Genomic DNA, 144,179 nt, shown 5'->3' with positions numbered 1-144,179 from the left:
TGCTGCAGTTTTGTTTGCTCAAACTGACAACCCAAGAATAAGCCAATTATTAAAGATCAGAACAAATACAAATGCAAACATTCTGATTAAAATAAATAACAGATGAAGATTTTGAATTCATTTAAGAACCTGAAATGAAAAGCAGAGTAACAAACATTTTAGTATCAAAACCATAACATAAAAGATTCCCTTATCCCTCTTAAACAAAAAATAATTATTTGTTTGTGTAAAATAAATAATGCTAACTTTTCTAACTGAATACAATCATTAGGCCACCCTCCTGACCCATATTGAATGGAAATTAACCATCCACCTGATAGACATATCCATGCTCCAAGATAAGAGCAATTTAGATGAGGGAGAAATCTGTTATTCAAAGCAAATTAAACATGGTAGATAAATTATAGCCCACTGGCCTGTTTTGTACAAAGTTTTATTAGAACCTAGCCATCCCCATTCCTTTATTTTTTGTGTCCACTTTCCCACCACAATGGCAGAATTGAATAACTGTCACAAAGACCTAAGTGCCCACAAAACCAAAAACGTTTACTAGCTGGTCCTTCACAGAAAACATTTGCCAAATCCTACTCTAAAACTGATCTTCACCAGTAGGACAAAGCACAATCAAGCATGCAGAAGTTCTAAATTCTAACACAAAACCACTTTTTTAACAGGCACAACTTCAGTCTGAATTCATATCAGACTGAAGTGACATCAGGGTTTGATTTAGTTAAGCAGTAATTAATAAAAACAATTTCTAGAGGTAGGTATATAGAAGATGGCAGAAATGACCCATGTACTAAGTCTCAACCTCCTCACAACACAGAAAGGAGTCAGCGAAAGAAAAGCAGAATTGGGAGGCTGGTGACAAAATAAATGCTCTCAGACTCCATGTTACAAAGTCTGAGATCTGGAGATACTAGAAGATGAGTTACAAGAATAGAATATAAATTCAGTGTCCCTTAATCCCAAACCTGAGCTGGGTACTGGACAGAAGAAGGGGCAACAGAAAGAGAAGAGGGGAACAGAAAGTTCACCCACTAAAACAAAATTTGGAAAAGTGGACAAAATTTAAAGTGTGATAGTAACAGGGGGGGTCCTTAAAATAACAAACAGTTTAAAACCAACTTAATGAAAGAAAACTGAGCCAGGAGTCTACAGTCATCCTGTGGAGCCCTCAGTCAAACCCTTGAACTCCCTTAAAACAACATGGAGTCTTCTCACACCCAGACAACTGCAAATTAAACCAGAGGATGTGCTCTTCAGTGGCACCCCTTAGGAATCTGATTAGAAAGAATTTCTAGAAGGACCATTACCAGCTGAAAATTGCTGAAACCCCCTTTCCTCTCCTGTGAACAAGGGGAATGGAATGGACTAGTAGGGACCTGTACCAGAAAGAGCACCTAACCTTGGCAGCCTCTGTGACCCAAGGCAAGGGCAGAAAGTTCTACACAGCATCCTCTCCCTTGACTCATATAGAAACAGCAAACACAGGAAAGCAGATTCACCAGGTCCTGACCATTGACGATGGGAAGAGACATCATGGGAAATCTAAGGACTGTCCATGGGATTGCGGGGCTGCACCACAAAGAAGCTGCCTAAATATCCAGTGACAGAGACCTGGTTCCTGGATGGTGGCAGTCATGGACAGATGGCTGCTAGAACAAGTTCCCTGAATGTGCAACTTAAGCTGAAGGCACCCACAAAGACAGCCAGAGGGAGATCGGTTAAGGTGAAAAATTACCAGAGCTTAGCCTACAGGAAATGACTGGTCCCAGCCTTCACCTGGAGCCCAGCCTGACCCATCATCACAATAGGCAAGTGAAAGGGCATTGTTTAGATACTTTCAGGATCTTGTATCAGACTTAGTAAACTGAGAGAATCCAGGTCTACCATTCACAACCTGAGGCAGTAGAAACTAGAGTCCAGGTGAACCAAAAAAGTCCCTTCACTGAAGTACCCCAGAGAGTGGTATCAGCTGGGGGAATACTTCTGCACTACAGCACACACACAGAAAAACCATCGTCAGAGTTTCTGTGCTCACAGACCACCACTAGGAACTTCACTACCATGAAAATGATCCTGTAGATGGGGAACAGGTACATGCAACACCCAGAAATCACAGAATGCACAGCCTGCATTCTGAACTCCTGCACACAAGAAAAACAGCCAAACCACATGGCACATTCTGAGTAGTCAGCTGCAGGCCCCTACACTGACAAACCAGACGCTGGTGGTGGGAGGTTCAAAGCAACTAGGAAACTGGCTCTTGTGCCCCTGCAACACAGGATAAATCCACAAATACTGATGTTCAAACCCCAATTAAATCCAAACCAAGATTTAACAAAAATTTTCTTCACCTTGACATAATTTACTACAAATAACTCTAATATCAACTTTGATCATCTAACTTGAACTATAATTTTTAACCCAATAGCCAATATTGTACCTTTAACCCATTTGAACACACTTTATATAATGGATTAAAGAATTAATTGGACTCAATCTTCCTATCTTGCTTTCCTACCTGTAGTTTATACTTGCTCCTCTTCAGTGCCTTTCATGCTCTTGCATTATTTGCTATTCCCTCAAATAACCACCATTCATCTATTTCTTCTTTCTACCCTGGTGTAAATTATTCTTTTACATCTTCCTTCTCTCTGCCCCCTCCTTTTTGCCAAATTTTTCTCCCTCCCCCACGTTAGCCTTCATTTAAAGCTATATTAGGTTTACTAAATTTAACAACTAATTTTTAACCTCTTTCAGAACATTATTATAAGTTTATACCTGGATCTGGAAAACTATAGAGAACAATAGCAACAAGTTTTTGTTTCTTATAAGGCTGAATAGATTGAGCCTAGTCTCCGAAGCAATTTTAGTAAATAGGGTTCAGTGGCATCTTTTACAGTGGTGCTGATGTTGGGATCAGCAGAGGTCACATACTGACTGAAAATATTATCTGGATAGTTACCTAACCCAGGGTTCTTAAGGAAAAGAAACTCACAAAGTAATCCTTTGCTTAAAAGAAGAATTTGGGAACTAGATCAATAAATGGGAACACATACAAACAAAATGAAAAACCAAGGGAACAAAACATCCCAAATAGCCCATAATGCTTCAATAACTGACTTCATCAACACCATAGGGGAAGAAATGTCAGAGAAGGAATTTAGAAAGTTCATAAACTGTTCTATGAGTCAAAAGAAAATGTAAAGAGTAAAATCATATAGAAATTACAGAAAATAAAAAAGGACCAAATGAAAATCCTTGAATAAAGGAATCAATAAACCAAATTAAAAATTCAGTGGAAAGCATCACCAATAGATTAGACCACTTTGAAGACAGATTTTCAGATCTCAAAGACAAAGAATACAAACTTGAAAATAAAGTTGACCTTTAAGGAAAGACAGTTAGAGGCTATGAACAGGATATTTAAGAAATCTGGGATGACATTAAAGGGCTAAATTTAAGATTCATTGGGATAAATGTAGGCTCTGAAATACAAACTGAAGAGATGCACAATCTTTTCAATGAAATATCAGAAAATTTTCCAAACTTTAAGAATGATAAGGAACTTCAAATACAAGGGACATATAGGACTCCAAATATACAAAATCACAATAGATCCCTTAGACACACATTAAAATAAAAATGCCTACCATATAGAAAAAGGCTACAATTCTAAAAACTTCAAGAGAAAAGAGTCTGGCCATGTTCAGAGGTAAACCAATCCATATTTCAACTGATATCTCAACCCAGACCTAAAAAGTCAAGAGGTTTTGGAATAATATATATGAAGCCCTGAAAGAAAATGGATGCCAACCAAGAATACAATATCCAGAAAAATTAGACTTCAGAATTGAAGATGAAATAAAAACCTTCCATGATAAACAGAAGCAAAAAGAATTCATTACTGGAAAGCATGCATTCCAAAATATACTCAATAAAATATTTCATGAAGAAGAAATGAAAAATGAAAACCAGCATAGGGAGAAACTACACTAGAACAGTCAATAGAGAATGAAGTCTGATTTAAACATTAGAAATAAATTAAAAAGGCAGAAAATAAAAATCATTTATCAATAATAACATTGAATGTGAATAGTCCAAACTCTTTAATTAAAAAATATAGGTTGAGAATCCAAGATGACAAACTAGAGGGTGGCTGCATTCCTTGTCTCTCTGTGACTTGGGATTCAAGCAGAGAAAATACTGTTTCTCTGTGAGGCAGCTATCACTGTCCACTGATCCTCTGCTGTCTACCCCCGATTCATCAGCCCAATTACCCACTATCTGCCAGTGTATCACCTGCCTTTTGAGAGAAGATCACTGTCTGACAGCCACCTATCATTCACAATTTGCCTCTTTGCCCACCTTTTGCCTGCCCATCACCCACCACCTAACATCTACCTGCTTAACACCCACCATTAGCCTGCAGAACACCAGTGGATTGCCCACTGCTACCTAGAAGTTCATTGTCACAGTACCCATAGACTTGGTTACACACGGCCACCACCATCTTGGGACACTGGCTAGGGCCTAGAGATATATTGTCAGAAACCTACAAGTCTGGTTGCACCTGAAGTAATTCTGCTAGATTTGCTACTGGCCACCACCTGGCTGCCTCTTTGCAGGGTCACTACTTTGTGTGAGCATATCCCTGGTGGTCTCTCTAAAAGTAGAAATGGCATTAAGATCTTGGGACGGCAGCAAGGCCTGGGGAAGATGAAGCTCAGAGCACATCAGATTGCAGATGGGTTTGTGTGGGCCAGTGTGGGTCTGGCAAGCCTGTGGAAAGCCAGAGACTACAGTAGTTCCTGGGGGGAACAAAGGTTGGAGAAACTGGAGAACACTGGGCTGTCTCCAGCTCAGTGAGTCCTGATGCGCATGGGGACCAGTGAAAATGAGTGGAAAGACTGGAAGAGGGTGTGAGAGCATCTTGCTATCCTACCCAACCAGTCCTGCACCCACCAGACTGGAGCTACAATCCAACTTCAGACAATCACACCTACGGGCAGAGAAAGGGAAGCTGAGAAAATTTTTGAAAGCCAACAGAAGCAATCATTCAATTTTTCCATTGAGATTTTCCCCTCTTTCTCACATCTCTGCCATTTTTTTATCTAAATAATTTTCATGCACCAAATTATTGAGCGATGAAATGTCTGAATACTACATTACAGTTTTGTTGAGTATTCTTATATTTTTACTGTTTTTTAAAATCTGTATACATAATTTCTCTCTCCTATCTGACTCCCTGGATTCTCTTTCTCACTTCTCTCATACTAACAGCCAACTTCTACTAATTCCTCCCTCACTGTTACTCTATATTTTTACCTCTATTTTCTCTCCTTCTCCCTCATAAACATCACTTCTTACACTACTCCTGTTCCCTTTTTGTCCATCATTTTAGCAAATTTGAAGTTTGTATTATAGACAATAATTGAACACATCATTTCTGTTTATTGCAATAAAACTTTAGATGCCTTAATAGGAGCTATTTGGTTTAAAGATGCATATTATTTGCATTGGATGCTATTAACATTTGGTCTCCCCCTTAAAGGTGAATTACTGGAAGCTTCAGAGACACTATAAGACTACAGAGTAGAAACTGTACTGCCTCAGATCCATACTGCTAGATGGAAAGACACACAAACAACATGAAAAAAACAAGGCAATGAAGTGGCTCAAATAAACCAAGATGTTCCAAAAATAGAATCCATGGACAACACAGTAGAAGAAATGTCAGAGAAAGAGATTAGAAGGTAGACAGTTAGGCTTATCTTTAAAATAAAGAATGGTATCAGAGAAAAAATACAGAAAGGAAAGATCACTTCAATACAGAGGCAGATATTATAAAAAGGAATAAAGCAGAAATACTTGAAATGAAGGAAACAATAAACCAAATTAAAAATTCAATGTGAAGTATCACCAACAGACTAGACCACTTAGAAGGCAGAATGTCAGGCAATGAAGACAAAATATATACTCTTGAAACTAAAGTTGACCACATAGAGATGATAAGAAACCATGAACAGAACTTTGAAGAAATATAGGATAACATGAAAAGACCAAATTTAAGATTTAGAAGAATAGATGAAGACATGGAGATAAAAACCAAAGGAATGCACAATCTTTTCAATGACATAATACCAGAAAATTTCCCAAATCTAAAGAATGACAAGATTCCTAAAGCTCATGAAGTAAAATTAAGTATCAATACATGGAGTGGATTCAAACTAAAAAGCTTCTTCAAGCAAAGGAAATAATCAATAACATGAAGAGAGAGACTACAGAATGGGAAAAAATCTTTACCACATACACCTCAGAGCACTAATCTCCAGAATATATAAAGAACTCAAAAAACAACACCAAAAAAAGCAAATAACCCAACCACTTAAATGGGTTAAGAAACTAAACAGACACTTCATAGATGAAGAAATACAACTGATCAACAAACATATGAAAAAACGTTCATCATCTCTAGCAATTAGAGAGATGCAAATCAAAACTAAGATTTCATCTCACTCCAGTTAGAAAAGCAATTTTCAAGAATACAAGCAATAAATGTTGGCAAGGATGTGGGGGAAAAAGGTACACTTAGACATTGCTGGTAGAACTGCAAATTGGTGCAACCACTCTGGAAAGCAGTATGGAGAGTCCTCAGAAAACCTAGAATGGAATCACCATTTGACTCAGCTATCCCATTCCTCAGTTTATACCCAAAGGACTTAAAACATCATACTACAGTGATTCAGCCTCATCAATATTTATAGCAGCTCAATTCACAATAGCTAAACTATGGAACCAACTAGATGCCCATCAACAGATGAATGGATAAAGAAAATGTGGTCATATACACAATGGAATATTACTCAGCCTTAAAGAAGAATGAAATTATGGCATTTGCAGGTACATGGATGGAACTAGCGAATATCATGCTAAGTGAAATAAGCCAATCCAAAGAAACCAAAAGTTTGAATGTTTTTTCTGATTAAAAAAAAAATGTTTTTGCTGATCCATAACAGGAGGTGGTAGGGGAAAATGAAGGAACTTTGGACTGTGCAGAAGGAAGTGAGGGGAGGGGGCTGTGGGGATGGAAGGACAGTAGAATGAGACAGACATTGTTACCCTGTATACATGTATGATTCCAGTACTGGTGTGACTCAGTACCAAGTACAGCCAGAGGAATGAGAAGTTGTACTCCATTTGTGTACAATGTGTCAAAATGCATTCTACTGTCATGTATAACCAATTAGAACAACTTAAAATTTTAAAGAAATCGATTAAGTAAATAAAAATAAACTTTAAAAAGATATAAGCTGGCAAATTGGATTAAAAAATTAGACCCAACAACATGCTCTCTGCAAGAGACTCACCTCATGAGAAAAGACATTCAATGACAGAAGGTACAAGTATGGGTAAAATAATACAATTCACATGGAACTCATCAATAAGCATAGGCAGCTATTCTCTGATAAAGAGGACTTCAAGCCAAAATTAATCAGAAAAGACAATGAAGGTCACTTCATACAGCTTAAGGGAATCATACATCAACAAGATATAATGATCCTGAATATTTATGCCCCAAGCAATGGAGCATCTACATACATCAAATAAATTCTTCTCAATGTTAAAATCAAGTGAACCACAATACAATAATACTGGGTGACCTTAACATGCTTCTCTCACCACTGGATTGATCATTCAAATATAAACTAAGCAAAGATTCTATAGATATAAAAAATACAATTAATAATTTGGACCTAACTGATATCTATAAAATATTTCATTCATCAATGACTGGATTCACTTTCTTCTCAGCAACACATGGAACATTTATCTAAAATAGATGATATTTTAGGTCACAAAGCAAACCTTAGTAAATAAAAAAAAATAGAAATTACACCTTGCATTTTATCAGATAATAATGGAATGATATGAGAAATCAAAGATAAGATAAAAAACAGAAACCACTTTAACTAACACCTGGAGATTAAATAATACACTTTTGAATGATGAATGGATAGCAGAAGAAAACAGGGGAGATATTTTTAAAAATCTTAGAATTGAATGAGAAGAGTGATACAACATATCAAAATCTTGAACAGTATAAAGGCAGATCTAAGAGGAAAGTTCATAGCATTGAACTTATACACTAAAATAGAAGGATACCAAATAAATAATCTAATATTACATCTTAAGTCCTTAGATAAAGAACAAATTAACACCAAATCAATACAAGAAATACTAAAAACAGAGCTGAACTCAATGAAATTAAGATTTAAAAAAAATATCAGTGAAACAGAGTTTTTTTTTTTTTTGAAAGGATAAAAAAATTGGTAAGGCCTGAGCCAAAGTAAACAAAAGAAAGAGGTGGGAGAAAAACTCAAATAAAACCTGAGATGAAAAAGAAAATATCACCACATGCACTACTGAAATCCAGGGAATCATGAAACTATTTTGAAAATTTATACTCAAACAAGAAAATCTTGCAAATACTAACAAAGTCCTAGAGACAGATGACCTACCCAATTTGAACCATTAGTGTATAGAAAACTTAAACTGATCAATATCAAGTGATGAAAATGAAGCACCTTTCAAAAGACTCCCAACAAAGAAAAACCCGGTACTGGATGAATTCTCAGTTGAGTTCTACCAGACCTTTAAAGAAGAATCAATACCAAACCTCCTCAAATTATTTCATGAATTATAAAAGGAGGGAACACTACCAAGCTCATTCTATGAAACCAGGATTACCCTGATACCAAAACCAGACAAAAACACATCAAGGAAAGAAAACTTATGACCAATATCCTTGATGAAAATAGATGCAAAAATTCTCAATAAAATATTGGCAAAACACATAGAAAAACACATTAAAAAGATGGTGCACCAGGAACAAGTGAGTTTCATTCCAGGAATATAAGTTGGTTCAATATATGGAAATCAATAAATGTAATTCACTACATAAATAGACTTAGGGACAAGAATAACATGATTATCTTAACAGATGCTGAAAAAGAATTTGACAAATACAGCACCCATTCATGGTTAAAATACAAGAAAAGATAGGAATAGAAGGAAATTACCTCAATACTGCACAGGTAAATGATGTACCCACAGCCAAAATCATTCTAAATGGAGGAAAACTTAAAGAATTTCCTCTAAAAACAGGAACAAGGATGTTCACTTTCACCACCTAGAAACTCTAAGCAGATCAATCAGACAAGTGAAGGAAATTAAACAGATATGAATAGTAAAAAAGATCTCATATTACCTCTGCTGACGACTTGGTCTTATATTTAGAAGACACAACAAACCAGAATACTCTAGAGCTCATATGTGAATTCAGCAAAGTAGCAGGATCGAAGATCAATATTCATAAATCAATCATGCTCCTATACTCCAGTGACAAATGAGCTGAAAAATAAATTAGGAAAACTATCCCATTCATAATAGACTCCAAAAAAATAAAATAAAATACTTGGGAATCGATATAACAAAAGGTGAAGGGTCTCTACAATGAATACTATAGAACACTAAAGAAAGAAATTGAAGAAGACCTAAGAAGATGAGAAGACCTTCTATGTTCTTGGACAGACAGAATTAATATTGTCAAAATGGCCATACTACCAAAAGTGCTATACTGATTCAACACAATCCCCATCAAAGTTCTAATGTTTCTCACAGAAATAGAAAAGGCAGTTATGAAATCCATTTAGAAAAATAAAAGTCCCAGAACAGTCAATGTAATCCTTAGCAAGAAAAGCAAAGCAGAAAGCATCAGAATATCAGCCCTCAAATTATACCACAGAGCTTTAGTAACAAAAAAGAGCATGGGATTGGCACCAAAATAGGCATGCAGCCCAATGGCATAGAAGACAAAGAGACAAACCTACATAAATGCAGTTACTTCATACTAGACAAAGGTGCCCAAAACATATGTGAAAGAAAAAAATAGGCTTTTTAACAAATGGTTCTGGGAAAACTGAAAACTCATATGTAGTACAATGAAATGTAATCCCTCTCACCCTGCACAAAACTCAGCTCAAAGTGGATCAAGGACCTAACAGTTAGAACATAAACCCTGCAAATGCTAGAAGAAAATTTAGGCCCAACACTCCAACATGTTGGCACAGGAACTGGCTTCCTTAATAAGCCTTCTAAAGCACAAGAAATAAAATAATAAATCAATAAGTGGAATGGCATCAAATCAAAAAGCTACTTTACAGCAAAGTAAACAATCAACAGCATGAAGATAGAGACTACAGAATGGGAGAAAATCTGCAACCTGCACTTCGGATAAGGTGTTATTTTCCAGGATATACAAAGAACTCAAAACCTTAACACACCAAAAAATAATAATAAAAATAAGATTAATATTCAATAAATGGGCAAATGAACTGAACAGACACTTCTCAAAGGAAGAAATATGAACAGTCAACAAATATATGAAAAAATGTTCAACATATTTAGCAATTAGGTCAATGCAAATTAAAACTACATTAAGATTTCATCTCACTCCCATCAGAATGGCAATTATTGACCTTTTCTTTTTTCAAGATGGCGGACTAGAGGGTGGCTGCATTTCATGTTGCTCCAGGACTCAGGATTCAAGAAGAGGAAATATTGAGAGATTTGGGAACAACTCAAAGCCACCGGGTGAGTCTCTCCTGTTGGGGAGGTGTCCCGGATGGGGTGGTAGTCCCGGAACGCAGGGAACTTTGTGAAGTAGAGTTGCCCAACGAGACAGCCCTCCCCCCGCTGGAGTAGTGAACACGCACAACTGGGAGCATCATAGAGGAGGCTGCTCAGCACAGCGTTTGGACTCGGAGCAACCCAATGGGGCTCCAGGCGGCTTCCCAGAGGAGGAGGTGCTCAGCGAGCTGTTTGGACTCAGAGCAACCGCTCCTGAACACCGGGAGGCAGCCCAGAGGAGGAGGAGGAGCACGGCGGGTCACTTGGACTCAGAGGGACCACTCCTGAAAACCAGGGGGCTTCCCAGAGGAGGAGGAGCGGGGCGGGTCACTTGGACTCGGAGTGACTGCACAAGGGCTACAGGCGGTTGCACAGAGGAGGAGCTGCGCAGTGAGCTGTTTGGACTCAGAGCAACCGCTCCTGAACACCAGAGGGCTGCCTGGAGGAGGAGGACGAGTGTGGTGGGTCGCTCGGACTCGGAGATGCCACACCAGAGATCTGGGCAGCTGCACAGAGCAGGAGGCATGCGATGGGTCGCTTGGACTCAGAGCAACCGCTCCTGAACACCAGGGGATGGCCCGGAGGAGGAGGAGGAGGAGCGCGGCGAATTACTTGGACTCAGAATGACTGCACCAGGGCTATAGGCGGCTGCCCAGAGGAGGAGGCGCACTGTGAGTTGTTTGTACTCAGAGTGACCACACCTGAACACCGGGGGGCTGCACAGAGGAAGAGGCATGCGGCGGGTCGCTGGGACTCGGAGCCACTATACGGGGCTCCAGGTGGCTACTCAGAGGAGGGGCCGCATAGCCAGGCGATTAGGTGCAGAGCAGGGTCCCAGGACCTAGGAGGCTTCTTGGTGGAAGAGCCGCACAGAGACAAGCTGAGGGGCGGAGCGAAGGTTCCAGGACTCAGGCAGATTCTCTGAGGAGAGGCAGCCTAAGGAGACTCGTCTGCAAAGGGTGAGGCTTCCAGGACCAGGAGGTAGGTCCAGGCACCTGAGAACGTTGCAGAGGAAGGCGGCTCAGCCCAGGCAGTACTTGTGGATTGAGGGTAACCTCTAGGAGGGGAAATAACCAGTGAGACCTCCCCATAAGGTGAGTCTTCCCTGCCGGGTGAGGTTTTCCCACAAGGACAGTAAAACCAGAGACACAGGCCCAAACAGGCATTGCCTCAGCCCGCAGCCTAGTTCCCCTTTGGATGACCATTGGTCAACAAGTGGAGACACCTCCCCACACTAGCAGGGAATATACCCCACCTGAAGGCCACCACCCCTAGAGAGGCGGCTTCCTTGTGGAGCTCCACATTATCAACTTCCTCCAAGACTTCAACCTACTGAAGACTAAGAGGGGATATACTAGAAATTTTCAGGGACATTATAAGTCAATAGAGGAAATCTGCAATATCTCAGCAGTCCAGTGATACCTGAACAACATGAGAAAACAAGGGAAGAAAATGCCCCAAACAAATCTAGATGTTACATCAATGAAATCCAATGACAGCATGGCAGAAGAAATGACAGAAAGTGAGTTCAGAATGTACATAATTAAAATGATCAGGGAAGCAAATAATGAGATGAAAGAGCAAATGCAGGCATTGAATGATCGCACCAATCGACAGTTAAAAGAGCAAATACAGGAAGCGAAAGATCATTTCAATAAAGAGTTAGAGATATTGAAAAAAAAAACAAACAGAAATCCTTGAAATGAAGGAAACAATAAACCAAATTAAGAATTCCATAAGAAAGCATAACCAATAGGATAGAACACCTGGAAGACAGAACCTCAGACATTGAAGACAAAATATTTAACCTTGAAAACAAAGTTGACCAAATAGAGAAGATGATAAGAAATCATGAACAGAATCTCCAAGAACTATGGGATACCATAAAAAGACCAAATTTAAGAATTATTGGGATTGAGGAAGGCTTAGAGAAACAAACCAAAGGAATGAACAATCTATTCAATGAAATACTATCAGAAAATTTCCCAAATCTGAAGAATGAAATGGAAAATCAAGTACAAGAGGCTTATAGGACTCCAAATATACAAAATTACAACAGACCCACAACAAGGCACATTATAATGAAAATACCTAACACACAAAATACAGAATTTTAAAGGCTGTGAGAGAAAAGAACCAAAGTACATTCAGGGGGAAACCAATACGGATATCAGCAGATTTTTCAATCCAGACCCTAAGAGCTAGAAGGGCCTGGAACAACATTTTTCAAGCCCTGAAAGAAAATGGATGCCAACCAAGAATCTTATACCCAGCAAAACTTACCTTCAAATTTGACGATGAAATAAAATCCTTCCATGATAAACAAAGCTAAAGGAATTTACAAAAAGAAAGCCAGCATTACAGAATATTCTCAGCAAAATATTCCATGAGGAAGAGATGAAAAACAAAGAAGCAAATCAGCAAAGGGAGGAATTATCCTAAAAGAATTGTCAAATAAAGGAGGAACCAAGTAGTGTCAAATGAATAAATAAATAAAATTTAAAAAATGAACCAAATGACCGGGAAACCAAATCATATCTCAATAATAACCCTGAATGTTAATGGCCTGAATTCATCAATCAAAAGACATAGACTGGTAGATCGGATTAAAAAGAAGGATCCAACAATATGTTGCCTACAAGAGACTCACCTCATAGAAAAAGATACCCATACACTAAAGGTGAAAGGATGGGGAAAAACATACCATGCACATGGACCCAGCAAAAAAGCTGGAGTATCCATCCTCATTTCAGATAATGTGGACTTCAAGCCAAAGTTAGTCAGAAGGGATACAGAAGGTTATTTCATACTGCATAAGGGAAGCATAAATCAGCAAGATATAACAATCATAAACATCTATGCCCCAAACAGTGGCTCATCCATGTATGTCAAACAAATCCTTCTCAATTTCAGAAACCAAATAGACCATAACACAATAATACTAGGTGATTTTAACACGCCTCTCTCACCACTGGACAGATCTTCCAGACAAAAATTGAACAAAGAAACCATAGACCTCAATAACACAATCAACAATTTAGACGTAACGGACATTTATAGAATATACCATCCAACCAAGAGCGAATACACTTTCTTCTCAGCAGCACATGGATCCTTCTCTAAAATAGACCATATATTATGCCACAAAGCTAATGTTAGCAAATACAAGAAGATAGAGACACTACCTTGTATTCTATCAGATCATAATGGATTGAAATTAGAAATAAATGAAAGAGTAAAACACAGAAACTATTCCAACACCTGGAGATTAAACAATATGCTATTATATGATGAATGGATAAAAGAAGATATTAGGAAGGAAATTAAAAAATTCTTAGAGGTAAATGAGAACAAAGAAACATCATAACAAAATCTCTGGGACACTATGAAAGCAGTACTTAGAGGAAAGTTTATTTCATGGAGCGCATTCAATAGAAGAAGTAACACTCAACAGATAAACAACCTAACACTACAACTCAAAGCCCTAGAAAAAGAAGAACAGACCAGCACCAAAAGTAGTAGAAGACAAGAAATAGTTAAACTCAGAGCTGAAATCAACGAAATTGAAACAAAACAAACAATACAAAAAATTGACAAAATAAATAGTTGGTTTTTCGAAAAAATAAACAAAATTGATAAACCTTTAGCCACACTAACATAACAAAGACGAGAGAAAACCCAAATCACTAAAATTCGGAATGAACAGGGAAATATCACAACACACACGATTGAAATACAAAACATAATTAGAAGCTATTTTGAAAATCTATACTCCAACAAAATAGAAAATTTCGAAGACATCAATAGGTTTCTAAAGACATATGAATTGCCTAAACTGAACGAGGAAGACATACACAATTTAAATAGACCAATTTCAAGTACTGAAATAGAAGAAGTCATCAAAAGCCTACCAACAAAGCAAAGTCCAGGACCAGACAGGTTCTCAGCCAAGTTCTACAAAACCTTTAAAGAAGAGCTCATTCCAATACTTCTCAAAGTATTCCATAAAATAGAAGAGGAGGGAAGCCTCCCAAACTCATTCTATGAAGCCAATATCACACTGATACCTAAACCAGTGTTTTTTTTCGAAGAAAGAAAATTTCAGAACAATATCCTTAATGAACATTGACGCAAAAATTCTCAACAAAATTTTAGCAAATCGCATACAAAAACATATTAAAAAGATAGTGCACCATGATCAAGTGGGTTTCATCCCAGGCATGCAAGGTTGGTTCAACATCAGGAAATCAATAAATGTAACTCACCATATCAATAGACTTAAAGTCAAGAATCACATGATTATTTCAATAGATGCAGAAAAAGCATTCGATAAAATACAGCCGCACTTCATGCTCAAAACACTAGAAAAAATCTGGGTAGTGAGAACATTCCTTAATATTGTAAAGGCCATCTATGCTAAGCCCATGGCCAATATCATTCTAAATGGTGAAAAGCTGAAAGCATTCCCCCTAAAAACTGGTACAAGGCAGGGATGCTCTCTTTCACCACTTCTATTCAATATCATCCTTAAAACTCTAGCCAGAGCAATTAGACAGACCAAGGAAATTAAAGGAATACGAATAGGAAAAGAAGAACTCAAACTATCCCTATTTGCTGATGATATGATTATATACTTAGAGGAACCAGGAAATTCCACTGGAAAACTCTTAGAACTCATAAGTGAATTCAGTAAAGTAGCAGGATATAAGCTCAATGCACATAAATCTAATGCATTTTTATACATAAGTGATGAATCTTTGGAAAGAATAATTAGGAAAACTACCCCATTCACAATAGCCTCGAAATAAATAAAATACTTGGGAATCAATCTAACAAAAGAGTGAAAGACCTCTACAATGAGAACTATAGAACACTAAAGAAAGAAATTAAAGGAAACCTTAGAAGATGGAAAAATCTCCCATGTTCTTGGATAGGAAGAATTAATATTGTCAAAATGGCCATACTACCAAAAGTGCTATACAGATTCAATGCAATCCCAATTAAAATCCCATAGATGTACCTTACAGAAATAGAGCAAGCAATTATGAAATTCATCTGGAAGAATAAGAAACACAGAATAGCTAAAGCAACCCTTAGCAGAAAGAGCAAAGCTGGGGGTATCGCAATACCAGTTCTTCAACTCTATTACAAAGCAATAGTAACAAAAGCAACATGGTATTGGTACCAAAATAGACAGGTAGATCAATGGTACAGAATAGAGGACACGGACACAAACCCAAATAAATACAATTTTCTCATACTAGACAAAGGGGCTAAAAATATGCAATGGAGAAAAGATAGCCTCTTCAACAAATGGTGCTGGGAGAATTGGAAATCCATATGCAACAGAATGAAACTAAACCCGTATCTCTCACCCTGCACAAAACTAAACTCAAAATGGATTAAGGACCTCAGAATCAGACCAGAGACCCTGCATCTTATAGAAGAAAAAGTAGGTTCGGATCTTCAACATGTTGGCTTAGGACCACACAGGACTCAACAGGACTCCCATAGCACAAGAAATAAAAGCAAGAATCAATAACTGGGATAGATTCAAACTAAAAAGCTTTCTCTCAGCAAAGGAAACTATCAGCAATGCGAAGAAAGAGCCTGCAGAGTGGGAGAAAATCTTCGCCAATCATGCTTCAGATAGAGCACTAATCTGCAGAATCTATAAAGAACTCAAAAAACTCTACACTAAAAATGCCAATAACCCAATCGACAAATGGGCTAAGGAAATGAACAGACACTTCACAGAAGAAGATGTACAAGCAATCAACAGTTATATGAAAAAATGTTCAACATCTCTAGTAATAAGAGAAATGCAAATCAAAACTACACTAAGATTTTATCTCACCCCAATTAGAATGCAATTATCAAGAATACAAGAAACAACAGGTGTTGGCGAGGATGTGGGGAGAAAGGTGCACTCATACATTGCTGGTGGGGCTGCAAATTAGTGCAGCCACTCTGGAAAGCAGTGTGGAGAATCCTTAAAAAATTTGGAATGGAACCACCATTTGACCCAGCTATCCCACTCCTTGGCCTATACCCAAAGGACTTAAAATCAGCGTACTACAGAGATACAGACACATCAATGTTCATAGCTGCTCAATTCACAATAGCCAGATTGTGGAACCAACCTAGATGCTCTTCAAATGATGAATGGATAAAGAAACTGTGATATATATACATACATATATATATGAATATTACTCAGCCATAAAGAATGATAAAATTATGGCATTTGCAGGCAAATGGATGAAATTGGAGAATATCATGCTAAGTGAGATAAGCCAATCTCAAAAAAACCAAAGGAATGGTTTGATCTTGCTGATAAGTGGATGATGACACATAATGGGAGGTGGGAGGGGTTAGTGTTAGGGTTAGAGTTAGGGTTAGGGAGGTGGGCAAGAATGGAGAAAGGAAGGACTGTATGGTTGGAAAAAAGGGGGGAGCAGTGGGGGGATGGGAAAAAATAACAGAATGAATCAAACAACATTACCCTATGCAAATTTATATTTACACAAATGTTATGCCTTTACTCCATGTACAAACACAGAAACAACGTGTATCCCATTTGTTTACAATAAAAAAAAAGAATGGCAATTATCAGGAATACAATTAACAATAAGTGATGGCAAAGACATAGGGAAAAGGTACACTCATACATTGCTGTTGGTATTGTAAATTGGTGCAACCCTTCTAAAAGCAGTATGGAGATTACTCAAAAAACTAGAAATGGAACCATCATATAATCCAGCTACCCCACTCCTCAATAGGTATCCAAAGGGTTTTAAATCAGCATACTACAGTAACACAGCCACATCATTATTTATAGCAACACAGTTCACAGCTATGGAATCTACCTAGGGGCCTTCCAAAAGATGAATGGATAAAGAAAATGTTGTTTATATACACAATGGAGTACTACTCAGCCATAAAGAATGATTTTATGCCATTTTTCAGTAAAGGAATGGAACTGGAATCTCTCATGTTATGTGTAATATCAGTTACAAAAAGTCAAAGGTCAAATGGCTTCTCTGATATGCAGAAGCTAATGCAAAATAAGGTGGTGGGGGTAGGGGGTAAGAAAAAATAAAATAATGATCAGAGGAGTAGATAAAAGAGAATGAAGGGAAGAGAGAAGGGATGAAGATAGGGAAAGACAGTGAAATGAAACTGACCTAACTTTTCTATGTACCTGTAAGAATATACCGCAGTGATTCTTATCATCATGTACATTCACAAGACATGAATAGTAATAAACACATTATAAGTAAATAGTGGAAAGATCAGTAAAGTAGAGGGAAGAGAACAAGGGGAAGGAAGAGAGGAAGGAAAGGGAAAGTACTGGGTACTGAATTAGAGCAAATTATATTCCATGATTCTATAATCATGTCAAAATGAATCATAATGTATAACTAAAAAGAACCAGTAAAAAAAAGTAATTATTTTAAAAAATATAAGTTGGCTAGATGGTGTCAGATGCAGGTAAGAAGAGGGACATGACTACTTTCTGCCTTTTGTGGAGAATTGTGTTGATTTCACCAAAAATATGATAGGAACTGCTATCCACAGATAATTTCTATTTGCTAAAAGAAATAAAAATACTTCCTACAAAAAAAAATAGAAATAAATACCATTTCCAGGCTGAAGGTAGTTAATATTTGATCATTTTTCTTCAAACACTATTTTCTCTTATTGTTAATATCTACCATTAAAGTGTTAGGTTTTTATTCAAAATGTGATCAACTAGATTGTATTTATTTTCCTCAAGTCTTCAATTGGTCTCATTTGGGAAAGAACCTATTTGCTGAATTTATGCTCATGCCACTCATCTGAACATAGTAGCTGATGCAGAAATATGGAAATAAGGTCTTAGAATGAAAAGGAGTGATTTAGGAAATTTGAAAACTCAACATATTTCAATAACAGGAAGTACCTTATTATATCAAAGTTATAATTTATATTTTTAGCTCTTTAGTCTATTGAACTTTTCTGAAAAAGTTAACCTTGAAACTAAAAGTTATGAAGCTTCTTATAGGATTAAAAATTACTCATCTTTTCAAAAATAATGTTTTAAAAGTCTGTTCATTAAAATGTCATAGGTAATGAAATCTGTTTTCTACCAAGTAGCACAGATGCAGATATTTTTTAAATTTTTCTATACAATAAAAATGAATTTTTTTCTTAACATATTTATCATGAGCTTACTTCCTCATTAAAATATGCTGAGAGAATCTGTTAAGTTTAAAACTAACTTTTTTAAGTATAATAGTTTAGTCATTTAAAACTATTTTATGGAGACAAAAACTGTTTTGAATAAAAAAGAAGTGGATCTAACTTTTCTTCCTGTAAATAAGACACATATACTTGTCAAAAGTATATTAATATTAATCTTGTGTTTTAAATAAAGTTGTTTTAAAATGTTAATGTTTTTGTCATATAAACGCCTATAAGAGGGGCTGGGGATACAGCTCAATTGGTTAAGTGCTTACCTTGAATGCACAAGGCCCTTGGTTCAATCCCCAGCACCGCAGGGAAAAACAAAAAGTAACAACAAAAAACCTATAAGATGCAATTAGCAGCACAATTCACCCAAAGTGTACAACTCGGTGTTTTTTCACCATATTTTTAGGTGTGGGGGGTTTCCATGTCCCACATAGATGAAGAGAAGAGTTTCTGTCCGAGGATGAGGGTGCCAGCAATAAATCAATTAAATACTAATAAATTTATCAATAAACACACAAGAGTCAATAATCTTTTCAATTGGAAGGGGGTGTGGGGGATTGGGTCACACCAGATCTAGCGTCCAACAAAAAGATGGAGAACCCCACCTTCACCTTTATTTATAGTTACACAGGTAAAGGGGCCTGGACCAGGAGGGGCTGCTTCTGTGATCCAAAGGATGGGTGGAGTTAGGGAAGCCATTTGCTTAGGGAATTAGCACTTCCTCAGATGGCGAGCCACTACACACAGGGCCACCTACTCCTAGGCGGTCTGAAACAGCCTCCCATGGCCGCCAATTCCAGGGAGTCAGACCTTTGTATCCATGGCTCAGCCAAGTCTGATTCTGCTAGACATGGATGGCTCCCACACTCAGGGATATGCACTCATCGCTACAATCTAATTTGAGAACATTTTTGACCCCTTCCCAAAATATTCATAGTCACACACCTATTTGCAGTCATTTCTTGTTCCTCTCCTATCCCCTGCCTTAGGCAACCACTAGTCTAATTTTCAATATCTACATATTTGCCTCATCTTGACATTTTAAATAAATGGAAATATATAATGTATTTCCTTTTGTGTCTGTCTCTTAGCAAGTTTTATCCATTTTGGAAGATATATCAGTATCTCATATTTTTGGCTGAAAAATATCCAATTATAAAGTGGTATCACATTTTGTTTTTCAGCTCTACAGTGAATACACATTGGAGGTTTCCACTTTTGAATTGTTTTGATTAGTGTTGCTATTGCATTCAAATACTGATTTTTTTTTTTTTTTTTTTTTTTTTCGTATGGACATCAGCATTATTTCTCTGGGATAGATATTTAAAAATGAAATTGTTAGGTCATATGGTAATGGTGTGCTTAACATTTGGAGGAAAGGTTAGTCTGTTTTCCAAAGTGGCGGCACTATTATTTTAAATTCCCTCCAGCAACATATGAGGGTTCCACATTCTCCAAAATACTTGTCTGTTTTGTTATAACCATCTTTGAAAATGAAGCACTGTGTCTTGCATTTTGATGTGCATATTTCTAAAGACTAATGATGCTGAGTCTCAAGTTCTTAATAGACATTTGTATATCTTCTTTGGAAAAATTTTTATTCAAACCCTATACCCATTTTTCACTTGGGTTATTGGCTCTTTTTGAATCTACTACAAGTCTTTTATCAAATATAGCATGCAAATATTTTTCACCCATCCTTCAGATTCTTCATTTAATGTAGTCAAATTATATGTTTTTATTTTTGCTTCATTTTGTCAATGTGCCTCTGGTATTATATTTAAGAAACCAGTGCCCAATCCAAGGCCATGAAGATTCACTCTTATTTTTTCTTCTAAGAGTTTCTTCTAGCTTTAGTTCTTGCATTTGGTTCTATGATCCATTTTGCGCTATTTTGTAGATGGTTTGAGATGGGGTCCATCTTCATTCTTCTGCATGTGTATATCCAGTTTTACAGCACTATTTGCTCAATGTTTATATTCTTCCCCATTGAAGAGTCCTGAAACCCTTGTCAAAAATCAGTTGACCAGCCAGGTGTGGTGGTACACCCTTATAATTCCAGTGTCTCAGGAAGCTAAGGCAGGAGGATTGCAAGTTCAAAGCCAACCTTAGCAACTTAAAGATCCTGTTTCAAAATAAAAACTAGAAAGGGGCTAGTGATGTGGCTAAGTGGGCTCAATCCCCAGTACCATAAATAAATAAATAAACAACCAAACTTTACCATAAATAGGAGGGTTTATGTCTGGGTTCATGGAATTTCCTTAAATGTCTACTCTTAAATCTTTACCAAAATGTCTTGATTACTATAATTTTGTGTGAAGTTTTAAAATCAGGAAGTATGGATCCTCCCATTTTATATTGCTTTGTCTATTCTAGGTTTTTTTTTTTTTTTTTTTTTGTGGTGCTGGGGATTGAACCCAGGGCCCTGTGCTTGCAAGGCAAGCACCCTACCAACTGAGCTATCTCCCCAGCCCAGTTTTCTTTCATTTTAATAAAAATGTTAGAATCAGGTTGGAGTACAGCTTTCACTCTGTTTGGTGGCTGGGAGGGGTAAAGGAGATCATTAAGGTTGGCTAAGTGTCCCCCAATGTTCCAAGTGCTGAAGGCTGAGTCTCTACAGAGAAGGTGGAGCCTTTGAGAAGTGGGGCCCAGTGAGAGGGGGTTAGTCATAGGGGGGCATGCCCGTGAAGGGGATATTGGGACCCTGGCCCAACCTCTTTCTCTTTTACTTCCACCTTCCACGTCAGCAGCTTCCTCCACACACACTCCCAGCATGATACCCTCACTGCCTTGCCACAGGTCCAAAGGAAATGGATCAAATGACCAGCCACTGAAACCTCTGAAACTGTGAGCCAAAATAAACTTTGCCTCCTAATAAGTTATCTCGGGGTTTCGTCCCAGCAGTGCAAAGCGGACTAACACAAAGACCCAATCCTGTCTATGTTATCCTTGCTGGAACATGGGGCTGGGCAGTTGAGAAATGACAGCCAACCAGAGGGGAAACTGTAGCACCTGAGTAGAAGCTAAAGAAAAAGGAAACCTCTATCTTGGCTGTATATAGCTAGGATACAGCTTCAGCATCACAGAGCTGGGGTGAGTGTGGAGAGTGGGTACAAGGGAATGAATCATAAGTCAAAAGCCAACTACTTCTGATCTAACTGAGATTTAGCAGGTTTTCTTGATGTTTTTCTTCATTCTCTGTATGCCTCAGGACAATTTAAAGACTTTACATGTTTATATTTTTAATTCTCACCAGTCAACTTACTGTTTCCTAATGAAAGAGTCCTGCTAAGTTCCTTACCTCACCATTCTAAAAGTTTCTATCTCGCTTTGCACAAACTTTTAAAAATCAATTTATTTCACACTGAGTAGAACAGTAGCAGATTTTTCCCCCACTTTTCAAATAAGGTGAGAGGTTAAATATAGAAATGGAAATTGTACACCTGAAAATATAACATATGTCTCCCAATCAACTGATTTTATCAGTTCAAACTGCCTCTGCATTGTGGTAAGTCTGAAGAAAAAGTTCACTGAACTTAATTTGTCTTCTAAAATATACCGATTCCATGATCCTCTCTCTTTGTTTTGTCATTTCAGTCTTCAGGAAGCTTGCAAAGACAGCTGACCTCACCAGGTAGAAATTTTGTGACATGATAGTAAGCTCTACTACTTAACTATCTTTAGTGAGACTCCCCCTTCATAATAATAAATAAGACAAGAAAAGATATCTTGATGGTAACAAACTAAATTACAAATGAAGGTAAACTTTCAAGTAATTTTCTGTTGGTTCACATTACACAAATTAAAGACAGCAATAACATAAAACGCAGGTGCCTAAGATAGCTAATTTGTAGGAAAATCTGGTTAAACAAAAAGAAATTATACACACACACACACACATATATGATGGGTTTGTGTTCTTCCTTATTATCTCAAAACCTGTTTTAAGTTTATTCCAATCTTAATGTGGAACCTATGTGCATCTTTACTTCGGTTTGAATTAAAGACTACATTTTCATCTGTGTAATTTTGGGCATCCTCAAGGGAGTGAAAAAGAGATTTTGCAATGTAGTTAGTCTATCTTCCTTTATACTCAGGAATCACATGTAGGTGGTTTTCCATTCTTTATAACACATACAGATTGCTCTACTACTAAGGTACCATTTCAATCAGTATAACTGAATCATTCTCCTGAATTTATAGCTTCAACCCCTCTATCGTCATTGTGACACACTTCACAGCAATGCAACAGAAGAGATTGAAGACAAAGACCACTGGTCTGTCCACAAGTCAAATGTGATTCTAATTAGGCACTTCAGTAGTTAGACTACATGCAATGTGTATCATCATCTTTAACACAATGTGGAATCAGGTGAACTGTTCACTGTTTTTTGTTCTTCGTTATCTGGGGAAAGGCTAAAAGAGTTAATAAAGAAGCCAAGCCAGATTATGTGTTACCATTCTTACACTGAAAATTAAAGTTGAAGAACAGAAATGAAAATTAATTAGTTGAAGTTTGGAACCCCACTTCGTTTGCAATTAAACATCAGAGACCTATCACCATTGCATGAGGCCCTAGGTTAAATCCCCAGTACCACACACACATACACTCACAGACACACGCACACATAAAGAGACACCCATCACCATTTTATATTACTTAAATATAAGATCTAGAAATGCAGTGGGACAATACCAGTTCCCTTAATTTTGCTTCCATCTTTTGTCAAATTCAATATGATATTTGAAATAATGAGATAAAGTAGAAAGCTATCTTAAGGCGACACTTCCAAAGAGTAACAAAATGCTAACAAAGATCTTTGAACCCTATCTGATTATGTAAGAATCCTGAAAAGTGACTAAAAACCAAAAGAGGACTGAAATGGAGACTTTAATGTTATCTAAGTCCGTGCCATTTCCATCTACCAGAAGTCTTCTCTGTGTCACCAACACAGGTGTTTAAGAAAGCTGGTAGTGTTGAGAGATTTTATTACAAAAGTCTTAAAGACAGTTTATGATGGCTGTGTAGAATTAGTTGACCATATATTTTATACAACTATTTGGCTTTAACAGTAATAGTATTAAATGAACGGTGTGACATTTTGCATGTCTTAATAATTTTAAGTCAATTAAATTTTAGTCTTTATTTTTATCAATAATTAACTTATGTTTTAGATATTAGGTATCCCCCAAAAGCTCAGGTGTAAGACAATGCAAGAGAGTTTAGAGATGAAATCATTAGATTATAAAAGGTTTAATCTAATCATTGCATTAATCCCTTATTAGGGATTAACTTGGTAGTACCTGTAGACAGGTAGGGGGTGACTGGAGGAGGTGGGTAATAGGGGGTGTGCCCTTGGGGTTTATATTTTGTTCAGGAGGAGAGTCTTTCGTTCTCTATCTCTATCTATCTCTCTGACTCCAGGTGTCATGTTCCCAGCTGTTTTTCTCCATTACACTCTTCTGCCATGATGTTCCGCCTGACCTCAGGCCCCAAAAGAATGGAGTTACCCATCCATGGAAAAAACCTCTGAAAATGTGGAATCCAAAATAAACTTTTCCTCCTCTAATTGCTTTTCAGGTCTTTCAGTGACAGCAGTAAAAACCTGACTAAAATATTAACCATACACCATCTATTTTGCTCAAATTCAGAAGCCTGAGTCATCTTGTTTTTCTTGTTGCCTTCATACCCCACACCTAATCCATTAGCAAGTCCTGAGAAGTCTACCTTTAAAATTGTACCAAATCCAGCATATATCACCATGCAACTACCTTCAAAAGTGTTAGGTTATTCCAGGAACTTCCTATTCCTTCTCCTTGCTTCTACATTTTCCTTACTTCAGGCAATTTTTAATACAGTAGACACAGTGAACATTTTAAAACAAAATTAAATCACACCACTCCCTTTCTCCAAACCTACCATTGTCTTCCCTCCCTTTAAGAAATTCTAAGCCTCTGATCATTAAGTGAATATCTTGTATAATTTAACCCCAACCACTCACTCTACCAAGCCACACTAGCTTCTTGTTCCTCTTTGAACATGGCCTTGCACTAACAAAATAATATTAATGCTTTACAAACTAAATAACACAATTTTGTGTTAAGTGTGATATGATACTTAATCCTTCTTTATGATATTCCCTTTGAACATCGAATAGTATGTCTTTAGGAATGAGTGACAGATATTGGTATTGGCTCATATTATATGTATACACACACATATATAGCATATATATATATATATACACACACATATATATGACATGAGCCAATACCAATATACATGTATAAATATGTACATGGAGAAAGATACATTCACATGCACAATGTCAATGTGTGTGTGTGTGTGTGTGTGTGTGTGTGTAGGAGAGACAGAGAAATGGGATATATAAGTTATAGATAGCTCAAGCATTTATGGAGACTTAGAAGTCTCAATATTCATAATATGCAAGATAAAGACCCAGTAAAGTCAGTGGTGTAGTTTGAAGACCTGAGAGACAGAAGGCCAGTTGTGTGGATTCCAGTCTGTCTGAAGGCCTGAGAACCAGAACCACTGAGTATAAGAAAAGATCAATGTTCCAACTCATATAATCTGAAGTCCAGTAGAAAGCAAATGCCCCCTCCCCCTCCACAATTTCATTTTTATGCAGTCCTTCTATGAATTGAATGATCCCACCCACCCTGGGGAAGGCCATCTCTTTTATTTGATCCTTCAACTTATATGCTAATTTCTCTTAGAAACACCCATAGATAATGATTTATTAAGTATTTGGGCATCCCATGTCCCTATCAAGTTGACACATAAGATAATCCATCACATAATATACCAAAAATATAATGAGAATCTTATATATCAAAGAAATCATCAAATAGGAACACAAAATGTTTGAAATCAAATTGACTATGCATTTCTTCAAACTAATTGACATCAATTGAATCATAACTTTTTCACAATGATTTAATGTGTAACTTTGTATTTGATCAATTGAGTAACATTCAAAACAAGTGATTTTTTAAAGTTATTTAAAGCCAAAAATCATTAGTTTTTTGCTTAATAAGCAATAACGTGCTTAACAGAAAATATGATTGTTCCTTTTATTCTTAAACTGATAAAAGAACTTAGATGTTTTTAAAATATTTATCATACATCATTTGAGCAAATCCTTTGAAGTACAATGGGATTTACATGCATAAGAAAAATGATCCTTTTATAAGTATTAAACAGAAGTTACTTAAAGTCTACTTCATGTTATGTGTGAAAAAAGTATTTAACACGGTTTTACATACTCCATAGTTTTTAATCTGTGAACTTTTTATCAAAATAATAAACTGTGTATGTTTCTAAAATGTTACCTAAATAATATAGTTCTGTTTCCATTCATGGCAGGTATGGATATGATCAAAGTATGTTATTTGCATGTATGAATATATCACAATGAAAGTCATCATTCTGTATAGTAAAGATGCACTAATAAAAAAATTTTAAATGGTCACTTTAATTCAAAAGAAATAATTTATTTAAAAATTTTTAGTATATACTATTTCTTAGAAAGGAGAACAATAATTCTAACATTGATAAGAGTTGGGGAGATTTAATGACACTCAATCCAGCTTAAAATAAAGTTGCTGTCCTGTCCTTTTCTGCAGTTTATGTTTCTGACAGCCAACATAATTAAAGCTACAGAGTGAGAAATCGCCAGTTGTTCTGAATCACTGAAACTTGACAACCAAGAAAATAATCCAGCGATTTTCCCATTCCAAGTACCAATTCCACCAATAGTCTCCTTTCTTTCTGTGTCACACTTAACAGCAGATATAAATACAGACAAAGCACGAATCAATAGGAAAGACTAGAAAGAGAGATTGACAGAGTTTTCATGTATTATGACTCACATACATGCAACCATCCAACATGGTTGGATGGGTAACTTTCTCCACAGCTCTGAGCTGCTGCCACTTTCTTCTCCCCATTCAACCCCACAGCTTCTCTGCCTCACTCTTTCCCATGACTGAATGTCAGTTCAGATACCACAAAGATTGGAACTGAGAGTTGAACAACTACTTCTAACTAAAGTCACAGAATTTTAAGAGATTGCCTGCTCCTTGGCCTTACTAATAACAGATGAATTTAAGGGAGATGAGAGGCACAATTAGAAGAAACTTTTAATTTGTTATTAATCAATATACCTTATCCAAGAATGTCCTGAAGAGTCATTTTGAATCAAATCTTTTTTAAAAAGAAATTTTTTTAATTGTGGATGGACATGATACATTTATTTTTTTAATGTGATGCTGAGGATCAAACCCAGTTCCTTGTGCGTGCTAGGCAAGTGCTCTACCACTGAGCCACAACCCCAACCCTTTAAATCTTCTTGATTTGATTCACTCACATATCCTTCTGTGTTCCAGGGATATGGTATCTTTATAATAATTAAACTGTTATCACAATACATATGTATAATGTATGTTTGGGTATAAGATTGGGCTTCTCCTGAGGTGTTTCCCTTGGCTGCATAATAACTTGGCAGTATCTTAAAAAGCAGCCCAGAAGCCATGAGTATGCACTGCTTCCTTTAGAGACCTGGCAGCTCCAATGGACTTGCTCTCATCACTGCCCCTCTTAGAATCACGTGCTTATCAACTCAATTATTATTAAAATCCCTAAGTATAATTAATTCCCAACTTCGTGCCTCCTTGTAACCTTTTGGAGCCTGAAGAGACACACTCATAAAAACACAATATAGAAGGTCTGAATATTCCATGATATTATAATTAGGCTTATAAGAACTGAAGTTAAGTCATTTTTATTTTCATGTTCTAAAGATACTTACAGCTAAATTTTCCCCCTTAGTGAATGATATAATTCAAAATATTTCCTTCTTCAATTCCAACAATTGTTCTATTTATTTTAGTTATTTTGTATTTATGTCTGTGATGGACAGAAAAATAAAGATTTAACTTCTATACTTGGTTCTTTCACTTTTTTTTTTAACCATATAACTATACATAAATCACCTTTCTTAGTTTTATTTTCATCTGCAAAATGGAAATAACTACCCCCCTGTGCTACCAATTACACAGAATATAAAACTAAATGCTGGATAAATGTAAGGTGTTTACATTGAGTTAAAATGTGTATGAATGAACATGTGACTATAAAACATGCATTTTTAGTGAAAATATATGTTAATAAAAGGAACGTTTTGGCAAGAAAGCTGGCCAATAACCAAAGATTCATGCTCTAAATAACGAACAACAAGTGGGTTGAGAAATATCCCACACAGAAATCAGATACTCTTATGATGGTTAATTTTACGTGTCGGCTTAACTAGACCATGATTCCCAAAAGTTTGATCAATTATAAATATTTCTGTGAAGATGTTTTGGGATGAATTTATATTTAAATCCATGGATTTCAGGTAAAGCAGACTACCTTCCAAAATGTAGATGGACACTATTCAGTCAACTGAAAGACCAAATAAAGAACAGACGTCCCCAGTGTAAAAGGGAATTCTCCCAGGCCTCCAGTTTAAAGGCCTGTCCCAATGTTTATGGATTTGTAGCTCCATAACTGGGTGAGCCAATTGTTTAAAATCAATCTCTGTCTCCCTCCCCACCACCACCAAATTATTTTCCTCCTATGAAAAACAAATTTGTACTCACAAAAAAAAAAAAAAAAAAAAAAAAAAAAAAAGAAGTCAAGAATGATGTTTTGGGATTGAAAACTAGTATATATTTATCTGGAATCCAAACCATTATCTTTAAAATATATACAAATTTAGATGTTATAGGAGAGGGTGTGTGTGTGTGTGTGTGTGTGTGTGTGAACACCTACACATCCTTTTAGTTGTTTTAATGGAGAACACTGACTGAAACACTCCCTCATATCTATGTGGGGCCATGTGACTAAATCTGGCCAAAGGAACATAAGGAACGTGAATTGTGTCATTTCTGCAGTTAGGTGTTTAACTCTCTGCTGTACTTTCTGCACCATTTCTGCCCATTCTGTGGCAAATTCAGGAGCCTCACATGGAGCAGAGGCACATGTGGGCCCCAGGTGAATGCAGCTTGAATACGGGCCCAATAAGGAATATCCACTTTGGATTTTATGCACATGTGAAACAATTATTGTGTTGGGCAACTGAGATTTTGGAATTGTTCTGCTACAGCAGCTTGAACTTTGTTCATTCTGATGAATGCAGTCATATTCTGTCATATATGAATTGAACAAAAAAAGGAAAAGTAGAGTATAATTTGGAGAGCAAAAAAGGAAATAAAGCAGTTCTAACACCTGGGAACTGATCTCACAGCTGGGTCATGGTGTTCTTTTAAAATATGCTTTCTCACAGAACACCAACATCAGAGGATGCACTCTGTGACCATGGCGGATCAGGACAAAAACCAGGCCACTACATGACATTTCTGAACACAGACAACATTGTAAACATTATCCAAAACAGGAAAACAACCAAACATTCTGGCTTGGGTAACACGAGTGAGTTGTTATAATTTTAGCCTTACACTAGTCTTTTTTCCTAGAAAGGATTTATTAAGATACCTAATCATAACATTATCCCTGCTTCCTGACAGCATCTAATCCAGAGCAAAGCCCATCTTGTTAAACATTCCCCAAAATCACATAACACAAACCAAAAATTCTGTAATGAACCCTTTCTAACACTCTTGCTGTGATGCCCTGTGGTTTCCTGTGGCCAGGTGTGTGGTCTGCCTCATCCCCTCATTATGAGGAGAATAAATCCAAATCATTCAACTACAGGTGTGTTCCTGATGGTGTTTGACTAGAGGGCATTGATAAAGGCAATAATTTTCCCTCAGAAGATACAGGAATTGGATGAAATTTTTTCTTTTTGACTCTAACTGCCTTTGGTCATGCTGATTTTCAGAGTAGGTAGATGAATCCAGTTTTGCTCTAAACCACATAATGAGTCGCCATAATCAGCAACAACATTATGTTTGCATTTAATTGCTGTTTTTTAAAAACACACTAGTTCTGATTTTTTGGAAACTTTCTTGGAAAGTTTCCAGATATTTATTAAAAGTTTGTTACTTTACTATTTAATCTTCTTCTGTTGAAAAATTTTTAGTGAACTATATAGAAAATTAAGATTCATATCTGAGCAAACTAGTTTCTTAATTTAGTTCTCTTCTAGAAGGATGAGACAACATTACTTTCCAGGAAATTCTGCAGTGTCAAATGTGTCTGATGTAAAAATTCAATTCTGTATAAACTAAATAAAGACATGGATGAATGCCTGCCAACAGGAAATTTTCCCAATCTCAATATTCAGTTGTAATTCAAGAAAAAAGAATGAATTGACTAATGTTTAAATGTATTCTTTAGAGGCAAAATATATATATTTTTTCTTTTTTTAAACGGTGCTGGGGATTGAACCCATGGCCTTGTGCTCTCAAGGCAAGCACTCTACCAACTGAGCTATATCCCCAGCCCCAAATATAAATTTAAGAGCTAGAGAAATTATTTATAATGGATATCACAGCACAAAATAAGGCCAGGGTTAAAAAAAAAAAAAAAGCAATATACTGTATGAAGAGCTTCTACACCTTCCAGATAAAAAATGTCAATAATCCAAAAGAGGTATAGACAAAGAATGTGAACAGGTAGTTCCCAGACTAAAATTTAAATGACCCTTAAAATAAGAAAAAATTATCAACCTCACTTAATAAAAGAATTTCAAAATAATACCATAAGAAAACATCACTCACCTATCAGATTGATAGGTGAAAAATCTGAAATCTAGATATTTATATGTTTGACACTAAACTACATTAAAGAAAATGTTAGGAACAGAAGCTTCATAAATTTCTGGTGGGAATACAGACTGGAAAGATTGTTAAGACAATTTAGCAATAAACAAAAAAATGCAGATGCATTTACCCTTTGACCTTTTATATCTAGGAATTTATCCCTAGTATGCACTTGAAAAGTATAAAATAATTTGTAAACAGGATAAGCTCAAAAATAAGTTTATGAAGAAAATTTCAACAGATCATTTGAATAAACAGATACATTCACATGATAGAAAACTACACAATAAAAACAAGATTGAAATAGATTCCTGTATCCAAATATGATACTATTTCTAATACATATTAAATAAAAAGTACAGGAGAATATATTAAGCTTCCTTTTGTATGGCTGTATGTGTTTATTTACTTATATTTATAAAAACAAAATAAAAACACTCAAAATGCAGTTACTCACAGTGACAGGGAGAGAACAGAAAAGAGGGACCAGGGATATAAATTAGATTTTTCTGAATATACTTCAGTTTTTATTTGGGAATCATATGATTGCTCAAAATAAAAAGGATAGAACACTACTGCATATTATTCACAGAACCGGGAAGATTTCTTTCTCAGTCTTAACTTCAGTCAACATTTGAACATTTAATGTTTGAAGCCTCTCTCTTCTCCAACCTGACCCATTCAGAAGGACCCAATTCTCCTCAGTCCTGCTGCAGAGCTTCTATGCTTTTGAAAACCAGATGAAGGTGTGTTCTAGGAGCCTGATGAATTTTTCTTCCAAATCTGAAACACCAATTCTATGTACCAGTGCACCTATGCTCAGTCAAAGAACACAAACCCCTGGCCCATTCCTTCAGATAGACAGGGGAAATTTTCTACAGTGACAAAAATAAAGCCCAATTCAATACTTTAATATTGTTACAATACTTTTTGTATTGTTATATGTCACTTTTATCTGTAACAGTAATAAATGCCTTTTGAGAAGGCAGCACTTGTTAAGTGACAAGAACACTGCATGTAGAACTACCCACACAGACTTGAATCCCAACTCTGCCATATGCCAGCATTTTGACCTGAGGCAAATAGTTCATTCTCACTCCTTGGCTTCTCTATGACAAAGTGAAAATAATGAATGATTCTTTTGTTGGCCATATTATGGAGTGGTTTTAAGGATCCAATCAAGGTAGACATGTGAAGATAGTTTGTAAATTAGAAAGCATTTAAACAAATGCAAGGGATTGAATACCACATAAACAAAATGAAGTAAGAAATCAGTGTGTAGTAGAGTTGCCAAGAAATTTCATGAAAGAGGGCTGGGGTACAGCTCAGTGGTAGAACCCTTGCCTAGCATGCACAAAGCCCTAGTTCAATCGTTAGCACCACAAAAAGAAGAAAAAAATTCATGAAAGTAATGGGAGCTGGTTTAACATTTCAAGAGTGATAGAAATTAGAAATAAAAGAACATTAGGTAAAGAAACACAAAGGCAAGAACAGCACTACTAAAGAGTAGGCCAGTCACTATAAAAGGGCCTTTGAGCCTACCCCTCTCCCCTGGGATGGGGTGGATAACTAAGGTAAGGAGGGATTCTTTGATGTAGACAGGAAATTTCCTGCAGTGGGATATAGCAGTAAGTCATCAGTCTCCAGGGAACAGAGGCTTTGGAGCAACCTAGTACGGTATCCATCCACCTCAGGTACATAATATCCTGAGTATTCTGAATGTAGAATCCTGGTATCCTAAACCCCAGTTTAATGTTTGTTTCCAGCTCTGTCTGCACGCGTGTATGTGTGCATGACAGTGTGTGCGTGAGCACACATTTTAAGACATTGACTCAATATCAATAACCAGTAACCGAAAACATCTTAATTTTTTCCACTCGAAAATAAATGACCATAAGAAGTTCTATATTGCCAAAATAGAATTTGAACATTCATTTACTTTCTTTACCAATATATTCTTTGTCAATAATAAAAGCAGAAATTATATTACAAGATAATAGAAGAAAACATTTTAGAGCTGGGAATATAGTTCAGTTGGTAGAGTGCCTGCCTTGCAAGCACAAGGCCCTGGGTTCAATCCCCAGCACTGCAAAAAAAAAGAAAGAAAGAAAACATTTTAACTGTGCTTGCTAGCATAAGAGTAAGGAAAAAAGAAAAAAAAAGTGATTTTTTTTTTCTTTCCTCAGGATTTTCATAAATCCAGAGAAGCAACAGTTGGCCCAGCTTGCTGTTTGATTGCCATAGGAAAGTAAGAAGTATGAAAGATATTTTGCTGTTGCTCTTACAGCCTGTTCTCTGACTTTGTTTTGCACGGAAGCTTCAACAGCCTGTGCGTCTACACATGACTACTGCTTGCTAAAATTTAATAAAAATAAATGTCATCTAGCAGTCTGGCTCTCTGCCAAGATAGATAAAGCCCAAAAAATCAACTTTCAACAAAAAAATGTTACACAAATCTTCATGTTGGCTCATTTGTTAGGCTTCTGTCCTTATGCATTTCCACTCATGTTCCACTATCTTACAAAACCAAAAGTGATGACTAATGCTTAATCAGAAGCATGGCAGACAATGTTACTTGCGGAGTCCCCACTAAAATTTCAAAGAAACTATTTTTAGTTATTGTTTCAGCACTCATGAACCTACTTGTTATTAGACAAATATGAATAACAGATGTTTCATTTTCTTTTATGGATTATCTATATTTGTTCATTGTAGTGCTGCATTTATTTGAGGTGGTTTCATAAATGAAAAAGTAAACCAATAGTCCAGGTTCCAGGAGAAAGCTCTGAATTGTGGAAATCAAGCATTGGACCATGCTTATTCTCACAGATTAGCTGAAATGGCCACAAATATTTACCCACCATTGTTTTGCACTATATAAAATATTTGTGATCTTATTTTAGCTGCTGATGTACATCCATGTTAGTACACATTAAATTTGGAACTACTGCATTATATAAGCATCAATTTATATATATAAAAGTATACATATAACATATATATATATACACATATGTATATTTGTTCCCACATGCTAAATATTAATCCCATCTAAAAATGATCTTACCTGTATCTTGGGCAAAGAGATAAGTACAAATAAACAAGTAAATGGAACAAAATGGTACACAGACATTTTTCATTTTGAAAATAAATAGAATGTAGCAATTTTCAGTTCACACCTATATACACCACTTCATATATGCATTTGAATATATTTAAATAGGCATGCAATGTGCATCTGTTACCTTTAAGAGTAGAACAAAATTGTTCTGTAGAGTAAAGGAAACACATGACTTAAGCTCCACTGAGTCCTTTTAAATTGATTTTTATTGGTAAATTATAATTACCCATAATACATGTATTCATTGTGCCATGTTTGTACAAGCACATAATATGATTTGATGAATCTTGTTCTAGTAGCTTCCCTTTCCCTCCCTTCTTCTTTCCCTTTATTTGGATTTTTAGTAAGAAAGAAGAACAGTTACAATAAATGATCTGAGGATAATATCAGCAAGAAATTGCACTGGGAATTTAATTATAGATTATTGTCTTTTGTCATTTCACAGATGAGGAAAATAAGATCAAATAAAATTAAATGACTTATATTTGGCCATTCACCTATTAAACTGATAGATTAGAACAAGAACCTAAGTTGTCTGATTCTCTGTCACCCTAAAATCATCCATCCATATACCTGGCAAGTAGTGGTCATAACCCTGCTAATATCCCAGATATCCAGGGTAGAAGTTATTTGTCCTTCCAGCCTCCCTTAATGGCTAAGGCCCAAGTCCCCAAATTTAAGTAAGCCCAGTATTCAGGTGGTGTTAGAGCACTAGCTGTTAAAAATGTATATTCCACCTGGACGTGGAAAAGGAAAACTATAAATAATAAGATCCCTCCTACCCCATTTACAATACTGATACTGCTGCCACAATAAGGATCCCTGTATGCGTAGATATTTAAGGTACCTGACATTTTAAGACCACCTGGTTACAAGAAGACTAATAATAAAATATAAACTCTGTATCATGGTTTATAATTCACAAATATTTCATATACATTTATCTTATAAAACTATCCAATGTGGAATTTAACTCCTATTCATCCTTTGGTTATCAATTTATAAGCTGCTTCCAGTGGAAACCCCCTTGATCTTTCTAGACCATCACCAACTCCTCTAGCACTTAACTCCCTTCTCTATGTCATCTCTATCCAAACTCTATAGGAACAGAACTTCTACTTTACTCACCAGTACCTACCCAAAACCTAGTATAGTACCTGGCACATATTAAATACTAAGTAAGTATTTCTTAATGAATGAATAAACAAATGAATAAATGAACATAAGAAATATTCCAACAACTTGGGAGTGAGGGAAAAAAGAACTTTGGAAGACCAAAAGTTTACTATAAAGACAGCTCTGTAGGCTGAGGGCCAGGTCATCTGCACAGTCCTTTCTTCTATTTCTGCACCAACAAATTTTCTAAAGTATCAATGCATTATCATAATGGATTCTGTAGTTGCAGGTGTAATAGTAGCCAAGATGATAACAGTGCAGGAATGTTGATGTCTCCTTTTTTTTAAATTTCTAGGTCCATCTATGAAATGTTTTAAAGTAAGAAACTGCCTGAAAGCTTCCCTTTTTAGCTAATGGTACCGTTGCTATTCAATAGGAACAGTTTATTTTGGGTACCTTTTGGGACATAGCCATATACATTAGCTCACCCTATTGAACATACAGAACACACCAGAATAGAAGAAAGATGGCAGAGATTATCTCCTTTCTACGACTTTGTAAAACTCACATGAGGGCCTGAAGTCCTGGAAAGTGACAGATAGGGGATTTTATCTTTCACAGAATAATCACAAACATAGTTAAACCAACTACACCCTGGAGGCCCATATTGAGGTATAATGGGAAGTAAAAGTCACATGGATCTAGTCAGAATGTGGCTTTTTCAATCCCAGGATAGCTGATCAATAAAATAATTTTGGTACCACTTAGGCTAGAACAAAATGGCTAACAAAAAAAGTGGACTATAACTAACATCCAAATTTCCAAATCAAATAAATGATACTATTTTCCCCATTTTCTTCCTTCCTCCACTCCATCCCACTCTCTGTTTAAGCCCTCCTAGGAAACATTTCTCATCCCTGAAAGCCCAAATGGCTGACTTTAAAAATATATGTTTATAAAATACTCACACTACACTCTGCCTCTTAGATTCCCTTGAAATAAAGCAGCCATAATCTCTGTGACAGTTGCCACCATTAATGCCGATCATAAAAGCTGGTAAAGAGGCAGAGATGCTGATTTACCATGCATCGCTATGCTTGTATGTCCTCTTTCTAATAAAAATCAGGGAAATTATTACTTTCTGAAAGCTTAGCACTTCAAAATTTGTATTATGAACCTCCTGTACTGTGAGATTTCAGTTCTTCCTATGCTGTTGTTTTTTTCTTTTCCTTCCCAAGGAGCTGCCAATGTAAATGTGCCACACTTGAGTCCCATGGCATACTGAGCTGCAAGAGCATATGTCCTACATCCATAGTGGAAAATTCAGTGTTTAGGGAGCAATGAAGCAAGCTATAACTCAGGCTTAGAGATAAACGCTATTTGAGACTACAGTTCCGTTTATAGACATAATATAATTTTAAAAGCTTAGCTACCTTTCTCTGAAGATTTAGATTTAAAAAGTGTTAAGGCAACTTTTGATATGAATATCTTATTATTTTCCCTTTTATTTTTTATCTAACACATTAATATAAATGAAGTCAAATAGTACTTAAAGTATACAGTAATAAGGTGAACCAAATGCTGGAATCATTGGTATATAAATCTGCACAAGATGTAAGACTCAAAAAATATATGGTATTAATTTGATTTAGCTTTATACTTTCACTTAACTCAAAATTATAGTCTATAAATACTAAGACCTGTAAAATGAGCTTTTGACGTGGCAATATTACAAATTATAATATTAGTTTCCAGAAATTCATTCAATGAAACTGATTCCTGGATATCATATACACATATCCATTCCTACCTGTGTATACACATATGTGTCTTAAAAAAATAAAAAATATCCAGATGTCCAAATCAATATTTCAATTCACATCAGTCAAATTCAATCATAACCCTCCCCCAAAAAACCCAAAATCATAAATTCAACCATTTTTTCATTTTTATTCTTTCCTTTAATAGGTATGTATTGAGTACTTACTAGGTAGAAGTCAATTTGCCAGATGTTAAAAATACAGTGAAGAACAATCCATTCTCTCACTGATTTCATTTTTTCAGGGTAGAAATTTACTCTCACAATTTGTTTCCAAGAGAGGAGACAAAAAAAAAAAAAAATTAAAGTTTCTTAAAACTGTCTTAAGTAGCATATAATATTATGTGCTAGAACACACCCTGACATTCAGACCCAGTCTCATATTGTATAAATGCAAAAAATATTTCTCTCCCCAGTAAGTTCACCATCTCTGACCCTTCCTGATGATCGAAATGATTAGGGTAAGACATTCTAGCAAAGCTTTTAACTCAACTTTGTCTGAAGTACCCTGGGAAGGGAACAGAAAGAATGAAAGGATTATGCAAGTGAACTCAGAAGACAAGAAGAGGAATGGGAGCAGCATCAGGAACATCAACATTCCAGGACAGATGGATGGCTGAGCAAAAAGACTGATGGACCACCTCAGGAAAGGACAGAAGGAGTTCTTGATTTTAACACAACCAACAAATATTAACTGAGTATCTACTGTGATCCAGATACAGATTACAACTCAATAACACATAGCAATATTAGTAATCAATAACATTTATTGAGTACTTACTAAGTGCCAGGCACTGTGCTAAGCACTTCAACATACATTATTAAATATTTACAACAATCTAATGTAGTAGTTATTATTAACCTTATTTTGCAGATGAGTAATTAGAAAAGATTTTTAAGAGTTAACCTGCCATAGACAGGTAACAATTAGGTTTCTAGGAGTAAAGTCTGAACATTCTGACCATTCTCCTACAGTCCTATTCTGATAAGTTGTCCTATTTGGATAGTATTATGGTTTAGATGTGAGGTATCCCCTAAAAGTTCACTTGTGAGACAACACAAGAAGGTTGAGAGGAGAAATGATTGGGTTATAATTTAATCCCCTGGTAGGGATTAACTGAGTGGCAACTGAAGTGGTAGGGTGTGGCTGGAGGAGGTGGGAATTGGGGCATGGCTTTGAGGTGTATATTTGTATCCAGAGAGTGGAGTGTCTCTCTTTGCTTCCTGTTCATTATGTGAGCTGCTTCCAATAGCCACACTCTTCTGCCATGATGTCCAGCCTTTGTATCATTCCTAGAGTGACACTATCCCAGAAGCTGCCAACTGACCAAGGCTACGTTATCTATATACTACCCACATCTCGTGTTTGATGTGGACCAAGTCCCATTATTTTAATACATGTAACACTTTACCACTTAGTACTTCCCATGAGGAAAGAAAGGACATTGGTATTTCAGAGAAATCTTACATACCTAGAGTTACAGATTTTATTTGAGACAGCTTGGTCCCAAGAGTCAGGCTATAGACCACTGCTGACCTGCAATTGATTTTCTCACCACTCCATGGGAAAAGAAAAAAAAAAAAAAAGAAAAGAAGAGAAAAATAGACCAGAACTAATCTGACTGCTGCATTATAAATCACCCAGAGAGCTTTTAAATATACAAGTCCCCTATCTAGAATCAACATCTGTATCTTAAGGATTAAATCTAAAATCTATATGAATATACATACATTATGATGTTGAGGTTTAGGTACTGCTAAACCTAAACCTTTCTGCTTATATGCAAAATATTTCAACTGCATGTTTTTGAAAACATAGTTTTTCTTAAAACCATGTCATTCTTATTTTTTAATTTTAAAATAACTTTCATTTATGAAATAATGGAAGCAATAAATAATTGTAAGAACATTTTTGGTTGCTTTTTTAAAGCCATACTTGAAAAAATAAAGAGTTTGGAGTCTTATTTAAGTTTTTTTGTTTGTTTGTTTTTGTTTTTGGTGCGGGGAAGGAGGTGGCTTAGTGGTACCTCTGTCTCAAGTTAGACAAGTCTGAACTTTCAGGGAGAAATGATGGGTGGGATAAACCAGCCAGAATCTAGTTTCATTCAAACATGGAGAACTTCTTAGGAGACAACTGAGACTAAGATGACAAAAGATAAAGAAGACAAGCTAGGCTAAACAGCATATGCTTCTTCAAAGAATTGGTGGAGGGGTAATTCTGGTATTTGCTACATGCCTGGCCCTGGCATAGTCCATGTATGGTCTTTAATTCTAGATCCCAGGCAGTGGGGTTGTGAAGAGAAAAGGGCAGATTATAAACTAAGAGACAAGAAGACCCACGCTCATTAAAGCCCCTGCAAGATAATGAGGTTCAGAAACACCCTCAACAGTGTAACATTTGGAGGGGCAGAGGCTTTCCCCTGTATACCACTGGGTAGCTTTGGTACCTCTGAGCCTTCAGCATACCTGTGGCAGTGATAATTCAGTGAGAGACAAAGAAGGATCTTCCAGGAGCAGGGAGAAAGCATAGTGCTTGGCCATAAAGTGCTGCAGAGCCAGAGGGGATCAGCATTGTCTGAGGACAACAGTGCAGAGAGATGGCAGCAGCATCCAGCAGCAAGGTCCCCAGCCCCAGGAATTATGGAATCCAGCAACCAGGTCCGGTACAGCAAGGTATTCAGAGAATGCTGTGTGGCTCTCAGTAGGCATTTGTGAGAGACCTCCCAGAAACACTCATGATGAATACAAAGGACTCTCCATGGAGAACTTGAAACTAACATAGTAGGCTCTGACAAGAGCCCAAGAAGTTTTAATACATGATGTGACCCATACTCCATTTAAAGTCCCAGTGTAGTGTAGCCCATAAAGCAGGCAGCCTCTAGGAAATGAAAATATAAGACACAATAGAAGGTTCTGAAGGGGAACTCACAAATCATGAGTTGGTCCCATATTCAAAAATACCTTCAAAGAGGAAGTTTCTTTTTGTCCTTCTGTCACTCACACTCAGAATATAGAATTATGCCTCTAGTTTATAGGCTTATGGTTAGAAGATGGTTGCCACACTTAAGCATCATATCCTCAAATCAGAGCATCTGAAGTGGGGGAAAAAGGACCAATGAACTTTGTCACTGAAGAGAAAAAAATATTTTCCAGAAGATTCCCATAAAATTATATCTCATACATCATTGGATAGAACTTAGTTACTTAGAGCCACGACTAATCAACGAGAAAAAGAGAACCATGCCTGGCTTATCCCTCACAGTTCAGCCTCCTGGCTAGGTAGGAGAGAAACTCATGTTGGAGTGAGCAGCCATCAGTGTCATTCCCAACCACAAAAGGCATCTGAGGTGTAAGGACTCTAATTATTGTCATACGTTAGCCCGAACTTTTGGATGTTGACAATGATGATGATGATGATGATATTTGGTAATTCTAACTCTAGACCAGGACTGGTCTAAGGAATTTACTTAATCCTTAAAACAATCCAACAGTCAATGACATGGGCATTATTATTATTGTGCATGACTATTACATTAGACATAAGTAAAATGAGTCTTCCAGGACCAAAGTAACTCATGCAATGCTATGAAACTGGAAAGTTTGGTGATGACATTTGAATCCTGGAAGTTTGACCTGGAGAGAAAGATCTGCTATATATATATTACACCAGACTTTTCTCTTTCCAAAATCAAATGAGATTATACTATTCAAAATGTATATGAAGTTTTAGGAACAGGAAATATTTTGTTAAAATATTATTTCTTCCTAGGCTGACCTTGAAATTATAGTGCTATATTTCCAAAAAGAATACATTAATTCCAAAATGTAGATCATCCTCACTAACCTCCTTTTTGTTCCTTTCTAAGAATACTATTGACAGGGTATAGGATTAGAAAATCCTCTGTACAGGGAAACAGAACAATTCAATTAATAATTTCAATTTCATTTGGTATTAAAGGTGTTTTAAAAATAGATATCTTTATCTCAATGAAAGCAAGACCATTAAATGAAAAGAAGTCCCACTGAAGATTGAGAGCTCAATGGCACTAAATTAGTGAATGGATTTAAAATTACAAAGATGTAAAATCCAGGAAAGATTTTATAGGGCCTTTTATCCAGTGACTTTGGATAGCAGGCCTTGGGAGAAAGACAAAATTCATTGTAAAGATGTGTGAGAAGCTAAATCTTTTTTGTAAAGAAATATTCTTGCAAGTATAAAAAAAAGGCAAATGACATTGAACAATCTAATATGATTTTATAACCAGAGAATATTTAAAACAGAGAGGAACAAAGTAAATTTAGATTAAGCTAATCTAAAAGTTAAGTAAACCGAATTTATTAAAATTTAGGAAATCCAACTTCCTGTTCTTTTTCTTAATGATGTGAACTATTAGTCATATAGGCAAACTTTTTAAAAATGAATATAATTCTTGTCTCAATAGTTTCCCTTCAATTAACTCTCTGGTCTAATGTCAGCCAATTGTTTTCAAACGGTGATTAACTTCTGCTCCGCTGTGTGAGCAGTGACCGTGCTGTGTCTCTCCAGCAGCTGCCATTTCATACCTGAAGAGGCAAAGGATATGACTGCCTGCTGAATTGCTATAATAACTAGGGGAACATAAAAATGAAAATGTCCTTGAAATCTTCAACAGACACCGTTAATAACTTCCACTTAACCATGTAAATGACTTTTTCTCTCACTTTCTAATCAAAAACAATAAGTGAACACGATTATGAATATAACCCTATACATATAAAATAAATTATAAACCTAATGATAGATTGCCAAGTTACTCAAGCAACTTATACAACTTATACAACAAATAATTTAGCCCAGTTTAGTTTTTAGAGTTAAAATCACCCATAAGATTTCAAGGAATTATAAAAATTACTGAAATGATCCCCCTAATATTTTCAGAAGAAAATCTTATAACAAGTTACCCTTACTAATTTTTAATACACTTATATTCAAAAATAAAAGATATCAATGTTAAATTGGTCCACTAGTCACCTGACTAGCAATGTGACAGTTCACCTAGTATCGTAGTTCCCACGTATCTAGAAGTAGCTGGGCATCTGATCTGTAAAGCATATGAATATCTGGACAATTCTTTAATAGTCATCTCAAAATTTTGGTTCAAAGTAGGAACTTAATATCATGAAATTCTTTCTCTTCACTCAAATTCCTCATGTTTTAACTCCATCACCTCTTCTTATTCTGTTTTAAAGCAAAAAAAAAATAATAATAATGCCTATGATTTCCTGTCTTCTAATTCTTTATATGAAATCGAATGTTTGGAGTGGAAGGTGGTTTTAAAAACTTAATGACATCTAAGAGAAAGGGCAAATTATTCTTGAAAACTTGCCTAAATGAGCAAATTCTGAACCTGATATAATTGAAGAAACAAGAAAATTTTTGGAAAATTTCATGGTATCTTCAGTAGAATGCAACACATTTTTAACCTATAAGGTCAGGGAGTCTAAGAAAAATAAAAGAAGAAAAGAGAAGGCTAGTTATACGAGACACAAAGACAACAAAGTAAGATTTAAAGAAATAGAAAATTTTAAAAAGTTTCAAGGAAACCAAAATTGTAAATAGCTGAACAAAAACAAAAATACTTTTTAAAAAGTATAACTAATAATAAATAAATAAAATAAAAGTGATACAAGAATACATTAGATGTAGGGATAAGAAATTAGAATTGACCCAAACTTATGGATATTTTCAAGAATGAAAATAAGAACTACAACATGGTTGAAAAAAAATAAAATAAATTAAGATATACAATAAAAATAAATGAACCTTTAGAATTATTGAGCTAAGTTTCTCAAAAGTTACAGAAGCAAAGGGGAAAGTCTTATGTCAACGGAGAAAAAAAAAAACAGATTAACAGCTAAAGAACAAAACCTCATGGACTCGATGTTTCTAAAATTACATGGCAGAAAAATAATGAAGCAACAGGTATAAAATATTCAAGAAAATAGAACTGTAACCTACTAATTAAACCAAGCCAAAATGCCATTCACTTTTGAAAACAGAAGACATTCTCAGATATAGAAAGACTCTGTCCTTCTTGAAAATATCTTGTGAAACATTCTAAAAATATCAAATGTTAATCAAAATTAAGAGTTCAAAATGGAAAAGTTAGGATACAAAGACACAAATGATGTATCTTGAGGATAGTTAGCAAAGCTAGATTTAAATAACTTGCTAATTGGAGTGAAACAGTTGAATATGCATGTCAAAAATAATTATTGTAAGAGAGATGAAAGTTAGCACTCATTCAGTTCAGAATGGTTATCTGAGTTTACAACCTTCAGTTTGTATTAACATTGATGAGGACTAAAGCTCTCAATTACTGGAAAAGATGAAACTAAAGGAAGCTCCAGTCATATTTCATAAGACTAAGAAAACTCAAAGCAAGATGGAATTAAAATAACATCTTAGAGTGTAATACAGAAAGCTTAAATTCCTCTATTATAACACAAAATTTTCCAATTGTATTAAGAGACATAACCTAAATACAATCATTTGTCACTTAATAAGGGAGATACATTCTAAGAATGTATCTTTGGGCAATTTTGTCATTTTGCAAAAATCATAGAGTGTACTTACACAAAACACTATCCAAAAGGCCAATCATTTGACATGCTTTCTTGATGTAATCAAGAGACAAGGTAAAGAAATGCACTGGTATGAGCTCCCACCATGTAACAGCATACTGTTTTTTAATAATTGTTTCATTAAGTAGAAATATATTCTAAAATAATGATAGTAAGTATAATACAGAAAAATATAAATCCATAATATAGTCATTTATTATCAAGTAGTATGTATTCTACATAATTGTATGTGCTGACTTTTCTGTGACAGGCAGCTCCTTAGGTTGTTTACATGAGCCTCAGCACAAACACATGGGAAATGCTTCATGATATTATAAAGCAATTTTTCAGTTCCATTATAATCTTAAGGAACCACTGTTATAAATGTGGTGCATCATTTTATGGTACATGACTATACACACTGCTTCCAAGACACCTACCTAAAATAAAGTGGCATTAAAATGTTTTTAAAATACAAACAGATGGCACACACCTATAATCCCAGTGGCTCAGGAGGCTGAAGCAGTAGGATTACAAGTTCAATATTAGCCTCAGCAACTTAGTGAGGCCCTAAGCAACATAGCAAGACCCTGTCTTACTGGAAATCCAGATATGGCAAAATGAAATTAAACCCCTATCTCTCACCCCACAAAAAAATCAACTCAAGGTGGATCAAGGATGTAGGCATTAAACCAGAGACCCTTCACTTAATAGAAGAAAAAGCAGGTCTAAATCTGTATCATATTGGCTTAGGAACTGACTTCCTTAACAAGACTCCTAAAGCACAAGAAGTAAAATCAAGAATCAACAAATGTAATGGAATCAAATTAAAAAACTTCTTCATAGCAAAGGAAACAATCAAGAATGTGAAGAGAGAGCCTATAGAATAGGAGAAAATCTTTGCCACTTGCACCTCAAATAGAGCATTAATCTGGAGCATATATAAAGAACTCAAAAAACTTAATACCAAAAAACCAAATAGCCCAATAAATAAATGGGCAAATGAACTGAACAGGTACTTCGCAGATGAAGAAATAAGATCAATCAACAAATATATGAAAAAAAATGTTCAACACCTCTAGCTATTAGGGAAATGCAAATTAAAACTACACTGAGATTTCATCTCACTCCAGTCAGAATGGCAATGATCAAGAATAAAAGAAACAATAAATGTTGGTAAGGATGTGGAGAGAAAAGGTACACTCATACATTGCCAGTGGGACTCTGAAAAGCAGTATGGAGATACCTCAGAAAACTTGAAATGGAACCACCATTTGACCCAGTTATCCCCCTCCTTGGTATGTACCCCAAGGACTTAAAATCAGCATACTATAGTGATGCTGCCACATCAATGTTTATAGCAGCTCAATTCATAACAGCGAGGCTATGGAATCAGCCTAGGTGTCCTTCAACAGATGAACAGATAAAGAAAATATGGTATATATACACAATGGAGTATTACTCAGTCATAAAGAGAAACGAAATTATGGTATTTGCCAGTAAATGAATGGAACTGGAATCGATCATGCTAAGTAAAATAAGCCAATCCTAAAAAGCCAAGGCCAAATGTTCTGATATGCAGAGGCTAACTCACAATAAGAAAGGTAGGGAAAAATATAAGTATTTTGGATTAGAAAAAGGGGAATGAAGGAAAGGGAGGGAGATTGGGAGGATGAAAGTCAATAGAATAAATGAGACATGACTTTCCCATGTTCATATATGTTTATGAATACACATATGGTGAATACACGACCAATGTAATTCCACATCATGTACAACCAGAAGAATGGGAAATTGTATTCCATATATGTATAATATGTCAAATTCGTCCTACTATTATGTACAAAAAAAGAATAAAAATAAATTATACAGCTTGAAGAGAACAATAAATAATTAAATATTTTTAAAAGGGCTAGGGATGAAGCTCAGTGGTAAAGAGCCCATGGGTTCAATCCCTAGTTCCTTCCCCTACCCCAAAAAATATGAACTACTTATCAAATTGAGAACATACTGCCTTCAATCACAGATTTAATAGACTCAAAAATGGACTGTCTACATTAACAAGAAATTAATATTCCAATAAATTTTTGTCCAGGAAGATAAAATTTCCAATAACATTAGAGTTTGTTTCATGAACCACTTCAAAATCCACTTCTAAGCAACAAACTGCTAAACTTATCTCTTCATCAGGCACTAGAGTGAATAGTCCCTTCCAGAAAAGTAGATTTCCTAAATGGGCAAATATCCCTATTATCAAACAAATGTTCATTTATCAAGAACTTCTTCAAAACCCCCATCTTTCTGTGTCTGCCAATCATAAACTAATATCAAAAACTTTGCATAATGCTCCTCAAATCCCTGCATTTGAAGAACCACCTTAACCCAAATCCCCAAACTCACTAAATACCCACTCATCCTCAACTTTGACTGAACAACATGTTCTTAGGTGTTTTTTTCAAAGTCAGAAGTCAACAAAATAAACTCAAAAAAGTACCACTCATTTTCAGAGAAATTAAATGATAATTAAAAATTAGTTAGATATTATTTTATGTTGATAAAAGGTATAGTCTACAACAAGGATATAGCACAAATTATAAACCTTTAAGTGGAGTTCAAAGTATAAACTGTTGAAAGTTAGGAAGAGAGCTGGGGATGAAACTCAGTACTATAGGACTTGTCTACCATGCACAAGACCCTAGTCATGATCCTCATCACCAAAAATAAAAAAAATCAAAAAAAAAAGTGTGGGAAGAAACTGACAGAAACAAAATTGCAATGATAGATCAAGTAGTCAAAAAAAAGACCAACTCAAATGAAAAGATAAAGTAGGAATGATAATTTCAGATAAAATCAGTTTCTCAGTTTCAAGGTAAAAATAATAAATTCATAAATATAATTTCTTACTGAGAATTAGAATAACTCAATCATTCCAAATCCATAATTATAGATTAAATTCTGTAGTCTACAAAAAAATCTCAAGTGTATTTGGAATGCCAAATTTTTTTCTTAATTTGATAAAATATTGCTCCATAATAGAGAAATCTTAAATTTCTAAAGCAAATACTAGTCAATCCACAGCTACTGGTCACAGTGCCACAGAGCAAAAAACTAATAACTTGTTTTAACTAATCAAAATGAAAGTGTAAAACATCTACCTACATAGTGATTGGCTTTCAAAGGACATTAAAAAAGAAATTACACCTCATAGAAAAAAATTAAAATTAGAGAACTACTTATCAAAACTTATGGGTTGTAGTCAAAGCTATTTTTATCCTAATAATAGCTTACTGTTTTCCAAGAATAGTGCTGAGCACCTTATGTGCATTTTCATATTTAATTCTAACATCTCTTTGAGGAAGATATCATTATCATCTTTAGTTTATATATGCAGAGATGGAGGCTTAGAAAGCATAAGCTAGTAAGATAAAATTGAATTTATAGTCAGGAAATCTATTAGCATATTGTATCACCTAGATCAAAGTAGAACACTGTATTTATAATCACTGCAATAGATGCACCAAAAAAATACAAAATAAAATTCAACATTCTTTCCTAGTTTTAAAAATCTAAAGCAACTTCACAAACTAGAATTAGCACTCTTTGTTAGCTTGCTAGAATATATCAACTATCTAAAGCCAAGGGCAACATCATGTTTTAAATTTGCTTTACAATGATGTTTATGTCCCTAAATTTCATCTGATGAAATCTTAGTCCCCAATATGACAGTATTCGGAGGTGGGACATCTATGACATGGTTAGGTCATGGTGGTAAAACCCCATGAATGGGATTAGTACCCTTATAAAAGCAACCCAACATATTCCCTTGCCCTTTTCACCACATGAGGACACAGAAGTATTTATGAAATGGGAAGAGGGCCCACACCAAACACAAAATCTGCCAGCACCTTAATTTTGGAGTTTCCAACCTTTAGAATTCTGAGAAAGAAATTTCTGCAGGGTATATGCTACCTAATCTTTGGTAGTTTATTAGAGCAGCCCAAACAGATGAATTTGAATTTGTGTGCAAAGGTGAAAACAAAAAGACATCAGCAAACAGGAGTTAAATACAAATAATAGAAGACATAATCTGACTCAAATAACTAAGAACTCATCCAAGGAGAAAAACAAAGCAAAGTCTGCCTGAAAAAGAGCCGATATCTTAGCAAAAACAAGTCTAGATTAGCCAAATGGTTTGAAATTTTTAAAGAAGGCAATAAGAAAAAAAAAAAAGTCTGAAAATACAAAACCCAAAATATGTGTCAAATTCGATACCTATTATGTGTCTATCCTCATTTTGGCATTGTTTCCTTTTCTATTACCCACCAGAGCTTTCTTGGTACCCAACTGTAGAAATATGCCTTGGATTCCTGTTCTCTAAATCAGTGTAGTAACTGGAGTCAGGGATTGTCAATTGTTATTTCCAAATTAATCAACCATCTATCTATCCGGTTAAAATTAAGTGAGAATAAAAGATCAAGGAGAGGAGAAGAGGAGGTTTGAATTACAGAAGTGTTAACAATGCGATCCTTGCTTTTAATGAGTTAAAGGTAGAAAAAAATTTTTAAAATAGCTAAAAAAAATTAAAGGAAATGTAAGAACTGATAAAACTAAGTTAAAATGACCATTTTTGTATCTCTGTTCTGACACCCAAAAAAAAAATCTAGAAAATAATGTCTAAAAGTAATCCCACATCCCAAATCAGAAGCTAGAGAAACTATGGAAATTATAAGAAACTGAAAGAAGAACCTCATCACTTCAGCCTCCTATTTACCTGTAACTTAGTACCCATTGACTTTACCCATCCCTCCTTCATACTAAAACTTTCAACTCAAATACAAAACCACTATTTTTGTATTTCTTCCTAGATCTCTTCTTTTTCCCAAGCCAAAAGTCTAGTTTCCAATGATGTTAACATAATTATTAATTTGATAACATAATTACTAATTTGATTTACTCCATAACACATAGTAATCTCAAAAAAATTATCAACACTAAAGAAAACAGTTTGTTTTCTTTTATTGGTTTGTTTTTTGGCAGTTTCTTCTGTTTTCAAAGTATAGCCTACTACAGATATAAAGTCAGTTTATGGTGTTTATTTTTTTTTTATTTTTACAGACTGCATTTTGATTCATTGTACACAAATGGGGTACAAATCTTCATTTCTATGGTTGTGCACAATGTAGATTCATACCATTCGTATAATCATATATGTACATAGGGTAATGATGTCTGTCTTATTTTACCATCTTTCATACCACTGCCCCCTCCCCCCCTCTCATTTCCCTCTTCATAATTTAAAGTTTCTCCATTTTTCTCTTAGCCCCCCCCCACCCCCATTATGTATCATCATCCACTTATCAGGGAAAACATTCAGCCTTTGGTTTGGGGGAACTGGCTTATTTCACTTAGCATGATATTCTCCAATTCCATCAATTTATCTGCAAATGCCATAATATTATTATTCTTTATGACTGAAAAATATCCCATTCTGTTTATATACCACAGTTCCTTTATCCATTCGTCTATTGAAGGGCATCTAGGTTGGTTCCACAATCTAGCTATTGTGAATTGAGCTGCTATAAAGATTGATGTGGCTGTGTTATGGTTGGAGTAAGATGGAATCTTAGAGTTGTTTTAATTTGCATTTCTCTAATTACTAGAAATGTTGAACACTTTTTTATATATTTGTTAATCACCTGTATATCCTCTTCTGTAAAGTGTCTGCCCAGTTCCTTGGCCCATTTATTGATTGGGTTCTTTGTATTTTTGGTGTAAAGGTTGTAAATTCTTTATAAATTTTGGAGATTAGTGCTCTATTTGAAGTGTGTGTGGAAAAGATTTTCTCCCACTCTATAGGCTCTCTTTTTACACTATTGATTGTACCCTTTGCTGAGAAAAAGCTTTTTAGTTTGAATCCATCCCATTTATTGATTCTTGGTTTGATTTCTTGTGCTTTGGGAGTCTTGTTAAGGAAATCTGGTCCTGAGCCAACATGATGACGATTGGGACTACTTCTTCTATTTGGTGAAGGATCTCAGGTCTAATTCCTAGGTCTTTGATGCATGTTGAGTTGAAAAGATAATTTCCTTAGTTAAAAAAAAAAAATAGAAGAAGAAGAAACCTGGCATTTTCCCTGTACCATTCCTCATTCCCATAAAAGAGAGCATTTGAGCACTTATTGGAGAACTTGATATTTGATATTTGCCTTCTACAATAAAAAGACACAAAGCTTTAACACTTGACACACCCCTGAGAATTGTTAGGACAAAGACCACTGCAATAATATAGGCATGGAAGCTACAGGAATTTGTTACTGCTGTTTTACAAAGAAAGAAAATTTCCTTAAGGCTGAAGGTATAGCTCAATGATAGAGTGCATGGTTGGCATGTGAGAGGTCTCAGCTGCATTACTGGCAGAGAAACAGGTGGAGATAGAAATAAAAAGATAACATTTTTTCTAGTAATTTAACTCTTCTGCTCTATCTCCACATTTATCCATCAATTGACCTTGACGTAGTTCATATTCCTGTTCTCCTACTTCCAGCTCACCTTGGTCTGGTTTAATTTAATGCCCTATCTCTTCCATACCAAGGTTTTCCTAAAATTTATGTAAACAGGAAAAGCTCTCTTCTTTCACTGTCTATTCCAATTCCCTACTGTCATTCGGACTGTCCATTCAATAACCACTAAACTTGTTTTTCTATTTGGAAGTTAAAAAAATTTTTTGAAGCAATCATCATTTAAAAGCTAAAGGATATCACCTAAATACATCAGCTGGTTCTCCCAAGGCTTCTAACTGAAGGACACAGACTCTACCCCACAGAAAATATGAAAAGCTTCTAAATTGCATACCAACATCAATATCTACCTTTTGACTTGATCATGGTTCAAATAAAACCAAGTCACATACTAAAAAACAAATTTAAAGTAAGCTACCTTATTTTCTTTCTTCATTCTAATTTAAATAACACCCAAAAAAGTACTAGCAGTGCCCCAAAATTCAAAGATAAGAACTGGATCTTGTTAACATGCTCTTTTATCCTTGTGGCTTTATTTTGTCCAGTGTGCTTCAAGAAGGAATCAGAAAGGAATTGGTTTCTGACAAAATTTCAGTTCAACCAATTTATATTGAGAGACTAAATTGAGGAATCAGTGAAAACTGCAACTCCATTAAAACAATAAATATAAACTGGGATATATGTGCCAAAAACCACAGATTGACATGGCATACAAGATTTTTTTTTCTTTCTTAACCATGAAGACTTCAAGATCGGTATTCAGTTGCCAAACCAATAATATGACTGCAGAACAGAACTGCCAGAAATCTTTGATAATTGAATTTTGGCATCACGCAGATTATCATGTTGGACAATTGAAGCTTCAAAAACTTCTGTTTTTCCATAACCCTATGAACTGTGTAGTTCTCCAGTACAATTTTAAAAGTCATGAATTTGATACATTAACCATTCCAGAAACATGAACACCATACTTCACAGAAAAGGAGCATATGCCAGAATGTGTAAACATTTAATACACAAGTAACAAAACTGCCTACAGCTAGTTGTCTTCTTGTCAAAGGGTTCAGAATAATTTAAAAGCATTCTATGTGCTGGAACCCCAAAGGATTTTTTATATCACTTTAAGCTCTATCACAATTACAATTAAGGTTATAGTTTCATTCGATAAAGTTGTGGGTTCATTCAAAAACAAAAATGGATTATTTAGGAACACTTTCATTTCTAAAGGAGATACAGCATTCCATATCATGAAATGAGAGAACAAAGGAGGATCAGAAACCACATGACTGGGCAAAACAATGCAGAGTGGACAGAATGGGGTAAGATGCACCAAGGCTGGAGTATCCCCAAGAAATAATTAGAAAGGATGCAGTCCTTTGGCGCCACCAAAAACTTAATTCAAGTAAATACTGATTCCAATTTGGATGAGAACTACCAGATGAGCCCTTGCCAGAGAAGGACAGAGGTGAGAACAAGAAAGGAGGGCGAAATAAAGCCCAATTACTGCTTTTTAAAAATATTCAGGGACAGCTATAACCAATAATGTCAAGTAAATAAAAGAAACAAGGACTCTGAGCCTCCCATCTGGATGCTTTTCTCCTCTTTTAGGATTCCTATCCCCTTTCAAATGTTTCAATACTTTTGAATGTGATCACCCAATTTCCTTGGTTAAGGAAAAAACAGGTAAACTCATTAGTAGTGTAATATCAGCAATATTAATAGAATTATAACTTCTCTCAGTGTTTAAAATTGCTTTCACTCACCTTAACAGTTGAATTCTAACTCCCAACTCAGGAAGGATATTAGAAGCTCTCTGTACAGATGGGAAATGTAGTAAAAAGTGGAGGAGTAATTTTCTAACTGTTAGAGGTAAGAATGGAGCCCCCATATTCTGATTTTAAAGCAACACAGTACTGTGGTTACATTGAGAGTTCTGGAACTGGACTGTCCATACATGAGTCCTCACATCACTCAGCTAGCCATGTGATTTTGTGTAAGTCATTCCATATCTCTTAATTTCAGTTTCTTCACCTGTAAAAATGAGAATAATTCAAGATCCTACCTGATTAAATTGCTGTGATTATTAACTAATGCCTATAAAGTGCTTGATACAATGCCTAGAATAGATTAAGTGCTCATTAAATGTTAGGTTTTATAGTCGTTATTATTTACCCTATACCTTGCTACCCCAGTCTTATTATGCAATGAATCAAATGCTCACAAAGTCCTTAGAAGGACTAGAGAAATAAATGAATAAAAAACCTTTTGAATCAAGAGCTAAGAGCTTGATCCAGGAACAAAAAGCTGTTGTTCTTCTAACACTGCCTCAGGACATTTGCAAAGCAGCTGACTAGGTCCTAGAAGCTGAGTCCAGCCATGCTGCCTCTGTCACTACCTCCAGATACCTAAGAGTAAGTGAATGAAAGCTACAGCTCTGCCTCTGGCTGCCACAGCTGACAGTGTTTCCACAACCACACCTGCCTGCACTAACAGCATCAGGAAGAAGGCATCCGCCTCGTGTCCACAGATCACATTTGTGGAATCTTGCTTACCTCTAGAGTCCAAGAAGTAAATAGGTCTGGGAAATGTGATTTAAGCTTTCCATCCCCTGGTGGATAGACAGGAGATAGGAATGATATCTAGCATCGTCCCCATTTGGCTTCCCAAAACCCATATATATACCATTTGAAATGACAATAAAATTCCCAATAGTAATAGTAAAAAAATTATCTGTCTATATAGTATAATGTAAATATTCTGTATAGAAATGCAAAAAGAAATCTTACTCTTTCCCCAAAAGAAGAATCCAAAGATTTTAATCATTGGATTTATGTTTAAATCTGGATGATATTTCTTCCTCTTAAAGCTCAGGTACAGGCCAACTTTAATGTCTTGTCACCTAAGTACTAAACTATAAATGTAACCTGACCCCAACATATTTTGTGTAAATAAATGGATGGGGAAAGAAGGTTGTTTATTAATACACACACGCACACACACACACACACACACACACACACACACACACACCACAGAGATTAGAGTCCTCTTTTATGAAACTTGTCTTAAGGCATTACTGGAATTGATAACCTCCTTATTCAACTACACATTTCATTTTTCCTTTGCTCTGAACCATATTCCAGCGAGTATGTATTTTATATTTGGTGGACATATGCAAATCTTCAATCTTGAGATGCCTCAGCCATTAATGACCCTGACAGCATAGAGTCATGACAGTATTTCACTAACTGCTTTATTTGGCATTAGAGGGAGCACTGGAGGCAGTGCGGAGGATACCCTCAGTTTCAGACGTATTTCTTCTTGCCTTCACAGTGTAAGACTCACCCAATAAAATAAACCTGACAGAGTCAATCACTGAACATAGTAACTGGGTTTTTGTTGTTCTTTTTCATTTGTGGTTTTGGGGGTTTGTTTGGTTTTTGTTTTTTGGTTTTTTTGTTTTTGTTTTTTTTTTTTTTTTTTTTTCTTGTTGCTCAGTGGCATAAAAGTCCAAAATTACCAGGTGATTACCTCAAGTTGCAGACTAAGTGGAGTCATTTCTTGTGCTTCCTAGTGGAAACATATTAATACCAAGACTTCAATACCATCTGAGTTCAAAGTTACTGCATACTTATTAGATGCAAGATGCCCAGATATATTGGCTTTAGTTTGCTAAAATCTACTTTAAGATAGGAATCTTATATCTAAGAGCAATTTATTTCCCATGATGAGTATTCAGTCTCTATCAGGGACCTGTAGTAAGCCAAGGCCTGATTTACAGAACAAGAACAGTTATTTGCAAAGGAAAATGTGATGGTTGGTTTTATGTATCAACTTTGTTAGGATATAGTACCCAGTTATTTTAATCAAATACTAATCTAGGTATTGCTTTAGAGGTATTTTATAGGTATGGTTAACATGTATGATCAGTTAACTTTAAGTAAAGGAGATTCTTGATAATATGGGCAGAACTCATTCAATTAAATGAAAATGCTCAGGAACAAAGTTGAGAAAAGAAATTCTGCTCCTGGTTAATAACATCAGCTCCTATCTAAGAGTTTCAGCCTGCAAAAAGCCTACAAATTAAAGCATAAGCCAATTTTTTTAATTAAATCTATCAATCCATTCATCCATCCATCTTGATGACTTTGTATCTCCTAATAATCCTGACTGATACAAAGGCAACAACTGTCTTCAAAATTCTTGGGGAATGAAGGTGATTTTTTACACAGAATCTTCTTCTCTCATTTAAAACCCTTGGATTGGTAGATTGTAAGTTTAAGTGGAAGAGATTTTAAGATAGGTGATTGCATTATACTATGGGCAGCAGAAGAATCATTTCTTGCTTTGAACTGCACTCAAAACTGACAACCTAATGGCATTATTGGGTCATAGCAGAGGACCAACTATGATACATTCTGCCTTCAAAATCTAAAAGCCTGTCGAGTAGTGTGTGTGTGTGTGTGTGTTAGGAATTACAAGGTACAATATCTTGTCTTTTGTTTTCAGTGGGATTATATAAATGTACCATATACCCATATACCACTGAATTCCCAAACTTTACCTGAAGTGGCAGATTCCTAAGTTTCCACAGAGTTTATCCCCATCTTGAAAACATAAGTCTTAAAAGTGCATGTGGTCTATGGCTAATCAAATTGTAGTCTACATTCTCTTCTGGTCTGTGTACTCTTTCTTATCGGTCCTCAACAACTGTAGATAGTGATGATAAGTACTTAGAAACATTTGTAGGAATTTAACAGAATCTAATAAAATAATTTTGTTTTTATTTTAAGGCCCTCTTAATCTTTATGTTACTTTTTGTAATTTATAAAAATTTTGGTCAGAATGGACTGAAATTTTTTTTTAACTGGGCCATCATCTTTGTTTGAGAATGTAATGATTTAGGACACCTGCTACTTTCTGCTCATCAGATTCTCTCAGTTCAATATCATCAATAAAGTGAACTTAATAAAGTTATAATTATATAATTTATTATTATTATTATTCTGTTAAATTATCAGATTCTGTTAATTATAAACTCAATAAAGTGAAATAAATATGCTGTTCTCAGAAGTAATAAAATGATGAAATATCCTATGGGTTCAATTATGACAGAGTCGGATGACCTAGCCCTGAAGTAAGATGTGAATTTCTGTTCTTGTCAAGTTAAGAGAAGTTAAGAGCAAAATGCCTCCTGGTACTCTCTTGTTTGGAGGGAAAGAAAAAAAGTACTCACCAGAATTAGAGCTACATAAAAGGAGCTAGATTGTGTTGACTAACCCCAGGAAAAAGACCCATTAGAATTACCATTGGATCAAGTTATAAAAATGGTACTAACATTTTTCTAAAACCTATCCATATCTTGATGGTGGCACTAATCTCTGCTATTCTCTCCTTCAGAAATGCAGTACTGCTTTTGATTTACTACTTTGAAAGGGAGTACAGGTTCTAAGAGTCTTTCCTTAGTTTTTAATACCAAAATAACCCTTAATCCATTAAGCACAATAAAGTTCACTCATCCTGAGCATCACAATAGTTTTCCAAGTCTTTATGATTTAGCATTAGAGTCACTAATCAATAGTCTTCAAAAAAGCTAGTTAAAATTTTTTAAAAATAAGTTTTTTTTCCCAATGTTCAAGTGTCTTGGCAAATGGCAAATCACTTTGGGGATGACTAGGAAAAAGACCTACTGAATATTAGCAGTACTTTTTCAAAATACTCCAGCTACCTGTTGAGGCAAGAGACTGTGGGTTTGAGAATTCTCTGGCAGCTGGGGTTTAGATAAGGGGCTTTGATTCCAAATTATGTTACTTCATGTCAGTTTGCATTCACCAAATCTAAAGATTATATTTTAGTTTAGTTTAGTTATAAAAATCACATATAACTTTAATAGTCTGCTGATTTTATTCAACATGGGAGCCATAATCAGTTAACCCCCACAAAGATCTCAGCAGTCAAATCATTTTGATTACTATTCTTGTTCTGCTCCCAATTAGGTTAACAAAGCTCTTCTGGTTTCTGATAATTATCACTTGATTTCTGACCCTCTGGAATCCTATGACATCCACCAAAATCAAAGATTTAAATAGCTGCATCTTTCATCTTTATTCCAAATATACAGAAGATAACCACTATTTGTGGACTGAATTGTGTCCTTTAAAAATCCTTGTTAAAGTCCTAACCCTCAGTGCCTTAGAATGTGATTATATCTGAACACAGGACATTCAAGAAAAAAATAAATTTAAAAGGGGCCATTAGGATTCCTTGGGCCCTAATCCAAATCTGACTTGTGTCCTCTTAAGAGGAAGAAATTGGGCCACATAAAGAGATACCAGGGATATGCATGTGCAGAGGAAAGGCCATGTGAGGGCACAACAAGAAGGTGGCCATCTATAAGCCAAGAGTCCTTAGAAGAAACTAGACACCTTGATCTTGAACTTGGAGCCTCCAGAACTGTGAGAAAATTAATTTCTTTTGTTTAATTCATATTGTCTGTGGAATTTTGTTATGGCAGCCCTAGCTAACAAGTATATCTACTAATGCACTTTTTAACAATGCCCTTTACCAATGCATTTCTGAATTTCTTTGCAAAAGGAACTTTTTCTGAGCCCTTTGAGAAGACACAATTTAAAAGAGGCTAAATGATGTGATAGCTACATTGCGATATTATCATCATCCTAACTAAATCTTTGCATTTCTTCTTCCATAGGTTATTTGTCAAGTCAGCTCTATTTAATGTTTACCAACATTGAATTCAGGCCTTTATCAGTCAAGAAAATGTAAAGGTTTACTTTCCCAAAGCTGATTCCCTAAAGTAGGATGGCTTCCTTTAAAGTTTCACAGAAAATAGCAATGGTCCAGCACTAAGAATATCAATTAAGATAAAATGTTAAGCTAGCATTTAAGACCACTGACCCACGCTATCATATAGCTACAATTGTGAGGTTTGGTCCACACATACCATAAACTTTGTGCCTTAAACATCAGAAATTTATCTTGTCATGATCCAAAATCTAGAAGTTCAAGATCAGGGTGCCAACGTGGTCAGTTTATGGTGACCACTCTCTTCCTGGCTTATAAATGGCTGCCTTCTCACTATGTCCTAGAAATAGCTCCTCCTCCATGTGTGCTAATGGATAAGGTGAGATCTCTTCTTATAGAGGAACTAAACATATTAGATAAGGGCCCCATTCCTACAACCTCATTTAAACCAAGTTACCTCCTAGACTTCCCATATCCAAATTTGAAGGTTAGAGCTTCAACACAGGGATGTTAAAGAACACAAATATTCATAGGACACAAATAACAAATAATTTGTGTTTAATAACACCAGGGAAAGAGTTTGTTAACCCCTGTAACTAAATGCTGAAGCAGCGGCTAATTGCTATTTGCAAATGGTTACAGTAATTCCAATATCCTAGTCTTTCCCAATATATCAATGTTCAAACATTGACCAAAAAAGACCTGGCAAGGATATGAATTCAGCTTATGCTTTAATTTAGTAACCCATAAGCTAATATTTCAGTTATATCAGCACTACAATTTCAGGATAAAAGATTTTCTTCAGATGACTACAGACATATGGTTTATAGTTCTTGTCCTTCATTCCTACAATAGAGTCTCCAGATAAACCCAACTGCTAAAGCATTGCATTCCATAAGTACTTCATTCCTAGGTATGCCACCTGATAGTTTAAGGAACTCTTTTACTCGTGTGTCACTGACTACCAGGATTCAATTTTCTAGCAGTATCAAAAATGTCAAAGCCTTCAAATTCTACCAAGTCAAATAACCAACCCATTAATCAAGAAACACACTCAGTATTCTTAACAGACTAGAATTTTTTCCATATTTTTATTGGTGCATGACAATTATACATGATGGTAGAATTCTTTGTTACTTATCCAAACATGCACACAATATAACTACATAATTTGACCAATATTATTCCCAGTATTTCCCGCTTCTCTCCCTTTCCCCATCCCAGTTTCTTTCCTCTACTCTACTGGTTTTCTTTAACCAACTAGAAATCATTAGAGAGAATCAAATGCTTACAAAGCTTTTATAAAAACTGGACTATCAGGACACAGAGTGACACCACCAGAAATTTTAAGAACAGGGTAGCAGAAGCTCCATCCAGGAAATGAGAAGTTATACTACTACCTCCACAACTCTCTTCTGACACCCACTTAGTGGTGACTACACTCTAAAACACTGAGCCAGGACACAGCAGCTGCCGCCTGACACTCCATCTCTATGACCTCCTTTGCCAACTGACTTGGCACCAGGAATATGACCATTTCCTCACTTCCAAACTTCTCTTGAGCAAATTTTACTAATGGGACATAATTTTCCTCTATAACACCAGCTACAGTGGGTTCTTGGAAATGTATTTCTTACTTTCCAGATTGTATAACACAAGAAGGCACATTAAAAAGTATAAATATAAGACTTGAATGTCTGTTGACAAAATCCAGCAAAAGTTTGAGTACTGAGTTCTCCTGAGAGTTGCTGAGGTCACTGTCTTTTGAATACAGCAGAAGGATTCCTGCCTTCATCTCAGTCTCAGTTTACCTAGAACTATACTGACAGGAGCAGCAGTCTCAGCCATGAGGGTGTTTTATAAGCCAGGAGGAGTCAAAGGTGTTTGGTTTTTTCTTCTTCTTTTTTCAAACATTTTTCCAAGTTCATTTACAATAGCACCTTTAAAAAAGTAAAACCGAGCCTTCATTAGTTCACAAAGTGGTTTTATTTTTGCATGTTAGCTGGCAAGCCCAGACTTGAGTACTAATTTATATTCTATGTATTATAGGATTAAAAAATTGGAAAGATACTCTATTAGTTTACAAGGGCTGCCAAAGTACCACAAAATGAATGGCTTAGAAAAAGAGAAATTTATTTTCTCAGAACAAGAGAATTTGTTCTCTAGCATTAGCATCTAGAATTCTGAAATTAAGGATCCAGCAATGCTATGCTAACCTCTAAGGCACATGGAAGAATTCTTCCTTTCCTTTTTTCTAGCATCTGGGGGTGGCCACCAATCCTCAGCCTTCCTTAGCTCACAGTTTTATCACTCCAATGCCACACCCCCTGTGTGTTTATTTCTCTTCACTTCTTCCTGTGAGGACACCTATCATATTTAATTACAGCTGCAATGACCCTATTTTCATATAAGGTCACATTCATAGGTACAGGCAATAAGGACATCAACATATTTGAGTGGACACAGTCTCTTCCATAACAGAGGCAAGAAGGGTAAATATCACACAGAAGATCAGAATAATCAGTAACATAAATTTTCCTCAAGAATTTCAAGGAAAATGGCAGGTGATATAGAGTGTGATCAAGTGCTTAAGTAGGCAACTTTCATATATGCCATTATATAAATAGAAAATGCAGATGTAAAGGGCATTGAAATTATAAACTAATGTAGAGATAGTATCCCTAAGGGAAAAAAGAAATTCTCATTAGACACTATACCCCTTTTCCCAGTATTAATTTTATCCACAGTAAATATAAAAACTTCTCTAATAAAGATTGATTGAACACAGACTTCCAAAATGGTTCATTATTACTTTTTGTAAAAATCTATTTAATTTCCTAGATTCTAAATGCAATCTCCATTTTTCACTTATGAACAAAGGTAGAAAGTCCAGGATTCTTCTACTCACTCAACAAATATTTACTAAGTACCTGCTCCTTGCTACGTGTTTGAGACAGCAAAGTTAAGTAAAGTCCAATCTCTGATACCAAGACACTTCTTGACAGCGTAGTAGGAGAACTGAGTCCACATGGAGTGCAGTGTTGCAAGTGCTAAACAGAAATTAATAGCAGGATGTTGTGGGATCAAGATGATAACTTCAAAAAAAAAAAAGAAAGAAAGAAAGAAAACCCACACTGGGTGTGGGGAAGTCAGGAAAATCTTCTATCCAGAGGAAGAAATTTTGAACTGAATCATAAGGAAAATAAATGAGTTAGGAAAGGTGTTTTAGGCAAAGAAGCAGCATATGTAGACACAAAGCTGTGAGAGACAACACAGTCTGGGAACTGCAAGATGTTCCCTGTGACTGGGTTAAAATGAGAAGTGAGAGTTGGGCCTGGTGGCATGCTCCTGTAATCTCAAGCTACTTGGGAGGCTGAAGGAGTAGAATTTTAAGTTTGAGGCCAGCCTGGGCAACTCGGTGAAACCCTGCCTCCAAATAAAAAGAGCTGGAGGTGTAGCTCAGTGGTAGAGCTCTTGCCTAGTATGCACAAGGCCCTAGTATAAAAAGGGCTGGAGGTGTAGCTCAGTGGTAGAGCTCTTGCCTAGTATTCAAGCCCAGTCAAAGGGGGCAGAGAGCAGTTGTAATTAAAGCAAGAACAAAATTATGAAAAACATCTGTGACAAGGGCAATGGAGAATTCAGAAAGCCTAACCAGCACTCACTAATATCTGTTCTCTTCTGGACATGTCACTATACTTTTCACACCTTTGAGAGTAAAAGGGGTAAAATATAACTAGTTCTGGCCTGGGTAAACGTAACACATATATCACTTCTAACACGAAGCATAGGAAAGCACTTGAGTCACGTTCATGTGTTCTTCAGCCTTGCTCTGGCACCCAGCAACATCCAGACGATAGGCCCTCTGCCAGCCTGGACCTGGAGTGACTTTGTGAGGCAAAATAGCCATTCTTCATTCCATCCCAAACCACTGGGTACATAGATAATGAGTAAGACTTAATAAGACTTTGCTTTATCAAACCACTGAGATTTTGAATGAATTTGCTACTGCAGCATAATCTAATGCTAAACTGATAATATAGGGCACAATGCTATAAAAGTTAATCAAGACAATTGCTTATAAGACTTATGTTTTAGAAAGATCACATTATCTAGGTGGTAAGATACAGATAAGTAGGACTAAAGGTAGATACAGGAAGAGAAATGCAAACTGTAACAATAACTCAGAGTCTTCCCTCCTTAGTCAAACTTACCTCTTCTCAATTCAACTTCAGAAAACCAAGCATTAGCAAGCCTAGGCTGTGGCTTCCTTGGACATAGTTCTTTTCAAGAATCACTAGATGTAGAGATTCCATGAGTATAAATTCATATACTCTTGCAAAGAGCCTAAGACCAAACAATTAAAGGGTCTGGACTTCCAGTGATGATAAGAAACTGTGCTTGCAGAGAAAAATCTTGCCCTAAATTACTCTGAAAATCCCTCCTTTTGTACAGCATTTATTCTGACCATGTAGTGTTCTGAAATTCAAAACAAAAGAATCAGAGAGAAAAAAAGCCCTGAGATACCATGCACTTTCCACCTACCGATAAGTAGACCAAAAATCCAGCCCAGATTTCCCTGAGCATCACATGAAACATAAAGAAGTTACTGAGATAGAGGTACTAAAGAAGCCAACATAAAATCATTAAATGTTTGAGTGTTTACTGCCAAGAAATAAAATTGCAACCCAGTGACAACCCATATAGTTACTAAACCAGTTGGAAGTGGAACAAACTTGGAGGTGAACCTAGTCTATTACTTAGACTCTTCTCTGTGATTTAGCCATTAGTCTCCCTGGCTAATTTGATGGTGAGTATTTGAGTAACCTTGGGCATGCCACTACCTTCAATATCTCTATTTCCCTTCACTAGCCTAACGGTAAGATTATTTTTCCCCTCAGAGAGATCTTATGAGAAGTTGTAGCAGAAGCATTTATTGAACATTTTGGATCTCTTTCATAAGCAGAGCCTGAAGTTCAAAGCAGTTCCATATATGCTCAAATAGGGACCCATAAATGCATTTGGTCTATACCAAGGGATGACTGTACCATGTGTTACTGTTGAGAAATGAAGGACTTACATTAAAAATGCATAATTTAATCAAGAGAAAACCACTAATCAGTAGGAAATATGCAATCTTGATGTTATGGGATTTTTTTAATGTTCATGTTATTAGAGCTGCCACGATTTCTCATGAGTCTATCAAAATGAAAATTAATATAAAGAAGTTTTGAAAGATAAAATGAGCTCACACATGAGGTACTCAGAAGGGTCTAGCACTCCCTCTAAGGCTAAAGTAGAGAAGCAAAAGCAGCATGACAACAACCAGGGCTGTCACTGTTTCCTTCCTCCTGCCTTTTACTTAGAAAAGTAAAAATTTCCAAGGGAAATTTCACATGCCTTTGAAGTTCAGTAAACTATGTGGTCATTCCATTAAACCAGGGCTCAAATAGTGGCAGAATATATAACACTATCTTCGTGTTCATATGCTTGCCAACTTAGTTGTGGAATTGACAAAATTGCTGAAAAAGAAGTGATCTTGAGCCTTCCCATGGGTCATTAATTAGGTACAATCTCCCAAACCAGACATTTTGTTATACAGCAAAGACGCTTATTTGAATCCAGTTCAGTCATGAGTTTATATGTGTGATAATTTCAATAATATTGACTGGCATGAGAAATTGTTTGGGGGTTTAAGGCTAGAGTAAGCGATGTGTTTATATGAGTGTGTGTGTGTGTGTGTGTGTGTGTGTGTGTGTGTGTGTAGTTCTTTGTGTTTCTGTGTTTTGCTGAAGGAGAATGAAGAATAATAGAAAAGGTGGAAAATGGAAAAATGATGTTCAGTTTGTCATGATTTGTGTTTAAGCTTTATAAAGAGAGAGGCTGGCTCTCTGCTCTTCCTCATTCAACAGACAACCACATACTCCTGTGCAGTGCCAGCCATGTCACCAAGACATGATGGCAACGGACAAAATAGAAAGATTCTGCCACATTGGGCACTTATTCACCAGGGCTGCTTTTAAACTCTGACAAAGGGGATATTATCAATATAAATGACCCTTTAATTAACCTCAACTACATAGTCTACATGTCCCAATAAAGTAATATAGTGCTACAGGTGGTAAATTTCAGTGGCACATTAAAGGCTAAGAATGGGAAGTTATCAATGAAAGCCCACCTCCATCTCCAAGAAGCAAGACTCCACCAACATCAAATAGTGACACTGGTGCTGAAAATGTTGTGGAGTCATACAGTGTCTCCTCTACCATGGAGAAGGCCAGGGCTCACTTGAAGGGTGGATCCCAAAGTCATCATGTCTACACCTTCTGATGCCCCCATGTTTGTGATGGGCATGAACCATAAGAAATATGACAAGTCCCTGAAGGTCATCACGAAAGCTTCTTATACCACCAGCAGTTTACCCCCTGGCCAAGGCTGTTGATGATAATACTGGCATCACTGGGGGACTCATGACCACAGTCAATGCCATTATTGCCCTTCAGGGAAACTGCGGTGTGACCGCCATGAGTCTGCCCAAAACATCACTCCCATATTCACTAGCATGGTGAAACCTGTTGTCAAGGTCATTCCTGAACTGAATGGAAAACTCATGGGCATAAGACATCTCATGAATACTTTTTATAATATTGATTTCAATTTCAAAAGATATTTTGAATAAATTAAAATGTAACTAATTTTACCTGCATCCTTTTTCCTTTTAAAATACGGTTATTAGAAATCTCAAAAGTATATTTGTGTCTTGCACCATGTTTCTATTGGACAGTGCTTTGCTACACCAATCTTCTACACTTCATGTATCATGAAGAACTGCAGTCTAGGATATTTATTTTTTTAAGTATCAATAGATTTTATTTTATTTTTTGTGTGTGTTTTTATTTTTTTATTTTTTTTTATTTTATTGTAAACAAATGGGATACATGTTGTTTCTCTGTTTGTACATGGTGTAAAGGCATACCACTTGTGTAATCATAAATTTACATAGAGCAATGTTGTTTGATTCATTCTGTTATTTTTTCCCTTCCCCCACGCCTCCCACCCATCTTTTCCCTCTAAACAGTGGTTCCTTCCTCCATACTTGCCCCCCTCCCTAACCCTAACTCTAACACTAACACTAACCCTTCCCTCCCCCCCATTATGTGTCATCATCCACTTATTAGCGATATCATTCGTCCTTTGGCTTTTTGAGATTGGCTTATCTCACTTAGCATGATATTCTCCAATTTCATCCATTTGTCTGCAAATGCCATAATTTTATCATTCTTTATGGCTGAGTAATATTCCATTGTATATATATACCACAGTTTCTTTATCCACTCATCAATTGAAGGGCATCTATGTTAGTTTCACAGTCTGGCTATTGTGAACTGACCAGCTATGAATATTGATGTTGCTGTGTCTCTGTAGTATGCTGATTTTAAGTCCTTTGGGTATAGGCCAAGGAGTGGGATAGGTGGGTCAAATGGAGGATCCATTACAAGTTTTCTAAGGAAACTCCACATTGCTTTCCAGAGTGGCTGCACTAATTTGCAGCCCCACCAGCAATGTATGAGTGTACCGTTCTCCCCACATCCTCGCCAACACCTGTTATTGCTTGTATTCTTGATAATCGCCCTTCTAATTGGGGTGAGATGGAATCTTAGGGTGGTTTTGATTTGCATTTCTCTTATTACTAGAGATGTTGAACATTTTTCCATATGTTTGTTGATTGCTTGTAGATCTTCTGCTGTGAAGTCTCTATTCATTTCCTTAGCCCATTTGTTGACTGGACTGTTTGAATTCTTGGAGTAGAGTTTTTTGAGTTCTTTATAGATTCAGGAGATTAGTGTTCTATCAGAAGTATGATTGGCAAAGATATTCTCCCACTCTGTAGGCTCTTTCTTCACATTGCTGATAGTTTCCTTTGCTGAGAGAAAGCTTTTTAGTTTGAATCTATCCCAGTTATTGACTCTTGCTTTTATTTCTTGTGCTGTGGGAGTCCTGTTAAGGAAGTCTGGTCCTAAGCAAACATGTTGAAGATCTGGACCTACTTTTTCTTCTATAATCTGCAGGGTCTCTGGTCTGATTCCGAGGTCCTTAATCCATTTTGAGTTTAGTTTCGTGCATGGTGAGAGATATGGGTTTAGTTTCATTCTGTTGCATATGGATTTCCAATTCTCCCAGCACCATTTGTTGAAGAGGCTATCTTTTCTCCATTGCATATTTTTGGCCCCTTTGTCTAGTATGAGAAAATTGTATTTATTTGGGTTTGTGTCCGTGTCCTCTATTCTGTACCATTGATCTACCTGTCAATTTTGGTACCATTACCATGCCGTTTTTGTTACTATTGCTTTGTAGTAGAGTTGAAGATCTGGTATTGTGATACCCCCCGTTTCACTCTTCCTGCTAAGGATTGCTTTAGCTATTCTGGGTTTCTTATTCTTCCAGATGAATTTCATAATTGCTTGCTCTATTTCTGTAAGGTATGTCATTGGGATTTTAATTGGAATTGCATTGAATTTGTATAGCACTTTAGGTAGTATGGCCATTTTGACAATATTAATTCTTCCTATCCAAGAACATGGAAGATCTTTCCATCTTCTAAGGTGTTCTTTAATTTCTTTCTTTAGTGTTGTATAGGTCTCATTGTAGAGGTCTTTCACCTCTTTTGTGAGATTGATTCCCAAGTATTTTTTTTTTTTGAGGTTATTGTAAATGGGGTAGTTTTCCTAATTTCTCTTTCTGAAGATTCATCACTTATGTATAAAAATGCGTTGGATTTATGAGCACTGATCTTGTAACCTGCCACTTTACTGAATTCCCTTATGAGTTCTAAGAGTTTTCTGGTGGAATTTCCAGGTTCCTCTAAATACATAATCATGTCATCAGCAAACAGGGATAGTTTGAGTTCTTCTTTTCCCTTTAATTTCTTTGGTTTGTCTAATTGCTCTGGCTAGAGTCTCAAAAAGGATGTTGAATAGAAGTGGTGAAAGAGGGCATCCCTGCCTTGTTCCAGTTTTTAGGGGGAATGCTTTCAGTTTTTCACCATTTAGGATGATATTAGCCATGGGCTTAGCATAAATGGCCTTTATAATGTTAAGGAATGTTCCCACTATCCCTATTTTTTCTAGTGTTTTGAGCATGAAGGGGTACTGTATTTTATCAAATGCTTTTTCTGCATCTATTGAAATAATCATGTGATTCTTGACTTTAGGTCTATTGATATGGTGAATTACGTTTATTGATTTCCGGATGTTGAACCAACCTTGCATCCCTGGGATGAAACCCACTTGATCATGGTGCACTATCTTTTTAATATGTTTTTGTATGCGATTTGCTAAAATTTTGTTGAGATTTTTTGTGTCGATATTCATTAAGGATATTGGTCTGAAATTTTCCTTCCTTGATGAGTCTCTGTCTGGTTTAGTTATCAGTGTGATATTGGCTTCATAGAATGAGTTTGGGAGGGTTCCCTCCTCTTCTATTTTATGGAATACTTTGAGAAGTATTGGAATGAGTTCTTCTTTAAAGGTTTTGTAGAACTCGGGTGAGAACCTATCTGGTCCCGGACTTTTCTTTGTTGGTAGGCTTTTGATGACTTCTTCTATTTCAGTACTTGAAATTGGTCTATTTAAATTGTGTATGTCCTCCTCGTTCAGTTTAGGCCATTCATATGTCTCTAGAAACCTGTTGATGTCTTCGAAATTTTCTATTTTGTTGGAGTATAGATTTTCAAAATGGCTTCTAATTATGTTTTGTATTTCAATCGTGTCTGTTGTGATATTCCTTGTTCATTCCGAATTTTAGTGATTTGGGTTTTCTCTCGTCTTCTCTTTGTTAGTGTGGCTAAAGGTTTATCGATTTTGTTTATTTTTTCAAAGAACCAACTATTTATTTTGTCAATTTTTTGTATTGTTTCTTTTGTTTCAATTTCATTGATTTCAGCTCTGAGTTTAACTATGTCCTGTCTTCTACTACTTTTGGTGTTGGTCTGTTCTTCTTTTTCTAGGGCTTTGAGCTGCAGTGTTAGGTCATTTATTTGTTGAGTTTTACTTCTTTTATTAAATGCGCTCCATGAAATAAATTTTCCTCTAAGTACTGCTTTCATAGTGTCCCAGAGATTTTGATATGATGTTTCTTTGTTCTCATTTACCTCTAAGAATTTTTTAATTTCTTTCCTAATATCTTCTGTTATCCATTCATCATATAATAGCATATTGTTTAATCTCCAGATGTTGGAATAGTTTCTGTGTTTTACTCTTTCATTTATTTCTAACTTCAAACCATTATGATCTGATAGAATACATGGTACTGTCTCTATCTTCTTGTATTTGCTAACATAAGTTTTGTGGCATAATATATGCCCTATTTTAGAAAAGGATCCATGTGCTGCTGAGAAGAAAGTGTATTCGCTCTTGGTTGGATGGTATATTCTATAAATATCCGTTAAGTCTAAATTGTTGATTGTGTTATTGAGGTCTATGGTTTCTTTGTTCAATTTTTTTCTGGAAGATTTGTCCAGGGGTGAGAGAGATGTGTTAAAATCACCTAGTATTATTGTGTTATGGTCTATTTGGATTCTGAAATTGAGAAGGATTTGTTTGACATACATGGATGAGCCACTGTTTGGGGCATAGATGTTTATGATTGTTATATCTTGCTGATTTATGCTTCCCTTAAGCAGTATGAAATGACCTTCTTTATCCCTTCTGACTAACTTTGGCTTGAAGTCCACATTATCTGAAATGAGGATGGATACTCCAGCTTTTTTGCTGGGTCCATGTGCATGGTATGTTTTTCCCCATCCTTTCACCTTTCGTGTATGGGTATCTTTTTCTATGCGGTGAGTCTCTTATAGGCAACATATTGTTGGATCTTCTTTTTAATCCAATCTGCCAGTCTATGTCTTTTGATTGATGAATTCAGGCCATTAACATTCAGGGTTATTATTGAGATATGATTTGGTTTCCCGGTCATTTGGCTCATTTTTAAAATTTTATTTATTTATTTGTTTGACACAACTTGTTTCCTCCTTTATTTGACAATTCCTTTAGGATAATTCCTCCCTTTGCTGATTTGCTTATTTGTTTTTCATCTCTTCCTCATGGAATATTTTGCTGAGAATGTTCTGTAATGCTGTCTTTCTTTTTGTAAATTCTTTTAGCTTTTGTTTATCATGGACGGATTTTATTTCATCGTCAAATTTGAAGGTAAGTTTTGCTGGGTATAAGATTCTTGGTTGGCATCCATTTTCTTTCAGGGTTTGAAAAATGTTGTTCCAGGCTCTTCTAGCTTTTAGGGTCTGGATTGAAAAATCTGCTGATATCCATATTGTTTTCCCCCTGAATGTAATTTGGTTCTTTTCTCTCATAGCCTTTAAAATTCTGTCTTTATTTTGTATGTTAGGTATTTTCATTATAATGTGCCTTGGTGTGGGTCTGTTGTAATTTTGTGTATTTGGAGTCCTATAAGCCTCTTGTACTTGATTTTCCATTTCATTCTTCAGATTTGGGAAATTTTCTGATATTATTTCATTGAATAGATTGTTCATTCCTTTGGTTTGTTTCTCTAGGCCTTCCTCAATCCCAATAATTCTTAAATTTGGCCTTTTCATGATATCCCATAGGTCTTGTAGATTCTGTTCATGATTTCTTACCATCTTCTCTGTTTGTTCAACTTTGTTTTCAAGGTTAAATACTTTGTCTTCAATGTCTGAGGTTCTGTCTTCCAGGTGTTCTATCCTACTGGATATGCTTTCTATGGAGTTCCTAGTTTGGTTTATTGTTTCCTTCATGTCAAGAATTTCTGTTTGGTTTTTTTTTCAATATCTCTATCTCTTTTTTGAAATGATCTTTTGCTTCCTGTATTTGCTCTTTTAACTGTCGATTGGTGCGATCATTCAATGCCTGCATTTGCATCTCATCGTTTGCTTCCCTGATCATTTTAATTATGTACATTCTGAACTCCTTTTCTGTCATTTCTTCTGCCATGCTGTCATTGGGTTTTATTGATGTAACATCTAGATTTGTTTGGGGCATTTTCTTCCCTTGTTTTCTCATATTGTTCAGGTATCAGTGGACCGCTGAGATATTACAGATTTCCTCTATTGACTTACAATGTCCCTGAAGATTTCTATATATATCCCACCTTAGCCTTCAGTAGGCTGAAGTCTTGGAGGAAGTTGATAATGCGGTGGTCCACAAGGAAGCTGCCTCTCTAGGAGTGGTGGCCTTCAGGTGGGGTATATTCCCTGCTAGTGGGCAGAGGTGCCTCCACTTGTTGACCAATGGTCATCCAAAGGCGAACTAGGCTGCGGGCTAGGGCAAGGCCTGTTTGGGCCTGTGTTTCTGGTTTTACCGTCCTTGTGGGAAAACCTCACCCGGCAGGGAAGACTTACCCGGTGGGGAGGTCTCGCTGGTCAGTTCCCTCCTAGAGGTTCCCCTCAATTTACAGCTACCGCCTGGGCTGGGCTGCCTTCCTCTGCAAAGTTCCCAGGGGCCCGGCCCTACCTCCTGGGCCTGGGAGCCTCATCCTTCGCAGATGAATCTCCTTAGACTGCCCCTCCTCAGAGAATCTGCCCACAGCCCTGGAACCTTCGCTCTGCCCTAAGTTTGTCTCTATGCGGCTCTTCCACCAAAAAGCCTCCTAGATCCTGGGACCCTGCTCTGCACCTAATCGCCTGGCTATGCAGCCCCTCCTCTGAGCAGCCACCTGGAGCCCCGTACAATCGCTCTGAGTCCCAGAGACCCGCCACACGCCTCTTCCTACAGGCAGCCACCAAGTATTCCGGTGCCGTCACTAGGAGTCCAAGAAACTCACTGCGTGCCTCCTCCTCCCACCAACCACCCGTAGCCCTGGGCAATCAATCACTCCGAGTCGAAGTGACCCTCCCCGTTCCTCCTCCTCCTCCAGGTAACCCCCTGGGTGTTCAGGAGTGGTCGCTCTGAGTGGCTCTGAATCCACGTGACACGCTGCACGCATCCTCTGGGCAGCCGCTCGGAGCTCTGGTGCGGCCACTCGAGACCAAGCGACCCACTGCGCGTCTCCTCCAGGCAGCCCCCCTGTGTTCAGGAGCGGTCACTTTAAGTCCAAACAACTCACCAATCGCCTCCTCCTCTTAGCAGCTGCCTGGAGCTCTAATGCAGTCACTGCGAGTCCAAACGACCCGCCGCGCTCCTCCTCCTCCTCCTCCTACTCCTCCAGGCAGGCCCCAGTGTTCAGAAATGGTCTGAGTCCAAACAGCTCGCCACGCGGCTCCTCCTCTGGCCACCGCCTGTAGCTCTGGTGCAGTCACTCCGAATCCAAGCGGCCCCACTCCTCCTCCTCCTCGTCCTCAGGGCAGTCCCCAGTGTTCAGAAGCAGTCGCTCTGAGTCCAAACAGCTCGCCGCGCCCCTTCTCCTCTGGCAACCACCTGTAGCTCTGGTATAGTCACTCCGAATCCAAGTGGCCACGCTCCTCCTCCTCCTCCTCAGGGCAGGCCCCGGTGTTCTGAGTCCACACAGCTCTCCTCGCCACTCCTCCCCTGGGCAGCCACCGGAGCCCCAGTGGTTGCTCTGAGTCCCAGCGCCGTGGTGAGCGGCCTCCTCTACGATGCTCCCAGTTGTCCGAGTTCACTGCTCCAGCGGGAAGAAGGGTGTCTCGCCGGCAGCTCTACTTCACAAAGTTCCCTGCGTTCTGGGACTACCGTCCCATCTGGGACGCCTCCCCAATGGGAGAGACTGACCCGGCTGCTTTGAGTTGGTCCTAAGTCTCTCAATATCTCCTCTTTTGAATCCTGAGTCCTGGAGCAACATGAAATGCCGCCACCCTCTAGGCCGCCATCTTGAAACTCCCCAGTCTAGGATATTTAAATAAATTGTCCCAAGACATAGACCTCATTCCTTTATGTATCTGATAGAAAATAATGATATACTATGGCATCCATCACACAATAGAAATTTTGTGTTTGTATGCTTTGGGTCTACTTTGGTCACTAAAACAAAATATTATAAGCTGATTGACTAAAGCAACAGAAATTAGTTTTCTTACAATTCTGCAGGCTGGAAAATCCAAGAGCAAGTTTTGGCAGGGTTTATTTTCTAATAAGGTCCTAATATGGCTTGAATGTGAGGTATTCCCCAAAATATCCTGTTAAAGCAGGAATATTAAGAGAAAGTGAAATGATTGGACTGCAAGAGCTGTAACCTACTCAGTTCATCCTAGTTTAAATGGACTGGGTGGCAACTGTAGGCTGGTGGGGCATGATTGGAGAAGGTAGGTCATTTGGGGGTGTGCTCTGGAATGGTGCATCTTCCCTGTGACCCCTTTTCCACTCTGTCTCTTTCTCCCTTCCCTTCCCTCTCTCCCCTCTTATTAACCCTGCCATAAACTGAACAGCTTTCATTCACTGGACCCATCCCCCATGATGTGCTGCCTGACCTTGGGCCCAGAGCAATGGAGTTTGCAAGACCTCTGAAACCTTGAGCCCCAAATCAACTTTCTTCCTTCTCAATTGTTCTTGCCTGGTATTTTTGTCATAGTGATGCAAAAGTTCAATAAAACAGATCCCTTTTCCTGCTTGTCAATGGCCACTTTCTTGCTATATACTTACATGGCAGAGAGAGAGGAATCTGGTGTCTCTCTTCTTACAAGGGCACTGATCCCATCATGAAGACCCTACCTTCATGACTTCATCTAAAACTAATTTTGTCCCAAAGGCTCCATCACCAAACATCATCACATTTCTGAGTCAGGACTTAAACACATGAATTTGGTGAGACATAATTCAGTCTATGGTAGCTTTCCTCTATTTGAAGAACATAACTTCAGAGACATTAATTTAAAGAGCCTACTTATCACAATAACTGCACTAAAAATGTTGCTTTGTTTTCTTTTTTGTGGGCAGCACTGACAAAAATAGTCATGTGAACTTGTATTAGCTGCACATCCAGCTTATGCAAGCTCTAATTTACTACCAATTTAGCCTCCCTAAGGGAGACTCAGGATCACTGACTCTAGAGCAATTCAGTTGTCCTTTGTCCAAGTTAATAAGTACTTACTGAATGCCTACAGTATGTACGTTCGACACTAAGAAAATGACTAAAAAGGAAAAAAAAAAAAAAAAAAAGGAGCCATTCAAATTCAGAAGCTATTCTCTATCACTAAAGCATTAAAAAAAAAAAAAAAAAAAAAAAAACCTCATAGAATGGAAAAGAATGAAGGGAGGAGTCAGGCAAAAGTAGTGAAAGTGCTGTCTACAGTGTGCAAAGCCCTAGTTTCCATTCAGCACCAAAAGGAGAAAAAAAATAAACAAAAATAAATAAACCAGAAGTATATGTGCTATGACCCGAGGTATTAAATAAAAAAGTAATGGAGAAAGACTTGATAGAAAAGTGGACTTCAGTGAAGAAAGGAAACATTTTCAGTTTGCTAATTGGTACCACCCACTTTTAAAAGTGAAGAAGCATATGAAAGAGTATATTACTTTCTTTAAAATCTCAAAGCTACCAAAGAAATTAATATTCTCAGCTGTCCTGGAGGTCTTCTCTGCATTGGTTTACTGAACCATACTCTTCCTAAAGCTACAAGTGACATTAAAGGACTGTACAATCTGTCTTCCAATTTTGTGTTGCAGATATTTTATGCATGAGATTTTAATTAACTGTGCAGAATTGCTGAAAAGTTCTAAAAGTTGTGATTTTATTGTCATTTACTAAATCTATTTCCAGATTTGATCATCTATTTCTAGATGGTTTCTAGAATTGTATTTCCTAGGTGACTCAAATTCACTTCAACTCCATTTGCAGGAGCAGAACTATTTCTCAGTCTGGACTCCAGAATTAGGAAAACAATTGACTTTCTTCACCTAAATGCACAGTAAATGAGACAATGTTAATGACTATTTAATGATTTTTTTAAATATATTACACTGGCAATGTATTATCCTGAAAGAAATCGGCATAATGTTTTTGCCAGTATTGCATTTTGCAAACTGGTAATTGAAAAAATTTATCTTACCAAATTCCATATTACAAAATGTTTATATTTCCTTTTCATTTTAAATTTTTGTATATTTATGTTTTGCTTTCCCAATATTAAGGTCCTAGGGCATAGGAATAAAGACTCATTGCATAAAGCCACACACTTACCAGTTGCATTAAGATAGGATTTATTCTTTCCTAACCAAAGAAAATATGACCTATATTGAATAAACCTGACATAAAACATGGCAAATATTTTCAACTTTAAAAATAGGTTAATCTATCTGTCGCAATTTATTCTTCCTTTTATGAATACTTTTTCAGTTCCCACTAAGGCTGTACTACCCTTTCTCATGATGTTTTCTGTAGAATTTTCCCACAGAAATCCTGGGGAGATAACTCTTCTCATTTTGTAGATGGGTTCTAGAACCTAGAGATGCTAAACAACACGTCCAAAGTACACAACAATCAAATGGACCCAGAACCAAAACCAATGTGACAAACCCCATAGTGTTTATCCTTGACGCCCTTCCTTTTCTTTCCCTCTCCTCCTTTCTCTCCCTCCCTATTGATTTAATGTAACCTTTCTTTCGACGTTTAGAAACTATAAGAATTCTATAGATTTTAAACTTATTTTTCTTTCAATATTTTATTCAAAAAAAAAAGAAAGTGAAAAAAAATAGAAAGAAAAGGGAAGGTCTAACCTGGTTGCCATTAAGATACCAGACACATTCCTACATCAGAGCCTTTGCCCTTAGTAGTTTATCTTCCTCAAGAAGAGAGGAGGAGAGAGGGGCTCCAGGTACACACCCTCCCCAGGCCTTTCCCCTTGCTGGTCACTCTTCATAAAATGCTCCTCCCACAGAAATCTGTGTGGTTTGCTATCTCATTTCAGATCTTTGCTCAATTGCCATTCCTGGTAAAGGCTTCCTTACCACTCTTTCTATAATTTGTAACCATACATACAATTCCTACCTCCCCACTCGGTTAATTTTCTTCTTAGTGACTGATAGTATCTAACATATGCTATGTTTAAGTAGATAGATTGATAGATCGATAGATCGATAGATGATAATTATTAAAGTATGCCTCCCTAGTTCTTTTATTGACTATTCTACCTCTAACACTGAGAATAATAGTTATTCAAAAAATACTATAGAAGGGAGAAAGGATGGGAGGGAGGGAGGGAGGAAGGATTGCAAGGATCATTACAGCACTAGGTTCCCATCACAGTGTGAAAACAGTATCTCACTTACTTAGGACATTTAAGTTGCAGTCAGCAAGAACCTGCCCATAGCTTCATGAGTAGGTCTAGAAAAATAGAAAGCACTAGCCTCTAAAGAACAAGTGGCATCCTCCTAACTAAATGCACTTTTTAAAATGCCCAGATGAACCAATTAAAATATGAAGTTGTTACAACTTCTAAAAACCTTTTTCTTAGACCACAAAGTAGGAACAGAGGCCAATACTCAAGCTGCCCCTCTACTTTTCGCCATGTGAAGTGCAATGCTAACTCTCAATAAATGTTAAATGCAGCTATACCTCTTTTATTTCCCCAAACTAGATTTTGATTTATATTATTATGGGTTTTCAGAGTCTGGAATTTTCCCAAATGAATGAAAATTCCACCACCAGTAAAACTACTGCTCATTACCTGTGTTAATTTTATCTCTTTCTCTGCATTCAATAACCCCATCTGCTGTGATTCCAGTTGTGAGAAAGGAGAAAAGCAAGAAGCTGAGCAGACCTAACACAAAGACTATGTGAGTTAAAATAACATTTTCACAGGAACAAGGAACTCTGCAGCTCACAGTGGACATGGCTAGACCCACCCAACTAACCGGGCAAAATAAGTTCTTAGTGTTATTTCATCATTCATTTTTTAAATGTTCATATTTATACAATGTCAAAATAGTGAGCGTAACTTAGTGATGTATTCATCTTTAAAATATGTTCATCATATACAAGCAGATCCTACACCAAAGAGCATATGACCTAAGTTTAGCAGAAGCTACTAAACTTCTGAACTGTGTGCAGAACTGTAAGGAAATGGTGAGCCTAAGGGGCCACATGGCAGGTGCTCTAGAAGTGCTAGTCCCCTCTCTGCCCCTGTGGGAAACTGCCAGACTGACCCTGCTCATCTGTATTGTGATGAAGTCTTTCAATGACTCCTTCACTTGCAGGAGCCATAGCTGGTGACATTCCTGACTCCTGCTGCCTTCTGAGGAGCTTCCTAAAGTTCTGTGAAGCTGCGGGACTGAGTGAAGCATGCATTTTCTTCCTCTTCAGATTGATAAACAAGGTTGCAGTGATTTAGGATGACACTTCAACAAGCTCAATTAAAACCTGATAGACAAGGATATGATTTGTTTCACAGTTGCCCTACCTGAACAGGGAGAGCTCTGCATGAAAGGAAGGAAGTGTTCTTGCAGGTTTTGCTTCCTCTCTAAGAACAAGTTGCACTCCAGCTCACATAGCTCACTCATGCTCACGCTTTCTTCCTGTGCATGCGCTGGCATGCACGCGCGCACACACACACACACACACACACACACACACACCTTCTTTATCTCAGCACCAGAGAGTAGCTCTCAGCAGACCTTAGCAATGTTTAAAATTGGTCAGTTCCTGGCCATCAATATTTTCATAAGTGAGAACAAAAAGAGACTCAGGCAAAAATGAGTATACTAATGTGCCTTCCAGGTAGAGTTGTCAGGTAAAACATAGGAAGCCCAAGAAAGTTTAAATTTTTGCATTTCAAGTAAACACAAAAATTTTAGTATAAATATGTTCCAAACACTGAGCAGGACATATTTAAACCAAAATAATAAAACTTCATATATTAACCTGAAACTCACATTTAACTGAGCATGCTCAATCCAGCAATGCTATTTCAGTATCCCTTTCTTCCTCTTCTCCTCTCCCCCAGCTCCTTCTCACTGAATACTGGTCCTGGAGTGTGGGAGCAGCCACTGCAGCTGGGTGACTATGGCAGTCCAGGAAGAGTTCACGTGGGAGATCAGAGTAAACTAAGCCCAGAAGACTAGCACTACACAAAAGAAAAATTAGCTATGAAAGGAAAAAGGGGAAGAGAGGAAAGTTCAAGAAAGGGAATAACATGAGCAAAGCATAAAGGCATGAAAATCCACATTACAGAAGCTATGAATTGCAATAGTGCGAAATAGTATGAAGGAAAGAACAGAGAGCAAAGCAGTGAAAACAACACGATGGTAAGAGCAGACCAGAACCCTGTGTGCCGAGATCAGGGGCCTATTGCTGCAGAGCTCTTGAAAAGTTTCAAGCAGGAGATTGATGTGATCCCGTTTGCTTTTAATAAATCCCTTTGACAGCATTGTAAAAAATAGTGTGAGGGGGATAAAACCAAAAGTAGAATTACTGCCTAAATAGATAGGAGAGACTGGAGATGAGAAACTGAATTGGGGTTATATGAGAGGGATGGAGGGTTGGGAGACAAAATTGGTAAGTATTTGTACAGGAAAAAAAAAATAGAAGGATTTGGTGCCTGATTGGATTTGAGGAAGAAATAAAAAGAGGAAAGCCAGGATTAACACAAGTGCTCTCCTTGGATAACAAGACTGGTGGTAAAATTCCAAACATAATTGCTGCAGGCTGGGGAGGGAAGTGAAAGGACATGATGACTTTAGTCTGCAGAAGATGATTTTGAGGTGCTTATGGGATATCAATAAGGAACATGAATCAGAGGCTTAGAAGAACAGAGAAAAAGATGTGGTCATTATCAGCATGAAAATCTGTTTACCTATAAAGGTTTATCTAGACATATTAGAAAGTCCAAAGTATCTGTGATTTTAACAAAATAACAATCTACTTCTCTAAATCCAGAGATGAAGAGGCTAAGACTGATATGATGGCTACAAACTGTCCCAGGGAGTTCGTGTTCTATGCCACCTTCTCAGGGTAAAATTCCCATCCTCAAAGTTACCTCCCAATCCAGTTTGGTTTTCCAAGCTGCATCCAGTATTTCTGCATTCTCAGAAGTTGAAAGAAGGTGGGAAGGGCAGGAAAACACATTCCAGCACCTCTCAGGAGGCTGTCCTGCTGTCTTACATCTCTTTAGTCTGATCCAAGCTATATGGTCCCACTTGAGTATGACAGAGACTGGGAAACACAATTCTTCATCCGAACGCATTGATTCCCCACCAAAACTGGGGCTGTGGCACTATGAGAGGTGATTGTATAGACAAGAATAACCTTTTTTGCACCATGAAAAGAATTAAGATGAAGGAAGAATTTGAAGTATAAAAAAATACAGTGGGTCAAAACAGACCTGAGGGGAACGATTTAAAGGGCAGACAAAGAGAAAATACTAGCAGGAAAAATCATAGAGAGAGTAGAACCCATAGGAGAAAGTATGTTTTCCATAGTAATTCTTTAAGCCTTCTATGGAATTCACGTTATGGTCTCAAGAATTAAACTGACGTTTTAGGGTTTGTTTTTTGTTTTGTTTTGCTTTGCTTTGCTTTTGTTTTTTAGTAGATTATTCATGTTTTCATCTATGGTTTTTGTATTATGTATTTGCTTTTGCCTGAAGTCTGTGGTCATTCAGTGTCTTCCAAATGATCACAGGCACCTTTGGAAACTGCATTTAGCTCCTTCAAGCCATAAAAATAAGCTGGGGCAGCAACTTCCTAGACAGTATCCTCATTTTCAAATACTGAAAAAATTTAACCCTATGACTCATTCAAAAGTGTTAGGTTAATGAGAACAGTAAAAGTTAAAAACAATAGATGTCAAGCTGAAATGCTTAGCACAGAGCAGAGACAAAGTTATACTGATATGTCTCAATAAAATAAACAGTTCATTACTGAAACTTGTTTTAAAGCAAGATTCTGATATTGAAACCATATTTTTCTCATTCATTTTACTTCCTATGGAAAAAAAATCAGTCCCAAGACATTAAAGCAGAACTGTACTTCAGAGTCAGTATCTACTCCACTGATGGGAATGAGAAAATGAAACAGGATAGAGGAAAAGATATCATTAGTCACAGTACACAGGCTTATACTCTCTAGATAGACAAAAGAAATTAGCAAGCCTGTCTATGAAAGGCCAACTGGGGCTAAATGTAGGCCAGAAAGGAGAAAAGAGACTGTCATCATTACCTACCAAAAACCAGCATCAGTGAATTTTCAAAGTACTATAGTATTCCTTACATGGTCATTTCTTCATTATCTAGAACTGTTGAGGAATAGGGGCTTCCAGCTAAATAAGTATCCTAGGTATCAATAAAAGCCTTATATGTTTGTAGTTTACTAAGTTGATGAAGAATTTTAAATGCAATATGGCATTTTAAGTTTCTTTCTCAAAGGCTCTTAAACCTCTCAGTTTTAGACATGATATTACATAATCCCATTTTATACACAGCACAATTGATGTAAGAGGCTCTCCTCATTTGTCAGATAAGAGGAGTGTGCTCTGCTTTCAATGTGTCTATTTCTTCCCAAATTCACAGGGAACTTGATTATCAATGTAAAAGTGTTGGAAGGTGAGGTCTAGTGGAGTGTGGTGAGATCACAAGGGCTTGTGGGAATGGGTTTGCACTCTTGTGCTCTTCTGCTATACAAAGACACACAGAATTCAAGGTCATCCCAAATAGCAGAGGCCAGTCCCTCATCAGACAACCAAACCTGACAGTGCCTTGATGTTGAACATTTCTGTTCTTTATAAATTATCCAGAATGTAGTATTCAATTGTAGCAGCATATACTAAGAGCGAGTGCAACTGAATTCCAAAAGTCCTATACAAAAAATAAAAGAGAACATTGGAACATGGGACTTATGATCCCAAGATCTCGGTTCCATAAGAATATAACAACATCACTTAGTACACATGGCTTGCAAGCATTTCCAATATTCAAATCATCAGTAAAATACTAAGCAATAATTTTGCCTCAGAAGATTATTAGAAAGTATGCTGATGTATTATAGTTCCTCAGAAACATTGCCTGTATCAATTACATTACAGGTGCATGCAGAAACACAAAGTTCTGATTAGGCCATCTCAGATAACAGCATATTATTTTTAATCCTCATAGTGAGGTACTTGTTATATAATTAGGGCTCTCAGAAAACATATCTAAATTGTTCAAAGTTTTTTCTTAAATTGCAAAATGTTATTTATTTTAATTATAATTAATCCTTCTAATAAAAATTTATAGTATATTATCTTTCTTTTCCCTTCCCTTTCCCACTTGATTTTCATTCAGCCATTTGATTATGACAAAGCCAGACAAACCTCACTCCAGGTTGTCTACCAACCTCATATTTATCCTATCAGAGGAAGGTGTAAAAATTCAAGAGTAAGTATGTCTGACAGTCTCCCAAATGACATTATCCCAAATTTCAGCACCAATAAGGTCATTTACACACACTGGATTCCAAAGTCAGAGGTTTCAGGCCTGTCATAGCTATTGGTACAATCCTTAGTAGGTACTAATTTCCTATGGCTTCTGAAACAAATTAACACAAAATTCATAACTCAGAGCAATTATTATTTTTCATATCTAAGGGTCAAAAGTCTGAAATGGGTCTTAGTGGTCTAAAATCAAGATGTTGACAAGACTGTATGCTTTTTAAAGGCTCTAGGAAAAAAGCCATTCCCTTTCCTTTTCCAGATTCTAGAGGCTGCCTGCACTGTCTGACTTACAGCCCCTTTCTCCACCTTCAAATCCACAGTGCAGCATCTTCAAATCTCTTTCTACTCTAAGCCTTACTCTCTCCTTTCTGTCTTTCATTTATAAAAACCCTTTTGATTACTTGAGTCCTCCTAGATAATCCAAGATAATCTTCTCATCTCAAAATCCTGAGCTCAGTCATACCAGAAAAAATTTATTTTACCATGTAAAGTAACATATAAATGGGTGTAGAAATTGGGATATGAACCCCTTAGGGGGAGCCATTGTTCTGTCAAAATAACAAAGAAAACTTGGTGATAAACTCCTGCTGGGAGATCTGTACTACTTAAAGAAGAAATCAGACTCTCTTGGGCAACTTAATCATCATGTTCTTTATTAAGTGCACTCCTTTCTATTTTTTCAGTCCCCTTAAATAACTAAACATCTTTCAAAAGGTCTTTGTTTATTTCCAAAGAAGTAACCTCAACCTAAAGAGAGCAGTACTTTGTATGGTTCTTAAAATGTACAGCCCTAATTCAGCAAACAATCTTCCAGTTTTCATAAGTCAAAAGCATGACTAAGAACATTCAATGGACAGAAAGTGTGTTGGTTTGAATGTTCCTCCAAAACTCATGTGCTGGAAATTGAATCCCCAGTGCAGTAGTGTTGAGAGCTGGAAATTTTCCAAGGTAATTAAAGACCTCTGCCCTCATGAAAGGATCAATGCAGTTTTGGCAAACTTCATATAAAGTGAATGGAGGCCCCACTTGTGCTCTCTCTGATGCACTCACTCAGCATGTGATACCTTCTCCCGCATTATGACACGGCAAGAAGGCCCTCACCAAGAGCAGCCTTCTGGACTTTTCATCCTCCAGAAACATGAGCCAAATAAACTTCTGTCATTTGTAAGTTACTCAGTCTGTGGTAATCTGTTAGAGCAGAATAAAATGGACGAAGACACTGAAGTCTGTTATTGTGATCCTATGAATTATCCACAGAACTGGTCAATAATATCTACAGAAGAAAATTATCAGGGTTATAAGAGAACAAAGATTTTGTTTTCCACATTCAAGCAGGCAAAAGGATCTATTCTAGCCTTAAGTTTCTCCAGATGTTTCTATTTTTTTCTGAAATGAACATTTGTTGTATGTCTATATGTGTGTATCTATGTGTCAGTGGTTAGTTTGTTTAAAAGATCTCCGGAGAAGAAATAATTTACCCCAGTAACCTTTTCAAATAGGAAATAGCTTTGATTTTCCTTACACAGACTAATCTCTATGTGGCTGTCAGAGGATACTATTTAAGTAGAAGAAAAAGAGGTCAGAAACTCATCTCACTCTTTCTCAGAACAGAAATAGAAAAAGTGAGAAAATACCAGGACAGTTCTTAACCAGTCTCTTCTTCCTGATACAGAAGAAAATCTCAATTTAAGGCAGAAAGGGTTTTAACTCTTTTATCAATTTCATTTACATTCAAAACAAACAACAAAATCTTTTAAAATATACACATGATATGGTCAAGAAGACAGACCAATGTCTATTGTATCTCAATAGATACAATTCTTATTCTAAATGGCAAACACAAAACTCACTCTAAGTGCTCCTTAGAATCAGAGATGAGGCATAGTGTATGGCTATAGATAGGCTCTGAGCTTCCAGAGCAGGTTCTTCACCTACTACTTGGATGACCATAAGGAAATGACTTGATCTTTCTCAACTTCATTTCCCTGTCTGTAAAATGGATAAGAACAGTACCTGTCCAATGGAGTTAGTGTGAAGTACTATGGCAATGCCTGGCACCTACTAAGAGCTCAATAAATACTAGCTAGCCACTACTATTATCTAAGGTTATTTCAGAATTTGATAGATATGTGTTAAAAATAAGCATCCACCTGAGTTCCAAACTCAGTCCTATAATATGGAAGACAATTAAATAAATGCACATTCACTTAACTTTTTCTCCATTTATTTTTCTGAGAAATCCACTGAGAACTTTCATCAGCGATTTCATTGCTTTAATGCCCTGAGTAGGAAAAAAATTTGGTAAGGCATAAAAGAAATGAGAGCTATATACTTCATTATAATTAGAGAATTAACCCCTAAACATACCAGGATCACAGAACATCCAGTAACCACTGGAGATTAGTTAATTACAGAAAATCAAAGTTGGGTTCTCATTGTCTTACAAGCAGGTGTGGTTTCAGAATAAAATTAATAGCTGAGTGCAATAAAACCTTATTTATAGAATAAAATTCCTGATATATAGGTGGTAACCAATAAATATTGTTACATGAAGGACAAGAAAGATGGAGGCAGAGAGAAAAAGGGAAGAAGGGTAGAGAAAGGGGAGGAGGAAGAATGGCAAAGAGGGCTTTTATTCTCCAGAAACATGGCCAATCTTGTTTTTCTTGTTCATTATAAACTTTATCTTTTCCAGCTTCCCACTGGAAACACACACACATAAATACACAAGTACACTCCCTACTCCCCACACCCTCTTTCTCTAATCCGGCGTCTTATGGTAAATTCATGAGATTCATTCAGAAATTTATCTTGAATGTGGAAACCATCCTTACACAAGACATTCAAGTTTCTACATTTGAACTTGAATTGCTCTGACAAAACTAACTTCCTCTGTAACAAAGACCCAAATCCATCTCTGAAGCAAGCAGTCCCTGACGTAGCAATGACCCATTCATACAAATGCCTGTCATCACTTTCATCCTGCTCTGTACTTTACTGAAACATAAAAGCCATCCTGAAAACACTTATGTGCTCATAGAGAACCTATCGGTTTGGAAGAAAGGATAGAAAGAAGTTATAAAAAGGTAAAGGCAGATTTAGCGACTCACCCTGCAAACAGATTCCCAGGTAAGGTTAATTTGCCTGCCTGAGCCAGCCATCTTCTGCCCAACACCATTACTAAACCACCCTATTTTCTTAAAGCCCCATCTTATTCCTTTTCCAAAAATTCTATAAATAAGATATTCATTTGTGTTATCAGGCATTCTCCTTAGCAATGCAAATGCTTCCCAGAAGGTTAATGGGTGTTCAATCATGAACACATCCATTTTTAATTAACTCAATCAGATTGCTTTCCTTCTAACTCCTGGAAAGTATTTGAATTAAAAAGAGTCTTGAATCTGAAGAAAATATAGAAATAATTTAGAAGTATTAAGGACTTTTTAAATTTATTTATCCATTCGCGCACACATATCGAATGCTCCTAGGAGCCAGGCCTTGTCCTAGGCAGGAGTACTTAGGGGCTACAGGTGCTGAGAAGTGGAATACAGGACAGATGGTAAGCCACAGTGGAGGGGAAGCTTAGGGCAGAATGAGGGAAACAGTCTGTGATGAGAATTCCTACGAGGTCAAAGGTAGAGTCAATGGAGGTAATAGAAGGAAGCAAGAGGGTGACATAGATGCTATCTACTTGAAAAGTTTGTCTCATGTTTCTCTACATCAAAGAGTAAAAAGCCAAGCCCCAAAAACCAAAGGCCGAATGTTTTCCCTGATAAGTGGAGAATGATATGTAACGGGAGTGGGGGATGGGGAATGAGAGAATAATGGGGGAACTTTAGAATATGTAGAAGGAAATGAGAGGGAGGGGGTATGAAAAATGGTGGAATGAGACAGACGTCATTACCCTATGTACGTGTATGATTACATAAATGGTATGAATCTACATCCTGCACAACCATAGAAACAAAATGATGTATCCCATTTGTGTACAATGAATCAAAATGCAGTCGGTAAAAAATTAAAAGCTAAATAAAAATAATAATAATAAAAAATTAAACTGCAAAAAAAAAAAAGAGTAAAAAACTTTTTTTTTTCTTCATTAAGTAACTATTTCCAGGACACAAAACATAATAGAAATAGTATTATAATTCGCCCATTTTCTGGGTCCTATGACAAAAAATTCTGGGTGAGAGACTTGCTATTGGTTTTATATCCTTTTACAGTGTTTTAAATATTTCCATACTTTCATTAAAACCACCCTACAGTTTTTCTCCTCTAAAACCATTTGACCACAGATTCCTACCCTGGTATTGTATTGTCTGATGACTGCAGAAATTATTTAAGAATACGGAGCTACATCTCCAAAACTCTAGAATCCCAATCATGTGGCAATACACTTATTTTTATGTTTTTTGTTTTCACTCACTCTCAGTTCTCCCCAAGTACATCAACTTCTAGTGTCTAGCTGGCTCCCTACCTAATTTGCTGCACTCCTCCAGATAATCAAGGCCATGTGACTTTTGTGTGAAGTAATTATGAATAAGAAGTCTGAGAAATTCTGTAAGAAAAGTTCAACTTTCAAAGTGTGAGCTCTGTGACATCTATTTGAATATTCAGATGTTTCCCTACATAACTTCTTTGCATTGTGCTAGATAACAGAGAGCAGATAAATGACGGCCAGTTAAAAGAGAAATTGCAGGGTTGTGATTTACCATAATGAAATCTGAAGGGAAGCTCACAGTGGAAGAAATAATTAATTCATGCAGTGATCAACATATAATTTGTGTTCTTAAAAAAAAATTTTTTTTAAACTCTTACCTTCATCTGCCTTTGCTATGGTGCTATTCTTACATCCATAAGTGGCAACTGACTTGTAGGGATAGGCAACAGCGGTCAGCTCTAAGGAAAAAAATCCAGTCTTTCTCAGGAAGAAAAGGCCCAAGTTCATAAGTAGTGTTATAGTTGAGGTGGGGAGAGAAACTTTTTATTCCCAAAATATGTTTCTGACCTAATAACTGATTATTTCAAAAAGTGCTGGGTTTAAAGTGGCTTACTTATTAGTAGTATTAAGCAAATATTCTTAGAATTCATTTGTTTATCAAATTGAAAACTATAATAGTTTCCTTAGCGATACAAATACTTCCCAAAAGCTAATGGACTTTCAGTCATGAAGATATTCATTTTGAATTAGATCAGTCAGATAGCTTTCCTCCTAGCTCACAGAATTTTGAGATTTTTTTTCTAGAGAATAAATGTTTTTTAATAGTATATATATTTAAACCCTTCTTCCTGTATGAGAAGCTATAACCTATCTCCCAAACTCTGCCCCACTTCTTACACAGAAATAAGATAGTAGCAAACCATGTAGCTGGCCAGAAACACTATGTTTCCTACTGCTAGATAGATGACCTCTCTTGCAGTTGGTAATGACCATGTGACATTGTGGACGTGGCATGTGATATTCTCTTTCCTGGCCAATGTTGTAGATAGAAGGAATATTACTGTGGTTTGTCCTCTAAGGGTTCATGTTTTGAAAGTTTTTTTCCTCAGTGTAGTGGTGTTTAGGTGGTGGAACCTTTAAGAGATGGGGCCTAAAAAAAGGTAGTTAGATCACTAGGGGACCATTACCCAGCTTGAAGGGTTTCATGGTCTTGGAAACAGGTTCTTACAAGAGTAACTTAAAAAGGAGCAGATCTGGCCCCTGAATCCCTCCAGACATGTAATCTAAGAAAACCTCTTTTCTTTATAGAAAAGTACCCAGTCTCGACTGTTTTATTATAGCAATACAAAGTGGACTAATACAGAAAATACCTTCTCCACACTTTCTTCCTCCTTCCTTCAGAAAGCAGGAAAGACACAGTGGAAATCTAACACACAAGACCATTACCTAAGGGAGGAAGAAAAATGAAGTGGAAGTAACTGGATGTCCTTGCGGAGCAGAGTTGCCCACCAAATTAGCTCCTCTAAATTATTACATGGAAATGAAATAAACATGTAACTCCTTTGAGTAACTATATTTCTATGGTCTCTTTGTTGAAGCCACTTAGATTTGTTCTAATATATCTAGGAGCTCTGGTATGCCCCTCTGGCAGATGAGAAAAATAACTGATTCTCAAAAATCATTGATTTATAAGTTCAAAGGAGATATTACCACTCAAGTTTTTTTCATTTCACTTGGCCCCCTGTTCTTCATTATTTATCACTCCATCTTTCTTCTTTCACTTTCAAAGCTCTTCAAAATATAGTTTCAAATCACTGCCTTCGTGTCTTCAGTTTTTATTCCAGCATGTTTTCTGGCTTCTGGCCCCACCTCCACCTTGTAGCTGAACTTCCTCGTCTTGCTCACATGGCCATCTTCCCTCTTGATCTCACTTACCTCACCACCTGGAATACCCATCATCCTCATTTCCTCTACTTCTCTGGCTACTCCTTCATAAGCTCCTATAGATTCTTCTCCCTCTGCTTGTCCCCAAAGCTTTGGATAACTCAGGACTGGGTTCTGGGCCCTCTCCTTTCCCATTCATCACTTCATATACCCTGTGCTTGACTTCTAACCCAAACATGCCTCTCAAATGGGTAGCTACAGCCCAGATTTCTCTCCTGAACTTTAATGCAACTGTCAACTGTCCGTTGAATGTCCCTACTGGTTTTCAATTTCATTATGTCCAAATTCAACCTCCTTATCTCCACTGCCTCTCTCTCCACAAAATCATCCTCCTTTCTAATATTTTTCATAACAAAAATATTTACCTGCTTTCCTGAAAAAAAAAATCAGTGAATCACCAAATGCTGAATCTCCTAATTATGATTGTTTGCTTCTTTCCATTCTAAGACTCTCCTAATATAGCCAGTACCTTACAGTGATTAAGAAGTCAGATTGAGTGCAAAGCTCAATTTCAACACTAAGTGTATAACACTGGGCATATTTCTTAACCACTCTATACCTCAGTTTATCTGTATTGTGGGGGAAAGAAATAACATCCACCACATAATCCTAGGTGTCAATTAGTAATTATATTAAGTACCTATAAAAGTACCCATCACATATTAAATACTAGTTAAATGCTAGTCATCATTATCTCTTTAAGAGATTATTATAATAACTCAATTTCATCTTCCTGAGCAATTCTTTCTCCCTCTCTAACATTAAGATGCAATTTTTTCTAAAACTTCCATTGGCTTCTCACTGCCTTTGGGTAAGATCCTAATTCCTTTACATGGCTTAAAAGATCTTTCATAATGATCTGACCCTGTTCCCCTCTCTTGCTTCCCACTCTGTGCTCTTACAGTTTGGCCCTGTTTAGTCTCCTATAGCGTCTGATACTTTCCCAGTTATGATACCTAACAAAATATTGTCTCCTTGCTTTCTCTCTGCTCTTCATTTCATTTAACTAGGTATTGAATACATATCTGAATTGTTTAATTAAGAGATGCCTCTAAAAATGTAATGCTTGGTCCCTGTTGTATTTTGCATTTTAACAGAACTGATTCCCAATGGTTGCCTTATTGGTTCTTTTGTACAGATATACCAAGCAGAATCCTTGCCTTCTGCTTTCTGGAATTTCTATCTGTGCTGTAATGTTCTCTGAGACTATCACTTTCATTTTGAGTGACTCTTAGCTTTTATATTCTGCAGTTCAAACAAAAAAACACTTCCTATTTTACATTTTGAAACAGTTTTAAGGATTCAGTGCCCTCACTTTAGGAAGATTTGGGATAACTATTATCCTAGCCTGATTGGTTTAATGGTATTGTGTGTATGTGTTGGCAGGTGGGAGAGATATTTGTACTCCCAATACCAAGTCATTATTCCCCTTTCTGAGCTCAAAATGTAGCAAAAACTCTGGGATCAAATTTATGAGAGTTACTACCCTCCCACTGGCCTCCTATGATCACCAGGAAAACTGGGGAAGGGTTTGGTCAAACTGTTCAAAGCCACATTTTCCTTCCCTCTTCCATTGTGCCTTTGTGGATTCACATACCTTTTAGAACTCTATATTTTCTTTTTTTATTATTATTATTTAAACAAATGGGATACATGTTGTTTCTCTGTTTGTACATGGAGTCAAGGCATACCATTTGTGTAATCATAAATTTACATAGGGCAATGTTGTTTGATTCATTCTGTTATGTTTTTTCCCTTCCCCCCACCCCTCCCACCCCTCTTTTCCCTCTATACAGTTCTTCCTTCCTCCATTCTTACCACCCTCCTTATCCCTAACCCTAAACGTAACCCTAACCCTAACGCTAACCCCTCCTATCCCCCATTATATGTCCTCATCCGCTTATCAGCGAGATCATTCATCCTTTAGTTTTTTGAGATTGGCGTATCTCATTTAGCATGATACTCTCCAATTTCATCCATTTGCCTGCAAATGCCATAATTTTATCATTCTTCATGGCTGAGTAATATTCCATTGTATATATATACCACAGTTTCTTTATCCATTCATCAACTGAAGGGCATCTAGGTTGGTTCCACAATCTGGCTATGGTGAATTGAGCAGCTATGAACATTGATGTTGCTGTATCTCTGTAGTATGCTGATTTTAAGTCCTTTGGGTATAGGCCAAGGAGTGGGATAGCTGAGTCAAATGGTGGTTCCATTCCAAGCTTTCTGAGGAATCTCCATACTGCTTTCCAGAGTGGCTGCACTAATTTGCAACCACACCAGCAATGTATGAGTGTACCTTTTTCCCCACATCCTCGGCAACACCTATTGCTGCTTGTGTTCTTGATAATCGCCATTCTAATTGGGGTGAGATGAAATCTTAGGGTAGTTTTGATTTGCATTTCTCTTATTATTAGAGATGTTGAACATTTTTTCATATATCTATTGATTGCTTGTACATCTTCTTCTGTGAACCTCTATATTTTCACTGGTAACACTCCTCTTCTGCCAGTGGCTTCTCCTAATGCTCTGAGTTCCATTTCTAATAATACAAACTTTTTGTAATGTTCATTTGAAGTAACATTTGTATGTAGTCTTAAAAATCACAAAGCAATTTCCTGTGACCTAGTAAATATAAGCAGCTGTGCAGTCTAGTGGTCAAAGAAGCATGTTCTGAGTTCATATTCTTTGCTCTGTCATTTACTAGCTTTGTGACCTGGACTGAATCATAAGTCCATTCCGTGTTGAAAGCAATAACTAAATCCTCCAATTTATCTCATGCCCTATACGTAAAATAGAGCTGACTTCATATCATAGCTCACAGAAGAGACCATGTTCGAGAATCATAACACTTTAAAGATTCAATATCAGATGTGAAAGAAATCATGTGGGGGAATAAATACAAAGAAACGCAGTGGAAAATCAGAGGGGAAAATCATTTCCAGCTCAGGCAGTCGGGCAATGCTTCATGGAGGAGGTGATTGATCAGAGCCCAGCTTTTGATCATTCACTTACTCACAAATGTTCATTCAGTAAATATTTACTGAGCATCCAATGTGAGCAAGGCATTGTTCTGAGCACTAGGATTATAGCAATGAAAAAAACAAAAAGTCAAGACTGCCATCCTTATACAGTTCATTTTGAGTAGGAAAAGACAACAAAAATGTAAGATGTATATGAAGACGATAAATGTCACAAAAAAAGCAAAGAAAGAAATAGGATATAAGGGTTAGAATGTCAAACAGCATGATTAAAGAAGGACATTTAATCAGAGTTAAAGCACTATCAAAAAGCCATGCCCCAATAATCAAATCCAGCCCATCACCTGTTAAATGTGGTCAGTAAGCTAAAAGAGATTACACATTTTTAAATGGTTGGGGGAAAAAAAGGCAAATAACATTTCATATCACATAAAAATTATTATTAGAAGTTCAAATTTTAGTGTCTTACATAAAATTTTACTAGAACATAGTCATACTCATTCATGTATGTATTGCTACAGCTGCTTTTGAACTATAGCAGCAGAGTTGAGAAATTGTGACAGAGACCTTAGGATTCCAAACCATAAAATATTTGTTCTCTATCCATCCTTTTTTTATATAAAAGGAAGTGAGACAGGGCTGTGTGTGGCTTTCTGGGTTTGGAGCAGTTCAGGCAGAAGAAGCAGTATTACCAAGAGCCTGATATGAGAATGTGCCTGGCATGTTCAAAACCCAGCAAGAAGTCCAGCATGCCTGGAGTGGAGGGAATAGGAATAATGAGAAAGAATAATAGGAAATGAGGTCAAAGTGACAGAGGCCCAGATCAAGAATGGCCTCACTGGCTACTTTAAAGACTAAAGCTTTTATTCCAGGTGAGACAGAAAAACCACTGGAGGATTTTGATCAGAGAAGTGACAAAATCCAACTTCCATTTTAAAAAGAACACTGACTAATGTGTTTGAGAAGAGATTGTAGGGGTCAAGAGTGGAAAAAGGAGCATGGGTCAGGAGGCCATTGAAATAATTTTCACGAGATAATGTTTCTTGAACCAGAGAAGTAACAGTGAAAGTGCTGGGAACTGTTCAGATTCCAGCTGTATTTTAAGGTGAAGCTGACAGAATTTGAATATGATAGGAAGTTTTTAGTGTGAACAAGTAGAAGATGCAATTGCTATATATGGAAATGGGGGAAGAATATGTGAGGAACAGGTTTTAGGGAAAAGATTGATGAGTTGTACACATGTTTATTTTTAGATGCCTGCTAGAAATCCCAGTGGAAGTTAGATATATGATTCTGGGAATTCAGGGAGAATATCTAGAATGGAAATACATTGTTAGGTGTTGTCAGTATCCAGATGATATTTAAAGACACAAAACTGGAAGAGTGAGAGTAAATAGAGAAAGGAAGAGTTCAAGGGTTGATCTGTAGATGACTCAAATAATAAAAGTTTATGGAGAAGCAGCGGAATTGACAAAGGAAACTAAAAAGGAGCAAAAATCAGCTTAAAAGCAGGAAAATGTGGCACCCAGAAGCCAAGTTGTTATGGTTTGCATGTGAGATGTGCCCCAAAAGTTTATGTGTGAGACAATGCAGGAAGGTTCAGAGGAGAAAAGATTGGGCTTTGAGAGTCATCACCTACTCAGTGGGTTGATCCCTGATGGGATTAACTGAGTGGTAACTGGAGGCAAGTAGGGTGTAGCTGGAAGAGGTGGGAATTGGAGCATGGCTTTGGGGTATATATATTTGTATCTGGCAAGTGGAGTCTCTCTCTCTGCTTCCTGATGATGTGAGCTGTTTTCCTCTGCCACACTCTTCCGCCATGATGTCAGTCTTACCTCAAGTCCTGAGGAATGGTGCTAGCCTTCTATGAACTAGGACCTCTGAAACCATGAGCCCTCAAATAAACTCCTCCTCCTCTACAATTATGCTGGTCAGATCCTTTTAGTCACAACAGTGAAAAAGCTGACTAAAATACCAAGTGAAGAAAGTACTTCAAGGATGAGGGAGTGAGCACCTGTATCAAAGGCCTCTGATAAGTCTAGAGTAATGAAGAGTCTTGCATTTAGCAACATAAAGGTCTTTTATGACTTCGTCTAAGGTAGTCTGGGGAGTGATAGGGAGACAACTAATTAGCATGGTATAAGGGAGAATATGAGAGTAGAATTGAGAAAGGTATATATACAACTTGAGAAATTTTGCAAATATGGATCCTTGAAGATTGAATAGGTTTAGATGGAAAGAAAGGTGATAATCTATTTGATGCAAAGTAACCAAAGCCATCTATATTTTAGTTGAGTCCTTTATTAATTACTCAGGTTGTCTTTTTTTTTTAAATAAATAGTTCATTTTCTTTTAATTTCTCCATTCTTTACCCCAAATCACCTCCTACCCCAGAGCCTTTGGCAATAGGCTCCAAAATGAAAAACAATACCTACAGCTGTTTATATGAATATATGGGGTATGTATGTGCATATTTGTATATTTTTAAAAATGTGTACATATATGTAGCAATCCACTATTTTTGACAATTTTGTCTGACATGAATAGGAAGGTAGGTAGACAGACATTTATGTGTAGAAATGTGTATGGTATACTTGTATATGTATTCACATTTATACTTCACATATACAAAATATGAACACATATGTATGCATATGTATATATACAGATATACACAAGTGGATGTACTTTCATGTGAAAAGAAAACAAAAAATGAAATTGAAATAGAAGTCCCTTCAAAATCCATTTCAGAAACAAAGATACTATTCAATAAATAAAAAAGATGGATCGATTCTCATAAAAGAGCCAATTGGTCTGTCAACAAGTACTTATTGCCTATTAAGTATCCAGCACTATTTTAGACTTTCAAAATTCAGAGATGAGTAAGACAGATATTCTCATCCTATCCTCTGATGTTATCTGCAGAAACTTCAAAGGAGTGGGGTGCTCTATCACTGAACTGAGCTACAGTCATACAATCCTGATCCCAGAGGAAATTTTGTCCCTCATGTTGTATTTAACCATGTTTGGAAATATCTTATGGTCAGTGCAGAGAAGATGCTACCAAAGGCCAGGGCTACTGCTAAACAGCCTACAATGCTCCCAACGACGAAGACTGATCTGGTCCAAAGTGGCAATATCACTGAGGATAAGAAAGCCTGAGCTACAGGACATAGGGAGAGCATGCTATCTGAGTTTACATGACACTGCTTACCATCTTTATGCATTACTTCAAAAAATGTGTATCTTGGGGTGGGGGGGAAGGAAAAAAATAACAGAATGAATCAAACATCATTACTCTATGTAAATGTATGAATATGCAAATGGTATGCTGTTACTCCATGTACAAACAGAAACAACATGTATCCCATTTGTTTACAATAAAAAAATAAATTTAAAAAATGTGTGTCTTACAGAAAATAATGAATAGATTTGACAAAAGAAAAGTAAAGACATGTTTGAGAAAGGAGGATAGAGATCTATTGTGAGTGTTTTAAACCCTGATAGAAAGACCTATATTGGCAATACTGATAGATGATAGTCAAGGTGTAGAAATGAAAACAATGCCCTTATTTCAAAGGCACATATTACATGCCTCATAATTTTTATCAAGCCTTGAGAGAAATTTTGTCTCTGGGATGGGACCATTCTCTACAAAGCAAGAATCTCTCCATAAGGCAAACATCTATCAGAATTTTAGATTGTGATGGTTCAACTTACCATAGAGATTTGGACTTGGCTTGAAGCAATATAAGGTTTATATGCCACAGTGCTAAAGCTAGACAATGTAAAAGAAGTTACCTATCTAGTTTCATGAAAAATCATTTGATCTTAGTTGCTAAACCATATCAGAGTTATGGGAGACTAATGCAAATCTATGTGTCAAAAAAAAGAGAGACAAAACTTTCCAGCTTCTGAGACGGGTGAAATCCTTCTCTACTTTATTACCTACGTAGTGAAAGAACTTTGAACAGCTCAAGCAAGAAGGAAAATTGGTCTGCATAAATAGTAATCCTAGAGCCTCTGAGCATATTCCCTGGGTGGGTGTAGGACCTCCAGTGATATTCTCAGGGAAGGTGTGGCCTTTTTCAGCCATGCTTTCTCTTTTCAGTATCTTCTGGGGTTTAGTCTTTCCAAATTTATCCAGAGGCTTCCACGTGGTGAAGACCGTGGTGGTAAGGATATCAACCTCTCTAAAACCATGAATTTCATCTCACAGATTACAAAGGTCAATAAAGAGAGTTTTAACTTTTACTCACTTGAACAAATATTGTAATTTTTTTTTATAAACTCTACATGTTATACTGGATATATTCTGTGACTTCCTTCAAATTATTGTTATCACTTTCAAATAGCATTTGTGATGCTTACTATCTCATGGCAAGTATGGCCCTTTCACCCGATGAGAATGAAGATGACTTTTCTTTCTCTATTATCTGAGTACTAGGAAGAGGAAGACCTTCTGACACACAGAAAATCCTGGAGCTGTTATGGCTTATATTCAGTTATAAGAATACCCATAATTGTGGTGTGTTAGGACACCTGAGTGTGATGGCCCCACATCTAAACACCAGGCCTTCAATTTATTCCTTCTTGCCATAGGGCCCTTACTGAATGCCAATGTCTTGTTTTTAAATTCTGAGTCTGTAATCTTGTTTCCATAGCAATGGCCATGGAAAGTTCTAAATTTACATTTTTCTAGGCTGGCATCTCCAAAAGACAGTGGTCTCTCCTAACTTCCATGTGTCAATCTCACAAAAGAATAATGGACCAGAAGTATCCCTGGACCAATCACCAGCAAGGGGATGGGAGGAGTCTGGATTATGGCGCCAACCCTGTGGCAGGGGATCAGGGCCCTGTAAATGACAGTCCCTCCACAACCACAAGAGTGATGCTGAAAAGACAAAATTTAGACATGCTCAACATAATCTTCAAATTATTCATTGATAGCCACAAAACTAGATAGTATGCCTTTCTCATAGGAAATATTCTGGTTGACTTCCTGCAGTGAGAAAACTTAAATGCTGTGAGACACAGCTTTCATTTTTAGCACATTATAGCTAAAAGAGATTTTAGAAAATCTTATAGTCCAACCTCCCACATTACACATGAGGAACAGTGAACCAGAGAAGTGAATTCATTTGATTTAGACCAAAGTCACAACCAAAGCAGGGTCACTGGATTCCCAGACCACTGAGCTTTCCTGCTTATCAAATTAAGATTATTAAATGGTCATTTGCATCATGACAGGGGCATATAAAGTGTATAGTATGTTCAGTGGTTTGATTATTCTTTACATACACTTTCATGTTGAATATCAATTTCTTGGTAACTTCAAGGTACTAACTACCATAGTTATAAATAATTAATATAATATCAGATGAAATTATACTGAATTTTTTAAAACTCATAAAAAATTGATACTAGGAATACATCTTGACTTTTTCATGCAAATCAATACAACACAATGTGTATACAATAAACTTTTAAAGATTCTTGAGACTGAAAACTACTTCAAAGAAGAATTGCTAGTCCATTCTAAAAACAACAGCAAGGGAATGGGAATTTGCTCAGTGGTTAACTGAATGGACTACTGGGAGGTAGAACCTAGCTAGAGAAATAGGTCACTGGGAGACACATGCCCCGGAAGAGTCTATCTTCTCTCCTGACCTTTCCTTTTTCTCTTCTTCTAGGCTGCCATCAGCTGAGCAGCCTTCTTCCCCAACATCACTCTGCCATGATGTCCTGTCTTATCTAAGGCCAAAAGTATTGGAGTTGGCCAAAATTGGTCTGAATCCTCTGAAACTATGATCCAAAATAAACCTTTCCTAAGTTGTTCTTCTCAGGCATGTTGGTCATAGCAATGAAAAGTGACTAACAGTGGTAAAACACTTGCCTAAAAATACCAGCAAAATTACTGTTCAGCAACCACTACATTGTTTTTTTAAGTCATAAATCAAAAATAGTAAGCATGATATAAGGGAAATAAAATTCCACCAAAGCTGAAAGGCAGCCAGCTGAGTTTACCTACTCACTCAGGTCAAGGAAGATGAGTCTTATTATTTAGAACATTATATTTACTCTAGTTTGTTTATTAATACATTATTCTTTGTTGTTACTCTCAACTTACTTTATAACCAAGAAGTAAGATCTGAATAAAGGCAGACAGACATTCAGCAGCATCTCTCTGGTTTAATGTTCATAGGGTCTGTTCTAATTGATTTCAAAGTCATACCAGAGGGATGGTTAATTTTATATATCTACTTGACTGGGCTGATCCAGAAAAATGTAGTGACAACTGGTAACAATTAAATTTTCACACTTTCCATAATGACCTACTTTTTAACAAGGAGCAAAGCCTATCCAAAACTAAGTCATAATAAGTTATTTATTGAACAGAGATACCTACCACATAAAGAACAAATCAACATCCCATAGAAGAGTCATTTGAGGACAGACTAGATCCTTCTAAGGTCAAAAAATTATGCACTTAAGGACCACCTACTTGATATATATGAAAAGCCAATTTCAACCAAAACCTCTTCTTACAAAATGTAAAATTACTAATTTTCTTCACAGTTTCTCTGGCTAGGAAACTGAACTTAGAAAACCTCAACCCTAGAAAAAGGCTTCTCTTATTGGGTTTCCTATTTCAAAAACAACTTAAGAATATAGCCAGAAAAGCCACAGATTCATTTCTTATATTTTTTTGTTTTTCCAGGTTCTCAACTTCATAATGCTCAGGCACCATTTGCCAGAAAAGCTTTTAATATCAGTCTCTTCAGTGTGACTCACAAACAAGAGCAAAACTAGGCCAGTGCAGCTAACATTGCACCAGGGACCTGAGCTACAGCAGGAATCAGGCACTTCATGTCAGGGTTGGGGCACAGGAAAGGGGAGTTTGGAGGCTAAGGATGGGATTGTAGCTTGTGTGTTAGCTGGGATAAGGTGACAGAATGGGACACAGGCTACAGAGACTCCAGTTTTCCTGTCTTTCAGGATAAAGAGCTCCCAGAGGATAGCGTGAGCAGTTTTAGAGGTTTTGGAGTGCCCCTCACATTACCCAAGATAACTACCATTATAACATACCACCCCTCCTCCTGCCATCATTCTTTGGCTCCCTTATCCTGCCCAGTAGGTCTGATGAGGATTTAGCTCTTATTTGTTCATTGTCTCTCTTCCCATAAGAATATAAATTCCATGAGAAAATAGACTGTTTTGTTCTCCAATTTATACCCAGCACTTGAACCATAATAAGTACTTGGTAAACATTTCATGAGTTGAAATGAACAGAAAGTACATTTACAATAGCACTGAGACACTGCTCTTTATTCTTGGGTATTATCACTCTTACCACCAAATAAAAAGCAGTCAGTTTCTTGCTATGGGTTCAAGCAATTATACTCCTTGGTGTTTCTCCCAAAACCACTGAGAATCTATGTTCTCATGAAAATCTGCACATGGATATTTATAGTGACTGTATTTACAACTACCAAAATTTCAAAGCAACCAAGACGTTCTTCATTAGGTGAATAAACAATAATACATACAGAGCAATAGAATATTAATCGATGCCAATAAGAAATGAGCTATTGAGTTGTAAGAAGACAAGGAGAAATCTTGAGTGCATGTTATTAAGTGAAAGAGGCCAACATGGAAAGAGGCTGCATACTGTTTGATTCCAGTTATTTGGTACTCTGGAAAAGGCAAAACAATAGAGGCAGTAAAAATATGGGGAAAAGGATGACTAGGCAGGGCACAGAGGACATTGAGGGCAGTGGAACTAATTCGTATGATACTATAATGGTAGATAAATGCCATCATACATTTATGCAAACTCATATATGTACACCACCTAATGTAAACTATGGTCCTTGAGTGATAATGATGTATCAAATTCTCTTCATCCATTACAACAAATGTACCACATCCGGTGGGAGATGTTGATAATGGGAAAGCTATATACATGTGGGGACAGAATATGAGAAATCTCTGTGTCTTCCTATTTTTCTGTGAACCTAAAACTGCTCTATAAAAAGTGTTTCAAAAAAAATTAAGTAAGGCAAACTCTCTTCAACAATCACCAAAGACCTGTAGTTTTGCTTGGCAACCCACTACTTCTTGTTACTTACTTCTAGGGACAAGGTCAAAAGGAAACTGTAGGAACCCAGCTCTGTTCATTATACCTCTACTCCCAACATAACCACTACCCTGAAATCAGATGTTCTTTTCTTTAATACATATCATCTTTCTTTATCTCTATCCACTTTATTTCCAGACTAAGGAAAAGGAAAGGTAGAGGAGAAGGCTTTAGCCAGCAATGATGCTGTTTCACTCTATCATTCTCACATATGTCAAATGGACAACTTCCTTGTTAGCCTCCAAGATACCAAAATGGTGTGAGTTTGTGACATAATCAATCACTGTTCACACCATCTTCAACCATCGTACCCAGAATAAGTTAATTATATTGGTGGGGGAAAGGTTGTCTCACAAATGTCCAACTGTTCCATTTCTTAAGTATTCCAAATATCCTCTACGACCCTAAGTTTCCTGACCTCCAAAGTGCAGGTGTTGTTCAACTAGAAGTCTCCTGAGAGGCTATGTGGCTTCAGTGATTAGGACTACAAGTCTGGAAATGATACCAGTAAGTCAAAAATCAAGCTCAGGAGAACAAGGAGAGTCTTGGGCAATGTGTTCTGGATGTCATAAAGGATCCATTTGAATGTAATTAGTCAGTTTTCATTTTAAATTAATACTACCTAAGTCAGATGTCATCTTCGAGCTAATTTGGGAACGCTGATAAAGTTTGGACAGTACAATCTTCAAAAATATTATTCAATGGACTCATTTTATATGTTAACTTTGAAAATGTCAACAGCAGGGGCCAAGTGGAGGAGCTTAGGAGGTCTATGCATTTGCCATTTCAAAGGCTTAGCTGTCAGTATAGGGGTGGGGGGAGCCTGCTGTGCTCCACGTTCTGTATAAACATTTTCAGAAATATTTAGCAGATAATAGGGCTCCCACTGGGGCTGTGTGTTCAAAGGCACCATGTTGAGCCACCTACCATGAAAGAGGTGGATGCCAAAGCTGAGAGTGCTCTGGTTTTCAGATTGAGGTTTTACTTCTTCTGTAGGATTTCCAAACATAGAAAACCAAGGGAAACCGCAGAAGCTCATCTTAAAGGGAAAGTGCTTAACGCTTACCAGAAGAAAATAACATAATGGTCAATGTCTGAATAATATTCAATAGCCTTGCATCATGCAGCAGGTCTGTGAAATAGTCTGACAACTTGAGAATTGAGGGCCAGAATTCACTGCTTGCCAGACTAACACCCATCAATTTGAAAAGCTCTGAAATCCTTCTTTACTTTATGCAAGAAAACCAGATATGGTTAAAGTGACAGTAATCTTTTTCCTTTGCATTTTATATCTGAAGATGTTACTACTTAGTTCTGAGCTTGACCCACAATTAAAAAGTAAACAGAAGACAAAATTATGACATAATCATTCTGACTGATTTTATTAAAGAAAAGAGAATTTAGGTGTTTACCCACTATAAATTCTCTACAGATGGAAAGGATACACACACACACCACAAAAAAAAAAAAAACCTGTAAAATGAAAACAGGTTGATTTTTATATATGTTACACAAATTTTTTGACTGCTCACAATGTTCTAATTGAGCAATATCCAGATACTGAGGATTTAAATGTCTGACATCAGATTACTGTCATGAAGAAGCCTGCAAACTAATTCAAGAGAAAGGTGTGTACATGAAAAATTAATAAACGATGTGATAAATGCCACCGATGAATAAAGTGAAGAGTGCTGTTGGACGGAGCCAGCAGAGGGAGGTGCCTTTCCACACTACAGGAAGACACTGGAAGTGTGCAGTAGACTTCACAACACATGTCAAAATCCACACCAGAAGACCAGTAAGATAAATATCCCTTTTCACTTTTAGATTGTAATAACAACAGAAACGTTTCCTACAGTGAAAGTATTTTGTTGTTGTTTTTTTTTTTTTTTTTTTTTGAGGTGAAGTTCTTTATTTTGCTCCCCTTGACCATGAAACCTCAAATATCACTTTTTAGTCGTTTTTGAAAGAAAGCTCTTCAAAATACCAGGGTTATATCTGAGAAAACACCAGGGTGTGGGAGATTTCCTCCTGGAAAACCTTCTTATTCACTTGCCTTCTACTGACCTCTAGTGGGAATATCTTATTATGACATGGAAAGTTCACACATTTATACCTAAAATTTTAATTCTCCAAATTGTGTTCGATAAATTTCATCACCCATCTCCCCTACTTCTATCTGGATACTTATTTTTTTCCACTCTCTTTTTATGTAAATGTTAGCACAAACTGTTATCCAATACATATCATAATGTACAACATACACTTCCACACAGAAGTGCAAGTAAGGAAACATCCCTCATAATGTATAAAAACAAACCCCTCTGATTTCAGAATTATCTTAAACAAAAGAGTAGATCTCAATGGAAATTATTAGAGTGTCTCACGAGATTCCAGCCAGAAATCATACTGTAAAAAATTCTTTTTATACATCTTCCCTCCCAAACAACTAATTTCCCTACCCATCCTTATCTTACCCCAAAGAAAATTACATTCAGCCCAAGTTTCAGCTCAAGAGTTTATTGCTAAACAACAACAAAAAAATGCTCTGTGTGATTTGTGAGGCAATTGGAAGGGGAAAACTCCCTCATCTATACCCACCAGATGACAACCTCTTTGTTCCTTTGTACCATTTCTCCTGAACTGCTTTCCATAAAGAAGAAATAAACTTGATCTATAAAGGCATTAATAGATTTGATTACATTTGTATGGCAAATGGCTGGGCCATTGTGTCAGGAAGAGTATTCTAAATGTTAATGCCGGGCTGCTCATTGCTCAGCAGATTGAAAGCTGAGATAAGACCAGGATGTAGACCTCAGTATCACAAGTTTGAACAATAACATTTGGAACCTGAAAACAGGAATCTCAAAATAATAATAATACAACCATTTTAATCAAGTGGGGGAATAAAGGAGGAATATATATAAGAATCATGGGGCTCAGGATGACCAAAGGATAGAAATATAAATCTACATTAATGAGACCACATCTTGTAGGACCAGTGAGTTCCGGGTAACATCAAGTGCCTACCCCATGGCTGCCACTTCCAAAATGCAAAATTGCAGGTATCAAAGTCTATAGGTTTCTATTTCCCCCCTTCCTCTCCTTCAACTGTATTTCATGTATAGTCTTAATCTAAACACTAGTTCTTACTCGGATGCAGTTTTCCTTCTGATGAGGAAAACTATCCTAATTGTAATTCTAATTACAATGCAATCATTCGTGACATAACAAAGAAGGGCTATACTGTGGGTGCAACATAAACTAAATCAAATTTAAGAGAGTTTTGCCTCCAGGAATCTTGTTATCCAACAACAACAAAAGCCAATAGCATACTCTTCTTTAAGGTCAGACATACTTCCATCCCAACCTCACAAATAAGACTGTGTAGATATAAGGGCAAATGTTCCCAAATATATGTCAGATAACCTCTCTAAGTATAGAAGTATAATAATTTTAGCCCAAAATCAGTTTTTAAATAATTAAAAACCCACTGAGTTACAGCAGTTTTGATCTCTAAAAGGAATAACTGCATTTTAACTAAGGGCATTAGCAAATCAAACCAGAGAAAGCCTTTGTAAAAGAGATCTTAAGTCCCAGAGATACTCACCCTTTGAAAGATCTTTGAGCAATGATGATTCATTACATTGAAAAGAAGGCAGTCTGGTGAAGGCCTTAGAAGGTAAGAGACCTCTCTGATTTTTTTTTTTTAATTATGTGAATTCAAAGTGCTGAAAAAGAAGCCAAGAAACTCACAAGTCATTTGTTTCTTTTTTACTTTGGAGGCAAAGAATATGGTATTTCCTCTTTTATCCCAACAGTCTCTCCTATTACATTTGTATTTTGTGTATACTCAGTGCTCAGATTTCCAGTCTTCACTCAACTCCACTGTTGGGTTATCCAACAGCTAACTAGACTAAAACTGTACTTAAAGTCTGTTATGGCCTGAATGGTGGTATCCCTCCAAAATTCATATGCTGAAATTCTGACCACAAAGAGATGGTATTAGGAGATGGGGAATTAGGGAGGTGATTGGGTCATAAATGCAGAGCCCCAGTGAGTAGGATTCATGCCCTTATAAAAGAGGCACCAAAGAAACTACTCATCCTTTTCATCGTATAAATACCACAGTAAGAAACTACGATGAATGAGCTAGAAAGCAGGTCCTTAACAAACACTAGGTCTGCTTTAATCTTGGTCTTACCAGCCTCCAGAATTGTGAGAAATATTTCTTATTGTTTATAGGCTACCTAGTTTATGGAATTTTGATATAGCAGTCTAAATGGACTAACACACAGTTTGAGCAAAACAAAAACACCAAGAGAGGCATATAGACCAAGAGAAATTTTTACAGAATTTGATACGTAATACTTCAAAATAAGAAACAATACATTATCATGGGGAAAATGCAAAACTTTGATGCACCTTCTTATATTCTGTATTTTAGTTAACTTTTTTTTTTGCTGCCACAACCAAAGACCTGACAAAAACAATTTTAGAGGAGGAAAACTTCATTTGGTTTATATGGTTTCAGAGGTCTCAGTCCATAGACAACTGCCTCCATTCCTCAGGGCATGAGGTGAGGCAGAACATCATGTTGGAAGACTGCAACAGAGGAAAGTATCTGGAACATGGCAGAGAAAGACAAACCAAACAAAATGTATATCCCAAAGGCACCCCCCGCCCCCCAATGACCTACCTCCTCCAGCCAGTCTACCTGCCTACAGTTACCACCCAGGTAATCCCTATCAGAGGGTTAATGTACTGATTAGGTTAAGGCTCTCATAACCTAATCCTTTCACATAAAGGCTTTCTTGCATTTTCTAACAGTGAGCTTTTTCAGGGACACCTAACACATAAACCATAACAACTTGTTTTACTGTTATCATTTTATTGTTATCAGCAGTATAATATAATAGTTAAGAGCATGGGCTCTGGAGTCAACCTACCCACTGTAGCATCCCAGGTCTATCACAAACTAGCCGTATTTCCTCATCCATAAACTGGTCATAAAAATAGTTCCTTTATCCTAAGTTTGCTATGAGAAGTAAATGAATTAATTTATACAGAGCTCTTAGCAGGGATTAGCATGCTATCATTACCATGTGAGTTTGTTATTCTTATTATTCTGTAGTGTTTTTGTTTTTGTTTAATTTTAGCTACATGGGTTGGAAGGGGTGTGCAGACCTTTCATCGCCCAGGGTTCTGAATTCACACTCCCATCTTGCCCTCGAATAAGGACGGTTGCTGATTATACACATAAATATTTTCCTGAAATTCTTTGAAATTAAAGGAGAATCAAGATTACAAAGATTTTATGACACTAAAGTACCTAACTTGACCCAAAAGAAAAGCCACACACTTGGAAAGCACAATGTTTGATCTCCGGAATACAAAGATAGAAACTTCACATTAGATTAATTTGTGGGCACCTAGTAAGGGGTCCTAAAAATTCAAATGTCTCTTTCTTTTCTAGGCTTCTAAAATTGAATAAGTTGATAAATAAAACAAAAAAAAAATGGCAGAAGAAAGATTAAAATATCCCCTGGAATACCAAATGGAAGGCAACTTAAAAGATGTGACTCCGCTCAGATGTTAAGACTCACTAGCCTGGGGATGGTGGTGAATGGATGGTAGCACGAGCTGCCTGTTCATGGAGGAGCAAAGAAGGCTTCCTGGTCTCCGACTTCTCCCAAGGAGGAAGACAGGAACTGAGCCATACATGTTCTGCTATTTTTCCCAAATGGGCCACCCTCCTAGGGACAGAATTCATGGCCCAGGTGTGTTTACAGGAAGTCCTTTGTCTTGGAAACCAAGAGTTGGGAAAAACATTCCCATTCTAATATTTCACAGCTTCCTTTCCCCCATTGGGTTTAACTCTTAATCTTATAATCAAGCAGGGGTGTGACCGTCATCTGCAGATCAGGGAAGGAGCTTCTATCAGAACAGTCCTGTTCTCACCTCTCTGTGAACCATCCCCAATAGCAACACTGTTCCTGCTGAGAAAACCTGCTGAGCAATTGAATTTTTCCCCAAGAAGACTCTGATCTAGACCGAAACTGTACATCGATTAAAACAATTCCAACCCTATTCTACAGGCAGAGCATAAAACCATCTCTTTTCCATTTCCCACTCGATACTATTTTAGAAACACTGTCTAGTATAACATTTCATATGTTCTGCAATGAGGCCAAATAATATTCAAATAAAGCACACTCTAATAAAATACCTATAATAGAAATTTCTGAAGTTTTAACATAAAGCCCTTCTATTTTATTTCTTCCCAGTGAGAATCTGAAACTCAAATTAAGTCCTGTTGCATTAAAGTCAAAGAAATTAAAGTCAATATCAAAAATTTTTCTCTTGTGAATTGAAGTTCAAAGTCTGGGATTCTTAAATAAAAAACTAAAAACTATCCTCTCTGATTGACTACTCTGTCAAGTTTCTTGATGTCACCTGAATTGTTTTACTGTTTTGGGTTTCGTTCTGTTCTGGTTTTTGGCAGAATGGACTGTATCATCTCTCCCATTGTGAACATCATTACTTCAGAGTCTGAATGAGTTAAGGTGAAGCCTCCTTCTATACTAATACACAATTCAAGTGCTTTGATACAATACAAGTGTATTCCACAGAGTCACTGTGGATTTGTCATTGAGAAAAAGGGGAGAAAGTCATGTTGTGCTCTGTATGGTCATGCAGGGACTCAAGCTGATGGAAGTTCTGCCATCTTTCACACCTTGCTTCCCAGGTCACCCCAGACACCCAGATCTTGAGGGAAAATGAGGAAGATGAGTAAAGAAGGCACATTACATCTTAACCGCCACAGCCCAAAAGTCAAGCATGGGAGGAAGGGTGAGAATCTTTGGGAGACGTCAGCTGCCTCTGCCATAGGCTCTTAAAGTTAGTTTGTTCCTATGACAAGCTGTTGACATGCCCACACTGTCCAGAGAGCTCAGAGTTAGTAGGGCATTTAGTTTATTGTCTAGCCCTAGGACATTGAGAATATACGGCAATGCTCAATCCTGAAACAATTGCTCATGTTTTCTAACAATGACCCCAAAAAGCTCTTTAACATTCTTCTTCCCCCAACCCCCCTCCCCGTGTGCCTCAGCAATACCTGCTTGAGCCTAAATCTATTCTTCTACAAATTTGGTCCTATTTTTTTCCCTACAGACATCCCCAAACCAATCTATTCCCTCTTTCCTCCTCAAATGAAACAGTTACCTTTAGAGAGACACCTTAGTCCTCTGGGCCATTTCTGATGTGAGATGTTGCTCAGTCCTTTAGTCACCTTGGCTTACTTTGTTTGAAATAAGTTCTAACACATATTTCTCCAAATGTAAGATCATGATATTACTGTGGTATTCCAGGTAAGTTATAGGTAAAAAAAAAAAAAAAAAAATACTTTACTACAACATAGATTTCTAAAGATTTTGAAATGCTTGCATTGATATTTGTTAGCCATTTATAAATAAAGTTTACTATTGATTAAAATTTCAAGGTTCTGTTAGAAATTGTGATGCATATATTCTTAATTCTGGTATGTTTAATGATTATGGGGATTTTTTTGGATCCAAGTTCTGAAAATTACTTACTAGTTTTATAAACTTGGATTACTTACATAACGTTCTGAACCTGTACCATCTTAAATTGGGACCATAGTTTCTCCTTTGTGGGGTTTTATTTATTTACTAGGGATGCCATAATAAGGTCCCACAAACGTGGTGACTAAAACCATAGAAACTTATTTTCTCACCATTATGAAGTTTATCAGACTGAAATCAGGATATCAACAATCAACAGGGTTTTTGTTTTGTTTTGTTTTGTTCTGGTGCTAAGGATTGAACTCCAAGGGACTCTACCACTAAGCTATAGACCCAACCCTTTAGAAATAGTGTCTCAACAAATTCCTAAGGTTGGCCTCAACTTCTGATCCTCCCCCCTCATCTCTCTGGGTAGCTGGGATTACAGGTGTGCAGCACAGCACGCAGCTCAGGGTTATTTCTTGTGAGGCCTCTGTTTGACTTGTACATTTCTGTCTTCTCCCTACATCTTCATATCATCTTCCATCTCTGTATGTCTGTGTCCTAATTTCTCCTTTACATATAGGCACTCATCATTTTGCCTTAAGGGCCACCCTAAAGATCTCATTAACTTAATTACCATTTTAAAGTCCTTCCTCTGAGTACATTCACATTCTGAGGTACTAGGGATTGGGATTTCAACATATGAATTTAGAGGGTTCTCAGTTTAGTACAAAACAAGGGTGATTGTGTCATGAAAGGAAATGGTGGTAGTAAAGCATTATTAGAATAGTAGTAGACTTTTCAATAGAGTATAAACATTTTTTGTATTCCCAGCATGTAGAGTAGGCACTTAATATCTACTAAATGAAATAAAATAAACTGGTGAACATTGGCTCTTACCTCTCCTAAATGTCATCTTACTGACTGATATCGTATCATATGCTAGGTAACGTGTGATGCACTCTGCCATGTGAGTCTCAGCATGATTAGGGTGTGTGCTTGTTTCTTTCATGTTCCTCCAGCAGGTTCAGTCAAACAATCTGCACAGGGACTGGCTCCTCAATAAATGCTTGTCAACTGCCTGAACCAGCTGATGAACTTCCTTCCTCAACCTTCAATAAACAATTCCCTTAGTTTTTGTTGTTGTTGTTGTTGTTGTTGTTTATTTGAGGGCAAGGGTTAAATACTAATTATTCTTACTTTCACACATAAACCTCCATGCATTCATACATATGGTAGATCAAGAAGTTGTTCTTAATCTTGAAATAAATCTAAGTGAATCAAATATCCTCCATTCCAAAGGAAGCTAAGAGTTCCAGCAAAGACCTCCATTTCCTTCCATTTTTAAAAATTTTCCCCATGATTTCCTTTCTCTTTTCCAGCACTATTGCTCCTCCTCCTTGTCATGTCCTACAACAGAGCAAACTTACTAAATATCTTCCCACCTTTTCACATCTCTGTGGCTCTTGCTTCTGTCCTTTCCCCACATACTTGCCAGGATGTTCAGTTGTCTCTGTGTTGCTGATCAGTGGCTAATTTCCTTTTTATCAGGAATAAAGAAACTCTTAATTGCCTCCTGCAATACCACTGGCATAATCCTGACACTATCACATCACAATGAACAGGAGGCCCATTAATAAACATGCAGTGCTGTGAAGAATTTCACTGATCCCTCTCCAGGTCATTAAATCTATACATGTTTGATGGGCAATAAAAGAGAAATGTGGAATGATAATGGCAGCTGTAGGAGGTCGCTGTTCTAGTCCACTTTAACCACAAGAAAAGACAGGAAATGATCCATGTATTTTTTTAAATTATGTATATATTCTACTCATTATTGCTAATTTCAAATGCCCATGCATATTTCACAGGAAACTAGTTCATAAATAAAACTCAGGCTGAAATTTCAGCATTAAATTCTTTCAAGTTCAAGTAGAACATGATATTCAGTTTGATGAAACAGGGAGGTGTGGGTTGTGCTCTAACTAGGAAGATTTTCTGTGGGGGTGATTTGGAGGGCAGGTGCTAATCAAAACATAATTCTGTTTGTCACCTTTTGTGATATATATATATATAGATATCGACTTATGTTGATAATATATTAAGCAAATTCAGATTCTGATTTCAAAAACAAACCATCAAGCCAATAAAGACAAAATAGCCTTTCAAGTGTATTCTTTAAAGCTAAAATCAAAGTGATAATTTATATCATAAGACAGGTTAAAATTACTTTAGACATTTCATTTCTATTTCTTACCTCCCAGATAAAGTCAAACATAAACTATATATACATAAAATAGAATGTTAAAATATCTAATATTAAAGTCAGCAAAGTCTGTAAGTCTATAGTGGTGGCTAGTATTCAGCCAACAGAGACAAAAATGCTGCAGTAAACCTTTGGCAAGTGAATTTTGATGTTTTTAATTTTAGAGAGGAGGAAAAAATTCTTTTCCCACCCATCCCTATGTGTTTATAGCTAAGGCCCCAATAACAACAAACATATTAACTAGACAAAAGCATACAAATGTATTTAATATTTCTTAGATAACAAAGGACCCACTTTGTACAATCATAACTCTGCACACTGTTCCTCTTAAACAAACATAAGAATGCCGAGGTTTCCATTATCAGATTTTCTAAGATCTCTCTCCAAATGTGTAATGAGACAGATATCATTACCCTATGTACATATATGATTACACAAATGATATGAATCTACATCATGCGCAACCATAGAAATGAAAAGCTGTACAACATTTGTGTACAATGAATCAAAATGCAGTCTGTAAAAATAAAAAAATAATTTAAAAAAAATTACTTGAATTCAGATCTTTATCCTGGAGTCAGTTTTGGACAAAATAAAACTAAGATAAATGTATGTAAGTCTCCTGACTTTGTAAAATCCCTTACTGTCTTTCTCACTCACAGTACAAAACTCATAGTGAGATGTTAATTTTCAATACTAAGGCTATAGTTCTCAAAAAGGTGAGTTTCACATTCACTCTCATCTAAGTGATTAAGTCACACATCCACACCACTAAATAAAAGGTGTTCTTGCAAGGAGCCTTAACCAGTCCTAACCAATAAGTTGCCACAAAACTTATCTTGTATTGCTTCCACTTCTGAAATCAGGCACCTAAAATGGTTGTCAAGAAATCCCACTACAACCCAACGATTACACATAACTATAATGACTAATAAAAGCACTAAAAAGGCGTTTCATGATGGCGGCCTAGAGGGTGGCTGCATTTCGTGTTGCTCCAGGACTCAGGCTTCAAAAGAGGAGATATTGAGAGACTTGGGACCAACTCAAAGCAGCCGGGTGAGTCTCTCCCATTGGGGAGGCGTCCCGGATGAGGCGGTAGTCCTGGAACGCAGGGAACTTTGTGAAGTAGAGCTGCCGGCGAGACGCCCCTCCCCCCCGCTAGAGCAGTGAACTCGTACAACTGGGAGCGTCATAAAGGAGGCCGCTCAGCACAGCGCTGGGACTCGGAGCAACCACTGGGGATCCGGCGGCTGCCCAGGGGAGGAGCGGCAAGGAGAGCTGTTTAGACTCAGAGCGACCACTTCTGAACACTCCTGCCCTGAGGAGGAGGAGGAGGAGTGTGGCCGCTTGGATTCGAAGTGACTGCACAAGAGCTACAGGCGGTTGCCAGAGAAGAAGCGGCACGGCGTGCTGTTTGGACTCAGACCACTTCTGAACACTGGGGCCTGCCCAGAGGAGTAAGAGGAGGAGGAGGAGGAGCGCGGCGGGTCGTTTGGACTCGCAGTGACTGCATTAGAGCTCCAGGCGGCTGCTCAGAGGCGAAGGCGAGTGGTGAGTTGTTTGGACTTAAAGCGACCGCTCCTGAAAACAGGGGGGCTGCCTGGAGGAGGAGCACGGTGGGTCGCTTGGTCTCGAGTGGCCGCACCAAAGGTCCGGGCGGCTGCCCAGAGGACGCGTGCAGCGGGTCACGTGGATTCAGAGCCACTCAGAGCGACCGCTCCTGAACACCCGGGGGTGTTACCTGGAGGAGGAGGAGGAACGGGGAGGGTCACTTTGACTCGGAGTGATTGCCCAGGGCTACGGGTGGTTGGTGGGAGGAGGAGGCACACGGTGAGTTGCTCGGACTCCTAGTGATGGCACCGGAATACTGGGCGGCTGTCTGGAGGAAGAGGCGTGCAGCGGGTCTCTGGGACACAGAGCAATTGTACGGGGCCCCAGGTGGCTGCTCAGAGGAGGGGCCGCATAGCCAAGCAATTAGGTGCAGAGCAGGGTCCCAGGATCTAGGAGGCTTCTTGGTGGAAGAGCCGCACAGAGACAAACTTAGGGCGGAGTGAAGGTTCCAGGACTGCGGGCAGATTCTCTGAGGAGGGGCAGCCTAAGGAGATTCATCTGCGAAGGGTGAGGCTCCCAGGACCAGGAGGTAGGGCCAGGCCCCTGGGAACTTTACAGAGGAAGGCAGCCCAGCCCAGGCGGTACCTATAAATTGAGGGGAAACTCTAGGAGGGGAACTCACCAGCGAGACCTCCCTACCGGGTGAGTCTTCCCTGGCGGGTGAGGTTTCCCCACAAGGACGGTAAAACCAGAGACACAGGCCCAAACAGGCCTTGCCCCAGCCCGCAGCCTAGTTCCGCTTTGGATGACCACTGGTCAACAAGTGGAGGCACCTCCGCCCACTAGCAGGGAATATACCCCACCTGAAGGCCACCACTCCTAGAGAGGCAGCTTCCTTGTGGAGCATGCCATTATCAACTTCCTCCAAGACTTCAGCCTACTGAAGGCTAAGAGGGGATATATATACAAATCTTCAAGGACATTGTAAGTCAATAGAGGAAATCTGCAATATCTCAGAGTCCACTGATACCTGAACAATATGAGAAAACAAGGGAAGAAAATACCGCAAACAAATCTAGATGTTACATCAATAAAATCCAATGACAGCATGGCAGAAGAAATGACAGAAAAGGAATTCAGAATGTACAAAATTAAAATGATCAGGGAAGCAAGTGATGAGATGAAAGAGCAAATGCACGCACTGAATGATGAGATGAAAGAGCAAATGCACGCACCGAATGATGAGATGAAAGAGCAAATGCAGGCATTGAATGATCGCACCAATCGACAGTTAAAAGAGCAAATACAGGAAGCAAAAGATCATTTCAATAAAGAGTTAGAGATATTGAAAAAAAAACCAAACAGAAATCCTTGAAATGAAGGAAACAATAAACCAAATTAAGAACTCCATAAGAAAGCATAACCAATAGGATAGAACACCTGGAAGACAGAACCTCAGACATTGAAGACAAAATATTTAACCTTGAAAACAAAGTTGAACAAACAGAGAAGATGGTAAGAAATCATGAACAGAATCTACAAGACCTATGGGATATCATGAAAAGGCCAAATTTAAGAATTATTGGGATTGAGGAAGGCCTAGAGAAACAAACCAAAGGAATGAACAATCTATTCAATGAAATAATATCAGAAAATTTCCCAAATCTGAAGAATGAAATGGAAAATCAAGTACAAGAGGCTTATAGGACTCCAAATACACAAAATTACAACAGACCCACACCAAGGCACATTATTATGAAAATACCTAACATACAAAATAAAGACAGAATTTTAAAGGCTGTGAGAGAAAAGAACCAAATTACATTTAGGAGGAAACCAATACAGATATCAGCAGATTTTTCAATCCAGACCCTAAAAGCTAGAAGGGCCTGGAACAACATTTTTCAAGCCCTGAAAGAAAATGGATGCCAACCAAGAATCTTATACCCAGCAAAACTTACCTTCAAATTTGACGATGAAATAAAATCCTTCCATGATAAACAAAAGCTAAAAGAATTTACAAAAAGAAAGCCAGCATTACAGAACATTCTCAGCAAAATATTCCATGAGGAAGAGATGAAAAACAAAGAAGCAAATCAGCAAAAGGAGGAATTATCCTAAAGGAATTGTCAAATAAAGGAGGAACCAAGCAGTGTCAAATAAATAAATAAAATTTAAAAAATGAACCAAATGACCGAGAAACCAAATCATATCTCAATAATAACCCTGAATGTTAATGGCCTAAATTCATCAATCAAAAGACATAGACTGGCAGATTGGATTAAAAAGAAGGATCCAACAATATGTTGCCTACAAGAGACTCACCTCATAGAAAAAGATACCCATAGATTAAAGGTGAAAGGATGGGGAAAAACATACCATGCACATGGACCCAGCAAAAAAGCTGGAGTATCCAACCTCATTTCAGATAATGTGGACTTCAAGCCAAAGTTAGTCACAAGGGATAAAGAAGGTCATTTCATACTGCTTAAGGGAAGCATAAATCAGCAAGATATAACAATCATAAACATCTATGCCCCAAACAGTGGCTCATCCGTGTATGTCAAACAAATCCTTCTCAATTTCAGAATCCAAATAGACCATAACACAATAATACTAGGTTATTTTAACACGCCTCTCTCACCACTGGACAAATCGTCCAGACAAAAATTGAACAAAGAAACCATAGACCTCAATAACACAATCAATAATTTAGACTTAACGGACATTTATAGAATATACCATCCAACCAAGAGCGAATACATTTTCTTCTCAGCAGCACATGGATCCTTCTCTAAAATAGACCATATATTATGCCACAAAGGTAATGTTAGCAAATACAAGAAGACAGAGACACTACCTTGTATTCTATCAGATCATAATGGATTGAAGTTAGAAATAAATGAAAGAGTAAAACACAGAAACTATTCCAACATCTGGAGATTAAACAATATGCTATTACATGATGAATGGATAACAGAAGATATTAGGAAGGAAATTATAGAATAAAAAAATTCTTAGAGGTAAATGAGAACAAAGAAACATCATATCAAAATCTCTGGGACACTATGAAAGCAGTACTAAGAGGGAAATTTATTTCATGGAGCGCATTTAATAAAAGAAGTAAAAATCAACAAATAAACGACCTAACACTGCAGCTCAAAGCCCTAGAAAAAGAAGAACAGAACAGCACCAAAAGTAGTAGAAGACAGGAAATAGTTAAACTCAGAGCTGAAATCAATGAAATTGAAACAAAAGAAACAATACAAAAAATTGACAAAATAAATAGTTGGTTCTTCAAAAAAATAAACAAAATTGATAAACCTTTAGCCACACTAACAAAGAGAAGACGAGAGAAAACCCAAATCACTAAAATTCGGAATGAACAAGGACATATCACAACAGACACGATTGAAATACAAAACATAACTAGAAGCTATTTTGAAAATCTATACTCCAACAAAATAGAAAATTTCGAAGACATCAACAAGTTTCTAGAGACATATGAATTGCCTAAACTGAATGAGGAAGACATACACAATTTAAATAGACCAATTTCAAGTACTGAAATAGAAGAAGTCATCAAAAGCCTACCAACAAAGAAAAGTCCAGGACCAGATGGGTTCTCAGCTGAGTTCTACAAAACCTTTAAAGAAGAGCTCATTCCATTACTTCTCAAAGTATTCCATAAAATAGAAGAGGAGGGAACCCTCCCAAACTCATTCTATGAAGCCAATATCACACTGATACCTAAATCAGACAGAGACTCATCAAGGAAAGAAAATTTCAGACCAATATCCTTAATGAACATCGACGCAAAAATTCTCAACAAAATTTTAGCAAATCGCATACAAAAACATATTAAAAAGATAGTGCACCATGAACAAGTGGGTTTCATCCCAGGAATGCAAGGTTGGTTCAACATCAGGAAATCAATAAATGTAATTCACCATATCAATAGACTTAAAGTCAAGAATCACATGATTATTTCAATAGATGCAGAAAAAGCATTTGATAAAATACAGCACCCCTTCATGCTCAAAACACTAGAAAAAATAGGGATAGTGGGAACATTCCCTAACATTGTAAAAGCCATTTATGCTAAGCCCATGGCTAATATCATTCTAAATGGTGAAAAACTGAAAGCATTCTCCCTAAATCTGGAACAAGGCAGGGATGCCCTCTTTCACCACTTCTATTCAACATCGTTCTTGAAACTCTCTAGCCAGAGCAATTAGACAAACCAAAGAAATTAAAGGGATACGAATTGGAAATGAAGAACTCAAACTATCCCTGTTCGCTGATGACATGATTATATATTTAGAGGAACCTGGAAATTCCACCAGAAAACTCTTAGAACTCATAAGTGAATTCAGTAAAGTAGCAGGTTACAAGATCAATGCTCATAAATCCAACGCATTTTTATACATAAGTGATGAATCTTCAGAAAGAGAAATTAGGAAAACTATCCCATTCACAATAGCCTCGAAAAAAATAAAATACTTGGGAATCAATCTCACAAAAGAGTTGAAGACCTCTACAATGAGAACTACAGAACACTAAAGAAAGAAATTAAAGAACACCTTAGAAGATGGAAAGATCTTCCATGTTCTTGGATAGGAAGAATTAATATTGTCAAAATGGCCACACTACCTAAAGTGCTATACAAATTCAATGCAATTCCAATGAAAATCCCAATGACGTACCTTACAGAAATAGAGCAAGCAATTATGAAATTCATCTGGAAGAATAAGAAACCCAGAATAGCTAAAGCAACCCTTAGCAGGAAGAGTGAAACAGGGGGTATTGCAATACCAGATCTTCAACTCTACTACAAAGCAATAGTAACAAAAACGGCATGGTATTGGTACCAACATTGACAGGTAGATCAATGGTACAGAATAGAGGACATGGACACAAACCCAAATAAATACAATTTTCTCATACTAGACAAAGGTGCCAAAAATATGCAATGGAGAAAAGATAGCCTCTTCAACAAATGGTGCTGGGAGAATTGGAAATCCATATGCAACAGAATGAAACTAAACCCATATCTCTCACCATTCACGAAACTAAACTCAAAATGGATTAAGGACCTCGGAATCAGACCAGAGACCCTGCAGATTACAGAAGAAAAAGTAGGTCCAGATCTTCAACATGTTTGCTTAGGACCAGACTTCCTTAACAGGACTCCCATAGCACAAGAAATAAAAGCAAGAATCAATAACTGGGATAGATTCAAACTAAAAAGCTTTCTCTCAGCAAAGGAAACTATCAGCAATGCGAAGAAAGAGCCTACAGAGTGGGAGAATATCTTTGCCAATCATACTTCATATAGAGTGCTAATCTCCAGAATCTATAAAGAACTCAAAAAACTCTAAGAATACAAATAATCCAGTCGACAAATGGGCTAAGGAAATGAATAGAGACTTCACATAAGAAGATCTACAAGCAATCAACAAACATATGGAAAAATGTTCAACATCTCTAGTAATAAGAGAAATGCAAATCAAAACCACCCTAAGATTCCATCTCACCCCAATTAGAATGGAGATTATCAAGAATACAAGCAACAACAGGTGTTGGCGAGGATGTGGGGAGAAAGGTACACTCATACATTGCTGGTCAGGCTGCAAATTAGTGCAGCCACTCTGGAAAGCAGTGTGGAGATTCCTTAGAAAGCTTGGAATGGAACCACCATTTGACCCAGCTATCCCACTCCTTGGCCTCTACCCAAAGGACTAAAATCAGCATACTACAGAGATACAGCCACATCAATGTCCATAGCTGCTCAATTCACAATAGCCAGACTGTGGAACCAACCTAGATGTCCTTCAATTGATGAATGGATAAAGAAACTGTGGTGTATGTATATATATATATATATATATATATATATATATATATATATATATATATATATACAATGGAATATTACTCAGACATAAAGAATGATAAAATTATGGCATTCGCAGACAAATGGATGAAATTGGAGAATATCATGCTAAGTGAGATAAGCCAATCTCAAAAAGCCAAAGAACGAATGATATCGCTAATAAGTGGATGATGACATATAATGGGGGGAGGGGAGGGTTAGTGTTAGTGTTAGAGTTAGGGTTAGGGAGGCGGGCAAGTATGGAGGAAGGAAGCACTGTATTGGGAAAAGAGGGGTGGGAGGGGTGGGGGAAGGGAAAAAATAACAGAATGATTCAAACAACATTACTCTATGTAAATTTATGATTACACAAATGGTATGCCTTTACGCCATGTACAGAGAAACAACATGTGTCCCATTTGTTTACAATAAAAAAAATACATTATTAAAGAAAAGAAAAAAGAAAAAAGAAAACAATCTAAGGAGAAAAGAGTGAATGCAGCATTCACTACACCCACAATGGTTTTAAACTGAATAGCTTATTGAATGCAGTGTGCAGGTCAACTCTTACAATAACAATATAATAAGAAGGTATCATTAGAAAAATAGAGGTGAGTTAAAGAATAGCATTACAAATACTTTAACATTTATCCTAAATTCAGAATTAAAATTCAAATGATTCTCTGAAGACAAGTGAAAATTATCAATTTTTATATTTGGTCCATAAGAGAATCAATAGGGAAACAGTTAATTTACAATTACAGCTTTGTGTATCAAAGAGAAATTTTCAAGGGCTATGTCCTATAGGCCTCTTGAAGCTGCATCAAACACTGTCTGACCAATATTGATTTTCTGCTTCTCATAAGCATTTTGAGGATTTCTTCATACTGTGAAATAGTTTTCAGATCATCAGACACCAAACCAGAAGCAAAAACCAAATAACAATCATTGAAATTAAAAGGTGAAGAATATTGAATGAAAATAAATAAATAAATAAATAAATAAATAAATAAATAAAAGCACTAAAAAATAAATAAAAAATAAGAAGAAACCCCATTCTTTCTCTTCCTACATCTTATCAGGAGAGTAATGGTAGATGTGAATTGAGCTAACATATGAGAAATGGGTAGTCAACCATTATGTAAGGATTATTTTGAAAACTAGCAGCCACAGAAAAAGTTCTGCAAACAGAAGTTATTCTTTTATAAGAGAAATTTACTTTTCATATATCTAGAAGTGAAATCTCCATTTGTGAGACTATCTCCATTTTTCTACCAGGAACAGAGGTATGACTATCTCACCAGGCTCTTATCAGTGGAGAAGGCTCTCACTTGAATCTGCATAACGAAACCTACCCCTTTCTCCAGACTTTCCCTTGCTGCCTCTGCATTATTAGCTTCCTCCATAGCCTTCTTTCTTTGTGCTGGTCAAGGTGGTATTTAAGGACAAATTCCAACTCATCACTTCAGGTTTTACTCATTTCTCTCAGTATCCTCCAATATACGTGAGGTATATGTTATTAAATTTATGTTTATTTTTCTCTTGTTAGTCTGTCTTTTGTTACAATGGTCAATTCTAGCTTAGAACCAGAAGGATAAAATTATTTTTCCTTCCCTACATATATTTTAAAGGCAAGCATTCATTCTAATATTCCTTTTCTCTAAACCTAACAACAAAGCCCTTGTCTCTAAAACAGGGATAATAATGGTATTCATCTGGAAGAAATCAATGTGAGGATTAAATATGATTATTGATGTTAGATGTTGTCAATCCTAGAAAACAAAAAGCAACCAAAACGACCCTCGATGTTATCAATGTTATTATTAAAAAGGAGAAAGACAGTTGGAAAGTTTGCCTAGATTTTGGGTATTTTATTGCATTTATTGGTATGTAGAATTGCCACAGTGCTTTAATTGTAAGAGGCAGATTTCTTCATATTCTAATGTTTCAGAAATCTGGATACAGCCATCTATTCAATATATATATTTGATATATTTAAATGTGTTTTGCTTTCCTGAAAAGATCTTTTTAAAAAGATGCTGCATCTTGTAATCTACAGCTTCTTTGCTATTGTTCGACTATGTCCTCAAATGTTCCTGGGTTGGAATCTTAGCCCCCAGTGCAGCAATGTTGGTGGTGGGACCTGATAAGAGACAAAAAGATCATGAGGGTTCTGCCCCCATGAATGGATTATGTAATCAGAGGAGTGGATCAGTCATCGAGAGTGCAGAGAGGATTTGCTGTAAAAGTGAGATAAGGGGTTCTCTTGCTTACCCCTCCACCATGGGATGACACAGTTTGAAGGCCTCTCAATGTGCCTGAACCATACTGTTGGACTTCCCAGACTCTAGAATTGTGAGCATATACAAATATGTCACCTGTATCCCACTGTTCTGTATAATTATAATGCACCAATTATGAATCATAATGCACCAATTAAAATTAATAAAAAGCAAAAAATGAAAGCAAACAATGAAAAAGCAAATTTCTATTCATTATAAATGGCATTCTGTTATGCCAGCACAAAATGGACTATAACAATTTTAAAAAGCAAGAATTATGGTATATACTATTAGTGCTGTTGAAATACCTGGGAATCCAAGAAAGTCTTATGACATATCACTGACAAATACAAAACTTTTATCATTCTTGTCTCTCAATATTACAACTCCATATTTACTGACTGATGTTTTAAACCAAAAAAAATAGTATTTTAAAAGACATACTTTCTGCAGAATATTAGCCTGTAATCGCACATAAATTTCAGTAAGTACATTATTTTATACCCAATTGTGGGAAAATGTTTACTTGTCATATAAGCAGAAACTCATGTTTAAAAAATCTAGTGCTCACAATTTCCCTGTCAGTAATAAGTAATCAGGTTGGATACTTTTTCCTTTAGTAAATTTGGAAATGTGTTTTATAAATCATCATTATTTTATGTCTGATTTATTTGATAACCAATGAGGAATACAGTATATGGTAAATATATACATATAGTAAATAAAGTACATATAGTATAGTGAATACATTCTTTGAAAAACAAAGTACATGGAGAATCAGACAGTCATCAAATTCAAGGATTTATGCATACTTTGGAAATCCTTAAAGAGGTATGAACTTCTTCAGATAAGCATATGCATATATTTTCAAAAATGAATTCCAAATAAACCTATAAACTTCCCTATTGCTTAATGAACATTATTTCTATTCATGTTATATGTTTGAACTATATTTAACAGTTTAGAAGAATGATCCCTTAAAAAATAAAAAATAAAGACTGAATGAGACAGTTAAATCTGTAGTTCTCTAGTTTCCTTGATCTTGCATATTACAGGGGAAAAATAATAATCCCCAAAGGCTTATAGTTACAATGGACCTGTCATAAAGACAGACTAACAAAAGAAAAACAGAAGTTTATTCATACGTATCTTTCATATATTCATGGGAGGCACCCAGAGAATGAGCAATTCTCAAAGAAGTGTGGCATTGAAGGCTAGCTTACATAACATCTTCGACAAAGAACAGTACATTTTTAGGGCGGAAGCCACATGAAGGAAAAGGAATTTGAGACTGTACTAGCAGCAACTTGGGGAAGGATGAGCCCATAGCAGATAAAGGCTAGTTAGTAAAACTTTATAATATAAATTCCTCTGGTCTCATCTCAAAGTCCATGATGGTTTACAGTTATTAACTTCTATTGGGGTTGCTGGGGAGTTGATACCTTTTGTCTTTTAAAATCTATGTCCTCCTTTTGTCAAATAGACAGAGGGCAGAGAGTTCTGCATGTGCTTCTCTTGGTCTTCAGCTCAATAATACTTCATACTTTAGAGAGGCATAGTTTGGTCTCTCACAATATAAAGATCTTCATGATGCTTAAGTCTTATCAACAGGTGGTGAGGAAAAATAGGCTAGTCCCAGAAGGAAAGAAAAGCAGTTTGGAAAGTACTAGCAATAAGGTAAACACCTAACTGGACAAACTCCAGCCATAGGAAAAATAAGGGAAATTTACTGCATTGTTACAGGAGAGTTTCTAACAAAATGCAGAGGACCCAGTTAAGGAAATTGACTGGTCCTGCAGATATGCCTAAAAAGCTGATTTCCAAAGATGAGCAGTCATACAGATGTGACAACTTTTGAACTATCTCCATCTGATGGAAGTATAACAGGGACTTAGAGTTTGCTTTTGCTAAAAAGCCCTGACTCTTCCTTTGGACCTGCAAATGCCAAAAAGATGATGGAAATGGTAAAACTCGGCATCTCTGCCTTTGTTTTGCATCTTTTTGCTACCTTAAACTTTGAGAGATTCCTGCCCAGCTCTGTGCATAGACATGTTAGTCTTTTAAGTTCATCTAAAGCTGGTAATCTATTCCCTTCAAAGCTGAAGGCACCAAGATAAGAATAACTAAGGTGTTTTCAAGATTGACAGGGACATCATCATAATCAAAAGATTGCCAACAGTCAAATTTTACAACACCCAGCTCCGGACCACTGGAATGGCACCTAGAAGTCTCCAGTCATTGTTCTAAGCCTGAAGGAACTAGCTCCATCTTGCCTTTCTGACTTGTCCTTTTCCCTGAGTCACTCTCTCCTGCAGTCACCCAACTTCCAAGAACAAGGGGTCTAATCAATAAACATCTTTTGATGAGTCAGAAGCACACCCCAGGCAGCAGCAACTTTCTTATCACTGATAATCATCAACGAAGCCATGGTTTGACCAAACTGCTTGACTGTGCATACTTTTCAACCCTCCATCCCTACTTCCTTCCTTCCCCTATTTAACTCCAAAGCTCTCGCTAGCTCCCTGAAGACAATGCTGGGGATGCTTTGTCCCTCTTGTCCTCACAGTGTGGATATACTCAAAAAATTATTTCCTACTTCATCTTTAATTTTTCCTTTTGACTTTTGAGGTAAGTGGCTTGGACCTAGTCTGCTGGGACCTCACAAAGTCAGGCCCTCCTCTTTAGTGTAGGACTCTGATAACAGAAAGAGAATACATACTAACAGTTTTTAACACAAAAGTAAACTCAATACCAAAGTATGAATTCTGACTATGCTACTTTCTAGGTTTATAACCTTAGGAAAACTACTGTTTTCTCTGTGCCTCAGTTTCTTCATCTATATAACTAATACAAATTATTTATCCACCTCATGAAATAGTCTGAATAAGTCAATATATGCTGGTATTTATACACTAGTGCTTGACATTCAAAGAATTAAATGTTTTCTATTGTTAAATATTTACATTCTTATGTTTCTTTACATCTTGCTTCCATTAGAATCTTCTTTTCATAGTATATCAGTGTTTACAAATCAGCAATCATTAATTCATATTAACTCTATAAAATAACAATTACATAATCCTTTGGAAACATAATGCACATATCATGGTCCTATCTTAAAGTATTAATCCGATTGCATTCTGTGTATTTCCCTCCCCACTTTTTCTTACCTGCAGCCAAAGGAGACCAAAAAGCAAAGAGCAAAGTGGAAGGACCTCTGAAGATGGGCTGATCTCCAGCAAGGACTGTACCCTCACTGTCCTAGCCGGGCCACTCTCCTGGACCCCACATTTTAAAGGATTCCTTCTTGACCCTCCTTCAGCTATGCTCTTCTCCACAAGCAAGAAGTCCGTGAACCAAAGGCAATATTAAGTTAAAAAGTATCAAATTTTTCTTCTGTGTATGCAATTAGTAAGGGATCTCCAGAGAAACATAAGTAGGAGGGAGTGAGGGAGATTCAAGGAAAGAGGGAGGGGAGAGAGAGAAGTGTGTATATACGTACATGGAACAAAAACTTGCTAACATTTAATTGTTCTAGATACACATCTAGAAGAATATTCTGTTGCATTTGGCATTAAGGCTTTCAAGTGATTCAGGGAATACTTATGGCTCAGTGGTGGAGTGCTTGCCTGGCATGTGCAAAGCCCTGGGTTCAATACTTAGCACCACATATAAATTAATAAAATTAAAGATCCACTAACAGCTAAAAAAAAAAAAAAGTTTAAAAAAAAAGAATATACAAGTGTAAAGTGACAGCTAACTTTCAAAGTGAAAAAATATTGCAGCTACCTTAACATACATACATACACACACAATTATTATGAGGAATTTTCTCAGAACCATAATACTTTCAACAATGCCTGGATGAACACATTCAAGCCTGCAGCTGACTCTTCCTTCTCCCCCTACTCCCAGTTCAGTCGATCAGTTTGAGAGGCTTGCTGTTTTTATAAGAGGCAAACTGCTACTTATAATAACACTAAAGTAAAACACTAAATTATTGTAGGAGAAATCAAATTATCTGTTTTAGTCAACTTTATCACTGTTGTGACTAAAGAACCCAACCAGCACAATTATAGAGGAGGAAGAGTTTGAGGGCTCACAGTTTTAGAAATCTTAGTCCATGGAAGGCCAGTTCTACTCCTCAGGGCTTCAGATGAGGCAGAACATTATGGCAGAAGAGTGTGGCAGAAGGGAAGCAGCTCGCATTATGATCAGAAAGCAGAGAGAAACTCCACTCCCAGATACAAAATATATACTCCACAGCCACGCCCCAATTCCCTCCTCCTCCAGTCATACCCTACGACTTCAATTTATCCCATCAGGGATTTATACACTGATTGGATTAAGACTCTTACAACCCAATCATTTCTCCTCTGAACCTTCCTGCATTGTCTTGCATGTGAGTTTTTGGGGGACACTTCACACCCAAACCATAACACTAAGTCAATTATTTTACTGCAGTGGTGAGCCAAGTGTAGCTTCACGCCTAACAGCAACCTACAAGAAAAATAATTTTAAATAACTTTAAAGTTTTTCAGGACTATGTGCCATGTATTTTATTTATATTTTCTTTAATTTTCACAGTTCTATGGAATACATGCCATTTTTTTGGTAGCAAGAAAACTGAGGCAGTTATTGCAAAATAAATTTCAAGTGTTTGATTTAGATTCAGTTCATATGATGGCTCCATCACCTACTGTGTTATCCTGAGCAAGTTACTTCTCCTCTGTACTTTGTTTCTCACTAAAGAAATAATATTTGTACTGCTCAGAGTGTTGTCACTATTGGTCAACTTAGATAAAATGGTAAGACAATTAGAAATACAACTGGCATACAAGTGCTCATGAGTTATTTGAGGTTATTAGAAAAGGTAGTTAACAAAACCAACAAGTTTCTAGGACAGGACTGGGACTTAGGTCCATTTTATTTAAAAGCCCACACTCTCAATCTCTGCCCCCTAAGGCATTGTTTACTGAACACGTGACAAGTGTATATTAAATGATTTCTCAGACTCCTAAAAGTCTATTATCCTTATTCAAAGGTCTCAAGGTGGCTTTTCATTTTTCTCACCAATAAAGGAGGTTTTCATGTGTTTATTGACCATGAGCCAGTGTGGGGGCCACACCTGTAACTGCAGCTTCTTGGGAGGATGAAGCTGAAGGATCAAAAATTCAAGACAAGCCTGGGCAAAGTAGCAAGACTTTGTCTCAAAATCTAAAAAGGTGCCTGGGTATATAGGTCAGTGGTAGGTTGCCACTGGGTTCAATCCCTAGTAATATCACACACACACACACACACACACACACACACACACAAAATCCTTTGCTCATTTTTTTAATTGAGTTGTCATTTTTATTATTTGTTACAAGAGTACTTTAAATATTTTAGACACCAGTCCCTTATATACATAATTTGTAAATATTTTCTTCCACTCTGTGGAATGAATTATCACTTTCTTGAAGGTATCATTTACAGTATAAAAGTTTTTAATTCTGAAGTAGCCCGAGTTTACCTGCTTTTTGTCACTTGTGCTTTGGTGTCACATCTAAAATTCATTGCCTAACCCAATTCATGATTAACTCATAAGATTTTTATAGATTGGACTGTTATATTTAGGTCTCAGGTGCATTTTGAGTTAATTTTCTGTATGATATGAGACTTGAATCCAAATTCATCTTTTGGAAATTGATATTCAACAACCTCAGCACCATTTTACGAAAACACTATTCTTTCTCTCATTGAATTGTTTGGGCACCCTTGTTGAAAATTAATTGACCATAAATGACTATTTCTAGACTCTTCATTCCATTCCATTAAACTGTATGTTTATTCTTTTGATGATACCACACTGTCTTGATAACTGTTGCTTTGCAGGAAGTTTTGAATATGGTAAGTGTGAATCCTTTAACCTTGTGATTTATTAAGATTTGGATATTAACTTTTTAAAAAATGCCAGCTGGTGTTGGGAAAGACTATGTTGAATCTGCAGTTCAACAGTATTGCCATCTTCACAATATTGTCTTCTCAGTCAAGAACATAATCTTAGATCTTCCTTCATTTATTTAAAAAATAGTAGGTACTTTTTACTATGTAAGTCCTACCTTTCTTTTGTTAAATTCTTTTTGTCTTATATTCTTTTTAAGTGCTATTATAAATGGAATTGTCTTAATTTCATTTTTAGAATTCTCATCGCTAGTGTATAAAAATACAATTGATTTTTGTATGTTTATTTTATATCCTGAAATCTTTCTAAACTTTATAATTAATTCTAATAATTTGTCAATAGAATCCTTAGGATTTTCACTATAGAAGAGCTGCAACAGATCTATAAATATGATCTTCAGACAGAGATAGTTTTAAATCCTCCTTTACGATCTGGATGCTTTTTAATTCCATGACTTTGTCCAACTGGTCTACCTAGAACCTCCAGTATAAGGCTAAATGAAAGTGCCAAGAGCAGACATTCTCATCTTGTTTTTGATATTAGAGAGGAAAGATTTAAGTCTGTCTTCTTTTACTATGATGTATGAGATAACAGTTTTTCATAAATGCCCCTTAGTTGTTTGAGAAATTACCTTTTATTCTTGCTTTTTTTCAGTGTTTTAATGATGAAAGAATGCTGGCATTTGACAAATGCTTTTCCTTTATCTACTCATCTTTATCTACTTTATCTACTTTATCTCATCTTTATCTACTGAGATGCCTGCTGTTCATCTTTTGCCCTTTATTCCACTTGTGGAATTTTTAATATGAAAATATATTTAGTCTTTGTCCAGTTTTTTAACATGGAATCTCCAATGTAAAATTACCTTTTTGTTTATTAATAAGACAATTGATGGCTAGAGGCTCCTGAATAGCCTTAGGATGATGATTAGTAGGTTGGAAATTTCATTCCCACCCCCTGGCCTCTGAGGAGGAAGAGGGGTTGAAGGTTGAATTTATCACTGATGGCCAATGATTTGATCACTTAATCAATCATGGCTCTGTAAGGAAGTCTCTGTAAAAAACCAAAAGGAAAGGTTTAAAGAGCTACCACATTGCTGAACGCATGGAGATGGTACATCCAGAGAAGGCATGGAGGCCCAGTGCCCCTTTCCCTCTTCCTTGTCGTATGCATCTCTTCTGTCTGGATGATCACTTGTGTCCTTTGTAATGGCCTTTATAATAGGATAACCACTGGTGCTACAGTATGGATATGGTTTAAGTATGTGCCTTGAACATTCATGTGCTTGGTCACTAGTGTCTTGTTACCTTTAAGAGATAAGGACCAGTGAAAAGTGGTTAGGTCATTGGGGATCACTCCTTGGGAGTGATAAATGCAGTTCTTGTGGGATCCTGGTTAGTTCCAGTGTGAACAGAGTAGGTTATCATAAAAAGAGAAAGCCTAACCCTAGAATCTCTCTGATTTCCTGCCTTACTATGGGATCTTTCTCTCTAGTGTTCACTGTCTCTATATGCCATCTACCATGTTGTGATATAACCAGGGGGACTCTCATCAGAAGGCCAGTATCATGCTACTGAATCTCCAGAAATGTGAACCAACTAAACCTCATTTTTTTTATCTATTATCCAGTCTCAAATATTTTGTTATAGCAGCAGAAAACACAATAAGAGAACTGCCAAATGTAAGTGGTTTCCCTGAGTCCTATAAATCATCCTAACAAATTATCAAACCTGAAGGAGCAGTTTTGGGAACCCCAATTTATAGCTAGTGGTCAAAAGCACAGCCACAACCTGGGACTTATGATTGGTATCTAAAGTGGGAGCAGTCTTGTGAGACTGAACCTTTACTCTGCGCTATCTCTGGACAGACAGTATTAGAATTGAATTGGATTGAATTATAGGATACCCAGCTAGTGTTTGCAGAATTGCTTAGTATGGGGAAAATCTCAATACATATGATCACAAAAAAGTGCTTTAAGAATGTAGCAGGAGAAACAGTTTGTTTTCCTAGTGTACACTAATGATATAGCATATTTTCATAAAGTTTTAGATGCTAAAGCAATCTTATATTGCTGGGATGAGTCTCAGTCAATCATGATATATTGTCCTTTTTCTATTTGAATAGAGTAGCTTTCCTAATATTTTGTTGTAGATTTTGTGTTTACAGTCATTAGAAATATTGGGCTATAGTTTTCATGTAATCTCTTTGGGTTTAGTATCAACTAGCTCTTGTAGAATGAATTGGAAAGTGTTTCCTATGTATATTTTGAAATGAATTTGAAAGTTTTCCTACTTTTTTAAATGAAATAAAAAGTTTTCCAATATTTTGGGAGAGTATATGAAGAATGGGATTCATTCTCTTTAAATATTTTGTGATATTCACCAGTGAAGCCATCTAGACTGATATCTTCCATTTATCATTAGGAAATATTTCTCTTTAACTCAAGTAATTTTTTTGTTCTAAAATCTATTTTGTCTCATATTAGCATAAAATTTCTACTCTTTTAAAAGTGTTGATGCAGTATATACCCCTTCCAGTTCTTTTAAATGTATCCTTGTAACTAAAGTGTGTCTCCTATAAGCTCATAGTTGAACCTATTTTTGTTAAGATTATCTTTGCCTTTAGATTGTTTAATCCACATTTAATTTACTTTGGATATGGCTGAACTTACATTTGCCATTTTGCTTTTTGCTCTTTTTTTTTTGATCCATTTTTGAGAAAGGCTCTCAATATTTTGCCCCAGTCCAGTCTCATTCAAGTGATCCTTCTGCCTCAACCTCCTGAGTAGCTGGGACTGCAGGTATGTGCCACCATGTCTGGCTACTTTCTGTTTTTCTGTACATCTCCTGTCTTTTGTTCCTCTCTTCCTCCTTGTCTTCTTTGGTAATAAGTGAATATATTTTATTGGTACCATTTTGATGCCTTGAACGGCTTATTTTTAAATTATTTTCTTAGTAATTGATTTAATATCTACAGTGCATAACTTAACTTGTTAGCATCTACTTAAGATTTACACTGATTTATCTCTTAGAAATACAGAAGCATTACTGCTGTGTAGTTTCCTTCCCCATCCTGCCTTGTTTGTGCTATTTTTGTTACACATGCTATGTGTGTATGTATGTGTTATTACAAGCCTAACAATACTTTATCATTATCATTACTTTTATAATGTAATGGGTTTTAAATAAACTAAGAAAGGAGGGCAAGTATTTGCACAGTTTATTATACAAACCTTCTTGTTCACCCTCTCTGGTTCTTTACGTTTCTTCCTGTGCATTGAATTGCCATCTGGTGTCACTTCCTCAATCAGTTTTTCTTACGGACATCTTTGTGTTAGCATTATCAAATATAATATGCTCCTTTACATCATACATCCAACAATATAAGTGGATATACATTGTTTTATACAACTGCTTTTTAAGTCAGTTAAGATTAAAAAAAAAAAAAAAAAGAGCTGGGCATAGTGGTACATACCTGTAATCCCAGTGGCTCTGGAGGCTGAGACAGGAGGATTGCAGTTTGGACACCAGCCTCAACAATGTAGTGAAACCCTCAGCAATTTAGCAAGATCTTGTACCAAAATTTAAAAAAAAAAAAAAAAAAAAAAAAAGGTGTTGGGATATAGCTCAGTGGTAAAATGCCCGTGGGTTCAATTCCTGGCACCCAAAAAAAAAAAAAAAAAAAAGGAAAGAGAGAGAGAGAGGGGAATGTGGAGTTATAACAAATACTGTCTTGATGATTTAGGTAATCTTAACCTTTAACTTCAGCTTTCACTATTTTGATTTTGATGTATCTAAATATGAATCATTTTGTAGGTTGTAGTTTGTCAAGTTTTTTGACAAGTCAATGTTTCCATGGAATTTGGACTTTTACTTAAAATATTATTTCTTTTCTCCCCTCCTGTCTCTCTTGTCCATGTACTATACCCATTGCTTATATTTCAGTATACATAATGGTGCTCCACATTTATCTGAGACTCTGATCATTTCTATTTAACCTTTTATCTCCTATTATTCAGATTGTATAATTTCTATTGATCAATTTTCAAATTTGGTCTTCTGCCAGCTCAAATCTACTGAACTCTTCTAGCAAAATTTTTCATTTCACCTCCAGAATTTCTATTTGTTTTTTGTAATTTTTATTTTCTTCTGGTCGTCTACATTGTCATCATGCCTTTCCTTAATTCCTCAAGTATGGTTTCCTTTAGTTCTCTGAATATGTTTGTAATAGCTACTTTGACATCTTTATCTGCTAAATACCCTCTTCAAAGGCCTCCTGGAAGGTAGTTTCTATTCCTGAGGGTTTTTTTTTTTCTTTGCATATGAATCATACTTTTCTGTTTACATCTCATAAACTTTTATTCAAAATCAGAAGTTTTTGACAATGTATTGCAGCAACTTTAGTTATTGATTCCCCAGTCATTTATTTGTTTGATGATGTTGAACTAATTCAGTGAAGTCAATTTCCCTTACAATGTACAGATACTGAGTTTCCTGGTCATATTTTATGCCCAATTTTTCTTTTTGCCTGGATATGTATAGGTCACCCCTGATCACATTCTACTCAAGTCTCCTTAGCCAGTTGAACTTTCACCCTTTATTAGGTGTTTGCACGACTTAGTGACTGCTATCATGGTTTAGAGAGTTTCTATTTGGGGCACCAACATTCATTCAGGGACTAAAATCTTGAAGACTCCTTCTTTTGCGGTTTCTGAGAGGATACAGCCTTGTATTGGTCAGGGTTTTCCAAAGAAACTAAACTGATAGGATATACATAGATTTATTTTAAGGAATAGAGGAATAGGCATATGCATCCATTTGAGCTACCAAGTCCAAAATCTGTAGGATAGACAAGCAGACTGGAAACCAGGGGAAAGTTGGTGGTGTAGCTTGAGTCTGAAGGCAATATGGAGGTAGGACTCCCTCACTCTTCTTCTGTTAAGACCCTCAATTGATTAAACAGCCCACCACATTCTGGAGGGTTTTACTCCAGGTATACTGGTTTAAATATGAATCATGTCTAAAAACTACCTGGATTGTTATTTGTTAATATCTGGGTGCTCAGGCCTGGCCAAGCTGACACATAAAACTAGCTAGCATAGGATGCACACATGCTTTAACATTGCCAGAAAGGAGTATGGTTATATTTTGAAGACTGGATTTCTAGAAGTAGCTCATTATTCAGTCAACATCTGATGAGTAGTTAAGCCTGCTGTCAGTGAAGTTTCTGCCCTCTGTTGATGGACATGCACCTGCAGAGAATGTTTTCAAGTCCACCCCACATCTCCCTCTGAGCGCCCCTGTGTGGGTACAGCCTGCACTTAGCTTTCCCAACCTCCAGAGTTGACCGAGAGCTCCAAAAAGTTCTCCTTGGATATCTCTTTCCCTGATTTTCCCAGTGAGGCTTCTACTCTGCCATTTTGCTTTTATCAGGGAATTATCAATCTCCTCTTAATTGCTTTCAAATAATTATTCATAGAGTTCTCCACTCCTATTCCAAAGAAAGTCAGTCCTGTCAGGTGGAGCTGTGGAGAAATTTGTCCCCATGGCCTGCCTCTCTGCTAGGATTATTCCACTGTCCCAGAACTCTGGGCAGAATCTATCTTTCCTGAGTCATGCCACCCAGTACTGTGAGTGGGTACAGGGAGGTAGTGGACAAACTCTGATTTTCTCAGCCTATCCCTCCTGCTGTGGAACTTCTGCACTATGAATGAGCTGGAGTAGGGACGATCATGTCCAGGATTCTCAGCCCACTGCCAGGAACAGAACTTCTGCCCTATAAGTGGGAGCTGTGTCAGAGAAGGGAGACTGGTCCTCTATGCCACAACTATCTGCAGTAGAGCTTCTGCAACACAAGACTGAGGGAATGCTGGTTGGGAGGAGAAATGTCAGCAGCCTGCTGGGTACAACCATAGCTCCAGACTAGGGACTGGGCTGGGGGAAGGAAGCCCCATCCCTTTGGCTGTGCCTACCTGGAGCCGAATGCCCCAGCTAAAGCAGCTGAAACACGGCAGAGGGACAGAGGGAGGCAAGACTTGTCATTCATGACTCACATGCCACAGACTCTCTTTGTCCTTACTAAGATTCACAGATTATCTTGAAGAAACATTTAGTACAATTTCCAGAAACTTGAAATGATACTGTTTCATCATTTTCACCAAATTGTTGCTTTATTGGGGAGAACTTCCACCAAAGAGCTTCCTCTGCTATTTCAGAAGTCCCTCTATTCTGTTACAATGTCAAGTGCCTTCTTGCCTTGAGGTCTGCCCCTTGCTGTTTCCTCTGCCTGGAAACCACACCACCTGACCATTCCTGACCTAAATTCCCATCCATTCCTCAGGTATGTGCTTGAAAGTTAATTCCTTAAGGAAACCTTCTTAATCCAACTTTCCTGTCCACCCCAATCTATATGAAATCATTTTCTTATTCACCCTCATAACAATCTTAACTTTTTGTCATAGCACATACTATAACAGAGTATTAAGGGGAACTTCTCCAGTTTCTGATATTTTCAACTAATATGGTTTGGATTTTAAAACTCATGTTGACATGTAGTCCCCATTATCATATATTCAGAGGTAGGACCAGACGTAGGATTTTTAAGAGGTGATTAAGGCTCTGCCCTCATGAATGTATTAATCTATTACTAACAGAATGGATTAATCAACAGAAAACTAAGACAGCAACTAAAGCTCCAATGCTAAGAACAAGAGGCACAAAGTACAACTGTATTCTTCATGAGACCTCCAAATGCCACCCACAGGATTCACTGGGAGCAGAACCAGCCCTGTAGTATCACCCAGATTCAAGCTCATATAACAGATCACTAGTAATTTGGAAAAGGAATTATTGGAAACTAGTTTGAGGAGAGGCCTCCTCCTCCTCCAATCCAGGTACATAGGTTAAAAGAATCATTCACAGAGACTGGGGTGGTGTGTGAAAAGGAAATACTAAGATCTTCATAGGACTCAGGCAACACACCTCTCCATCTTCCCTGAACTATCTAAGCAAAGAAATGAAGAACTGGAAATACTATGGGGTAGGAAGCAGAGCAACAGTGGATACTCTGTTCATTCACCAGCCCTAGGACAAGGACATACACATATTTCCCATGGGCAGAATAGACACTGTAAAAGGCAGTCAATCAGGAGGTACCTGGCTGTACCCTGACCAAAAGAGTGGCCTTACATGGGAGGCGCCCTAGCAGCAGATGATCAACTGTACCATGGCAAGTAGGGCTAAAGGGTAGCTGCCACACAAAGTGCTTGTTAATCAGAAACATTTGTGTCCCCTCTGTGTAATTCTCCCTTTCCCCAGCACTCCTCCACCCCATACACTATTGATAAGGCCCAGAACAACAGAGTAAGTTGGAAAATGACCTTGTCTCCATTCCCAGTTCATGTCCCTCTCATCAACAGGCCCAACTGGGAGAGGAAAACAAACCATGGATCAGAAAAGAAAGTGAACTTCTAAACTGGCATTGTCTAGAATGTGTTGGACCTTACAGTTGCATAAGCACTCCAAAAGTCCTAAAGAGTGGGGAAGGGAGCCTCAGCAAATAAGAGGCTCCTCCACTTGTGAAGGTGATATGTCCCAATAAAACCACCGTAAGTCAAAAATATTCTAATGCACTTAATATGCCTAACCTACCCAGCATCACGGCTCAGCAACAGAGTACTACATAGGATATTGTTCACCTTCATGATCATGGGGCTGATGATCCAAGAAAAAACTAGACTGCATTTCATTAGCCTGGGAAGAGACTAAAATTCAACTTTCTAAGTATGGTTTCTACTGGATTTTTACTGTTTTCACACCATTATGGAGTCTGAAAATCATAAGCTGAACCACCCTACATTAGGGACAATAAATATAAAGAACAGCAGTTGGTGTAAAAAACAAAACAAGTTTATGCTTGCAACCCCTAAATTCTAGCAGCTTAATTGATGAGAAAATTATCTACAGTCTTTTGTAAAATTATTAACATGCTTATTTGCCTAATGTTCATGTCTCTCACTAGACTACACATTCCCTGGAAACAGAGGTCACATCCCCAGTACCAGCCAAGCTCTGACACCTAGTGGACCTCTAATCAATATTTTTTGAATAAATAAATAAATATGTGCAGACTACTCTTGAGGTTCCTTTTAAAAATTCTTGATTGTGCATACTAATAATAATGAGCTTTTATATATCCACGTATGTAAGATACCCTAAATGTCAAAGGAGTCCTTTAAAAAATGAGACTGTGAGAGATGAATAGAAGTCTGAAAGAATAATTAAAAAGAAAGAAAGAAAGAAAGAAAGAAAGGGAGAGGGAGCTTCTGCAAAGAGGATTACTTTCCTTTGGGAAAGTTATTGTAAGTACGAATCTGATTTCTTGGAAGGAGAGGATTCTAGAAAAAAAGCATAGGATCAATCTAATGGAAAAACAGCCTCTGCTGCACTTGCTGTTGCTTGTTCCAGAGGAAAGGCAGGTGGGGGAGAGGGCAGAAGGAGTTGTTTTTCCTGTACTTCTCCTCACAATATCTCTCAAGGTAATATTTTATCCCAGAATGATGGAAGTCCCTGAGACTTCAAGAACAGGCAGGCCTTCTTTTACAAGCAACAGTAAAAAATTTTGAGCAGCTAAGCATGTTACCAGGGAATTAATAATAAATCTGTACAGATTGATATTCCCCTGAGATAAAAGAAAAAATATTAAAAAACCGATGCTTCTGGAAAATGAAAAACTAATGGAGTGTGTATCTCTCAGGGGAAGGGAGGGATGTGGTACTTGCTTCCATTCCCAGGACTGAAGCCCACCACAATGGTAATGAGCAGGATGATGTCTAACTTTGTATGCTACAATAGCAACACCATTAACTCATGAGAAAATTATTTGTATTAGTTTTATTCTACTTGTACTACTTATAGACAAAACTGAAAACTAAAATACAATCATGCCCACGAAAGGAAGAGGAAATTGGTGTGTTGGAATTCTAACCAGATGCTCTCACTTAAAAGGTCAGTCCATGTCTGTTCAATGACAAAGTGACCAGCATTAGGACTTGGGCAGTCAGTTTTTATCCAGCACACGTAGCCAAGGTTTGGAAATAGTATTCTAAGAACCAGGGAAGCACGAGAAGAAAGAAAGAAACAGTAGAGAAAACCAAGGTCCAAATAAGAGAGTAGAATGAAAAATCAATGCAAAAATTTTGTAAGTCCTAAGACAGTGGCCAATATCATATCTCAATATCATCAAATATCAATAACAAATCAATGGTAGCAAAGGTAGCTTGCAAAGTTTTACCTGCTTCAATGCCAACTTATCCTGGAACTGAAGCAGGGTAGGCTCCATGTAAAATCAATGTGCCTTGATATGAAGAAATAGGGATTTAAAGGCAGTGAATGTTAGTAATATAATCAACCAGAATCAAAGTAGCCCACATGAACGCTGCTCTTCCCTGTCCACAGGTTCGACTCGTGGGATATGATTGGGAAAAACAGGGCTCCTCCACAACCTCCAGCCTCTGCGTTTCTTGTTTCCTGCTGCATATGTGCCGACCCAGAGAAAGAATCTAGATGTTCTCGCTCTGATGGAAGGAACCAGACTCATCCTGAAGGCCAGGCATGAGATTCCGGCATGCACACGGGAGGAGGCAGGGCCCTGCGTCTGCAGCCCTCCCCTTGATCACTGGCACCTTTGCCAGAACGAGAACAAGGTGCAGCCCTGCCCACACAATTACCTGATGGCACTGCCCCTGACAAGCCAACGACAAGACCATTCTCCCCTCTCACTTTACAGATTTCCCTTTTCAGCACATTTTCCCCCTGCTAGGCATCGTAATTAGTGCTTCTTTGTGGGCTTAATTGTGAATTTGTTTTGATTAATTAGTCTCCCAGCTGACTTGGCAGTTACTGAGACATTGGAGAGGATTCTGGATTTATTTAGTGTTCCGACCCCTGCACCTTTTGGGATTCCTCTCTCTGTTAGCAGCAAAACTTCAAGTTCAAAACTGTCTATGTTAGAAAGTGTTTTATGTGTCTAATTAACTATTTGTCACTTTGAGGTAAGTACAAGGATAAAATCTTACCATCCTGTATAAGGTGATGGATGTGTATCTTTTTATAGTGCCATGGACCAGGGAACTCAAGAATCAATTTCTAGACTCGGGAACAATGACAAAATTGTCTAGTATATTAATTTGTGCTGTAACACATTACTCACCATGTAACCTTCCAAATAGTTTCTCAAAAATCTTAAAGCCCCCTACACCCAAAGTTTTCTTTAGGTCTCTACTTACAGAACTTAATGTGAAACAAGCTGGTAAAATTCATCGCAGAAAAGCACAACCAAGAGGCACAGTTAAGATTTGTGGGAAAAGAGTCCAAGCAAGAGATTGAAGACATGGATTCAGATATTATCCCTGTCACTAAGTAGCTCAAAAGGACTCTCAGACATCCAACTAAATTGAGTTAGGTAAAATAGGGAGGGTATTAGCTCATATACCTGAAAAGTTCAGGAACTGGTCTTCAAGTACAGCTAAATCAAAGAGAATAAACCATGTTGCCAAGGCTCTGTATCTCTCCCTTCTGTTCTTAGCTTTTCTTTTACCTTTATTCTTCAGACAGCTTGTTCAAGGAGTCTAGGGCAGGCAGCCAATTATAGTTTCAGATATACATGGTCCTTGTAGCTCTTAATAAGAGTCTCTCTCTCTCTTTCTCTCTCTCTCTCTCTCTCTCTCTCTCTTAAAAAATTGTATTGGCCCATGTTCCCCCTTCTCTGAACATCCATTAAAAAATTTTTATTGGCCCATAGACCCACTGCTAACTCAATCACTCACAGCAAAGGAATAAGATATTCTAGGTCACAGCCAGGTGCAGTGGCACATGCCTATAATCCCAGCAGCTTAAGAGGCTGAGATAGGAGGATCACATGTTCAAAGCTAGCCTCAGCAAAAGTGAGGCACTAAGCAACTCTAAATGAAATACAAAATGAGGGCTGGGGATGTGGCTCAGTGGTTGAGGGCCCCTGAGTTCAGTCACTGTACCCCCCACCAAAAAAGATATTCTAGGTCACAAAGGCTGTGTCTTATGTCCCTTCCTGTGGTAAGAAAGAGGGAGGGGAAGGGATCAAAGCACTGTGACATTCATCACAACTACATGCAATGGGGAACTGTGGTCCAAGAAGCCAAAGATCGAGTACTATTACCAGATGCAAAGAAAGGTCAGGATTGGCAAACAAAAACACCACAAATTTGATACTCACTTATTTAAACCTATCAGTTATTCTATCTATAAAAGAGACATAAAAATGTCTCTATTTGCCCAGGCACTGCAGCTCACACCTGTAATCCCAGTGACTCCCCTCTGCAGTCTCAGTCGAGACAGACTCAGCAACTTAGTGAAGCCCTAAGCAACTTAGCAAGGCCCTGTCTCAAAATAAAAATTAAAAAGGAAAATTGACATAGTGAGCAAGGAACAAATTCTAACCAGAAACTCATGCTCTGAGGGTCCATCTTTCTTCATCTTTCCATCAGCGGCTTTGGATTGACCCTTCCATCTCCCATGGGGGCAGAATTCTATGAGCACAAGTCACTGATCTTTCCCTCAATTTTACATGCTAATAGTGGATAACATTAATCTTGAATCTCTTGGCATCTCTTCCATTAAATTGGAATTGCTTTCTCATAGTTTATATTAGAAAGATGTCCAATATACTGAAGCAAACCAAATCTTGTCACTTTTATTACTGAAACATCCTAAGCACAAAAGCCAATGTGAAGGGCGAGATCTGGTGGGATCTGCCCTCAATTGGATGAAGAACCACTCCTTTCAGATTGGGCTTGGACCATGACACCAGCTACCAATTTTAGGATAGTTCTTGGCTTCTTTAATCTAAAAATGGGTGCTAGTGGTAATCGCTTTGTGGTTTAGTAATCTATAGATGATTTTCAAACATCAAAGCCAATAGCCATGTAGTTAACATAATTTTGAGTATAGTTTGGTTCCTTGGCTTTGTCTTCATATCCTTTCTCATTTGAGGATCCCGGAGTCCTCTGTCCCTGATACAGAATGAACTCTCTTACTCTTCCAGGGTAATCCAAGTTAACCAAGTCTGGACCAGTCCATTTTCTGAAGTCATCCTTACCCCTTGTCCCCTCACCTCTTCTTTAGCCTCTCCACATGCACCTATTCCCTCCACTGTTCATTCATCAAGCATTTAGTAAAGGCCAAGCAGTGTGCTAAGATGTAATCTGAAGATGTGATGCAGCTGTCATCAGGGAAGCCCAGGAGTCTGTTTTGTGTAGAGTTATCTTTTTCCTAGGGGCCTGGCCCTTTAGTAACTTTGACATTCACATGGAAGTACTCTGTAGAATTTAAGTTTGCGGAGGTACTGTCTTGTGCTGACATTCATTCATACACTCATTCCTTTTTCAGCAAATGCTTAGAGCAATCCCAACATTGTGCTGAAGAATGAAACTAATTGCATGAAAGGTGGACACTATCTCCTGATCCTCTGTGTGGACAGGCGGATGTTTAGACCTTTCTGGAGAGGAAGAACACTGCACCCTTGAGCCAAGTCTACCCCCAGAGATTCTTTAATTATAAACTACTGCCATGAGGTATTTACATAGTGGTGGAAGGTGAAGAGCAACACCAGTTTGATCACCTGGTCACCATACCCTCAGCCCATTTCTAACTCCAACTGCAGAAATTTCTGTCTTTCTTTTATTGTAAACAAATGGGATACATATTGTTTGTCTGTTTGTGCATGGGTTAAAGGCATACCATTTGTATAATCATAAATTTACATATGGTAATGTTGTTTGATTCATTCTATCATTTTTCCCTTCCCCCCACCCCTCCCACACTTCTTTTCCTCTATACAGTCATTTCTTCCTCCATTCTTGCCCCCCTCCCTAACCCTAACTCTAACCCTAACACTAACCCCTCCCCCCCCTTATGTGTCATCATCCACTTATCAGCGAGATCATTCGTCCTTTAGTTTTTTGAGACTGGCTTATCTCACTTAGCATAATAGTCTCCAATTTCATCCATTTGCCTGCAAATGCCATAATTTTATCATTCTTTATGTCTGAGTAATATTCCATTGTATATATATATATATATATATCTATATATATATATATATACCACAGTTTCTTTATCCATTCATCAATTGAAGGACATCTAGGTTGGTTCCACAGTCTGGCTATTGTGAATTGAGCAGCTATGAACATTGATGTGGCTGTATCTCTGTAGTATGCTGATTTTAAGTCATTTGGGTATAGACCAAGGAGTGGGATAGCTGGGTCAAATGGTGGTTCCATTCCAAGTTTTCTAAGGAATCTCCACACTGCTTTCCAGAGTGGCTGCACTAATTTGCAGCCCCACCAGCAATGTATGAGTATACCTTTCTCCCCACATCCTCGCCAACACCTGTTGTTGCTTGTATTTTTGATAATCACCATTCTAATTGGGGTGAGATAAATCTTAGGGTGGTTTTGATTTGCATTTCTCTTATTACTAGAGATGTTGAACATTTTTTCATATGTTTGTTGATTGCTTGTACATCTTCTTCTGTGAAGTGTCTGTTCATTTCCTTAACCCATTTGTCAATTGGATTATTTGTATTCTTGGTGTAGAGTTTTTTGAGTTCTTTACAGATTCTGGAGATTAGTGCTCTATCTGAAGTATGATTGGCAAAGATTTTCTCCCACTCTGTAGGCTCTTTCTTCGCATTGCTGATAGTTTCCTTTGCTGAGAGAAAGCTTTTTAGTTTGAACCTATCCCAGTTATTGATTCTAGCTTTTATTTCTTGTGCTATGGGAGTCCTGTTGAGGAAGTCTGGTCCTAGGCCGACATGTTGAAGATCTGGACCTACTTTTTCTTCTGTAATCTACAGGGTCTCTGGTCTGATTCCAACGTCCTTAATCCATTTTGAGTTGAGTTTTGTGCAGGGTGAGAGATAGGGGTTTAGTTTCATTATGTTGCATATGGATTTCCAATTTTCCCAGCACCATTTGTTGAAGAGGCTATCTTTTCTCCATTGCATATTTTTGGCACCTTTGTCTAGTATGAGAAAGTTGTATTTATTTGGGTTTGTGTCCGTGTCCTCTATTCTGTACCATTGGTCTACCTGTCTATTTTGGTACCAATACCATGCCATCTTTGTTACTATTGCTTTGTAGTAAAGTTGAAGTTTGGGTATTGTGATACTCCCTGCTTCATTTTTCCTGCGAAGGATTGCTTTAGCTATTCTGGGTTTCTTATTCTTCCAGATGAATTTCATGATTGCTTGCTCTATTTCTGTAAGGTACATCATTGGGATTTTAATTGGAATTGCATTGAATTTGTATAGCACTTTTGGTAGTATGGCCATTTTGACAATATTAATTCTGTCTATCCAAGAACATGGGAGATCTTTCCATCTTCTAAGGTTTTCTTTAATTTCTTTCTTTAGTGTTCTGTAGTTCTCATTGTAGAGGTCTTTCACCTCTTTTGTGATATTGATTCCCAAGTATTTTATTTTTTTTGATGCTATTGTGAATGGGGTAGTTTTCCTAATTTCTCTTTCTGAGGATTCATCACTTATGTATAAAAATGCATTGGATTTATGAGCATTGATCTTGTAACCTGGTACTTTACTGAATTCACTTATGAGTTCTAAAAGTTTTCTGGTGGAATATCCTGGTTCCTCTAAGTATATAATCATATCATCAGCAAATAGAGATAGTTTGAGTTCTTCTTTCCCTATTCGTATTCCTTTAATTTCATTGGTCTGTCTGATTGCTCTGGCTAGCGTTTCAAGGACGATGTTGAATAGAAGTGGTGAAAGAGGGCAACCCTGTCTGTACCAGTTTTTAGGGGAATGCTTTCAGTTTTTCACCATTTGGAATGATATTAGCATTGGGGTTAGCATAAATGGCCTTTATAATGTTAAGGAATGTTCCCACTATCCCTATTTTTTCTAGTGTTTTCAGCATGAAGGGGTGCTGTATTTTATCAAATGCTTTTTCTGCATCTATTGAAATAATCATGTGGTTCTTGACTTTAAGTCTATTGATATGGTGAATTACATTTATTGATTTCCGGATGTTGAACCAACCTTGCATCCCTGGGATAGTGCACTTGATCATGGTGCACTATCTTTTTAATATGTTTTTGTATGCGATTTGCTAAAATTTTGTTGAGAATTTTTGCGTCAATGTTCATTAATGATATTGGTTTGAAATTTTCTTTCCTCCATGTGTCTCTGTCTGGTTTGGGTATCAGGGTAATATTGGCTTCATAGAATGAGTTTGGGAGGGTTCCCTCCTCTTCTATTTCATGGAATACTTTGAGAAGTATTGGAATGAGCTCTTCTTTAAAGGTTTTGTAGAACTCGGCTGAGAACCCATCTGGTCCTGGACTTTTCTTTGTTGGTAGGCTTTTGATGACTTCTTCTATTTCATTACTTGAAATTGGTCTATTTAAATTGTGTATATCCTCCTCGTTCACTTTAGGTAATTCATATGTCTCTAGAAACCTGTTGATGTCTTCGAAAATTTCTATTTTGTTGGAATATAGATTTTCAAAATAGCTTCTAATTATGTTTTGTATTTCAATCGTGTCTGTTGTGATATTTCCTTGTTCATTCCGAATTTTAGTGATTTGGGGTTTTCTCTCGTCTTCTCTTTGTTAGTGTGGCTAAGGGTTTATGAATTTTGTTTATTTTTTCAAAGAACCAACTATTTATTTTGTCAATTTTTTGTATTGTTTCTTTTGTTTCAATTTCATTGATTTCAGCTCTGAGTTTAACTATTTCCCGTCTTCTACTACTTTTGGTGTTGGTCTGTTCTTCTTTTTCTAGGGCTTTGAGCTGTAGTGTTAGGTCGTTTATTTGTTGATTTTTACTTCTTTTATTGAATGCGCTCCATGAAATAAATTTCCCTCTAAGTACTGCTTTCATAGTGTCCCAGAGATTTTGATATGATGTTTCTTTGTTCTCATTTACCTCTGAGAATTTTTTAATTTCCTTCCTAATATCTTCTGTTATCCATTCATCATGTAATAGCATATTGTTTAATCTCCAGTTGTTGGAGTAGCTTCTGTTTTTTACTCTTTTATTTATGTCTAATTTCAATCCATTATTTCTGATAGAATACAAGGTAGTATCTCTGTCTTCTTCTATTTGCTAACATTACCTTTGTGGCATAATATATGGTCTATTTTAGAGAAGGATCCATGTGCTGCTGAGAAGAAAGTGTATTCGCTCTTGGTTGGATTGTATATTCTATAAATGTCCGTTAATTCTAAATTATTGATTGTGTTATTGAGGTCTATGGTTTCTTTGTTCAATTTTTGTCTGGAAGATCTGTCCAGTGGTGAGAGAGGTGTGTTAAAATCACCCAGTATTATTGTGTTATGGTCTATTTGGTTTCTGAAATTGAGAAGGATTTGTTTGACATACATGGATGATCCACGGTTTGGGGCATAGATGTTTATGATTGTTATGTCTTGCTGATTTATGCTTCCCTTAAGCAATATGTAATGTCCTTCTTTATCCCTTCTGATTAACTTTGGCTTGAAGTCCACATCATCTGAAATGAGCATGGATACCCCAGCTTTTTTGCTGAGTCCATGTGCATGGTATGTTTTTCCCCATCCTTTCACCTTTAGTCTATGGGTATCTCTTTCTATGAGGTGAGTCTCTTGCAAGCAACATATTGTTGGATCTTTCTTTTTAATCCAATCTGCCAGTCTATGTCTTTTGATTGATGAGTTCAGGCCATTAATATTCAGGGTTATTATTGAGATATGATTTGTATTCCCGGTCATTTGGCTCATTTTATTTATTTATTTATTTTCCCACGACTTGGTTCTTCCTTTATTTGACAATTTCTTTAGGATAGTTCCTCCCTTTGCTGATTTGCTTCTTTGTTTTTCTTCTCTTCCTCATGGAATATTTTGCTGAGAATGTTCTGTAATGCTGGCTTTCTTTTTGTAAATTCTTTTAGCTTTTGTTTATCATGGAAGGATTTTATTTCATCGTCAAATTTGAAGGTAAGTTTTGCTGGGTATAAGATTCTTGGTTGGCATCCATTTTCTTTCAGGGCTTGAAAAATGTTGTTCCAGACCCTTCTAGCTTTTAGGGTCTGGATTGAAAAATCTGCTGATATCCGTATTGGTTTCCCCCTGAATGTAATTTGGTTCTTTTCTCTCATAGCCTTTAAAATTCTGTCTTTATTTTGTATGTTAGGTATTTTCATTATAATGTGCCTTGGTGTGGGTCTGTTGTAATTTTGTATATTTGGAGTCCTATAACCCTCTTGAACTTGATCTTCCATTTCATTCTTCAGATTTGGGAAATTTTCTGATATTATTTCATTGAATAGATTGTTCATTCCTTTGGTCTGTCTCTCTAAGCCTTCCTCAATCCCAATAATTCTTAAATTTGGCCTTTTCATGATATCCCATAGTTCTTGGAGATTCTGTTCATGGTTTCTTACCATCTTCTCTGTTTGGTCCACTTTGTTTTCAAGGTTAAATATTTTGTCTTCAATATCTGAGGTTCTGTCTTCTAGGTGTTCTATCCTATTGGTTATGCTTTCTATGGAGTTCTTAATTTGGTTTATTGTTTCCTTCATTTCAAGGATTTCTGTTTGGTTTTTTTTCAATATCTCTAACTCTTTATTGAAATGATCTTTTGCTTCCTGTATTTGCTCTTTTAACTGTTGATTGGTGCAATCATTCAGTGCCTGCATTTGCTCTTGTGTCTCATAATTTGCTTCCCTGATCATTTTAATTATGTACATTCTGAACTCCCTTTCTGTCATTTCTTCTGCCATGCTGTCATTGGATTTTATTGATGTAACATCTAGATTTGTTTGGAACATTTTCTTCCCTTGTTTTCTCATACTGTTCAGGTATCACTAGGCTGCTGAGATATTGCAGATTTCCTCTATTGACTTACAATGTCCCTGAAGATTTCTAGTATATCCCCTCTTAGCCTTCAGTAGCCTGAAGTCTTGGAGGAAGTTGATAATGCGGTGTTCCACAAGGAAGCTGCCTCTCTACGGGTGGTGGCCTTCCGGTGGGGTATATTCCCTGCTAGTGGGCAGAGGTACCTTCACTTGCTGACGAATGGTCATCCAAAGGGGAACTAGGATGTGGGCTGATGCAAGGCCAGTTTGGGCCTGTGTCTCTGGTTTTACAGTCCTTGTGTGAGAACCTTACCCGGCAGGGAAGACTCACCCTGTGTGGAGGTCCTGCTGGTCAGTTCCCCTCCTAGAGGTTCTGTTCAATTCACAACTACCCCCTGGGCTGGGCAGCCTTCTTCTGCAATGTTCCCAGGGACCCGGACCTACCTCCTGGTCCTGGAAGCCTCGCCCTTCGCAGACGAATCTCCTTAGGCTGCCCCTCCTCAGAGAAGCTGCCTGCAGTCCTGGAGCCTTCGCGCTGCCCCTCAGTTTGTCTGTGCGGCTCTTCCACCAAGAAGCCGCCTAGATCCTGGGACCCTGCTCTGCACCTAATCGCCTGGCTATGCGGCCCCTCCTCTGAGCAGCCACTTGGGGTGCCCGTACAATCGCTCTTCCTCCAGCAGCCGCCTGGTGTTTTGTGCGGTCGCTCTGAGTCCAAGTGACCCACCATGCACCTCCTTCTCCTCCAGGCAGTCACCCAGAGATCTGGTGCGTTCGTCACGAGTCCCAGGAACTCACTGCACACCTCCTCGTCCCTACTGCCACCCGTAGCCCTGGTGCAGTCACTCTGAGCCCAAGCACCCCGCCGCACTCCTCCTCTTCCTCCAGGCAACCCCCCTGTGTTCCGGAGCGGTTGCTCTGAGTCCAAACCCCTCACCATGCTTCTCTCCGGACAGCTGCCCGGAGCCCTGGTGCAGCTGCTCCAAGTCCAAGCAACGGGCCGAGCCCGTGCTTCTCCTCCTCCTCTGGGCAGTTCAGGAGTGGTTGCTTTCAGTCCATACAGCTCACCGCGTACCCCCTCCTTTGGGCATCCTCCCAGAGCCCCGGTGGGATGCTCTGAGGCCAAGCGCTGTGCTGAGTGGCCTCCTCTCTGATGCTCCCAGTTGTCCACGTTCACTGCTCCAGCGGGGGGAGGGGTGTCTTCGTCGGACAAATCTACTTCACAAAGTTCCCTGTGTTCGGGGCTACCGCCCCATCCAGGACGCCTCCCCAATGGATAGACTCGCCCGGCGGCGTTGAGTTGGTCCCAAGTCTCTCTATATCTCCTCTTCTTGAGTCCTGAGTCCTGGAGCAACATGAAACTCAGCCACCCTCTAGTCCACCATCTTGAATCCTGAGAAATTTCTTTTACTGGTTTTTGTTTTATTTGTTTTGTTTTGTTTTTGATGTACATGTGTACCAGGGATTAAACTCAGGGACACTGGACCACTGAGTCACATCCCCGCCCCTATTTTGTATTTTATTTAGATACAGGGTGTCACCAAGTTGTTTAGCACCTTGCTTTTGCTGAGGCTGGCTTTGAACTCATGATGGTCCTGTGTCAGCCTCCCGAGCCACTGGGATTACAGGCTCACACCACGGCACCCAGCTCTTTTATTGGTTTTTAATAACTCATTGCTCTGCAAATAAGGAAGAGTAAAGGCCAAGGATAACTAGAGTACACCAAGAGTCAATAAGAGAGTTAGGAGCAGAGCTGGAGTGAGGAGTCCAGGCCCACTTTCCCTATTAATAAGGGACCCTTCCCCTGCATTGTGAGTAAAATCAGAATCAGGATGAAGTCTAGAAAATCTAAAAGTTCATTTGGAGTAACAAGCACACTATTCTGGATTGTCATCTTTGTTTTGTGGTGGTGGGGATCAGCACCCAGGGGCTCACACATGCTGGTTAAGCGCTCTGCCATTGGGCCACATCCCCTGTGGTCTTTTGTGTAAGGCTTGGTACTTGGGTTGTGGGAGGATTTGACTGGTTTATTTGCGGTGGGTTTCTGAGAACAGATCAGCCCCACCACTACTGGGAGACTGATGTACTTAAGTTTGCTCAGTGAAATCCTGATTTAAAAGAAAAAGTTATTTCTAAGAAAAAAAAATTTTAAAGGGTTGGAGATGTGGATCAATGGTAGAGTGTCCCTGGGATCATTAAAAAACAAAAAAAGTCTCCATTTATTTTACATGGAAGTACAAATATAAAGCTCAAAAAAAATGCTTCAGAAAAGGGTCTTTGTGATGAAATCTCTCAGATATTTTACAAAACAAATTATGTTTCTTTTATACTGCTATTGAATGCATAAATATTCATCAATAATTTGGAGAACAACTTGCTGTTGTCTTACAAAACTGAATATTCATAAGCCCTATAGCCTAAGAATTTCACTTCCAAGTGACTGACTGCACCAGGGGTCATCAAACATTCCATCATCTTCCCTTGAGCTGGTTTGCCACCTGGCTACTTTAGGTAAAGGAAATGTAGATAGAAGCTATATTAGGGTTCTCTAAAGAAACAACCAACAGGATAAAGGGACAGAGAGATCTAAGAAGCTATACAATGTATTGACTCACACAATTATGAAGGCTAAGTCCCCTCATCTGCCATCTGTAAACTGGAGACACAGGAAGGACAGTGGCTCTCCAAAGCCTGAGAGCTAGAGAGATGTTGATGTAGATTTCAGTTGGGGGTCTGAAGACCTGAGACCCCAGAGCATCAAGCGCAAGAGATCAATATTCCAACTCCAGTAATCAAGAAGAGCACATTCAAACCTCCTCCACTTTTGTTCTTTTCAGGCTTTCAATGGATTGGATGATGCCCACTCACATTGAGGAGAGGCTTCTGCTTTATTCAGTCCACAAACTCAAAAACTGGACTCTCCTGGAAACACCTTCACAGGAATCCACTAAATGCATAATCGGATACCTGAGCAGTTACCATTGTACAGTTACCACTGCACAGTTGATATACAAATTAACCATTCCAGAAATCATCTGTCATTTCAACATAAAGCCCAGAAAAGCCCTAAAATGTTCAGACAACCCAAGCCCCCCTTGACAAATAAGATGGATAAAAAAGAACCACAGTACATATGTGATGGCACACATTTGTGATCCCAGCTACTGGGGAGACTAAGGAAAGAGGATCACAAAATTTGAGACCAGACTGGACAACTTAACAGACTGTCTCAAAATAAAATTTTTAAAAGGGCTAAGGGTATAGCTTAGTTTAGAGCATGGCCTAGCACACACAAGGTCCTGGGTTCAATCCCCAGTACTGAAGAAGAAGAAGAAAAAAAGAACCAGGGTTTATACAGCAGTGAATTATATTATTGCAAACAACATTATGTATGAATTGTTACAACATAATATCAGGTGAAAAAAGCAAATCGCAGGAGATTACATACAGTTTGATGCCCATTTTAAGTTTTAAAAGTAGGCAAAGGAAAATGTGTTATTTAGGCACACAGATATATATATAAATTTTTAAGGTAAAAAATGATAATCACAAAAATAAGTGGTTGCTTTGAGAGTTGAGATGAGAGAGGGGAAAACACATAGGTCAATTTAGTTATTGGGAATGTTCTAGACTCGGATTAGGTAGTCAGTTTATAGATACTATAATACATAAAATATAAAGTACCAGACAATTATCTAACAATAGTATGATATGAAGCAAGGAATATGATTAATCCAACTTTATATATCTGAGTTTCAAACAAAGGAATATATTAATAACAGAAATAGAAGTAGCAGGTATAAATTTATAAATACAGAAAGACTTTAGGCAAAAGTAAATTAAACTGAATTGATAAAAGAAAATTAACACTATAAACTAAAATATGTTGAATGTTCAGTTTCTCCATTTTTTGTTTTGTTTTGTTTTTTTCTTTTGTTTGTTTTCTCTGCTCTTGGCAAGTAGCAACTCATTTGGTTTCCAGTTTGTGTCTTGAGTACGTACACATAAAAGTCAGAGTGGGATTTGGCTTGGTTTGGTTTGGGAGGATGGAGAGGACATCTGAAGCATAAGACTGGAAAGTTTAGAATCTTATCAAGAAAATTCCTGTATCTTTCAGTTTTCAACTTTTCTCCTTCATTAGAAGGAGCAGACATTTAAACAAAAAAAAAAAAAAAATCCCTGGGAAATCATTGAGGTTTGTCTCTATCAAATCCCCTACATTTGGCTCCCCTCTTCCCTTGTAGGGATCCCTTTGACTCTTTCCCTTAAGGTACCCTTTATCTTCATATTCTCTCCAGTCTCCCATCCCCAGAAGCATGGTTTCAATG

Source organism: Sciurus vulgaris (genome assembly GCF_902686455.1).
Source record: "Sciurus vulgaris genome assembly, chromosome: 9".
NCBI classification, from domain to species: Eukaryota; Metazoa; Chordata; class Mammalia; order Rodentia; family Sciuridae; genus Sciurus; species Sciurus vulgaris.
This window is presented reverse-complemented; position numbering follows the sequence as displayed.